General features: G+C 47.4%; 1 protein-coding gene across 3 annotated transcripts; it reads right to left on the bottom strand.

Annotated features, from left to right (window-relative positions):
- Nucleotides 1–41828: 41828 nt before the first annotated feature.
- LOC144139021 (uncharacterized) lies at nt 41829–116321 on the bottom strand. 3 transcript variants are annotated; one of them, XM_077671516.1, is made up of 8 exons: nt 116209–116321; nt 115426–115484; nt 109461–109535; nt 92734–92769; nt 79082–79117; nt 73495–73533; nt 68128–68163; nt 41829–41968 (listed from the first exon to the last, which is right to left on the bottom strand). In XM_077671516.1, exons 1-8 carry the CDS (start codon nt 116306–116308, stop codon nt 41882–41884), a joined length of 468 nt encoding a protein of 155 aa, XP_077527642.1. In that variant the 5' UTR covers nt 116309–116321; the 3' UTR covers nt 41829–41881. The 3 variants fall into 3 exon arrangements, with proteins under 3 accessions (XP_077527642.1, XP_077527645.1, XP_077527643.1); XM_077671517.1 differs by having other exon boundaries at nt 41860–41964; XM_077671519.1 differs by lacking the exon at nt 109461–109535.
- Between the last annotated feature and the right edge of the window lie 14188 nt (nt 116322–130509).

The following is a 130509-nucleotide window of genomic DNA, read 5'->3' as shown; positions in this document are numbered from 1 at the left end:
GGCGCTGACGTGTCGCACCCGTTGCGTGGCCGCGACCCGGTGGTAGCCGTCCTCGTCTCGCTTGGGTGCCCGCGTTCGATGCGCGCAGTCACTCCTTGGACGGCGTGGGCTCCGCGCGTCCTGACGTTTCCTCTGCGGCTACTTCCTGGTATCCGCTCCCGCTGGATGTCCTTGATGCCGGTGTTCGATGCGCGCGGTCATCCCTTCGGCGGCGCGCTTCCTCAGTGGCTACCCCCTGGAAGCCGTTGCCGATGGAGGTCTCAGGTAGGCTTGGCACGAACGTCGCCTTTCGGGGCCGTCGAGGCGAACGTCGACGGAGCGTGGACGCTGGCCGCTGGTGCCCGACCGATGCCGCTGGGGCCACGAAGACACAGGTTCGTGGTGCACCTAGGATGACGGTGCCGATGCAAAGTCGGCCCACTCCCGCCCAGGCTCGGATGGCGTGGTCGATGGCCTGGCCGCGTCCCCCTGGCTCGTTCGTTGAAGCGCACGTGTTGCGGCCGCCTCCTGGTTTCTTCGGTTCCTTGCCTGCCCCTTCTCTTTGTGCGCCCCGCTTTTATACCCTCTGGGCTATCCCGTGGCGCACTCCCATTGGCTTCTTGCTTCCTCCCTGTCTTATATGGCCATCTCGCCACTTGTCCCATGCGTGGCCTTCCCTGATTGGCCGACCAGTGTGCTGCCACCTTTGCCCACGATTCCTCGGTGCGTCGGCGCTGGCGCTTGCTGATTGGCGCGCTCCTGGCGCGCACTTCAAATGGCCCTTCCTTTGTTCTTTTAAATGCAGAGCATTTCAGTAACTCACGATGTCACCCGCGTTGGCGTCCGTAGTCCGCACGCTCACTGCGCATGCGCGTCGAGTCGAGGCGATAGCGAACACTCTCTCGCGAAGGGCATTGGATTGGATTCGAACACTCTCTCCCGAGGGGCATTGGATTGGATTCGATTGGATTGGCTTGGATTGGATTGGATTGGCTTAGCTTAGATTGGATTGGATTGGATTTGGATTGGATTGGATTAAAGTGGATTGTGCTGGATTGTGTTGCGTCATAGCCGCGGCACGTTGCGTATAGCCGCGGCAGACGCGCTGGGGCCGGCGCATGTGCAGTACTCTCTCTTCCGCGGTTTCCTCTCCTTCGGGCGCGCTGCGCATATAACCGCTGTGCCGTTCTCCGGCGAAGCAACATCCGCGCTTGGCTCAGACACCTAGAGTCCACGCCGCTTTACAAGTACGCCAACGTCGTCGACTGGGACCGGCTTACGCAGTCCCCTCAACGTATATAAGCGGCGGAGCGCGCGTTCGGAATTCAGTCAAGGGCGTCTTTGCTTGGCTTTCGCTTGACGTGACGCTTTGCTTGACTCGAGTAGATGCGACGCATTTACTCGAGTTTCCCCCGTGGGAAGATGCGGGCGGCTTTTTCTTCTATTTTTCGGGGGGTTCAAGCATCCCCTCTCGGGGGGTGCCCTGACACATGACACTGACCTTAGCAATTGGCAGGCGCACGTTTCGTCCTCCTACGGCTGGCTTCCCCCAAACACACTGCCCTGTTAGCTGATCCGGTTCAACGTACGAAGGGTGGACCATGTCTACCGTCGCCGCGGAATCGCGAAGAACTCGGCACGGTTTACCGTTGACGACAAGCTCACGTACGTACGGCTCCAGAAACTGCCTGCTGTCCTCACTCTGATCTAGCACGTGAAAGACGAGTTTTCCTTTTTTGCAACTGCCTGCGAAATGTCCCATCTCGCCGCAGTTGTAACACGCAGCCTGTCTGCGCGCTTCGAAAGCTTTCTGTCTGCGCTGCTCTTCAGCGTCTGCTGCTCTCTTTTCGTTACCGTGGCCAGTTTCTCTATCCACGACAACGACTTCCCTTGCTCCACCATCTTCCTGGGGAGCTCTGCCTTTCGGCCCTGACTTTTCAGGCCTCGGCCTGAACTCTATTGGACCGTATTTCGGCCCCTGCGCACCTCGACGTGCAACAAACCCGTCGGCTAGCTGAGCTGCCTGATCCACAGTATTTACCCCTGGCCTATCTTACACCCAGAGTCTCAGGTTTTCTGGTAAACGGCGGTGCAACTGCTCAAGACCGAAGCACTCAACTACCATATCGTGCTCTCCGAAAGCCTTTGCCTCTTTGAGTCACTCTTCCATATTTGCCCTCAGCTTGTAGGCGAACTCCGAGTACGACTAGCCCCTAGCTTTCTCGGCTTCACGGAACTTCTGGCGAAATGCCTCTGCTGACAGCCTGTACTTACGCAGGAGGCTCGACTTGACTTTCTCGTAGTCCTCCGCCTACTCCTTTGGCAAGCGGGCCATTACATCGCATGCCTCACCTGGCAAAAGCGTAAGCAGCTTTTGTGGCCATGAGTCTCGGCTAAACTGGGCCCTCTCACACGTACGCTCGAAGTTGATCAAAAAAAGACCGATGTCTTTTCCTACCTTGTAGGGTCGCATTAGGTCACACATTCGCAACGTATGTCGCTCAGTCGCCGCAGACTGCACGCTTGGCGCGCTGCTGTCACTCTCACGCCTAGGTCGAGACGCCTCGAAGTCTAGACGCTTCATTTTCATCTCATGCTGTCGCTCCTGTTCTCGCCTTCTATCATCGCGTTCCTCTGGTCGTTTTCTTTCCTCGCGTTACTCTTCTCGCTTTCTTTCCTCGCGTTACTCTTCTCGCTTTCTTTCCTCGCGTTCCTCTTTCTGCCTCTCGAGCTCGTGTTGTTTTGTTTCCTCGCGTTCCTGTTTCTGCCTCTCGAGCTCCTGTTCTCGCTTTCTTTCCTCGCGTTCCTCACGCTGGCGCTCAGCCTCTGCAGCCTGACGTTCAGCGGTCTCCCTGCCATTGATCATCTCAATGCACTCAGACAGCTCGTCATCGTCAGCCCCAACAGCTAGTATAGCCTGTATCAGCTCTGGCTTTCAGCGCGTCCGTAACATCCAAGCGCAACTGTTTTGCAAGCTCCAACAACTGCGGTTTTTTCAACGCCTTCAAATTCATGGCCGCTGTAGAGTACTGCTTTCCCACTGCTCCAAAATTGTTTTGCGCGAATAACCCACGCTACAAAAACACACGCCCTACCAGCTATCCTCAGAAGCCTGGTAAAACTCAGTGAAGAAAAGTACCGCACTCACCATTGACCGCCATGAATTCTGCGAAGTCTGAAGCCGCCTTGACGTCCGTGGTGTTGGATCTCGCACCGCTGGCTCCAGGTGTTACGAAGTTGCCATTCCACTGCTGCCACCAGTTGTTGCGACCGAGTGGGGCCACCCGATCCGAGCTCCGTGGCCTCCGACATACGAGTGGTAGCGTGTATGATGCGAGCGGCCAGCCGTTGTTGCAGCCGTGAAGAAGTCCAGAAGCCGTAGGCTAACGTAACTGTTTACTTCATAGCGAGAGGTGAGCCGAAGCCAAAGAACAATGCCCCGACGGGCGAGGTTACAATACAGCACTCGAGCAGAGTGACAGCATGAATTCGCTGCTCTAATAGGAATGAATTACAGCGCTTGGGAAGCTCTATTTATTCCCAAAAGCGGTAACGGTCAAACAGCCTCCTCTCTACATTTTGCGCACGCTACGCACTTCACAGACACACACAACGCGCTTTCCAGAGTTTGTAAGTCGTCGGTAGACTCGGCGCACGTTGAGTCCGAGAGAGGGGAGAGAGGAGGACTCCGTTGCGATCGTGGGACCTCTGTGTCCTTGGCCGGGTCTCGACGTGCCGCTGGCACCCGCCGGAGTTTGAAGCGCGTTGAAAGCGAGGCGTCTGGCCCGGCTTGTCGAAACTTGAATGAACATGGTGGCGCCCGACGGCTGAAAGGCGGACGCAGTGGCTTCGCCGCACAGCCCAGGAGTGATGCGGGAAAGTACGGCGGCGCTGGCCGATTCGCAACAACGTTTACAACTACATTAAAATACACCGCAATCCACACCAGCCTATTATTCCACTTTTTAGTGCTGTAAGTGCGTAATCCTAGTCTCCGCACTTTTGTTACTTTGTGGACTCCATTGACGGAGTTCAGCGCGTTAATACAAGTGATTGATTTCTTGACCAAATTAGTAGAAACATTGCGGAATACGATCAAATGTTAGTGGAAATTATGCACAAGGAAATACAGGTGAGTACAGATTGAGTAGAAGTGAGTACTATAAGCTCAGATGATTAGGAGAATTTCAGCGCAGGGAGAAACAAAAACGGACGAGAAAAGCTGCCGCCAGAAGACACGCAGAAAACTGCAATTTACGGCCAAGGCAACGCCAAGAATCCCTGAGCCCCACGAGAGCACGACGCGCCCCAGACTCCGGTGCTTTATTTCTGAGAACACGAGGAGACGCCAGACGCAACGCTAGTGCCTATGATCCGATTGATTGATTGATTGATTGATTGATTGATTGATTGATTGATTGATTGATTGATTGATTGATTGATTGATTGATTGATTGATTGATTGATTGATTGATTCTAGGGTTTAACGCGCCGACGCAACACAGGCGATGAGGCGCGCCGTAGTGGAGGGCTCCGGATTATTTTGACCACCTGGGGATCTTTAACGTGCGCCGAAATCTCGCACACACGGGCGTTTTTGCTTTTCGCCTCCATCAGAAAAGCGGCCGCCGGAGCCGGGAACTGAACGCGCGACCTCGCGCTCAGCAGCGCAACGCCTTAGCCACTGAGCCACCGCGGCGGGTCCTATATTCCGTTTCGCTCTCTGCCGTGTACTTGCATTCGCGCAGCGCGTCGCTCTACGACGGTGCGCCGTGTAAGACGTTGTCTTCCCATGCTGTCCAGGACCTCAGTATTTCTGATTAGTTAAACATATTTTTTTTCTGTTTAGTCTTCCATTCGAGCCACGGCCTATCTAACATGGCGCAGTCTACAGGATCGGGATTTGAGGCCACCGGAGGACGACCAGACAAACGACACGGACGAACCACACCACGATAACGAGAGTGCGACACGCAGACATGGGGCACCGACGGACTCCAAGTCAATGGTGGTCGACCCAATGAGCTCACTTCAATGGAGCGCTAGGTGCTCCATTGGAGCACCTAGCGCTCCTAGGTGGAGCTGCTGTTCAACGAAGGAACAGCAGTTCGTAAGTGCACTACGATTACGAGGGCTGCCTTGCTTAGGCCGTAAGGACGACATCGTCTCACATCTTCTAGATGATAATGAGCAACGTCGCCAGCTCTCCAAACGAACGACTGTGCCAACGATACTTCAGGCTGCTTACGACGACAAACGGCAGAGGAACTTGCACGCGGCGCTGTTTGTGAGGTGGATGCTGCGTGATAAACGAGAAAGTTTTCAGACAACTGACGAGAGTCGCCCAGACGTTTCCCTCAGTGCCTGGACTGCGCGAGATGCGGACACAGGCAGCATGCATGACGGCACGCACACGAACGAGGCGACATGCAAAACTGATTGCCTGCTCACCGGACCTCTCCCACGATTAAAAAAACGCAAGCGAAGCTCAGTGCATTTTTAACGAGATCACGAACACACGCTCCTCTGACACCGGGGCAAACGACGAGCTACACCGACTGCGCGCAGGTCATTCCAGCTACGAGCAAGGAGACGGGCAACGTACGCAGCGCGCACGAGCCAGGAAGCACCACGTGCCTGCAACCGCTCCTACGGTCCAGACCTACACGAACGAAATGCTGAGAGCGCGGAACGCAACTTAGCCAGTACGTACATTTCCCGCACGTGCTGCCCCGGCCGCGGTCCGCGAAACCAACGACATCTAATACGGATTGGTAGATAGGTCACGACGAGCGAGGCGCACGGCGCACGTATCCCACTATACGTAGCGAATGACAGCACACCAATGTTAGGCGATTTTTCCAGTAAAACCAAGACACACAGCGCACGAAGCGCACCAGAGGTGACGAACGACATCCAACTTGGACCGGTGGAGCTGACCACGGCGAACGAAATGCAAAGCGCGCGGAACGTGACCAAGCCAGCACACGCGGAGGAAACCGCTATTTGCGACATCCTCAGCTCGCGATGCTGCTATCCGGACTTGGCAGCGAATGTCACAAACGCAGAAATCAACCTTGCCACAAGCTACAAATAACCTAGCACACGCAGTTCAACCGTACCGGAATGTACGAGCTCCCCGGCACCCGGTGCTCCAACTCGAGCCCAGTGAACGAACGACATTACACTCGTGCAGGTAGGTCCGTCAACGAGCAACAACACGGCCAGCGCTTGCGGCACGTCCGAGCCGGAACGTACATGATTACCGGCACCCGCTGCTCCGATCAAGATTTACACGAAAAACCCCATTTCCTACAAGAAGACGCAACCACGATCAAGCGGACTCGGGATTAACGGAACGCTTTCGAGCCTGCTTGTACGGGAGAGATAGCAATCTTAGCATTCTCGATACAACGGGCGAATGACGATAGTTTGAGCGACGACACGGACACGATAAGAACGGCAATGAATGAGGCCGGTCCAGACGAAGGCATCGAACGCCCTTCCGATGAACTGACGCTTACGACGCCAAGGAATGTGGGCCGAACGTACGAGACGAACTACGCCCGCTTATCCACCCCAACGGTTCCACTTCCGCAGCAAGGACGGCGAAAGCGAGCACGGAGCCGCAACGATTTTGACCGATCCGCCACGCCACCCTACGACAACGCCGCGCCACCGCACGCTGAACGAAAAGCCAACCGGCTCCCGCAGCATACGCAACGTACACCTCCATCGAAGCAACGTCCTCAACGTGCCGAACTGTGCCATCCCTGAACACCGCAGCTCACCAGCGGACAAAACGGACGTCTACGCTCCTACATGCATGAAGCACGCAACGAGCCACAGGAACACGATCGCCGACGGAAGCGACGCGACTAACGCAACGCCGTAAACGCTGTCAAGTTCAGGTCTCACGAAGTCCATAACACGGCACACACAAAAAACAAGCCGATTTGATATTCACCGAACCTCATCGCGACACACGCCCTGTAACGAGGTTTCTGGTATCCGGAACAACAAAAAACAAACGCCAGCATCGAGCAACTTCGAATAAGCGGACAGTGATCTGGATACGAACGGACACCAACCTACGCAGACACTTAATTGTGCCTGAGGGTGTTGAGTATTGAGTTCAGTATTCGTGAGTATTACAAATTGAGTACTCATGAGAACAGAAGATTGCGTACTCATGAGTACAGATTAAGTACGAATACTCGTGAGGACAAATGAGTTTGAGTACAAGTGAGTACGATTACAAATGAGTATGTGATGAGTGATTTTCAGAAGAGCCAAGCTTTTTGAATCTGAGTTTCAGTGAGTACAGCGTTCATGACAAAAATTGTGATTGAGTTTGAGTGAGTTCTTTCTATTTTGCCGACCTATGCTAAAAGGTGAAGTACGAGTATCTCAAGCACTCGCGACATATCGCAATGTCTGGGTGTGTTGTGAACGGAGTGGTGCAATAATCAGTGGTGGCTGCACATGTATGGCCGGACAGGGGAACGCGTGCAGCCATGTTCGGGCTCTGCTTTGGTAGGTGGACCTTTCAGAGTTATCTGGCTTCACTGGGGAGGGTTGCACGGACAAGATGGCTGCCTGGAACAAGGGAACCAAAAGAAACATAACCGGCAGCTCTTGAGTACATCAACTTCAGGGTGGCAGAAAGGACCATTGACGAGGGCGTCCCGAAGAAGACGCTACCTTCACTGCCTCGTCTTTGCGGCAACTATGAGGAGCTCACGGAGTTCTACAAGGACTGCCCATTCCAGGAAATCTTGCGACTTCCTGGTCAGTTCTACCTTTCTACATACTCTGGCTCTTTGCCTTGTGGTTAACACGTGGCAGTGAAAGCGAATGAATGCATTGAAAAGTGGCATGCAGCTCAAACTAAGTACCAGGGTGCCTATCATGGTGCTCGGAAGACATCTTTATTGACGTGCACATAACCACTTTGCTGTGGATATGCTTAGATTTCATTTCAGGGGGAGAGGGCGAGGCAGCATAGAAGAGAAACATGAAATATGCACTACCAGAAATTCAAAAACAACATTTGCAAACAAACTTCCAGCTGTCATGCAAAAACAGCTTTGTGATTATCGGCTGCGCTATAAGATTATTAATGACTCTACGTGCCTGTTATGCCTCACTAAAAAAGGTATGTTGTTACCTTTCCCGCACTACTTTCACAAAGTGCAGTGTTATGGCTGCTTAGCACCAATTTCAGCCAGTGCGGGTTCCATGCTGTTTACCCCCTATGTGTCCCATTGATTCATACTTATACAGAATTCTTCTGCTTGATTGCCGTGAGACATGTTGATTTTTATTTCACTGCAGACAGCCTGTTTCATGCAACCATGACCGCACCACCACAGCAGCCTTAACAGCGAGCAGACTCTATGCCTACAACATTGCATGTACTTCATGAAGACACAAACAGTTTGCCTGGTGCTTTCAGCCTGTGCAACAACTTTGACAGACGATACGTCAACCTTAGTGATGCTGCAGCGGCTGCCTTAGAAGCAGCCGCAAGAAAACAAACCACCTCTGGTACACATACAGAAGGCTGCGTATTACAGCTTCAAATATTCTTTAAAAAATCCCAAAACGAAAAACAATTCAAATGGCTGTGCAGGCCAACGTTTCATGGCAACGCAGCTACGCAGCATGGCATCAGCCATGAAGCCAGCAGGTGGAAAGTTATTTCAAGACAGAAGTCCAGCTTAGGGGTATTCATGCGTGCAAAGCAATGCCATGGCTCATCTTTTCCAGGTGGTGGCCCTCTACTTGAAGTGGTGCTCTCACTGGTGTCACACTTCAAGTTCAAAGTAAAATACCAAACAAGTTGCAGAAAAATAAAAATCCTCAGGCACTTAGTCTGCTTACTTGGTTTGAAGGAGGAAACAAAATGATTATTCAAGACAATTCTTTACTGCTACATCAAGTTTACGTATCTTTTTTTTTCTTTCTGTGTGACACAAATTACCCCGACACGGAGACTGGCCACACTTCATGCTGCAGCTTTTCCAGAGTCAGAGCTTCCCTCCACATGCACCATTCCACACACGTTGTCATGTGCACCTGTCACAGCGCACACATTAGAATTGTTATGGTTCCAATCTGGCTGGGTGCCACGTTAGCGCTGTGTCGTGTGCAAAACCATTAACTTTTCACCTTCATTGAGACACCTTAGGCTTTTGGAAAAAATGTGGGTGCATCACGTAGCAATGGGGCTTTTCAATTAGCAGTCCCAGACTCTCCCTGGACTTCCAAAGAAGTAATCCGGCATTCCGTTTTTACATACACTCATATGGTGTGGATAATTTTCGAACTATCTGCGGCAAGCTTGAGACTGCAAATCGGAGCGCCCCAATGTTTCCACACTTGGTAAAGAGCCCTTGTAGACTCCAAGCATGCAAACCCCACTTGATCATGTGTAACTGTTGATGCCCGAGGTGCAACACACGGCTAAGCTGCACAACCGCACAAATCTCCCAATCACATGCTCCACTCGACAGTCGCTCGAAAACATCCGCACTACGTACGTCGCTGCCTCCTGTGCCTAAGTCATCTGCTTTAGGTGACAACCCTGCTCTTGTAGCAGCACTCTCACCGTCGTCAGGCTGAAATAACAAGTGGAAATGGGAAGCAAAACAAGTTTTTAGAAATTTGGCTGCGTCACGTAGCAATGCTCGCACACATGGCAAAGAGAGCCCTTGAAAACCTCTGGCATGAGGCCCCGTTGCCCGCCTCAAGCTGTTTATTTATATGCATACAAATGTAGGATAAAAACCTAACAGACTACAGAAGTGCACAGGCTGCCAACAACAATCCACTGGGCCCCATTGTCACCTGTACTTTGCAGGGCAACCTGTTGCAGACTGTAAGGATGCATGCCCTGTTTTCGTGCTATGATACATTAGGGTTCATAAATTTCAGGAGGTTGATGCTAGTGGCCAGGCAGGCATACCATTCTGAAGCTGTATGAGCATCGAGGGAGAAAACGTAACAACTAACAGGTGCACAAATACTGGAAAAATACTGGAAGGCATATTCCTCGGAGAGGGTGTGTGTGTGTAAGGGCGGGGGTCTAGTGCGACGGTGACGTTCTGAATCACGAGGTCTACAGACTGGTTAATAAAAAGGAATGGTACGAAGTAGTACTGAGGTCTGAGATGAGAAACATGAGCAAAAGCTAAATAAAGCCGCCATGTAATAGCTTGCGATGGGCCGCACGCACCTCCTGAATGCGATATGCGAACTATTCGACGCCTTTTGATACAATACGTACGTTGTACAGAGGCGACCTGAAAATAACACTGCACCGCAAATCTTGTTGTATTAATTTTTGTATTAATAGGCAACCGGGTACAATGATCATTATCATCAGAGCTGAGACTCGGATTTACACTTGGCTTGCTTTTCTTTGTCGGGACGTAATCCCCTCTCACGAGACGCCGCCTGTCAACTTTAACCTGTGTACGGAAGTTGCACAGCATGACCGGCTGCACAATAGAGCACAATAAACTAAAAGGTAGTTGATAAAACAACCCACCTTTCGCTGGTACCCGAGGTGCAGCATCGGGGTTGGGCTTGTTTCCGATCGCTTTCCGTCAACAAAGTGCACGGAACACACGCGATGCAGCCGTCGGCACAAAACCTTTTCAGTTTCCACTGGCCACCCAAAGACGCGTCTATCTTCGTCACGCGGAAATCGGTGTAGCTGAAATACACCGCGACCGCACTGCTGCCGCGGCTGACCATGCTCCTCGCACAGCTCTGCCACAAGTATTTTTTTCGTTTCCGAAAGTTGTCGTTGCAGCCAAACACCGCGCAGTGGTTCCCGGTTGACCGGGAGCTAGTCGCCCACAATAAACTGGTCATTAACGCGCGCAGCAGGAAATATCAACTCCGAGATGCTGCGTTTGCACAACGAACACACTCCGTGAAGAGCTCGCCGCACATACCAGAGGAGGAAAACAAAAAATAAACAAACATGGCGGCACTGCTAACGCGCAGGCGACGAGGTTAGAACAGAAAATGATGTATACCACCACCTGCAGTCCAGAAAAAGAACAAATATTTTTCTGTGTCTATCCTAACCGCTTGGTGGATAGAAGTTACAAAAACATCCCCCTCGCGAGGGGCACGATCAAATGCAGAGCATTTCCGCGGGGGGCGCGCCTGCAAGTCGTATGGATTACGTATTGGTTGTTGTTGTAATTGTTGTCTTCCAGCGTAGACATTGTCGATGAAGTCGCTGGTGAAACGTGAAACGTGCCGTGAACCCCCTGCCGCGGCTATGACGCAACGTGGAGCGGCTATGACGCAACGTGGCGCGGCTATAACGCAACACAATCCAACACAATCCACTTCAATCCAATCCAAACCAATCCAATCCAATCCAAGCCAAGCCAAGCCAATCCAAGCCAATCCAATCGAATCCAATCCAATGCACCCCGCGAGAGAGTGTTATAGCGCCAAAATCGCGCCACCACACGAACGCGTGATGTTGACGTCATGATCACGCCACAGATGTTAGCAACCGGAGCACGCGCGAACGACATATGTGGTTTACGTGGTTTAAGCGCGAACCGACCGCGGCGAGAGAGCGCGATGCGAGCGCCCCCACCTGTTCTTTCGCGCGAACCGACTGTTGATCAGCGCGAACCCAACGCGGCGAGAGAGGGTGTTGCGCACGTCCCCACCTATTGTGCGCCCGAACCGAACGCGGCGAGAGAGGGCGTTGCGAGCGGAGAGAAGGCGAGGAGGACGCGGGGGAGAGGGCGCACCTGTGGCCGACGGCTGAATGAGTCCAGGATATAAGGCGTGATCGTAACCTTCCATTGTGTGTCGGCTTTGTGGTGCAGTGGGTAGAGTACCATGTACCTTGCGTTCCGCCCGCAGAGTCGTTGGTTCGAAACCTGGCGCCGGTAAGTATTATTTTTTTATATAGTGTAGGGGGAGCGATGCGGACTACGGACGCCAACGCGGGTGACATCGTGAGTTACTGAAATGCTCTGCATTTAAAAGAATTTCCCAAACGGAATCAAAAATATGCACCTTTAACACCTCCCCAACAAACGAAGCATAATTTTAAAAATCGCTTAAAACAACGTTGGAAATACGAATGCAAAAATTAGCGAAAAGAGCTAACCGTGTAACGGTACGCCACGCTAGCGTCGAACACGCCGCGCCGCCTTGCCGCTGGCGGTCGGTGAAGGCCGCACCAACTCGCCGCAACGGTGGTAACGTGGTACACACGTTCTGCCAAAACCGTTTCTGCAGGAGCGCTCTCGAGCGAGAGCTCTCCCCCGCTTTTCTGAGTAGCTCTCAGGCGAATCTCGCCGACAGAGCGCGCGCTCGCAGAATCGGCGCTGGGGAGGCGGGAACAGGTTGGCGCGACGTCACCAATGCGGTTCCCACTCCCTATCGCTCTTTGCCATTGTCCTTTGCGTTCTACGGCACGGCAGAACTGTTGTTGAATCCCAATGGCAGATCCGGAGTGGTTACCGTGCTCCACCGCGGAGCACGCCGACTCCGCGAAGAGCAGGTACTCCGAAGCTGCCTTTGGAATGCAGCCGAATGGAAAGCCTGGAATGCAGCCTTTGGAATGCAGAGCAAAGTGCCGAACCATGACGGGAACGGGAAATCCCAGCATTCTTTGCGTCGTGCCTTCCCGAAATTGGCCGGTTCCCGCGGGGCGTGTTTCCGTCTCCAAAACGCTGCAGTGGCAAAACTTCCCGTGACGTCACACAAAAATAAAAAACAAAAAACAAATACGCGAAGCCGTTTATGCATTCAGTAGTAATAAAAATGATCATAAAAAGTAAAAATATTGCTGCGCATGTAAGCATTTGCAGCAAAACGTTTCACGCATTAACGAAAGTGGGGCGGATGCTACACGAGTGCCTTCTAGTGGTAGAAAGCACCTGTAAAAAAATGGCGTCTTCCGATGTGTGCGATTTGTGTACGAACTGTTACGAATGTAGCGCATCATAAGGCTCTAAAGTTGTCTGCGCCGTGTGTGTCTTGCCAAACCGTCATTTGTATGTGAGGAAGTCGTGGTGGGCTGTATTTAATCGTAGCGTCGTCACCTATCTCCTGCCGAGAACGTCCTGGCTTTATTTGTTGTGGTGTGATGTGCGTCTGTGTAACGCAATCTCCCTGATGGAATTTGAGTGGCTTTGTTCTACGACAGCAGCGGTGACAAGCTGCAAGGGTTCTTTTTTCTGGCTGTGAACACGGGCTCACCCGATGTGTAACGTGAGGCCTACATAGCTGGTGTTACAACTCATATTCTAGTTCACTCTAATGACAACGGAAGGTATTCTTTCCGCAGCGGTTTCTCAGGTTGCTCTGGGCGGTAGTACAATCGGAGAAACGATGCGTTTTTATCCTGACGTGAACAGGCGTGATTACGGCATCATTGAAGAGATGTGGGAAGCACAAAACGGTTGTACAGAATTGTCTGAGACTGCGTAGCTTACAAACAAATCAGTACGAGCGAGCGCGAATATTGTTCAGGTAATGAAATGCGCTGGCGTTATATAGAGTGTCTCATGACTGCTATGGGCTATGGTTGTTCGTAAGCATAAGTAGTTATGTTGGCCGTACAGGTGCACTGATGATGATGATGGTTAGAGTCACTCAGTCACTTTAACCTTGATGATCTCCTTCTCCTGTTTGAATTTCTCGCATGCTCTAGAGTAGGCCCCATGGGGTCCCTTGCAGTTGGCACAGATGAGGGTTTGCGATGGGCAGTTGTCAGATGCATGATCATGTTGTGCACACTTGGCGCATGTTAGTCGACCACGACAAGCATTAGTGCCATGTCCAAACCGCTGACACTTCTAGCAGCGGCGTGGGTTCGGCACGTAGGGTCGGACCGGACATCTCAGGAAACCTGCGCTGACCGACTCAGGAAGTGTTGAGCGGTCAAAAGTCAAGATTATGTGTTTAGTAGCTATTATTTGGTCGTTTCGGCGTATCGTGATTCGCCGCACAGCTGTTACGCCCTGATCGCTAAGGCCGTCCAGCAGATCTGCTTCAGTCTCATTTATTAGATCTCTATCAGAGATCACGCCCTGGCAGCTATTAAGACTGCGATGGGGCGTGATCTTGATGTCGACTTCGACCATGCGTGTTTGCTTCAAGAGGTTACAGGATTGTTGTTTGTTTTGGACTTCAATTAGCACTTCTCCCGTTGTGAGCTTTTTAGCTTCGTACGATTTGCCTACAAGGCTTTCAAGAAACTTGGAAATGATAAAGACAGACTGGGAAGTGATGGGTTTTGATTTATCCAGGGATTCCATTACCAGGAAGCGCGAGAAATTATCGGGCTTTGGAATGGAGATCGAAGACAAAGGGGGAAAAGATACTTCGGTGCGGCCCCTTTTCAGGGACCGATCACGTTTGGGAGGGGGTTTAGAAAATGCCATATGACACATTGGAAAGCAGGGAGACGGGGGTACTTTCTTCTTTGACCTTACCCTGGTAGTCAAAGAGGTCCCGGAGCTCCCTGCCTGGTAGACAGGCAGGGAGCCCATCGGCCGGAGCTTGACCAAGGCTCCGACGGCCACCGTTTACGGCTTCTACCCTTCACCTTTAAACACCTCGCCACGGTTGGACACGGCTTATGTTGGGAGCTCGGGGTCCGCGGTGTCGCTGCTCACCGTCACCATGAATACTCAAGGTGCCCCGTGCGGGGACAGGTGCACTGCACTACACATCGTATATATATATGTATATATAAGGGTTGGCAGTCAAGAAAACCTCGGAAAGCAAAGGGGAGGTTGTCGTGGGTCATAGAAAAAGATGAAGAATTTTTTGAGTCGAATAGAAAGTCATGTCGACATGTCGACATGTCGTAGACACTCGAGTCACGGCCCGGGGGTTAAAAAAGAAGGTCCCCTTCACCCCGAGTAGTCCGAGTGGCGCTGGCTACCACCCCAAAGTGCAGGAAAACAAAAATTCCTTAACATAAATACCCGAGAAAGTGCTGGGGAAACAGCCCCGCCGGTAGCGTAGTGGTTATCGCACCAGACCGGTATTCTGGAGGTCGTGGGTTCGGATCCCACCCGGCGGGCATTTTTTCACCACTTTCTTTTCGACTCAAAAAATTCTTCATCTCTTTCTATGACCCACGACAACCTCCCCTTTCCTTTCCGAGGTTTTCTTGACTGCCAACCCTTATTTTCTGTCTTATTTCACGGAGCCCCTCATTTCCTATTTTCTGATTCGCTGTATATATATATATATATATGTATATATATATATATATATATATATATATATATCAAGGTTGCAGTCGTCATTGCCAGTGCTAGTCGGCTTTTTTCGAAATATATAATAGGGCCGAATGACGTGGGCTTGTCACGTTTCTTTGATTCATTGATAAATAAGCGAAAATATAAGTATATATATATATATATATATATATATATATATATATATATATATATATATATATATATATATATATATATAGAAAGAAATGCCGGCAGTCTACAACGCCAAAGAAGGCATAGGGGAAGGTTAGACTATTTTTTACCGTTAGTGACGTTACATTATTATCAATTTTTATTAATTACGTGAGAAAGAAAGCCCCGGGGGTTGAAAAAGAAGGTCCCCTTCTCCCCGTGTAGTCTGAGTGGCGCTGGCTACCACCCTCAAGCGTCAGATACAGTTGTACTAAATATAAATACCCCAGAAAGTGAAGCAGAACACAGTCGCCCAGATAGCCGAATTGGTAAGGCATTCGAGATCTAATCGAAAGGCGTGGGTTCGGTCCCCACTCTGGGCGCGTGTTTTTCTTTCTTTCTTTCTCACGTAATTAATAAAAATTGATAATAATGTAACGTCACTAACGGTAAAAAAATAGTCTAACCTTCCCCTATGCCTTCTTTGGCGTTGTAGACTGCCGGCATTTCTTTCTGTATTTCCTAACGAGCCCCTCATTTCCAAACCCTATATATATGTGTGTGTGTGTGTGTGTGTGTGTGTGTGTGTGTGTGTGTGTGTGTGTGTGTGTGTGTGTGTGTGTGTGTGTGTGTGTGTACACGCGTATTACAGGGGTGGTGCCACATGTTGGCGTCTCCTGATAATATTGCGGCACCTGGTGCTTCTGCGGGCCACTACATCTTTCCTTCCCTGGGAACAAACAATCATTAGACAGTCCCGCCGGCACAAAACAGTCACCAATACAGTCACTGTCTGTATGAGCCCTGACAGCTGTCAAATCACTGCACGTAATCTTAGAAGCGCACTGGAGGTCTGCGATTTCTTCTGAGCCGGTCAGGTGGTGGCCCTGGCATCGAGTCCATTTCCCTCTACCGGTACACTGCACTCCTCAGTGCCAAAGCCTGGAGCCAGACTTTGTGGCTGCGAACCTTGCGGCTGTGGTGGGCTCGGTGGAACATATGGTGGTACAGCGCGTGAAGACTCAAGTTGATCTGCGGATGAACTCGCAGATTGTGTTTGTGTCGGACCCCCAGGTGCAGTGATCCAAGTCTTCGATGGTGCAGCTCTACTTTGGTAGTCCGGCAACGGGAGCATGTTGTGTGCCCAAGAGTTGTCCTTGTTAGTTTCTTACCCTGGTGATGCCTCTTTTGGTACCGCTGATAGCTGTGAAGCGTTCCAAGTTCGACCGTCTTCCAGATAGAAGGACCAGTGGCCAATTTGTTTAGGATTTTTAATAGTGGTCCATAACCTGCAGTGCCCTATGGTCCAGGAACTGGTTTCTTCACTCGTATCTAAGTGCCAACTCGGAACTTGGGGACCCTTGCGGCTCGCTGTTGCTCAGCGTATGCCTTACTTTTTCGTTGACACTCTGCACCTCTTTTTCCGAGTGGACTCATCTCCCGTGAAGGATTTGTGCTGAAGTCAGCTGTCGGCTGACCAATGACGTCCAAACGAATTCTCATGTATCGGCCATGTAGAAGAACGACCGGGGAGAGACCGGTGGAGCTGTGAGGGGTGGCTTTGTATACTCTAAAGTACTCAGTCACAGTTTCCTTCCCTACCGGCTGCTCCAGCAGAGCCAGTTGAATGTATGACTTCAGTACACGATTAAATCTTTCAACGAGACCATTTGCATGTGGGTGGTACACGGCAGAAAAGCTGTGGTTGATTCCACGGTCTTCAAGCGAGGACTCAAATTCCCTTGATGTGAAGTCGCCCGTGCTCAGACACTATTTTGGTAGGCTAACCCTCACGTGTGAAGAGTGGTAGAAGCAACTTCGTCACTGTGTGAGTGGTAAAATCAGTGCAAAAAGCCACTTCTGGCCGTTTTGAAACATAATCAACTACTGAAATGGCAAATCGGTAGTCTGCAGGTGCATGCTCAAAAGGAGTAACAATGTCAATAGCTATCTTTTCCCAAGGTTTGTCAGGAAGAGGAATTGGCTGAAGTGCTGTGGGTGAGATCTTGGCAATTTTGTCCGCGTGCTGACAAATGGAACAACTGCGGATACCTGTTTCATCATGTTTGCCTAACCCTGGCCATCATACTTTTCTCGTAGGTTTTGTTTGGTTTTCACAATACGAGGGTCGGATTTGTGAGCGAGCTGGACAGAAGTCGCTGTGAGCTTGGCAGGAACTACGATGCGCTTAGTACGGAAGAGCATGCCATCAACCACTGTCAACTCCTTTTGGACTTCATAGTATGGAGTCAGCTTAGGTGCCCGATTCTTGCGGGGCGGCCACGATGTCTGCACGTAACGGGAAACTTCTCGGAGAGTGTTATCCTCCACTGTCGCCCGACTCAGTTCATCTTGATGTCCAGATATCACCAGAGACACTATTTCTTCCCACTCAGGTGGTTTCGTGGTGGGCGGTGACAATTTGTTTGAGTGCTGTTGATGCATTTCGGGGCGTAGCATTTTGGGGCCTTGTGTCTACGTTTTACTTAGGTTGTGTCAATGTTTGGCCATAGTAAGGCAGCGTACGTCTGTGCCCACAATCTGGAGACCAAAAGCTTGTACGGCATGAATACCCAGAAGTGATGTTCCACCTTGGGTAATGTGGAAGGTCACTACAGCTGTTTTCGATTTGTGCACAGTGAGGGCAAGGAACTATCCGCGCACACGAATTTTTCGACGGGAAAAATTCAGCAATGTTAGTTGCGATTTTTCAGCTCAACTTGGTCTCTGAACAGGTTTTGAAAGCTTTGTTCTTCCATTATAGATACAGCTGAGCCAGTGTCCACTAAAATGTTATGATGCGCCGGGGTGATGCCAGAGAAACAGGTTTAACCCCAACATCAAAGTAGACGCCCGTATGCTTAATTCTCCGTATGAACAGTAAGAATGTTCATGACAATCTCAGCGTCTTCCTCTGGAACAATTTCGGTGACTCGGGCCGGGCGTCTTCCATGCCCGCGACGCAAACTTCGACAGTACTGTTGAAAGTGACCTCGAGGGGGGCACACGTGAAGCAGGTTCAATCGCGAGCTACACAGGCAGGCAGTTGGCAGTTTTGTACGCCGCACTTTCCACACGCGGCTGTGTTTCTGATGTACGGGATGACAGCGCCACTACATATGACACTACAGTAGTATTCTTTACAAGTTATGAGAAATGTACCAAAGACATTGCTAGATTTGGACCCCGTCATTGCAGAAAGGTGAAAGTATGCGGCCCTGCGGCATTACGTCACGTGTTTTTGATAAATTGGTTTTAAAAATCCACATACACGCTGTGTTTTATTATGACTGCTACGCTGCTGGCTCGTTGCTCCCGTTACTAATGAGGGTGGCATCAAAGCGGCCGACTAAGGGTGTACTGATCTCAAATCGCCGTTATTTTGTTGGCAGTGTTGGATCGTCTGAAGTGTTGTTAGCTATTAAAGGTATTTTGGAATTGTGCAGTGCATTTCTGAGGAATGAACCCAGCAATTTATCTTTCCTTTATTTTTCTTCAGAGTTTTTAGAATGGCATTCGTGAACAATAAAAATGTGTTTTTTTCAAATTGTGTTTTATAGTGATGGCTGAAGCTTCATGATTACATTTTGGTGCTTGTGCAGTTTAAGAGTATAGTATAAATTTTTCCAAAGGAGTTTATAAAGTGCATTGGCAACCAGTCAGGTGTCCAGCGTCCCCTTGCAATGATAGAGCCGTTATTCTACCAAGTGGGACAATTGTTCCAGATACTTCCCATAAATCTTTAGTTTGTTTAGATTCAACACCTCTTCCACACACTAGGAAGTCATTATTGTTCTAGCAACTATGACGAGTTGGAGGGGCTTCAGAGTGCTGTGTCACTGATTTTCAAGCATGCACAGTTGCATCTGATTATACAGCTGCGGTAAGAATAGAAAATGATGCGGCATATAAGAATAGTTCAGAACCTTAGTGTTTGATGTCGCTGCTTTTCAAGAATATTCTGGCTGTACAGCTGCAGTACGAATGGGAACCAGTTGCTCAGCAGGTCACAATGGTTTGATGTCAGTCCTCCGAAGTGCTAACGTTGCTCCTTTGCAGAGGTGCGCTCTTGCTTCTGACTAGAAGGCTACGGCAAGAATTGCAGACTTATGTAGTACGCTGGAATGGATTCATGTGAGGCCATCAGTCTGTAAAGCCGCTGCCTGTCAAGCACACCTCTTGTTTACGGCCATGAAGCCGCGGTGAGAGTTGAAGATGCTTGTGTAATGTAGTACAATGTATTCATTCCAGGCCTTCAGACAGTGGAGTTGATGCTTGTCATGTACACACAAGTGTAATTTTTGTATAGGACCCACACCTCCGCCATCACATTTGCCAGCTCTCCCAGTATTGGCGTTTTCAATGTGCGTGCACAGCCTTTAAAGCTTTCATGGCGCGTAAAATACTACTTGAACACCGTGCCATGAAACAATTTTCTTATGAAGATACGGCATCACTTTAACCTTGTTTTCATCGGGCCTCTGCACTTTGGTTTTGCCTTTTAAACTTGATACGGAGGTAGACTGCAACCGCCTTAAGCACTGGTGTCAGAAAACCTTCTGCAGTTAACCTATGAGCCTGGCGGTCAGTGTGTTCCTGGATTACGTGTACACGAATTTTCTGCGGCGCACTGCAGAAACGTAATGTGGCTATGCCTCATCAGCAATGGCTCAGAGGTACTGCACTTGCCTTGTATGGGGGAAGTACTGGGTTCGAATCCGCGCACCACCGGGCACCCACTGGTTTCTTTAATGGGTACAGGTGTCCCTGGTCGAGTGCGGACCTTTGAAAGGATAACTCATGCCTGAAAAGCTGTCTTTACCCTTGCGAGGAGTTTCTGACCTTTGTCAATCTGGTGGGGCCCCAGCCCTCTACAAAACCGCATTGCCGAAGGGTGGACGAGTCTGGCGGCATGTCCTACCACAGGCGGTTACCGAATAGAGTGTCCAGCGTAGCTGTAGAAGCCACCATGTGCATTCGTGTGCCTTGGTGGTGCCGGGCACCTATTGAGAAAATAGGTACAAGCCTGGCGCTCGGCCCTTGTTACCACTAGAAGATGCTCCTGGTGTGTGACTACAACGCTTGAAAAGTTGACACAGCTTGTACAGGAAATCACCTCTCTAGAATGAGGTGGCTGGAAAGTGCATTTTTTTTGTTTGTGCCACCACACGATTTATCAAATCAATATAAGAAAAAGGGACTGCTAAAACATCTTTCCTTCAAAAATTGCAATTAATGGGACAAAAAGTCTACACAAATTGTAGCGAAAACTGGAAAGTGGCAATAAAGTACATAAGTAGTTTACTCAAACACTGGCACTGTCGCCAATTACTGAAATTTTAGAAATTGGAGCTGAGCTGGTGGTAGATAGCGGCATTGCAGCTCTAGAGAATAAGTGAAAAACGTTTTGTCAATGGCACCTGCATGATTTCGATGACACAGGTTTTGGGACTTACATTCCCAGATGTAGGCTATAATTTATATTTTAAGCACCTGCAATGCCGCTTACTAGGGAATGGTGCTATGAGATGCCCCATACCCTACACTGCACCAACAAAGTTACGTGACTCTGTTCTCTGAACCACTGTTAACTGGTACGGACAATAAACAAAACCCTAACGCAAATGACAGTCAACAGGTGCAGTTTAAGTTTAGCGCTCTCTTTATCTACTTTTGGTGCTAACCTTCCAATTCTGACACATACGCGTTCTGGGGAAACAAAAATTTCGAGAAATGTGAGCGCGGCCCCTGCAAATATGGCCCCAACATCAGATGCTGCAGTATTATCCCAATATTATTCCTGCGATTATATCACTGTTTGTTGGCTGGCTGAGAAAAAAATCATGCAATGTACTTTCCGCCCTTACATTTCAGAAATACAATACCCAGAACTACTATTTTTTTCTGAGGCTGTGTTTTTCTTCGTGGACTTGACTAAAAGTACACGTGGATTGACTAAACATAGTTACTACAGGTGCAGGATGCGTTCTTTATCAAGCGTAGAAAAGGTGACGGGGATTTCGAGAAAGCCCTTGCTTAGATGGACGGAACGCCAAACAGCGTGCCCGGCTCACAACTCGCAGTGAGGGCAGTCTGTGTGCATTTTTACCCAACCGCTACCGCTCACTGTTAATTAGTTTCGGCAACAGCTTCGGCAAAGGGCCTCGGGGCAAGCATCCGCACTGAAATGGTCCATGTGAAAAGCTTGGCATACTGCTGAAAAACAATGCGATCACAACCATTGTCACTCGATAATGTAAACACAAGCAGCGTGCCATCGCCTCCTGTACGATCGCGCTCGCCCGCTGTTTATTTTTTTTATAACTGCTGCTACCACTAGAAGGCGCTCGTGGCGCATCCGCCCCACTTTCGTTAATGTGTGAAACGTTTCGATGCAAATGCTTACACGGCAGACATCACGGCAGACGTGGCCGGCAGCCGTACGTGCCCGCAACTTACGCCATCACATTCAAATGTGTTCCTACCAGAAGATCAAAAAATATAAATTTCACTACATCATGCAACTGATGTGAAATAAAGTTCTATTCTATTCTAGTTCTATTCACTGAGAAAGCCACCCACTTTTATGCTCAATAAATTTTTTCCAATCCGAAAATTCCGGGAATTCATGCGCCGCAGGTACACGTGGGTTACGAGGCGCGCTGTAGCGAAAATCTCCGGAATAATTTAGACCACCCCATGAAGTGTAGCGTGCGCCGAAATTTCGTCATACCGGTGTTTTCTTCATTCCTGCTTCCCAGGCCGGGAATCGAACCCACGTCCTTCGGCTCAGCAGCGCAACACGTTACCACACTGAGCCACCCCCGCGTGCTTCCAACCGGAACTTATGCCGGCACGAATAGGTGGCAAAGGATTAACGCCAGTCTACCAGAATTCAAGGAAAACATAGATTATAAGCAGAAAAGCACTAAAATAAAGCCCACTATATGGGCTCTAATCACATAGGTTTTCCAAATACTTTTCAAAAATTAGCAGTGGCTTAGCTCAGCTATGCCAGGACATACGCAGTGTGAGCTAAGGTTCAGCTGGTTATTCTTAGGTTTCCTGGCTGTCTAGGATGAGCTGATTATCATGCTTACTGTTCCTAAAATGATTTCTAATCCAATACAGTCCAATTCAGTCCAGTCACTGCTCCTCGTGCATGCGCAGCACGGCTCTCCAGGGGCCACGTGAAACGGCTATCAAGCGGCTCCGGCGCAGCGTCAGACTTGGCTACTGCGCAAAGGAGGCACAGAGCTATGCACGTGGCGGCGCCAGTGCGTCTGCCACGGCTATGACGTCACTCCTCTGGAATGTGCAGACCGGTGAATGTGCAGACTGAATTCTCTACACACACGTACTCGAATTGGATGAATTTCCAATCCAATTTAATCCAATCCAACCCAAGCCAAACCAGTTCAATGCTCCTCGCGCTTCCGCAGAACAGCCCTTCTAGGTAAACGGGAAACTGCTCAACCTCGGCCAGTGTAGCTTACGCTACAATATTCCCGCAGTTCTGCCCCCCCCCCCCCCCCGCAAGCTCGGTTTGGCGAACGACAGATTGCGCCACGCGGCCAAGTTAAAGATCACCATAAAAACGTCCTCCCAGAGAATAGTAACGAAAATGTGTTCGGTGGGGCTCTAGAGGCAAGCGGTGGTGCCAAACTAACAATGGCCAAAAAAAAAACAACTTTAACCAATTGCCCATAAAAAATGCCCAACCAAGAAGAGAGCACTAAAGAGAGAGTAAGAAACGATAAGACTCATGCAGCCACTGCTAATGAGTTAGATATTGCAGTGCTTACCGTACCACAACTTTAGCTGCACCGAAGAAAGTACATGAAACAGCATCATCAGGACACCATATAAGACAGTTCACAACCTCGCAAGTTGAACCCTGAGACTAACAACCACTGGTCCGCTAGGGTATTAAAAGAGACATACATAGACGGGTCTAGGAGACGCGGATGAGACGGCCATTAACTTGGTGGAAGGATTAAATAACAATATTTGGAGCAAAGAGAGGACTCGGGAAGCTCAGGGCAGAAGCGGGTGAAGGCCAATGGGAGAAGGCATCACTTTGCGGCCGTCCCAAATAGAATTATGGTTATAATGACGATGAATATGCCCTAAACTTGTGTCTCCCTAACGCATTGCAGGAAATCGGAGAAACCACTTTCCCAGCCCCAAGAGGGTTGCTGGAAAAACAATATCGGGAAGGGTCATCGTATAAAAGACTGCCACCCCCTTCCCCTTTTCGAAAGGAACTGCTGCTCGCCATGATAGACATGGCACCGATCCAACTTATTTAACAAAATTATGGACACAATCTTACACGATAAGAGGTGACATGGCATGATAAAGTTCATTAGAGAAACATCCAAAATCATGCGCCCACAGTATACACCGACGCCGGGATGTACGAAATCACGAAGCCGCCATTGTCACAGCACGTTCCTCCTACATACAGAAACAAAGAAGCAGAAGTTGGAGATATCCTCTTGACAATCCTACTAGCGGAAGTACAGAAAAGAAGGGTAAATATTATTACATTTGCCTAAATGGCATTATCCTGTTTTCCGCATGCAGAATACCTAAGCACCTTGGTAAGATATTCCCATCCAGAATAGAAAAAGTTGACAATGTCACCTAGACACCCGGACACAATTGAGTGGAAGAGAACGGCGCACTGACGATGAGGCACACGAACTCACACAGCGCGCCGCTTGCGATCACGGCTACCACTCTGCCCTCCTCTAAAAACTTAAAGAACAAATCTTGATCCTATAGGATCACGATTCGTTCACGATTCGTTCACGATTCATTCACGATTCACCTAGGAAGACGGCCTTTCAACTTGCTACAAAGAGGTCTCAATGCCGAAGAATCACAAACTCTGTGAGCGAAACGTCAACACAAGTACCTGCAAATCTATACGCGCTGATGTGTTCAGTGGGAACATCAGATATTAAATTAAAACGCTTCTAAATTCTGGGAAACATCCACCTTCTTGCACGCAACCTAGCCATGTCCAAGGGTGTGTTCGGGATGAACCACTAAGACCTTACATATCCCACTTCAAGACATTGGAAGTAGCTTTGACCTGCTCGTTACCTTAAGGACAGCGCGAGCTGATTTAGAGTGCAAGGGAAAGAGCTACTGTATCTGGCGCTTTAGACTTCAATCCCTTTGCCCCGTTTTCCCAAAATGCAGCTATTTCTTGCTAAACAAAAATCTTTCTCTCTCTTCTTAAAAAGCAAAATTGTTCAGCCCGGCCTAGACATCACCGAACAAACATTCTGACAGTGTCAGTGTCAGCCGAACACTGACACTGATGCCTCCTCATTCAAACTGACCAACACCTTGCATCCGCAATCTTTCCCGCTGACCTTTTAATCCACAAAACACAAGAGAGCCTTTCATTTTTCTGGGAAACAGCGACAATAAACCCTGTTTGCTAGTCTTTCTCTCTTCGATGACCTTTAGTGCTCGTGAAGCATATATCGTAAATGCAGCAACTGCTACAAAAACGCTCCGTGGAAGTAGAAGTATCGCTGTCGCGCCTTACATCTTATGATCTAAACGTAGATTTAAACGGGCGCCTCCCGTGCACATCGGCGCGAAAGCGAAGGATCTCGCCTCCATGGCCCGGAACCAGCCACCCGCCTCACACGCTTCTACCTGACCAGGAGCCGGACGAGCGCCGACGCCACCCCCTCCTCGAGACCGGTGAGGGAAGGCCGGCACCGTTTAAGCCCTTAGTGATTAAATTTAAGAGTTGCCTGTAGTAACCCGTTCGTGTCTGTGTCTCTTTTCATCTCAACTTTGCGTGGACCCACCAAACCGGGAAGCAGTGACCTAGCCCGTTAACGGCTCGTCACAATGGAAAGACTGATAAAGGTGAAGCTGCTGCTCACGCCTGGCTTTTGTCCACATTAAAGGAACATCAAGACAGCGGGCTGATCAGGTCGGACGCATATCGAGGGTGGCAACAGGGCGATATTCTAGTACTCCCCTCTCAGAGCCGTGGAGACAATTTTGCGCATGAACATGCAAAAAGCTTTCCTTCCTTTCTGTCTTTCTTTCTTTCTTTCTTTCTTTCTTTCTTTCTTTCTTTCTTTCTTTCTTTCTTTCTTTCTTTCTTTCTTTACTTATTTATTGGTCTTCACGAACGTGGAAGGTGACCAGGGTAAAAGCCGTTCCACGACGACTTGAGGGTTCCTTGGCCACCCGCGGCAACGAATGGCGCCGATAACAAGCAAACCCACATAGCCGACATGAACAATTTCATGAAATATTCAAGATTACGCGAGAGAAATAATCAAAACAACACTTACACAGCTACAACTGCAAGTGCAAGTACGATAAATACGGGGAAAAAGTTTACAAATACAAGCACTAAACAAGTTTACATGCTTCAGTCTCAGAGCTTTACATAAATCAAACAAATTATAATATACTTTCCAGGAATTTGCAAAAAATAGAGGCACATCTTGCTCAGGTTATAGAAGGGTGGAATAGAAAAAGAAATACAAGCATTTAGGAAACGATGCAAAAACTATATAGGAGTTCCGCGAAAATAATAAAGGACAAGACAGTTTTATAAAAATGCAATGACAGAAAGTAATAAAAGCAACTTCGTGTTAGGCCGTGTATAAATCAGTTAAATAAGCTGTGCTTAGCAATGTCAGCTCTATTGCCTGGCTATCAAACTAATTCAGCAAACGTGGCAGGTTATTTGAGAGCATTTGCATTCCATAGTTTGTGCGAGCTTTTGGAACCTTCCATTTCTCTGCTTTTCTAGTTTTGTAAGACAGTTCATTATTATGTAAACCAGCTATTTAGGTTAATAATGGATTATTCTTTTTAATGCTAGTAGATAACTCTCTGGCTAGCCGATATTCATAGATATCATATACTCTCACAATTGTGAACTTCCTAAATAGTTGCGCGGTAGGCGCGGTATATGGCTTGTTTCCAATTATTCTGAGAACTATTCTCTAGATATTTGGTAGTTTTGTTAGATTAGTTTCGGTAGTAGTACCCCAAAATAAATGACAGTAATTTAAGTAGGAAGCAAATAATACATTATAAACCAGAAGTTTAACGGTCTCAGGCAGAAAGTGTCTGTTGCGGTTCAAAATGCCAGTAGTTGAGCTCAACCTTTTCAATAGATGATTTACGTGGTCATCCCAGTGCATGGTTGCCGTTAAATAAATACCGAGTATTTTAACCGAATTTACTACTTCTATTTTTGATGACCTGAATAAGACTTCAGACTTACGGAACACCTCTGGTTTTTGTGGGATTGATTTTTAATTCATTTTCGGTTGTCCAAATGTCCAGTTTTGACAAAAAGTTATTAGCTCTATACGCAATTTCATTACTAGAAAATGCTGAAACAAATATTATGTTGTCATCTGCATAGATACTAAAATTTCCCTGAGTTGAGATGTGTACAATGTCATTAATATAAAGAATAAACAACAGTGGTCCTAGTATACTTCCCTGTGGGACCCCTGAAATTAGTTTTCTTCTGTCTGAATTAAAATTATTCATTGAAACGAACTGGTATCTGTGAGACAAATAGCTTTGCAACAATTCCAGAGGTAGCCTACGAATACCATAGTGATGAAGTTTTTTTGTAGAGTATTGAATGATTAATGTAATCAAAAGCCTGGGTAAAATCGATATAAATGCCCATTTTTACCTGCTTCTGTTCAATCTTCCGGAGTATATATTCTTTTTGGTCCAACATCGCCAATTCCGTCGACCTATTCTTTTGAAAACCGTACTGGGAGGGAGCTATGATATTATTCTTCTGGCAGAAATCGGTTATTCTTTTTAAAATTATCTTTTCTAACCCTTTGGAGAATACAGGAAGGATGGAGATAGGACGGTAATTTGAAACATTTTGCCTATCTCCTTTTTTTGTACAAGGCTGTAACATGTGAGGTTTGCATATTTGAGGGGAAAACAACCGTAGAAATGCTGAGATTAAAATATGTGTTAATGCAGGACTTATTATATCAATAACACATTTAACAGGCTTTATTTGTATTCCGTCCGCATCCATGCTATGGGAATTTTTCAGGTTCAAGAATGTAGAACACACTTCCATTTCGTCCGTTGGTTGTAAGAACAATGTAGAGCAGTTCTCTGGGCCTAATGTTCCTTTGTAGGTGGTTGACACTCTGTTAAAATCCCTGCATACAAAGTAATTATAGAATATATTCACCACAGATTCACCCGGATGCGCCTGTTGTTCGTGCAAAATTTCCTTTGGCTGTTTTTGCATCCTACCCCGCCCCAAGAGTGAGTTGAGCTTTTTCCATAGAACATCGGATTGTTGCGAACAAGATGTAAACTGTCGTATATAGTAACGTTCCTTTGTCTTTTTCATTTCCTTATTTAAAGCATTTCAGAAACTTTTGAAAACACGAAAGTCTGATTCCTCGCGTGATAACATAAAATTCTTATATAGGCGGTCTTATTGATTTTTTTTTTCAGAATGTCATAAGTGATCTACGGTTTTCTACACCTCTTAGGTTTGGGCCTACTTTTTAATACAAAATATTTTTTGTACACCCGGAGAAAAAAAAAAGGAAATTATACGCTGTGTTAACATATGTTGCCTCGAAAACACTAGCAAACGAAGTATAGCTTAGTTCGAAACAGAAAGCATCTAACAATGACTGCGTCACCGGTTGAAAATTTGGGTAATCATCTTCACCCAACACACAAGGAAATGCTTTCTTAATAATGCAACAGATTGCCATATGATAACTTCATTTGTGGGCCAAAACACAGGTTGTAATGACAGACAGCCGAAGCTCGACAGCCGAAGCCCTTTGACCTTTCAAATAGAGCTCGGGCATGAAAGAGGACGATACCATCGTCTTATCCAGGCATTCGTTCTCTCAAGACTGAGATATTCAACACCGTACATGACACTAACCAACACATGCGGAGAGACTCAGCAACGTTAGCCGCACAGCTACGATGAAGCCCTTCGGATCCCCATCAGCACGTCAACCGACAGGCTGTTCCGCATGGGTCTGCACAACACTGTGGACGAGCTCACAGAGGGCCACCTCTCTAGCAAGCCGATCAGTGCTCGAAATGACAAAAATCGGTCAAAAACTGTTGAACCTAATCAAATGGAGCTCCCCAGACGTCAAGCCCAACAAGCAGCTTCCTGAGCGGTGGCGGCACCATATCTTATCCCGCCTATTGCCAAAGAAGATGCACCCCGTTCACCGCTCCAGTGGGCGAGAAGCTACAGCCAAAGCCCTATACAGGAAACACGGCCCCCTCGCGGAAACAGTCTACACGGATGCAACCGCAATCCGCGGTAGAATAGCAAAGGCTGGGGTAGTCACCACAAAGGCAGACCTCCTTGTCAGTGCAAACCTAATAACCGCATCGATCAAAGAAGTGGGGCAGGCGGCTGTAGCGCTGGCCCTCCCGCAGACCAAAGCTAAGGTGATCGTAACTGGCTTACAGGAAGCATGCAGGAAGGTCAGATCGGGTTTAGGGGCACTAGCAATGCAAGTGATGCTCTCGTCCTAATTCCCCGATAGAAAAGCAATTATTGTGTGGACGCCTGCACACGCCTCCATGGAGGGCAACGAATTTGCCCACGAATAGGCCCGAGAACTTTCCAAACAGGCCTCGTAGGACGTGGAGAAACCTTCACCACATTTAACCTACAAAGAAATAACACGACATTAGAAGCTTAACGACGTACTTTCCGGCTACCTCGTCTAAACCTATTAAGTCCCAAGAAACAACACTGAGACTTCTACAAGCACCTTCCAACATAAAGTTAGGCTACACCGGATATTCCCCACCCAATGTCCAGCAGAATATCCAGCGCCTATTTCTTTGCTGTACAATAACGACGACGAAGAGTTGTTTCCGCAGACATACCTTTGTCAGGAGCGTAAGATCAAGTCGCTCTACACGACCCCGTTCGCGAAGGCCCGCAACGGGATTAGGTCGATGAAGAAGATTTAGACGACGAAGGAGGGGACAAAGGCGATCGCAAAGGCATACAAAAGTTAAAGGACCTCTACAAGAGAGTGCCTGGAGCATGCGACGCTCGATGACATTGAACAGTTCTGGCGCTGCTTAGACGTTCTCAACGAGGGTAACTACGTAATATTCTCAGAGCCAGAGTCAGTCGTCCCGGCATCTCGTACAGGCGGCGTCCCGATCAGAAGTGGGGGTCAATCCATTCAACCCCTGGATTGCCTCTGTGCTCGACCCCAAAACGGATATCCAGGTCATTCTCAATCCCTATTCCTGTGCCACGTACGTCGTCGACTACGTGAAACAGGCCGACCACTGTAGGTCTGAGCTGCACAAAGCTATGGCCGAGATGGTGGAGGAACGCGGAGGCTTGTGTTACCCCGAAGTTCTCAAGGCGCTCGCTTTGAACCTGCTCAAGGCGGTTGAGATGTCGTCCAAGAAGCCGCCTGGTTTCTCCTCCGTCAGGACGTATACGCGAAAAGTAGGGGAGTCATTTATATTGCCCCGTGCTTCCCCGAGGAGCGAGTTCAAGTCCGCAACACCAACAAGGAGCTCGAAGAACTTCCTCCTAGGTAAGGCCACCAGCTCTGCTGTTTCTCCAGCCTTGCACCACTAGTGCAAGCTGCGCCAATTTTTTTTTTTTCGTCAAGAATTTTGAAGGCCTCATGTAGGCCCTACTCTTCTAGGAATAGCGTTAGCTCATACAATTATATATTCCTAGAAAATGCGAGATCAGATAAAATGACTTCACGTTACTGCATGAGATATGTATACAATACAAAAGTCAATGACTCGGAACTGGTGTACGATATCATTATGACAGTAAGTTATAAATATCAAACACCAGACATGAGTAAATTACTCGACAAGGCTTTAAAGGGGGCATGCAAACATAGTGCAAGTTTGTTTTCTTAGAATGATTTCGCCTTGTAGAGTGCCCCCATCGGTTGACCGGAAGCAAACAAGGCTTTATTCACTGTAAAAGTAATGTGTTAAAATTTAATTTTGATTCTCCCGCCAATCGTGTGTTTCCATGACGTCGGCAATGACATCCATGAGCCGCGCTGCAGATGGTTGCGGAGCCTTGTTTATCGTTAGTAAACCTAGAAGGCGCCAGCATACCGCAGCGGCCCATTTTCTGTTTTTGCTTTGTTTTTTATCGCATTTGTACCTGGCTTGTTTTTTGTTCAAGGAGAAAATAATTGTTTCGTGAAACATAGTGCTCGCTCGACAAATATCGTTACGTAAGACACCGTTGCTTGCGTAAATCAGCCAGTGTCGTCTGAGAAAACTTCAAAGCGCCGCAGTGCTGCAGTAAAAACAAGCATGTCCGCGCAGTACCAAAAGCAGTACGCATCAAAGTTTACGTGTACTTTCGTAACTTCCACTGTCCCCCCCCCCCCCCCATTCTTACTGATATACAAAGAATTAGCCCTAAATATAAGCACGAATAGCTAGGTCGGCAAACTTATAAGTTCTGCATAATTTGTGCTTGTTTTTGCCGGCCTCAACCTATCACAGAGCTCGCACTTATGACATCATAGCGAGAAATGAGCTAGTGAGTCGCATGGCCGTTCCCTTTTTTTTTTGTAATTATATAGCTTATTTGAGCGAAGTTTACGCTAAAAGCGATGTGATTTTAACGAGGCAATCTTGCGAATGAACCAGACTTGTGTTTTGTATGCATGGCCCTCTTAAGGATAATTTTGTAATAACTGTACTATTGACTCTAATCCGTACGACGAGCCCAGTTATAACGCAGAAGTACAGGCAGAACCAACGATACAAGAGCCTCTCTTTCTTCTTCTCTGCTGTTTTGGAAACGACGACGCATCACTGCACGAAAACTTCGCAATCGAGCTGCGCGGCCAGCGGGTGTATCCAGATCACGATGCCTCCATGTTACTTGTACCTCTGGACGCCATCGGACCGCTGGTGTTGCCGGATTTTACAGTGTACACTTTCCAAGCGAGCGGGTGCCTTCAATGTCTGTTTGGAGGCATTGGATACCTCGACTTCGACCAGGCGGTTCAAACCATTCAAAGCCTCCGCGCACATAGATGAAGTCCGACCGGAGTGTCCCTCTAACACCGCCGCCGTGCGTAGTCCTATTCGACGAGAAGATGAATGCCCAGGGTGTCGAACCGGAATTTTTTCGGGTTCGGTTCGGGTTCGGGTTCAAGCCTTTCGGGTTCGGTTCGGGTTCAGTTCCGGCGCACCATTCCGTTCCGGTTCGAACCGGTTCGAACCGGTTCAAACGGGTTCGAACGGGTTCGGAGAAAAAAAAAAAGCAGGCGTGTTTTTTTTCTGTTAATTTTTTTTGTGTTCGGTTTTCGTTTCCTTGTCAGGTTTCCTTGTCAAAAACGAAGCCATATTGTAGATTTTTTGTGGAAGTGTTATGTTTTGGCCAAAAATAAGCAACCCTGCAACACTTTTTTCAACTTTGTTCGAAATCTTGAATGCTTGCAGAAAGTAGTCAACCAACACATCCAGTACTTAGATCAGGGAGTCGGAAAGTCCCTCACACAAAATGTACTGCTCTGTCCCCATCAGATAACTTACAAACTTGTTTGAAATATTTTTCTCTCTTCCCCAGTCTTGGCGTTCTTCTACCGCTGGAATGACGTCATTACAGCGATGTAGCGGCTATTTGCCGGCTTTCCTTAAGTTGCGACATTAAAATGAAACCACAAAAGCGAAGCAGGAACGGAAGGCGTATCTGCTGGGACGAGCAAATCCCGCACTGCTCCTCTGTGCTGGCAATAGCTATAACTTTTGCAGTGCTTTCCAGATGCGAAAATAAGAGCGAGAGCATTGATCTAAAGTGTTGAAGAGTTCATTTAACTGTAAAATGTACTGCAAAATGTTTTCTATAGTAGGTCCACGATTAAAACATTAACTGAAGCGAAATGAAAAATGTGCTCGGACACATATGACTGCGTATTTGTATGAATTTGAAATCCCTGCTTTTTATGGCCGCAAGTTTATTTTTATTGGTTTATTTTTATTGATTTAGTTTATTTCATTTTTATAATTTAATTTAATTTATTCTTGGATCATAACACCTCAGTTTTATACCCCGCAGTTGTTTTTTTGAGGAAGAAATTGACGGACGATTACGACACTCGCTAATGCAAAATTTGAGTGCAGCGCGAACTGTATTCTCGGCGACGGCGCATAGATGCTGTGCCTCAGGAGGTGATCGCGTCATCAGCTAATGCACGATGGCGCACGGCATACTCTGTCGTTATCTCGTAAGGGGTCACCACTGTGAAGCACGTCTCGCACGGTCACGGAATTATGCCCTCCCCCTTACACTTTCGTCATACTTGCAACCTCCGTTTTCCTGCTAGCTCTATCTTCGCTGGCGTCTTCATTCTCTCGGTTACAACGAGTCCATCGCTGAGGGACTACGCGAAACCACAGGAGCGAGTGCTTAAGGGCTGCGCTCTAACGCATGGCTCTACGTAGCCGCTGTGCAGCCGTGTGATCCACTCCCTTCGCCGACAAGTGACGGGCCGCGCATCGTCTCCAAATAATGCGTTCTCGCCACAGTCTTCTGGAAGGCAAACAGGTAGCCTCCTGACCAGTGGGCAGCACACGGGTGCCTCCGACGCCTCCCCCTCGGTGCATCTTCGCCAGAATGTTCTGGTAATGGGCAGCCTCCCTGCAGACTGCCTATTGCCCCGTCCTACTAAGCAGACGACCCGTCCGTCCACAATCGTTTTAATGCGTACCATTCTTTGCGACAGTAAGGACCGTGTAACCCCCTTCATTTCCACAAACATACCGATGTCGCGGGAGTTCCACCTGTAATCGCTTTAATAGCGTAAATGGAGATAACTGGTCGCACAAAATTTCTGAAAAACTAAAAAAAAAGTAATCACCGAAACTGGCAAACCGTGTGACACCCTGCATATCCACAATAATGAGGATTTCGGGAAATTTCCACCTCTAATCGTTATATAGGGTAACTGGAGATAATTAGTCGAACAAAATTTATATATGTAAAAAATAAAATAAAAAAATGTAAAATAATTCCGGAAAATGGCGAACCGTGTAACACCCTGCATTTCCACAATAAGGCAGATTTCTCGAGTTACAACTGTAATCGTTATAATAGCGCAAATGGAAATAGTTGGTCGAACGAAATTTTGAAAATCTATAAAATAAGAAAAATATTAAGCAATTAAAGAAAATGGAAAACCGTATAACTGCCTGCATTTCCACAATAATGGAGATTTCGCGAATATTTCATTTGTAATTATAACAGCGTTAATAGAGATAATTGGTCGGACAGGATTTATAAAAACCAAACAAATTGGCTGTAGAAACTCACATTGAGGACAAGCGGCTTAGGAATGCCTACGCATTAGTAGATAATTGTTTCAATTTCTGCAGAAATTTTTTAGTACCCCGGAGTGTCGCCATGGTACAGTAGTTTGCGTCTCCGCCGCCTCCCCCCTCCGCCCGGGCGTCTCGTGGCGGGCCGCCCCCAGTCCCGAAATCACGCATCCTCGCAGGAATCGCCTGCCTTACAGGTAGCCAGGCAGGCAGGTAGTTTACTGGCGAGCGGGCAGTCTTTTTGGCGGGCAGGAGAGACTGACCGCCCAACATCTTTTTTGGTTCCACCAAATGTCTAGGCACGCACACGCGCATGCACCCCTGTTTTCGCACAATGAGGCAAATAATTTTGCATTTAAATCAATTGATTGGTCTGCTACGCTTTTCATGTACCCCTTGTTTCAACGGTGCTTTAGCTTTAACACGAAATCATTAGCACTGCCAGAAGTCGAAAACAGTCCCGCGTCGGCGTCAACCTCCGACTGTCAAGCGTGGCTGGTGGCGTTTAAAGCGATTTCCTTCTGCTAATCTTTCATATGCTAACGTACCAGTTAGAAAGAAAGAACGGCTTCAATGACTCATTGGACGCCGTGTACAGGACGGCATTGAATAGGGAACCAGCGGAGATAGGAACTTGCTAAATGGCACTTCAGCGACAGGTGAGAGCGGTTGGGGTCTACAAAAGATAATAGCTGACTGAAGTCACAAGCAGCAGTAATTATCCCTCGCAGAGAGAAGAAAATGAAGTTTAAATAAATCGAGGAAAAATTTCACAGAGGCGTCCTCATTCAAGGGGTAGTCGACAGTCGTTGCCATCAAGAGAAACTGATCTTCCAGGCCGGAGCTGGTCATGGCTGTCTCCCAAATCTCTATGGAAACGTGTAGGTTGGGTGGATCTAGGGTGGACTTGTCGCAGCCGCCTACTGTGTGTATGAGGTTCCCAGGCTCCCCACAGAAGCGACGAAATGGGGAGAATTGTGTCCCGTCAAAGAGGTGAAGACTGATGATGTGTGGGAAGGTGTTAGTCCGCAGTGCACGGAATGATCTTTCCTGGTTAATCGCTAGCGATTTGTGCGGGAAGGAATACGTTCTACGCTAGAGCCTATAGGCACCGTGCAGTGAACAGAGGGCGACACTGAGCCGGGACACCGAGCGCCGCCATCGGGGACTAAGAAAAATACTGGGTCGGCGACCGCTCGCCAGCGTGCTCGGGTTTCGGTTGCGCTCCTGCTTGGCGGCACTGGATGAAATGTAGTATACGCAATTTTTAAGTTTTATGCCAACAGAAACATACTACAGTAATTCTACCGCACCGGGCTAGGAATAGACTGGAGACTGAACTGTTGACTACGCGTACGGAGGAGGGGGGCAAGCGATATTGACTTCCCCGTGCCACGCATAGCCAGAACGAAGGTGGAGCATTTCGTGCGCACGTTTTCACGTTTCCGCATAGTTTTTTCAGTGAATTTGTGTTGCTGATAGAAAGCGCAAATTAATTAGCTGTTCACAGCATTGGAAAGAAGCAGTTTTGTTCGGATACTTGAAATCGGACCACCGTGGTTTCGCAAGTACGGTGCTCCGTCTCACAGGATCGATTGTTTGGTTGTAGTGCGGTCTGTACGCTGCGCTACGTGTTAGTAGCATAGAATTCAAATCAAGTAAAATTACCTTAAATACGTGGGCTCCAATGTAGATCAGGCGGGTGGGAAGCATCGAGAGCTGCGCACCAACTGGCGGCGATTTTCGATTGATTGATTGTGCGGTTCCACTCGCTGACTCCAGACAGGCTATGAGCCGCGCCGTAGTGGAGGGATCGGAATTAATTTTGACCACCTGGGGATCTTTCACGTGCCCGGAATCTCGAACACACGGGCGTTTTCGCCTCTATCGGAAAAGCGGCCGCTGCGGCCGCGAAACAACCCTGACCACGATTTTCAATTTCACGGCCTGAATTATCACCAAACATCCCCAGATTGCGTCTTTCTCTTCGCCACTGACAGTTCGTTTGCGCCGGTGCCTGTTCGTCCCATCCCGAGATCACGAAGAGAGCGCGTTTTCTTGCTCCATGCACGAGGTCAAGCAGTATCACCTCAGGAGCAAAAGGAAGAATACAACCCCTGTGCCTTCCGTCTCCTTTTCCGTGAATACATTCACACCGCACGCGGGTTTCGCTGCAAGCCCGCCAGTAAATGCCCGTGAAAGATTTGATTGATGATTGATTGTGGGGTTTAACGCGCCGACGCAACGCAGGCGATGAGGCGCGCCGTAGTGGAGGGCTCCGGATTAATTTTGACCACCTGGGGATCTTTATCGTGCGCCAAAATCTCGTACACATGGGCGTTTTTGCTTTTCGCCTCCATCCCGTGAAAGATTTAAGACTACCTCCCCCTTTTTACGGGGTGAGAAGGGCCTCCAAATATTAAAAGCATCATAAACTCAGTTTTTTTATTGTTCTCTGAAGTTGCTGTTGTGAGCCCTGTTAAAACGACTTTGTTTTATTGAACAGCATTTATTTGCAGCGCAAACATCCCTCATGCGTTGCTTTTATACCTTGTACTGACCTAGGTATTTCGACGTTTTGACAGCTTTTTTTTTTTTTTTTTCAAACAAATGCCCCTACTTTGTTTAAAAACAATCATATTTTTTCCCACAAAGGGGTAGGATGTTGCAACACTATTAGTTCTCTTTAAATTAAAATACGACCGGGTGTTACGTGCCGCATGAAGTTTCATTATAAACGCCGCGGAAGACACATGCACAATGCAGAGAAACCAACCTTTGTGCAAATACTGCCAATTCGCGCGGTATTCGCGAAGAGGGGAAATTTATTGTAAGCTCACGAGTATTAACAGCTGGAAAACCGATATATTTTACTTTGACAGCAGCATGTAATCTGCTTGGTAGCCATCACCGTTGTAATTTCTAAAAATTTCACGGAAACTTGTGCTGCCTGTGATGCTGTGACCAGCCTTCTCAACTTGGACGATTCAGGGCAGCGAAGGCGGTAGCTTTCCTCCAGCGCTTTGTTTCTTTTAAATTCTCTCGGTGGATAACACTCCGCCCTGTCGCCGTTGCAGCGTATTCCGCAAACTTGAGCCTCTTAAGCGCACCTAACCACTTGATAGACGCTTTTGCAAGGGCACGTGCACAGTGCCTAAAGCAGGCGGCCGGCCAGAACGGTGCGGCTCGGCCTACCAGTGTCGCACGGAGACGCGGTAGATGGCGCTGCGCTCGCTCGGCAAACTTGACTGCACGGAGCCTATAGTGCTAATTAATTTCCTGGTATGTATACAGGATGCATGCGTTTGGGCTCATCTTCATCAGCGCTGGCTAAGCGGATCAAATGTCCAGCCACGAGGTTGCTGATCTTGTCTGCCGGCGATGCCAGTATGAGCTGGTGCCCATACAATCCTGGCTGGTCTCGTTGGTGGTCTCTGCTTTTTCATTCGAAGTGTTGTAACATGCAACAGACTGTTGGCAAAGTTGCGCCACACCTGATAAGAGTCTGTTATTACTCTTTTGGCGGCCCTTTGGCTAAGCGCACGTGCTATCGCCTCTTCCTCAGCTTGGAAGGGGCTATGTTCGGGGGTTGAGATGCTAAACCTCTGGAAGGCTGCAGAACGGTACCACGAAGAAAGAGAAGGTATCGAAGAATGCAATCGGGTGTCTTTCGCATCAAACCAGCTGATCGTTCCTTTTTTTTTCTTTCAGTTTAGTTGTTTCCTTGTCTTACCTCATATATATACACATTTTGAGAACCTTTTGCTGAATATAAGACATGAATTAGGCAATTAGTTTTTAAATTCAGTACGAGATGTAAATCTTACGCGAGAAATAACATAAGAGCGTAATACGTGCATAAAAAAGGCCTTTTATAGCATTCAGGTGGTCGACACACAACTTTTCGGCTATTTTGTGCGTAACTAAATTTCCTGATTGGTCGAGAAAGAGAACGCTGCAAAATTTACAAATGCCAAGGACCCCAAATCTATCATGTTTGCTCCAACCCTCTAATCCGCCTTAAATTTTCAGATACCCTAAACAAGAGGGTGCAGACATAACGCCATTTCACTGCCCCGTTTGTGCATTTGTTTTCCTCGTTATTGCTTATTTTTTTCCAATTTGTGCATTTGTACATTTGGTTTCCTCGTTATTGCTTATTTGTTTCCGCATGCTAGAACACGTGCTGTGACGTATCAATTTTGATACGGTGCTCCCAGAACTACTTTTTTTTCCTTCCTCTGCGAATGTTCCTTTTATTACGCGATGCACTGGCCTTTTCCTTTGCTCTTTTTGTTCTTGTGTTTTGTTTTAATGAAATTTTGATTTATCGTTTCACTATTGTGTTTAGATGTATACCCTATGTAATACCCTCCGCCGGAGGGCTTTTAGGGTTCTTTTGAAATACATAAATAAATAAACTGACCCGCTAATTCCTCTAATCAATATTAATCAACACCGCAGTCCCACTAATTCACATTAGTTCATTCACTCATCTCACTAAACCATAGTCTACCCGCTAATCCGCGTTAATCGACTTAAAGGGACACTGAAGTGAATTTGTCAAGCTCCCGTTTTTGCTTGCACTGCGTAGACTGGCTCAAATTAGCACCCTTTTCATCGTTTATCCAGTTGACAAATCGGTAATTATTTTACAAAGCGCGAAAGAAGAAAAACTACCATGCGCGGTTTGCGGCGGCCGCACCAACTAAGGCTGTGACGTTGGGAGGAGGGGGCACCGTGATTGGACGATACCCAAGGTTAGCAATCAAACAAGTTTCGGTTTCGGTTTCGGTTCTGTAAAACACAACCGATGGCGTTGTTGGATGGGCATTCTCAATATCTCAGTAATCATCGTACCGCGCTTCTGCCATGTTGTCGGCTGTAAAATGCATAAGATAAGCCTCCCAGGACGGCTTGGAATCGTAGCATTCACTAGCCGAGGCCTACGCAGTGCATGAACGCCCTCCGCGTCCCCGCAGACGCTCAAATACCATGCGCTTTTCCCCCATATTTGAGCTTGCCTCACTCATGCCTGTATCGTAAAAAGTGTGTTCGCACCAGGCCAACGGTCTGTTGATTCTGGCCCGTGCCCACTGCCCACAAGCAGTCGGTGCTTATGGCAAGAGCACGCCAACGAGAACTCGCTAGCGCGCCAGTGCCAGCCTGCGCGCTTTCTGTGAACTAGTTCGTGGAGCAATGAACGTTGCGGTACCAAAAAAGGTGAACTCAGTATAGAAAACATCGGCGGAAAACGAAAAAGTTCACTTATAAAAAAAAAAGAAGCACGTACCCGCGGGGATGCGAATTTGTGACTTGCAAAACATTTGCGATGAAAAACCCAGCGCTCCAAACTACTCGGCCACAGCCGCGCGCTGCCGAACTTGAAATATAAGGTATATAATGTATAACCAGTTTACACTTTTATTTAGTTTTAGCATTTCAAGCAGCTTAGGTGACATTTGTTGTTTTGCCCTCGTGCAGTAAGCATCCCGCAAGTTTCCACAATATCTCACGTCTAGCAATTGCATTTCTTAGACGGAAAAGCGTTCGCAGATGCGTAGTCGTGCTGCTGGCCGCTGTGCTTGTTCGCCCAGCGCGAAAAAGTGCTTCCCGCACCCTAGTTTTACGCTGTACGGTAAAAATATCAGTTGATTTTATTTCCTTAGTACCTATATTGACTTCGCTGACTCTTCTCCCGCCTTCAAGAGGCCTTATATTTTCCTACTGGCGTACCAGTCGGCGAAGCGTCGCATGTGCGCTTGTGTGAAGCGACCTTGACTTGGAGCTAGATACAGTGTACAAACTAACCAAATAAAGAAAGGCACATTCGTCCATTCGCAAACGTTCCCTGGCTTCATTTCAACTGAGCGAACTAATTGCGACAACCCGTCGGCGGCCGGCGGACGAAACGCTGGGCCGACTGACTGTCTGAAGGCCGGGGATCCGTGCCGTAGCGCAGCCAATTGCGAGCTCGGCTCCTCCCGACGTCACACGAAAGCGCCACAGAAAGTGGGCGAGCGTAAAGAGAGGAGGACAGCATTTTCGAATCAATTTTTCTACTAAATAAAATCGCGTAAACGCGCCCAGAGTCGTCGAAATATGGCCTGGGGACTCCGGACTACAATTTGCGTTAGTAATCCCTCAATGTTTACATATCACTTCAGTGTCCCTTTAAATACATGCACCGAAATGCTATCGCATTTATTTTAAAAGTGAAAATGAGAAGGCCCCATTTTTTTTTTCAATTCTCATGTTCGCTTAGGCCAGTAACCAAAGGGCACAACGGCACTGTACAAGAAAAAGTGATAGTGACGTAGAAAACTGTGAGTGTTTGTGTCTCAGTGCTGTTTTTATATAAGAGCCCACTCAAAATAAAATCAGTGGAAGATATGGATTTATTGTTGATGGTGTCCCTGAAGGCCTTCACAAGCGGACAGGGATGCCTTCGAATTAACAACATGAAAACTTCACATGATTTTAAACACACTGCAGATAGAAACCATAAAGAATACCCCATGATATGTTGCCACGGAATATGCGTTCTAACTTAAGTTATTGTAAATGCAAAAAGATAATTCGGGGAGATGGGCAATACCTAAAGCAAACTAATAGTGTATACGGACTTTACATTAAATTTAGAGTAATAATAAGATGAGAACCTTATGGGCCTTGGGAACTGCAGACTATGCAAAATATTGCGTGGTGCCGTCTGGCGAATGGTAAAAATATCTTCGGATGCAAGGTAGGGTACCAGGATGGAAAACTAGAAATAGCAGTTTTGAGCCCCGGAACCGGTTCGGAACGGTTCCTTCAATTCGTTCCGGTTCGGGTTCAGTTCCAAAATGGCGGAAAAAATACGGTTCCGGTTCAGTTCCGGTTCCGGGCAAAAATTCGGGTTCAGTTCCGGTTTTCGGTTCGGTTCCGGTTCCGGTTCGACACCCTGATGCCAACGCTCCCGAGATTAGCCCCTGATTCCCAAACCCACGTTCCAGCAGTGGAGGGCTTCCCTGCCTGGCAAGCCCATACCCAGAAAGCCAGCGCACCTGGTGGCCCTAGCGAGGACAGCCACTCGAAGCCAAGGAACCTTCCAGTAGGGATGCCTTCCATGGAGCGGGGCCCATTACATCAGCCTCTGCTCTACAAATAAAGATTTATTGTTTCTCTCTCTGTCTCCTCATCCTCTAAAGCTATAATGCTACGAACTATGTCTTGGAATTCGTTTGGCGGCTTCGTTTAGATTCGTTGGGATTCGTTTGGTAGGGGGCGCAGGGGTCATAACAGGTGCGTACAAAGGACAAGTAACAGATGCCATGTAGCAAAGAAGGACGCAGGGTTCTTTCTGTAGATAAGGTTTATTAGGGTGTACTTGTTCCCCGCCATGAACTCGAATAAAACACAATCGTATAAGAAGCAATTAACTTTCTCTTGTCCTAAACTGTCTGTGGTAGGATTCTTTTAGTTCTTCTTGTATGATTCTTTCACTACGCAGTTCGTTGCAGAATGTACAAACACGCCCACCATTACGACGTGTTGTCACTGGCTGCTGTAAGGGAAATGGGAGCTCTGTCACGCGATTTCGCTTTTACTCCAACTCCACCATTACTTATACTGGTGGAAATAACTACTATTATTGATATTAAAAACAAAATGAGGGGCACAGGAAAACTTTGTCGCATTGAAGGCCGCAATGTCTGATCTTCAATCATTTATCTTCGAACGCTCTCTTTTTCAGAATATTCCAATAAGATCTGAAACATTGTCGATCAAACATGAAGAATCTAGGTTAGTGACGTTACCATGAAACCCTTCCCTACCAGACAGGAATTCCCGGTTTCGGGTGTCGAACCCGTTCGGCTAGTCATTATAATGAGGGGATTATCAAAGGCCTACAAATTCAAACCGTTAGAAATCTATTCAAATTTATATACTATAGCTTCAGTCAACATAACACTCTAAATACTGCAGCCCCAATGCATGCCTCTACATTGATGAGCATTTCTATTCTGGAGATCGCAAAAACCTCACAACAAATTAGAAGCGAACTTTATAAAAAACGCATGATTTATTTTCCAAACCTGCGCGCACTCGTCAGATGTGGCTTACTGATAAGTGGCTTTTAATACTTTTTTTTCGCAGTGACGATATTTTCTCATCACATCATCTTTCCTGGGATTGGCGAATTCTGCCTGCAATGAAAAGTTAAAAAATTTTATTGTCAACAAAGATATGTCATGCACAAGCCCAGAACACGCATTGATGGAAATATTGCGTGACACAGAAGAAGCTGTTGCTTCTAATAATGTATTACATGTACCTGGGATATTTTAAACTTGAAAAAAGCAGTATAAAATGGGTGCGCGTATTCTGGTTGGAAAGTATTCTGCTGGCCTATACTTCAGCGAGTAACCAGCGGACTGTATTTTTCTATGTTTCTGTATTCTTGTGCAAATTCAGGGCGTTACATGTTTCGTTTTATGCCTTTGGGGGACACAATTTAGGAACAAATGTTCTCGGGTTGAAAACATTCCAGGTTAGCTATTTATCCCTTCTTGATTATAACAAAACAAATGTCAAAGGTGAAAAGTGTTTTATGGCCGAGAAAAAACGGGACCCGTACGTCCCACTGTCCAGTTGGGCCACTTTGCTCAAGTGGGACCCATATTTACCGCTGTCTACCTGGCGCAGCTACTCCTTGTGTATTAGTGTGAATAAGCTCACACACAATGGGACATTGCAAATATTTCATTTGTAGCTAGCGTGGACTTCTTTTTTTGCTATTTTAGCACTAGCGGCACCACCAGGAGGTGAAGCTCTGATTCATCGGCGCAAGCCTGGTAAATGGCGACGTATAACAGGGTAGTTCCACTGAAGCTGCTTCTTCAGCCGGGAGATATTTCTTCCGACCTTTATACAAAAGTAACATCGCTGCGGTATATACAGCCCCCGCTCTGTGGCAAAGCAAATCGCAGTGCTCCTCGTAAAATTCGTTTCGTTTACCTATCCATGCTCTTAAATCACAAGATATCGCTTTGGTGGTTTGTAAGGAGTTACTGCAGTGCAAGGAGGACAATATTTGCAGACCAGAAATTTTTACTGCTTGATCGTAGCTCTCAAAAACACAAAAAATGAGAAATGGGCAGGCAAAACCAAAGGGTCGGCTTGTTCTGCAGCGTGCTCCCATTCAGCAGCAACGTTACAAAAGTGCATGTGGAATGATCTGCTATATTCGCTAGGTGTGCTTAGTCACGCGAGCTTTCTCACAGAGCAACAGTGCCGAGAAAGTGAAATAGAAAGGGAGACGTATATGTCCCGCTGTCCAACAAACGGTTAGAGTAGCTGCAGCGCGAAAAAGAAAAGAAACGAAAAAAAATACGGGGCGGCGTTTTTCCTTGTGTCTTTGTTCCTTTTTTTACGCTATAGCTATTTTAAAACGAACCAACAACTGGCCCAACAGTACACTCTATTATAGGGTTGGTCGATTCTCACGGGTTCATTATTTTTGCTTCCATCATTACTTTCCGGCATTTTTGTTTTGTCTCCCTTTTGTTGGGCAGATGTATAAGATGCACACTTTTATTTCGGAGGTTAACCTCAATTTTTGTTTCTTTATTTTTTGTCTTTCTTGTTTTCTCTATGTTCCTGCTTCCCAATTTTTCCTGACTTTAGAGCATACGGTTGCCTAACCTTCTCGGCGCTCTGCCAAAAGGTCATCGTTGTTGGCGGAGCGCACACTACACAATTTTTCGGCGTAGAACAGTATTAAAGGGAAAGGAAGGATTCAAATACCCTTTCGGAGGCCTCTTTGTCCATCTGAGCTTCAAACTAGCCATTTTATCGTAGCTATACCCATGAGCATAGCAGTGGCTTACTTTTCCAACGGCGGGACGTCAGTGAACCTATCATCAATACGCCAGCGTCTCAGCTGATTCTTTCAGAACCGCACTTATAAAAACGTAGGGAAACGTCGTCTGCGGAAAACTTCTCACGTTTTCTTTTTCGTCTGCATCTCTGGGCCGAACTTTGTCATGCAGGTATTGAGTGCTGTCTGCTCCGGAAGTAACCATCATTTCGGGTACCTAAGAGGGTAAAAGGCTCTTGGGGACAGAAACAGCACTCCCTCACTAGAAACAGCACTCCCTCGCCGCCACCTCCCATGACTAACCAACTCAACTCTGGCCATCAGACCCCAGCAACTGTAGAGTACCTGTTCATGGCGGCGTCAGAACAGCGGTGCAGCACAGGGTGCTAATAATCTCTGGGGCCGGACAGGCCGCCATTGGAACTTGACCCCGGCAACGTTCAACGCACGCACTCTGTCTAGGGAGGGAAGCTTAACTGTACCAAAACAGGAGCTATAGGACGTTAAGTGGGATCATCATCATCACCAGCCTATCTTCGCCCACTGCAGGGCAAAGGCCTCTCCCATTATTCTCCAATTACCTCGGTCCTCTGCCAAATGTGACCAATTTATCCCCGCAAACTTCTTGATCGCATCTGCCCATCTAATGTTCTGCCGCCCCCTGCAGCGCTTGCCTTCTCTAGGGATGCACTCTGTTACCCTTAATGACCAGCGCTTATCTTGTCTTCGCATTACATGCCCTGCCCACGCCCATTTCTTCTTCTTAATTTCTACTAATATGTCTTTAACACCAGTTTGCTCCCTGACCCACTCCGCTCTCTTCCTGTCCTTTAATGTTACACCTATCATTTTCCGCTCCATTGCCCGCTGAGTCGTTCTCAATTTAAGTTGAACCCTCTTAGTGAGCCTCCAAGTTTCTGCCCCGTAGGTGAGTACCGGTAAGATGCAGCTGTCATACACTTTCTTCTTCAGCGACAATGGTAGGCTGCTATTCATTATCTGAGCATGTCTTCCATATGCACCCCACCCCATTCTGATCCTTCTAATTATCTCTACCTCATGGTTGGGATCTGGGGTCACAACTTGGCCTAAGTAGATATATTCGCTTACCACTTCCACTGCCTCGCTACCTATCTCAAACCGCTGTGCTGTCCCGAGGTTACTGATCAATACTTTAGTTTTCCGCATATTAATTTTCAGGCCCACGGTTCTACTCTGTTCGCCCAGTGCGGAAAGCATGCTTTGCAATTCGTCCCCCGAGTTACTTAGCAAGGCAACGTCATCAGCAAATCTGAGGTTACTGAGGTATTCTCCATTAACCCTTACTCCCACCTGTTCCCAATCCAACGTTCTGAATACTGACGGTGCTAAGTGGGATATTATAGGGTTAATCGAATTTAGGACAGGAAAAGGCTTCATGGATCTCACTAGCGTTCATATTCGGCGCTACATTGGACCCCAAGAGAAGAAAGAACACGGGGTGGTATTAAAAATCCCACCCCGTGTTCTTCTCTTGGAAACGTGGAGGCGTTCTTCAGCCTTAGCTAGAGTCCCGGCTGTTGTCATCAAGCTGAACAAGCCATGCAGGTTAAACATAGTACAAGCACACAACGAGCTATGATGATTAAGCCGTAGATAGCCTCTACAAGGACGTCCAATCAGCAATGAAGAAGGCAGCAACGCAGTTCAGGATTGTGATGGGTGACTTTAACGCAAAGGTCGGTAAGAAGCAAATCGAAAGAGGTCAGTGGGAAACTTCGGTATAGATGATCGCAACAGTCGAGGAGATACACTGGTGGGATTTGCATACAGAAATAGCTTGGGGTTGATGAAGACTTCCTATTACAAATGAAAGAATAGAAAATGGACATGGAAAAGTCCTGATGGTACAACAAAAACTAAGTTGAGTTCACTTTAAGTGACAACCCAGGTATTGTGCAAGTCGTAGAGGTTGTAAGCGAGATTCGAAGCAGCGACCATGGGACGGTAAGGTGCAAGCTAAGAGCAAATCTCGAAAGAGAAAGAACGAAACTCGTGGAAACTAAGAAACACAACAATAAAGAGTATAAAATATCTCTTCAAAATAAATTCGCACTTCTAGATGAGCAGAACAAGGTCAGAGTAGACAGGCTAAAAGACCACCTAAGAACGCAATCAGTTAATCAGCAGAAGCTGTGGGAGAAGTCACATGTAGAGAACACATTGACAGACTACGAAAATAAAGGAAGTAATTGCCAAACGTAAGAACATAAAAGTGTTAAGTAAGGTGGATAAGATAGAATTACGAAGCTGTCGGAACTGATTAACAAATGTAAAACAGCGACATTCGTATGCATAACATGGCAGCGATCGAGCAAACGCTGCAAATGGGGGGAAGGTTGAAAGCAACAAAGAGAAAGCTAGCCATCGGGAAATACAGGCTTGTACGCACTCAGATACGAGCAGGGTAACATTACGCACAACTTAAACGAACATTAAACGAACACTAGCAGAACGATTCCACACCAGTCTGTATGCCAGCGGTGTTAGACCTGGGAAGACTACTGAGACTACAAGCTAAATTTGCGATGTCCCACTAGTAACTAAAGTGGACGTAGCAAAGGCTCTCAAAGACATGACAAAAGGAAAAGCTGCAGGGGACGATGGCACAACCATGGATCTTTTGAAAGAGGGAAGATATATTGTACTGTAAAAGCTTGCTGTACTATTTTAGGAATGCTTGAAGACTCAAAAAATCCTCATAGCCTTGAAAAATGCCAACATTATTCAGATTCATAAGAAGGGAGATCCCAAAGCACAGCAAGGATTTCCAACAACCCACAGACCAGGTTGTGTTTAGGAAAGGGCACTCAATCATGGATCACATCCATGTTGTCAATCAAGAGATAGAAAGATCCTGATAATACACGAAACCACTTTTCATGGCATTTATAGACTATGTGTAACGGTTTGATTCCGTACTCACGGCAGCCGTGCTGGAAGCCGTGCTAGTGTGCATGGGAGCAGCTTCGACAGAACATCTGATACGTCGCGCCTTTGCCCGTCTCAGGATTTCCTTTCGCTGTGTTTTCTATGGCCTCTACAACAAGCTACTGGCAAACCAACAGCTCTGATTACCGCGGAAGCCAGTCACCAAGAACAAGCTCTTTTTCTGGATCTGCCTGCGGTTGCGCCAGTGACACTCTGCGCATAGACGTCATCGGTGACGTCGGTTGCTGAGTTGGGCCTAAGAATCCGGCAGAGCGGTTTCCCCTTCAGTGGGCATGGGAACAGCACATCTGAGATGTCGCGCCCTTGCCCGTAACTGGGTAGTAACTACTTTTCGCTGTTACTAGAAGAAGTGGCAGTAGTAGTAATAACTCTATTTTGCCCAAAAGTTGTGGTGATTGCACCACTGAGCTGTTCGCTCAGTCATCTAGACAACACGGTTCACGATGTTTTCGGAGCTCGGTGTCTTCAGCTGACTGGGTGAGGGCTTCTTGCACGAGGGAAACTGCGCTAGAGATGACAGCCTCCCACTCTGGTAAGGGTGCGTTATGAAGGATGGGATGATTTCTTCTATGTGATGCAGGTATTACTTGACATGAACAAATGATATGGTGAAGTGATGCTCGTTCCACAGAACAGAAAGGGCAACCGTCCTTATAGTCCCCAATATATACGACGGACATGATGTGTGGAGTGGGGAGTGATAATCTTTGAAGCTGCCTAAGGACTGTATGCCTTGGTCTGAGTGATGGATGCGGTTGTGAAAAAATGGCACGATCCTGGTGGAAATGATCGAGGATATCGCGGAAAGTATGGAGGTGGTTTTATAACCAAAAGGTTACCGGCTATGTTCCGGGGTTCTATGAGACATCCGCGAACCATATCTCGAGCAGTCACATTGGCTCTCTCATTTCCCATCAGGCCAGAATGTGCTGGTGACCAGAAGATGATGAAGGGTCGGCTATGAGGCGTGGGCCCTTGCGACAAAGTTGCCAAGGTTCTAGATGATACCCTGCCGTTTAAAAGTTACAAAATTGTCTATTTCGGCTCCCATGCCCTGGAGCAGAAATTTGCGTGGCATTCGCGAGTGATTGTTTTTCAATGTTGTTTTTTTTTTTTTTTTTTTTTTTTTTTTTGCATGCCGGGGATATTGAAACTACCCCAGGACCCGAAACTCGCTGCAACAGCTCGCTGGTTCATGAGTCTTTCCCGACCAATTTTTTCTAGCAAATTCAAGCAATTTTTCGCGTCCTCAAAGATATACAGGCGTGCTTCGTAGAGTCATCTAAAAGTTACACTGATCTGGCCACCGACCTTAACGAAATCAAAACGAGTCAGAAAAAAATTTAAGACAAGATTGGCTCAATCGAGAAACGCTTAGACACACTACAAGAAAAAAGCAGACAATCGATCACCTTGAAGAGGATGTGACCACTGTCCAACCTCATGTGGAAACAATAGGCACCCAACACGAGTCAATACAAGCTCGTCTCAACGAACTTGAAGGTCGGTCCCGACCAACCACTAAATTTTTCATAGTCTGCCGGGCTCAAGGGAAACGTGGGAACAATCAGAACAGCATATAACACAAATACTGTCTGAAGCAGCTATTAACCTAGCAGATTACGACCTTGAGCGCGCCCATCGCTTAGGTGCTAACAGAGAAAGAAAATGCCGCCTCATAATACTTGCGTTTTCAAACTACAAAACAAACGGCAAAGTTCTTTCGGCTCGTACTAAATTAAAAGAACTAAACGTCGCCGTCACCGAAGATTTTTCTGCTGCTACGCGTCAGGCTCTAGGAAAGCTCGTGGTCTTTGCCAAAGCCAACCCGGATCATCGCCATTCAAGCTGCACCATGCCGAGTTTATAATTGAGAAAAAGCACTACACGTACGACCCTTCCACTGATAGCATAAACAAACGAAGGCCGCAACAACAAGAAAAGCAGGTGCTCTCCCATTTAGCGCCAACACGTGTTTTAACATAGGGACGCCCGAGTGGCAGCGGAACAAAGTCATCTAATGTATCCGTACTTTTCACGAACGTTCGGAGTATTATTAACCAACGGGGCGCTTTAACATCTCTCATTGACACTTTTAACGCTGACATCCTCGTACTAACTGAAACGTGGTTGCAACCAAATGTTGCAACCGAAATTCCGAAATTCCGCCGCAAATTTGTTTTTTGTTCTACCGATGTGACCGCATAATACGGCTAGGCGGTGGTGTTTTGTTGGGTATCCCGAAACATTTTTCATCACAGCGCAACCATATGTTACCAGTAACCTCAAGGTTGTGTGCGCCCTTGTTGAAATAGGATCCCGAAAGCTTACAATTCGCCTGTTATGGCTCCCCTGCTAACTTGTAAGTTTTGTAAATGAGGTACACGATATGTTGAACATACTTGTTTCTCGGCATCCTACGTCTCCCCTGTTTTGTTGAATGATTTTAATTTGCTGAATGTACATTGGGCTGATGAAAAACCTACTATTTTCCCCTTCTCTACATTTGCTGAAGAATTGCTCTCTTTTTTCGCTAACTCAGTCAGTCAAGGAACCGACAAGAATGATGAACGGTACAGCTGAAACTCTTGATCTAGTGCTTACAACCATGCCTCATTTTTTTCTAACCTCGCACATCTACCAGGTTTGAGAGATCATTCTTTACTCACGTTTAGTCCAAATTTATTGCGTCCAAAGCCAATAAAACTATATAAACCTGCCCGCAACTAAAACCGTGCGAATTTCAAGGGAATAAATAACGAGCTATGCGAATTTCTTGACACTTCTTTACACAATGTCGTTAACCGAACTGTGGAAAATAACTGCAGCATGCATAAGAAACAAGACAGTGAGCTCCCGAACAAATACATTAATATTGACTTTATCTCTGCAAGCCGTAACGCTACATGGCATGCAAGCCATCGTAAACGCTTATCTAAGAAGAAAAAACGTCGGTACATATCAGCGATACTAGGGAGCCTACATGCCGCTAGACGGCGGCATGTAGGCTCCCTAAGCGAAACTTTCTAGGAATGATGCCCGCTGAGCGGCTTACGAAATGGCTAATGATAACTTTGTTGCGGCGCTAACATCAGCTGAAAAATCTTTTTCCGTAGCATAGAGTTTCATACCATAGAGTTTCATACCAAAAACTAGAGGGGACACTGGCGCTGCAATCGTTGAACCACCATGGAGCGGTTTGTGTGACATAGGACCCTATTCTCGACTGTACAAATTCACAGTGCACTGCGAATGTGTCGGAAGTCTTTTTTGATTAGCTTTCGATTTTGGTCACGTGCTTCCGGTTCACAAAGCGGTTGTGTGTGCTGTCATTTTGACGTTTCATGAGGTTTGAGGGCACCAGTTCGAAAGTTTGCCTTATTTCTCTGTAGTGAAAGCGCATAATTCTTGGACGGCAATGACAAACTAGACTAAATGCAGCGGACATTAAACCATAGGCCAGTCTTTGCTATTCAACAACAATGCGGCTTGTATGTCACGCACTTTCTGTGATTGGCTGAGAATGAATGACGTAAGTCAATCGGCAATATCGGTACGCTCTGCAGTTATCAGGCGTAGCGCTTTGCTGCCCTTGTGCTCCACGCAAGCATAGATAATATACTGACTCTAGAGGGAAAGCGTGCCGCTGAGCCAATGAATTGGATCCGTACACAGATGTATCCGTACGACACAGTGGCTGACATGATACACCGATTTTAAAGTTTCCAGCTGAGTTTTTGCTTACTAAAAACGGCGAAAGCGATGAGTATTAATCTGGCAACGTGCTGCTGTGGCGTTTCCGCGTCCGGCTTGAAAAGCATGGCGGAATTCATTGTAATATGGCGGCCCGTTGGCCTGGCGATGTTTGTGTTTGCGGCGTCGACAGCATTGCGTAGTTTATTTCCGGTGGATAGTCAACCAACGGGTCTTGGATTTAGCGTGTGTCTTATACGTAGGGAGACCACTTGAGCAAGACGCAGCAACACTCACACAACACTTGCGCGCAAGCTCGAATGCGACTAATCCATTGCGCGATGACGCCAAGGAATCAGCTGATCCGCACTGGAGCGCACAGAAAATGAATCTCCGTCATGATCTCCGTGCATTTTTGCGCTGTGTCGCTTTATTTTCTTTTCTGTAACATTTTGCGCTGCGCTCAATGCTTTTCAATCAAAGTGAAGTGAATGGTGCCTTAAGCTGAATGGGAAACCTTTATTTACACAAAAAAAGAACGTTATCGCATGGGCCAACACTGATATTGCCGGTGAGTCCCTTTGAGGCTCAGGAACGGAACAGCGCGGTCGATCGCAGGACAACGGAGTGGCGAACGCATGCCGAGGGCAGTATGCGAAATACAGTCAGTGGCGTGTCCCATTTTCTTTTCTCGCTGTATTAGTCAAGTTCTAGCTGCTTTCCACCACTTCCAAGGTAAAGCTTGGGGACTGAACGGGGGCAGTAATTTGCCGCACAAAGCGAGTAGAGAACATTCACTTATTGCTTATTGTCACTGATTAAAAAAAAGAAACCGATTTTCGTTACTTATTTTTTCGTTGTATCTTCACGAACGTTTGCGGGAATGTTCGAATCACGGATAGCTGTACGAAGTTTCGTGAACAAAACAACTTAAACGGAACGATTATTTACGCTGCTTTTTTTTTCGACGGGAACGATGGCTGCGACGGGAACGATGGCTGCCTGCACTCCATAGCCTGTAGTGAACTTGAGGTAGTCAAGTTCACGTCGGAACCGCTGTTCCGGCGTCAGTTCAGGGGCAGTAGATAAGGTGCTTAACGTGAATCAATGAATGACGGCCTCAAAAGCGCCCGAAGAGGCAGTTGCTCAGCGCGTGCATCCGGCTTGCCAACGTTTTGCACGCACGCACATTTGAGCTGGAGACTGCACGCACGCACTGCGCAAGTCAGGCGCAAAGGCCTCGCCACTTCCTAGCGCACTTAAAAACTGAACTACATATTTACTCTTTCTTCGCTAATTACAGCTCGATTACGTTGAAAGCTTATTAAAGAGCTAGTATTAATTAATCAGGCAATTATATGTAGCTCTTTTGCTTCAGTTCTGTGTTTTAGTTAAATAATTACTGAACTGCTTTTTAGCAGGCGGAATACAATTGCTCTGGCAACGATGGAAATTGTGTCATGACAGTGCCCACGATTCGTGCGGTCTCAGAGCTCGCTTTACCCCCCTGAATGCAAGTGATGGTCGCAACCGTCTTTTAAGTGCGAATGCACTTCTTAAGCGACCCTGAACCTGCGTCCACCGGCGATGTCCGCGCTCGTGCGAGCTGACATGGCACATACCCACGTGGGGGATTGGCCAGGAATCTCCTCGTCTTCCTTGGCAACGGGGGGAGATGGGCGCGCGCTGCCTGGCCGCTGACATGGCACATACCCACGTGGGGGATTGGCCAGGAATCTCCTCGTCTTCCTTGGCAACGGGGGGAGATGGGCGCGCGCTGCCTGGCCGCTGACATGGCACATACCCACGTGGGGGATTGGCCAAGAATCGGGCGTGAGAAGGGCTAATGCACCTGCTTAAAGGAGTACTGACACGAAATTTCAAAGCTGAGATCCGCTCTAGCAATCAAGTACAACGACAACACAAATAGGTGTCTGTGAATAAATGCACCTTTCTTTCTTTGTAGTTGTGTGTGTGCGTGTGATCTCTCTTTCGCGAACATTACCGAACCGCGCAAATTCAACTCGTGCATTCGCACTTTCACATTCTTCCCCTCGGGGAAATGCGGGGAATTTTTTTCTGTGATCACGCAGTAAACTTGTAACATTGCAGCAAACGATAGCGTGGCAGCGGTGGCAATGGGGAAGATTATAACGCAACAAAGCGTGCATTGAAGCAAAGAGCTCAACTATGTTACTAAAGTGATTGAAAGAAATAAAGATATGCGGTAAAAAAGATTGTGTGGTGTTCTTTACCTCAACATCCCCTTTTCGCTCACTTTTGGATCAACGTTACTTGATCCCTTTGCGGTGTTCAAGCCAATTTTGACCTGAAGAAATATGTTTTCCTTGCGAGCCTTAGCTACCATCTTCATTTTTATAATACATGCCAAGGGTTTTCATACCTGTTATGCGCAATATTTGATACCTTGGTTGTGATCTTTATGAGTGAAGCATCAAATTACACTGCATGTCGTCATAGCTATAGGTGCAGACGTCACTGATTGCTTACGTTGTGCTTACGCAAAAAACGTGGCGAATTACCTGGGAATTTGTGCAGTCGAGAATAGGGCCCGTAGACAATACTTACTAAGAAACTCTATGCGTAAACTCGTGATTTTCGAATTTCGCTTCACTTGGTGCTTGGCGGTTGTTATGTGCACTTGGCTTCAGGTTTTTCTGAGCCATCAGTTCCGGTTTCGGCTTCGAAAGCGTCGAGGGCTCGTTCCGGTGCAGAAATGCTATTAGCGCCCGATTCCAGTAGCTGTAAATATCAAATACTGCTCGGCTGGAATGAAGTGGACGCCAAAAGCAGTAGCATCGCCGTGTACTCCTTACACAAGAACTAGTCATGTTGTACGGAATTTCTGAAGACAGACGCAAACTTGCGATTCCGCACAAGGTAGACAGTACGAGCACGCTGTTCCATCCTAGTCCCGTTCATGGCGACGCTTGCGAACACACTAGTGCGGTAGCGGCTAAGACAAATAAAAAACCTTTATCAGCAGTAGGATGGATAGGACCTTATTGGGTAAATCCTGCAGTAGGTAAAGCCCGGTCGTCGGGCCGACCTCAACGTGGCCGTGCGTTGCATCCTCTTGGGCAGCCCTACTCGACAGGGACCCCTTTGCGGAGTCCGTGCCTTTCGAGCGCCTTGAGAACCTGCTGGATGGCCCACTCTTGATCCGACTTGTTGGTTGAGGCGATGGCGATTTGGAGATCTGCGGGGTATTCTATGTAAGCATATGCGTATTTTTCTTCACGTAACAATACCGCGGGAGCTTTGTCCGGTGGGTGGGTCACTACCAAGTTTATTGTGGTCAGCACCTTATCGCGGTAGAAAGGGGTGAAATAAACGAGGGTAGGTCGGATACACAGAACGATTCCGCCAATAAAACCGCCATCTGCTAGGCTGCCCTTTTCCGCCGATAATCAGCTGTCTGTAATTATTAATGTGAACAAGGCGATCGCACAATCGCTCTCGCCGCCCGTGACCATGCAAACTTGTGGAATACAGTACAGTCATACAGCCGCCATCCAGCAGCCGCACGCCATCACTGACTCGCACGGAAAAAAAAAACGCTTCACCGCCTAGTCATCCCAATTGTCGGCTCCGCTAAGCTCAGCCGTGTATACACTTAACAAATATCTAACCGTGTGATAGAATAGTTCTTCTAAACCTCAATACAAAATTAACAGGAAGAACGATTTGTTTATATGATTAATAATTTATTCAGTAATCAACATTATTTTAGCCTTTGTATTTCAAAAAAGTACTTTGGGTCGAGTCAAGATATACGCTGGGTCAAGCCAAGTTCGAAAATCACGCATTCTCCAGGCATGGCCGCCTCCGAGCGTATATTACTGTGAAACTCTACGGTATTACCCACTATGCTAGTTACTGACGCGTAAAAAGTTTTCGCGCACCATCAATCATGCGACAGCGATGGTGCTGCAATTCCTCCGAAGGAGTGTGCAAACACATTTAATGAAACCTTTGTGCGTAATTTTTCTTCTTCCGAAAACGTTTGCTTGCCACCTCCCGAAACTTTTTACTTCCTTGATATTTTTAAAATAATTATTGAACCAGTGGGAGTTGCTAAAGTAATTAAATCACTCAAAGTTTCTTCCGTTCTTGGTTGTGACGACATGAGCCCTAAATTCTCGCAGAGCACTTGTGCCTATTCATCCATCATTTTGGCAAAACTGCTTCAGCAGTCACTTGACAACGGCTCTTTCCCTTCCGAATGGATGGTGGGCAAAATGATTCCACTTCATAAATCAGGAAGCGAAAACGCACCTTTACATTACCGGCCCCAAATACCTGAACATTTTCTTTTTCCCCGTTTAATTAATTTTTTGAAATCATATTCATTTTTCACGTGGTCACAGCCTGGTTTTCGCTAAAGTTACTCATTTGAAACACAGTCGGAAATTGTTCTCGCCACCGAGAAGGACTTCGCCTCTAGGCTGTATCTTGAATCCATAATGATACAGACGAACAAAAACACCCTGAATCGCACTGACGGCAATCTTCCCCCCGCTTACGCAATGTGTTTAGGTCACGTGCTTCATACTACTTAAACTCTTAGCTTTCTGTCTCTGCTTTTAGTGTGAACAAGGCTCCCGTTTGGGGTGCCAAAACGTCATTGTTTTATTTTCTCTGGTGGTCGGCGTATTCTTTATTATGTATTTCAGTGTCATTCCCGACCAGACGGGCGTCCGTCGAAGCCTCGATTTCACAGTCAGTATCTTTCATGCACAAGCTTCATGCCATACGTGATCGTTCATCATTCGCTGATTGCATATTGGCCCCGAGGATATACCGTGGCGCCACCTACGAATGACGTCACTTGTTGGACGCCGGGTCGGGTTGTCGTCTGCTACATCCCATTTCCTCTGCGTATGCGGCCGCGTGTTTGTGTGTGTGTGTGTGTCTGTGGCCACCGTACCCCCCCCCCCTCCGCTCCTTGTGGATTTGATGCAAATTACCCAAAAACGTTGTCTGCAAACCGAATAATCCGGGCGAGCAATCAGCGACTCGCTTTTTCCCGGCGACAACGCCGCGCCCCACAGCTCGTACGCAGCCAGCTAACGCCAAGGACGATGCAACTGATGCCGAGAAAAGTACACTGCAAATTCATTGTGAAATACTTGCGACGTGACATGTACGAGACTGTGTGTGCAAGGAAACACCTTGTAACAGCGACGGAAGCGCGTACGTCGCTCACTTGTGATCTCACCGCGCCTACTGCTCGCCTTGCCTGGTAAATGAATGACTACGTGAGAACGGTGATCGGATTGCTTCGTCGCGCATGCTTAAAAATACTGCTATGATGCACAGTTTGGCTTAAGCAGTGCCTATTACCCCTGCAATGTTTTTCATAGTTATTCCCGGATTTGATTAACGATCACTGCCGTAGCCTGTACCAGAGTCTTTCAATGTAAAGCATTGAAGGACTCTGCCTGTACTCTGCACGGCTGTTATCGTTTACTTTTCGCGACAACTTGTCCGCAATGTATAAATGGTATACGAACGCGAGTTTTCAACGCCTGCGAGCGGGTTTGAACATGGCTATATTTAGTTTTCATTAGACTTCGGCGTGGGAATCTATAAATGTAACGTGGGCTCTTTTATGTTTACAGGAGCCTGCCTTCCTCTAGCATCAATGAAACTAACGATTGCTCACAGAAGGCGAGGCTGTGTACGAGGGGAAACACGTCGTTACTGAATTAAGGTAATTGGGAGTTTTAAAATAGGAGAACCGAGCGTTGGGGGCCCCCCAAAGTGATGGGGGAACCTAAACGCAACATGCGCGCGCGCGCGCGTGCGCGACGAAAGGGTCTTCTCGAACCGCTCGCCGCCGGCTTCGGATGCACGTAATCGAATGTTGGGAACTTTAGGCTTAAAGGGGCACTGACACAAAATTTTGAAGGCGAGATAACTTCGGAGATAGATTGGTGGGAACACATATACATCGTGTGCAAAATATCAGCGGCGAATGCAGCCTAGAACATATTTAAAATCAATTTTAAAGTGTGCGAAACGCAACCGAGCAGCCAGCAGAGGACCACGCGCAATCGACATCCCAAGGATATTGTGTAAATAAACAACATCTAAACACATCACGAGTTTGTGTTTGCCGCTTCCGCACTGCCGGCGTTTTTCGCAGGCTCGCCCGGCTCGCCGCTCCAATCGGAGGGCCGGAGGGCGGAGCTTCTGCTCTCTAGAACGAACGACCCGACCCGATCGTTGGCGGCGGAGGCAGCGGAGGCGCCGTGATTTCGTCAGCTCATCGGGCAGCTGCTGGCCGCGACCAAAGTTCTAGAGCGATTCCAGGCACTCTGTTTCTATTACTTGTTATTTAAATTGGACGCGAAAACGCGCCGGAGACACGAAAAGCCCACTGAGCGAGCCGCACGGTCGCTGTGCAGGCGGCGGCCACTGCCGCGAAGTGGCCCAGGCCGCCGCAGGTAGCTCGAGTGATAGCTTGTTAACGCTGCACGAAATTGTCCCCAAGTCCCGACCATGGTATCTTACATGACAAAGATTAATGATGCGATGGCAGGTTGCATTAAAAAGTGTCATCTGCACCGCTTACGAGAGCGGCACTCGAATATCCGCCGCAGTGCTAAGCCGAACACATCTGTAGGCGGACCTGTAGGCAGACCGGCCGACTGCTCCCAGCGCGCGTCTTGCCACCCACCGTCTCGAGCGTCGCGCGTCGTTCTTTAGCCGCGGTAGCATTTGCACTCGCAGCGCCTGCGTCACATCCACGGTCGCTTTTTAATTAAGCGCTTCACGAGATCAGTACGTGGGGGCATTCGCAGAAACTGCCGTCGATGCGGATTCGACATTGCTACGGCGGGTCTGCTCTGTGATATCCCTCCGACGGTCACGTGGTCAGCTTTGTTCACACAAAATCCATCGTTTCGCGGCACTCGCTGAAACCGAAACTGCGACTGGCCGCATTGAAAATGCCTCCAATTAAACAACCGTCGCACGCTGAAGCAAATGAGGTTTCTACAGGTTATAAGTAGGTCACTAGCTACTTATCGCAACAAAAAAAACAACATGCAAAATTTTTGTGTCAGTGCTCGGTCGACTGCTCTAAGGCGCGTTCGTAGCGTCCCGTTCTGTGTCGGCTTTGTGGCGCAGTGGGTAGAGCACCATGTACATTGCAATCCATCGTTTCGCGGCACTCGCTGAAACCGAAACTGCGACTAGCCGCATTGAAAATGCCTCTAATTAAACAACCGTCGCACGCTGAAGCAAATGAGGCAGATATTTCTTCGCCGCTATCGTTACAGTTGCGAATGAGACTCCCTAATACAACTTTCCACTTCACTGTCACGCTCTTTCTTGTATGTGTAACTTTGTATCCGCGTCCGTTTAAGTGATCGATGATCAAGAACCTGCCACGGCCTCGGCCGATGCTTGCGCGCAGGCACATATCCTTCGGCCGCTCGCCGCACCGCGCTTGAACGGGCCGGCGGTGCCGCGACCGACCTTCGGGTACGGTCGGCGTAGATCGCGGCAGATATTTGAGCATCGCTTTGAAAACCACAGCTGATGACACTACCTAGCACAATTTTTCCCCACTCTAACATCCACATTCACCGCTGTCGAATTACTTTTAAATGCAGAGCATTTCAATAACTCACAATGTCACCCCCGTTTTCCCGTCGTAGTCCGCACCGTCGTTGTCCGCACCCCTCCCCCTACACTATATAAAAGAAAATACTGTCCGGCGCCAGGTTTCGATCCCTCGACCCTGCGGGCGGAACGCAATGTACATGGTGCTCTACCCACTGCGCCACAAAGCCGACACAGAACGGGACGCTACGAACGCGCCTTATATCGTTGACTCGTTCAAATTACTGCTGACGAGCGCTCTCTCGTCAGCAGTTGCCACAAGTGCAACAACGTTAACGTTACGCAACCTACTTAACATCGTGCGCCCCCGGAAATGCTCTGCATTTGATCGTGCCCCTCGCTAGGGGGATGTTTCACTGCGTCTTCCCACTGGCCAGTACACTCGTCGCCATCTGTCGGATGTTGTGCGAACCCTTTGCGGCTGATGGCGCGCGATTTGAAACGAGCGTGATTTTAAAAAGCGGCGACACGTTGTTGCTGCCGCGACCGGCGCCGGTTCGAGCTGCTCCGTCAGCCGTGCGGGCAGGCACGGCGGTGTGTGCGCGGAGCGTTTCTGCGAGCAGTAAACGCTTCATGATTTCTTGCTTTACACATTTGTTGCAAACAAGGGAAATGTAGAAACTTAGCTTGGCAATCATCGTAGTCTACATTGTTGATCGGGGAAACGAGCCGCAGCTTCGGTCGCACACGTACGCCACCACGCTCAAGTTGTTTGCGCAGAATGTACCACAGTTGATACGGTTATAAAATCCCCTTGACGTCAAACTGCGCTTGACGCACTGAGAATTAACTTCAAACGACGGAAATTAACACCAAAATACTTTTAGAACACGCGTCCTAAGCTACGTGTCACGCGCTGCAAGCCAACTGTGCAGCAAGGTAGGAACGGTGATCCTACAAGTGACGTCAAAACGATCGCAGCGCCAGCCTCTCCAGTGGTGGGCCTCGCGGCCAATATTAGACTTTTCAAAAGCATTCGACAAGGTTGTGGGATATGTGGGATTCCTCAGGGACCTTGCCAGCACTCTGGGGTAGTCCACCTACGCTAGCTCCCGGCGTGTCAACCATGGGGGCTCCCAAGACTACGGCAGCCCAGCGAGGTTCGCCGATACGAGAACACAGTAGACAGTAGTGCCGAAGCACAGCCGTTTATTTGGGAATACAAGGCTCGACGGCGTTCACTAATCACGCCGTCCGGGTCGTGACCGCGAACGGGAGGCAGGCACTCACGGCGCGCGACAAACAAAGCTCCCACCTGAGATACGTGCGTCCGCCACCGCCGCCATGTTCCGACGAACCAGCCTGGTTTCTTTTCAGTCCGACAGAGCCCGACATGGCCCGACTGGGCCTGTCGTGCTCTGTCGGGGAGGCCCTGTCGGGCCAAGTTGGACGCCGAGGCCGAATTCGCTCGGCGAGCGAATTCTTAGAGTGTACTAGAAGTTTTAGAGTGGCCCGAGCGGCGGCCTCTCCCATTGCTCCGCCGGGTCGACTTTCGCGCAGAAAATAAAACCGGTATAGCGGCGGCGCTGCTGTCGTCAACAACTGAACAGCAGGCGCTCCCCGGCACCAGCTCCCAGCCTGCGCGCGGCAATATTTGCGTTGATCGCTGCGGTGTTTTGCGCTTGCGAAACGCGCCGGCGGTACACAGGCGATGAGGCAAGCGCTACTGGAGGGCTCCGGATTAATTTTGACCACCTGGGGATCTTTAACGTGCGCCGAAATTTCGAAGACACGGGCGTTTTTCGCTTTTATCCTCCATCACAAAAGCAGCCGCCGTGGCCGGGAATAGATCCTGCGCCTTTGGTCAGCTAGCTTAGAAAGTAGACGCAGAAACGTTATGACTCCGCTTGAACAAACTTTAAACTAGTACCACCCGCCATAAAATTATCGACCTCCCCTCCTCCCTCCCCCCCCCCCCCCCCCAACGATGCTTTCTCATTTTGTATGCGTTTTCTGAAAACGTTAATTGTTGATATACAGTAATCTCTCGTTAACTCAAAGTCGTAAAATTAGCTGAAAATTTTTAGATAAGCGCGGAGTTTCGAGTTAAATCAAATGCGGAAAATTTGTAGCCAGGTCCCTGAAATAACAGCTATATATATAGTGCTGCTAACAAAAGCACTATTGCACAGGGGAGATTTCGTAATAAAGGCAAAATAATTCGCAAGAAAAAGAAACTTTTATTATTGCAGAAGATAGAAACAGCTGTGTCGCGCTCGGCTGATTCACGTTCGCATCTGCATCCCAGAAAAGCGTACCCGAGAATTCTCAACGCATCGCATGAATTGGTGGTCGCCACCGCTACATTCTACCTTGTTACAAAGCAGACGCAGCATGTATGTTGTTTCTGCCGTTGTAGGCACTTCTGGAGGCTCCTCCTCGTCCGCATGATCAGCTGCGTCGTCCACAGCTATCTTATGCGCCAAACAGCATTAATTCCGGTAACGGGGACGCGTAGTCCGCGTAAACTTGCACTTACGACCGCGTTCGGCGAGTAGTGGGAGTAATCATTCGAACGGGGACCTTATCAGCTGCCTGCAGCGGATTTTGCCTTGTGTCCTCTCTGCCAGTATTTCGAGACATCCGTGGTCCTCCGAAAAAACGTTTTGAGATAAAGCGGGCAAATGCGTACCGCCTATGGGAGGTAAACACGGTGAGAGAAAGTTTCGAGAAGATATTTTGAGATATAGCAGAGTTCGGCTTAACGAGGGATTAATTTGACGGACAGGCACGAGGAATGTTCTTCCCTTCCCCTTCTTGACTGCGCATGAAGCAAAAGCGGCGGGGCGCACATTCTATGCTGCAAAAAGTTTACTGTTTTTTACGTTCCTATTTGGAACGAAAATACCAAAAGCCTTCTTCTGGGATACCCCTACCGTTGATGCGTGTACTGTCGTTAGTGGGCTTATTTTATTAACCTACTTTGTCGCAAGCACTTGGCAAGAAAGTGTGTACTGAAAACGAAGTGCCAAGTCTGCGGGACCAACTACTGCTTCCTGCATGCCAGGGGACGATGCCGCTGTGTTTACTACCTCTTGTAATTTGGGAGGACTTCTGAATCCTTCCGCGCATTTTTTAAAGTTTATTAGCGATCTCTAGGACGTTTTTACGGGTTGCTTCAGCGACAAGGAGCTCCACCATGACAGAGTTATGGATGTGCTGCAGCCCTTATTCACAACAAACACCTTAACGGCGTTGGTTGCGACCAGCACGTGAGACCTTGACCGCAAATTTGGATTGGTTCTGTATACATTTCGACACGGATTCATTTCTACATAAAATGTTTAAACAAGTTCCGTGATTACATGCGGAGGTGGGAGCAACACCTTAAACTTAGCCGTCGCTAATGATCGAGGGCGAGTTATGAAAATGCGTTGACCAAAATTGTCAATTTAAATCTCCATGTTACCGTTAATCCTAAACCTTTACATGTGTAGACTTTGTGCATGATTTCCCGCGTTACATTTCATTTGCTGGGCTATTGAAAATGAAAACAAAATGTGTATTTGTTCCAGTTACGTTTATTTGAACCTCCATGATAGCCTTCTTGAACCTTTACCTCTATAGTAGACGTGTTATATTTCATTTTTGTCGCGGTCAATATATCTTCTGATCTATGTTTTGTATTTGTTTTATTGTACTCTCAGCATACTTGCGAATTAAATTTGTGTTAATCTGATTCAACTCCTTTCTTGATCGAATCAGGTGAAAGGTGGTGCCATTAATAGAACGTTGCGGGAATAGTTCTATGAAAGACGGTGATTGGGACAACTGAGCTAACTGAGCTAACCACTCTAAAAGATCTCTCGCTTGCGCGTGTCATTTTCTGTTCGGCCACCACGGTGACCCGTAATTATCCCAAGCGGGCCACTGCTTAAATACTGCTATAATAACAACTCACGCAATAAAAAACAAACGCAACAACTTACGATAGTAACCCACATAACTGCAGTCCGAGCGTAAATTGCAAGACAATAACTAAGAAATTTTTCTGAGAAGCTATCATCCCAGTCCTCATATTTTTTCGTGTCATGTCCATCAAGCAGCCCAATAAGGACACAATCATAAAGCAATCATAAACTGGTTCATATTAGTCAATTCAACGCAAAATACGTTTTTATAGGACATTGGAATAGCGAAAATGTCGCTGCAATTACTTTATTTAGAATCCTTACGAATGCTGCACTGAAGGAAAATCCGTAATTTTCCTTGTTGTCGAGCGGGAAAGGCAAAACTAACGCAAAATGAGCTGCAGCGTTTATTTTTCATTTCGTTACCCACAGTCCACTGTACCTACAGTACATTTCAGCAATTGGACGACCCGCAGAAAAAATTTCCAGCGCTTCACGCGTAAAGCGTTTCCTGGCCCGGCTGGGCGCGCGGCCGTGCGCGCGGCCAGCCGCCGCTTTCGCTTTCAATGGTCGTTGACTACAGCGCCGCCGCTATTTTCTGCGCGAAACGAGCACCTCTCCGGGCGGCCGATCGGGCCACTCTGAAACTTCTAGTTCACTGTCTCCGACGAGACTCTCTCGACTACCGCGCGCACACCTTCGCGCCGCCCGCGCCCGCGCGCATATGCCCGCACAGATCGGTGGTGCCATCTCTCGGGGGATACCGACGAACCAGCGGAGCGCCGGACCGGTTTCAGCGCACACGTCTCTCCCGAAGCGCGCGCCGGCTCGGGATTGCGGGTCGCGGTTCTCCACGATTCCCACACGGTGCGCGATAAATTACTACTATACGCCTCGAGCGCGGCCTGTAGGGGTAGAGTTCCTGTATATGCTCCCTACAGGAACTCTATGTAGGGGCGCCACTGAAATCCCCCTAGCGGCCCGTTTCGAAAGCAGGCGCGGGAGTCCCTGGCCCGCTCCCCCCTGTCGCCGTTGCTTTTGGGGCTCGTTCAAGACAGCGATTTACCATTTTTCCGCGTTCGAAATACCGAATAACGTGGAGCAGGCACTCTGTTTGCAAGCCTGGTGTGTTCACGAGAGTATAAACGTTCATGACGCGATCTTAGAAAGATCTATATGAGCACCGGGCGTGTGTCACAGGCCGGCGTCCCAAAGCCAGCATTTGCATGCAGCTGATTGCAATTCCGCTGCGCTGAAATTTAGTGGCAGTGTATCCGTAAGCAGTGTTCCCTCCGATGGTCATGTTGCGGCCATACACACTATGATGTAAATCGACTTTGTGCACTGTAAAATCCAGCGGAGCACTCATACCTGACAGCACGCAAGTTACGCCTCCCAATATCACAGTATCACATATCAGATATTGGTCAGTACCCTGAACAAGCCAATGCGGCATAAATTTCGCAAACATTGTACCAAAGAAGTACGATGGATAATGCAAAATTACACTGCGGAGTCAGCACACGGCGACAAATTTAATGCTGGGTCGTCTTGTCCCGAGGTGAGCGCTCGCTATAAGATTCATCTCTTACATTTATCCTCCAGGAGAAGCGCGAAGATGGGCTTATAGAGAAATCCGCGTCCGCGACCAAACCCTTCTTCGAAACATCGTCGTATGACACAGGGAGACTGCAGAATCTAGCATAAACCGAAATCAGATACCCTTATCAGATACTACACTCTTCCAACGAGCCCGTGTGTACGAGATTTCGGCGCACCTTAAGGATCTCCAGGTGGTCAAAATTAATCCGGAGCCCTCCACTACGGCGTGCCTCATCGTCTCCGTTGCGTCGGCGCGTTAAACCCTGCAATCAATCAATCAACTCCTTCAACGACACCTCGTATTTCTTGTGAACTGCTTACCCTGTATTCTTCAAAAAAATGCGTCCGCCGAATGATCAGCCGTTCGTTGAAGGCAAAAAACAAACGAAAAGTGAACACGCAGCTTGTGTGTGTGATTAATAAAACGTTCATTTGTTGATTTCGCTCCGCATTTGTAAACAACGACAGTTGAGCGTCCTCCTCCTCCTCCTCCCCCCTCCCCCCCCCCCCCCGCCCCATGTCTAGCGAAATATCAGTGCATTTCCCATCTAGTTGGTCTGGTGAATACTACCTCGCTCAAACAAACGTCTTTAGCATTTCAGAAGCTGGACTCGGTTTTTTTTTTTTATTCCCGTACGACTATTCTATTTATTCCTGACTTGCAGACCATTCATTTTCCCGTGGTTTCATTAACATATATCTTGGTTCATGCATAAGGCATGAGTGGGCACATATCTGACAATGCACAGCCTTTGAGTGTACTTAACATTTTCGCGTGGTTTATATTCCCATAAAAGGCACGAGTTTTTGTACGCTATTGGGTTATCACATCCCCGAAACATATTTTTCTACGACGTACATATTCGAAGCAAAGCCGCATGTGTTGTCTGCGCTGCAAAACGAACCAACCTAGCTATTACAGTGCCAATATCAAGTCTAAACGAGGTGACAATAAATAGAATTCACTTGTGCTGACGTGTTCGAAGGTGACAGCGCTGATATGCTGCTGCCGTCGTCGACGCCCGCAAGAGCGGCCAAGAAGCGCGCAGAACCGCCTCCCCGGGTAGCTCTTACTGGCGTTCGAGCGCTCTACCAAGACGCAGCTGTTTTTTTTAAGCGCCCTAAACGTGCAGTTAGCTTACAGACGTCACCTTAACAAGTTGTTTAGTGCGCGGAAAGGCAAAGAGAAGCGAAAGAGAACCAAAACACTGCATGACCGCCTATCAGTCGCGCAGCGCTAATCCCGCAAACGCCGCGGAGAAGCGACGGCAGGCGGCGCAGCGATCGCGAATCTCGAGGCGTATACAAGTTACGTCAGTTTAACATTGAACCGAAGCTTGTTTCGTGGCTTGAGATATTGCTAACTAGTCGCTCGCAGTTCGCTTCGATTAACAATCAAAATTATAATAATACTTCGGTCCAATCCGGTGTGCCACAAGGTTCTGTTCTCTTCCCTCTGCTTTTTCTAATATATATTAATGATTTCACGTCGCGTGTCTCATCGAATATGCATTTGTTTGCTCACGATTGAGTACTGTTCCTGGAAATAATCTGTGACAATGACCTTACCTCCCTTCAAACGGACCTAAATCTATACCAGCTTGCTGCTTAAACTGGCGCATGAACTCAATGTTAGTAAGCGTAAATCTATGCCTGCATCTAGAAAAAATAACACATTTCCAGTTCACCCCATTGACAGCATCGCCATAGACTCTGTTTCTTACCGATATTTCGGTGTTAACATGACAAGCAACCTCACCTGAAGCGTTCACATTGCACATATTATTAACAATGCAAATCGCAGGCTCGGTTGCCTCAGGCTTAATTTTGCTAAGGCACCATAATCTCTTAAACTACGGTTGTACAAAATAGATATTGGGTCTGAATTAGAATACGCCTGTTCTGTTTGAGATCCTTCCTTTAACAATCTCATAAACTCACTGGAAATGGTTCAAAACAATTCTGCAGGTTTCATTCTGTCTAACTATACCCGAACAGCCAGCGTGACTACAAATGAAATCTACCCTTACCCCTCAATCTCTAGCAGTTCGACGTAAAATTTCCCGAATTTCGATCCACAAAATATTCCATCACCAACAACTGCACTAAGAACTCATTTTGCCTCCTTCGTACGTTTCTTGTTGCCTTGATCATGCTCACAAAGTCGGATAGCATCAAGCCGAACGAACGCTTTTTCTCAGTCGTTTATTCCCTGTACGCCATTAGAAGGGAATCGCCTTCACTCACCAACAGCAACCACTGCAAATCACACGCTTTTCAAAAATGCAATCGACAGCATTGTAGAAACCACGCCTTGTTGTGTGCAGCTATGCCTGCTTGCTGCGTTTTTTTTTGTTTGTTGTTCTTTTGTCTAATTTTTGTGTAAAGATGTATGTTTCATGTGCATTTCCTTCGCTGCTTTTTTTGTCGTTATACTTATGAATGAACCCACTCCCCTCTATGATGCCATTGGCCCTTGGGGTAGTATTAATAAATAAATAAATAAATAAATAAATAAATAAAACCTTCATAAGGCTTCTAGAATACATAGAGAATGCACGGGCAGGATAACCCCCCACAACAAACCTATAAATTACCGATCCGAAAAGGGGGGGGGGGGGGGGGTAAGACAGGGAGATACCATCTCGCCAAAACTATTCACGGCATGTCTCGATGGGGTATTTAGAAAGCTCGAGTTGGAGAATATAGGATTAAGGATAAACCGGGAGTCCTTGAGCCAGTTGTTAAGTGTAAACTGGAGTACTTGAACCATTCGGGGATTGCGGACGACATAGTCATGCTGAGTGAGACTGCGGAACACCTGCAAACAATGCTTGGGAAACTGCAATCAGGAATCACGGCCGCGGGGCTAAAATTAAGTATGAATAAATCTGAAGTGAGGAGGAGTAAGCATTCCGTAAACGCCCTCTTCAGCATAGGAAATGAAACGCTGAAAGTAAAAGAATATAACTACTCCCGACAGATGGTTAGCGCTGACAACAACCACGAGAGAGAAATCCCGCGCAAAATAGATATGGGTTATGGAGCACTCGAAAACACTCCCAAATAAAGAAACCTAAGCTGCCTCTGTTACTCAAACAAAAAATCTACAAACTGTGCATACCGCTGGTGATGACATACGGAGCTGAAACTTCGAACCTTACTAAACAACTCGAAAGCAAACTCCGGTCAGCTCGTCGGGGCATGGAAAGAATAAGGTTAGGAATAACACTAAGGGACAAGAAACGAGCTATCTGGACCCGAGGAAAAACTAGAGTAAAAGATATCATAGTTCAAATAAAGAAGAAATATAGGCTTGGGTTGGCCATGTTGTGCGACGAACCGACAACCGGTGGGCATTAGGGTAACAGACACATGGGTCTAGAAAAAGGGAAGGCAAATAATTCGACGGAAGGATGAAATAAAAAAATGCGCGGGTAAACTGTAGACTGTCGAGAGTTTGGGGGTCAATGGGAGAGGCCTTCGTCGTGCAGTGTACCTCAGTAGGCTGATGATGATTATATGTATATTTATTTCTCGACAAATTATCTTGAAATAACAGTATTATAACGATATATTTGTAAATTCTGCCCATTGCGCCTTTTTGTGCAAATTAAGGGAGTTACGCGTTTGTAGCTGATGGGTACTCGGCAGAAAATGCCACGAGGTAAATGTCAGCTGCCTTGAAAGCGCAGGTGTTCCATAGCACCAGGAATTGAAAAACAAGCTTCCCGGTGTGCTTGGTGTTTGCAAGTGGTCACCGTCTAAGTAGCACACGGTTCAAGCCTCTCACGACTTGTATATGCATTTTGTGTAGGGCAAAGCACGAGGAGAGCAGTAAACAAGACACACTCGTTGCTGATTTGTGCTCGAGTATACTTCCTAGCTAATCTGCTGTATGAAAACTGGAAGGACCATAGTTTTGCTCTAGTGGACGAACATAGGGCTGTCCATTTCGCTCCGGCTTCGCAGGCATCTTACTGTCTCTGTAACAACCCGACCCAACCTAAGCCGCTCGACCACGGAGGACAGCAGTCAGGTCGCAACAGGCCGACAGACTTCCGCGTTGCACCCTCCCCCTGCTCCCCCAGCAGGACAGGCATGTCACCGGTGAGCGCGTGAGGCTGGGCAGCGCATGCACGGCCCCCCTTACCCGTGCACACATTACCGACAACCGGTGATGTGGGCGTGCTTAGAAGTGAGCGACTCCGGACAAATTGTTTCTCCGGAAGCCCTCCAAGCTGGACGGGAAAACAACTGCAAGAACATTACACTAACAACCCTTCAAAAAGGAAACACAAAACACTAGCTCTTGGGGGGGGGGGGGGGGGGGACACATTTTACGCCGATCGATTTACTCCGATTAATCCATGCACACTACACTACAATTAAAATACACGTATAAATGAAAGGGCCCCGAAATCGATGTTTTCATAATTTTTTTTCCAGATTTCCGAACTGCTCGTATAAGTGATCATAAGAAGATTATAATTCTATCGACTGTGTACAATTCAATGCACCACGAAGTAGAGAAATGGCGTGAACCAAAGACTTTCTTCACAGAACGATTTTGGGGAAAAGACTGATAGCATTCCTAATGGCGGGCCCTGGCACAGCTGCGAAAGGACTGGCAACACTAGGCACTTTACAAAGACCACCCCCCGAAAGACACAAAAGTTGGCGGTAATCTTACCCATAACCGCTGAAAATCTTGCAGGTTTTGCCATGTCTGGAATAAAAACATCCAAACAGCACGAGGTCTTAACACAATACACAGTAGAATCATTTTTTTAAAGGCATCTGCTTTTTTTGCTTTCATGCATACCGAGAATGTATCATGATATGAAAATGACATGTTTCCAATCTCCTAAAAATTTAAGTCCGGTTTAACAATATCATTATGCGTGTTTTAAAAAACGACGAGATATTTGCTATTCGTGAAGGAACCGACGTGATTCGGTTTTTTACTTGGCGTGGCTATGTATCGTGTGCTCTTTTGAGTGAATGGATCAGCCACATTCATGTTTTGAAAGCATTTGGTAATGTTAACTTTCGCATCCGTCTTATAGGCAACACAATAGAAGTAAAAAAAGAGTTATAAACAGTTTATGCCCGTTCGCAATGTTTGGAACTGTCTCCATGTCCTGCATGGCAGGGATTCAATCATTGTGTGACGGTCGCCGTGAATTAATGCGGGCTTCGGTGTTTATTTTTACGCAATGAATGACAAGTCATTTCTTTTGACGGATCTTAAAAATAATGCGAGTAAATTCCAATACGCAAAAGTGGCAAGCCGCAGCAAATGTAGAGCATGTTGTGGAGGAACGCCCTAACACAACTTGCCGTTCAGGAGAGTGAGCAGCATACGAGCCCCAGTTTTGATATAGCAAACAGCAATGGCTGCCTTCCTTATGAAATGCAATTGCGCATTGCTTTTGATGCAGAATGACAAAAAATGTGTTGTGAGCGCCAACAGAATATGCCAGTTCTGGGACAATGTACTGTGCTGGGACAACCGCCCTGCTATTGTAGGACGCACTATCATCAACGCCTCATCATCTTTAGGCTTACCAAATCATAACCATCGCTCGCTGGCGCATTCTTCCTGCGGCCTCAGCTCTCGGAATAAACCGTCCTCCTTCACGAGTCCTCGACTGTCTCAATGTTAATCTGCTGGCTGATGGAAGTGAGGAGTCCTTGTAACCTTATGATGGAGGGGCGAATGTGCATGGTTACGGGGAGTTCTGCAGAACTGGCTCCGCGTGTGGCCCTTAGCCTCCTTGAGGTTTCGGCTGGGAAACGCCGGACCCTCCGAAAGGGGCACTAGTTAGCAGATCACGGGCAGCAGTTACTTCTATAGGACTCCGGCTAAATAGCGAGGATGTCCCACCCCTCTGCCGTTAGAGACGTTGGCGTCGAGTCGGCTCTGGCGCAGAAACACCACAGGAGGGGCGAGGTCTGCGTCTCTGTGAGTAGGTATGCAAAGCCGCCGAAAGCATGCCGCTATATGCGTGTTGCTATAAGTGCAGTACCACCTGCGGCTCATAAGTGTAGATCGAACGCGATCGGGCGTGCCGCACCGGGCAATGTCATTGTGTGTGATCCCCCCACATACGCCCCTCGTGGAACTGGTGCGTTAGCAGAAAGAGAGCGAGAGAGAATTACTTTATTGATGTAAAGAGGGCAGATGCCCTGGGGGGAGAGAGGTAAAAAGGTAGGGGATATAAACGCAGGGAAAAGAGACTGAGAAAAAAGGAAAAAGAAGAGATAGGGAGAAATGGACTTAAAACTCACTTGGACTCAAAACTCAAAATGGACTCAGAACTCACTTGGTCTCAGGCGTACTCAAGCTCAGTCGGGCTCAAAGTCACTCGGGCTCACTCGGCTCAAACCCACTCAAGCCAAAACTCACCATGCCTCACTAGCCTCGCGCTCACTCAAACTGAAACGCACGCGTGAGTTTGACCCGAGTGGACTCATTAGTGAGTTCGCCGACCTCTGGCTCCGACGGCGGCGCAGTATTAAATTGTGACCTTGTTCGTGCCTAACCCATTTTCCTAATGACGAACTTCGATCGTACAATGGGAGTATATGGCTAAAGCGAAACTGAAAAGGCCAGTAGGGGCGAGTGCGGCACTGGCGCCATCTGGCTAAGGCACGCCTAAGTGCTCGCTGTAAACAGTCTAAAGCTGCGCGTGCACACCCCCTCCCTCCAATCCATGTGGGCAAACGCATAAACCGGCATCCGGTTATGTGAGCGTGCTAGACATGAAAGACACCTGCAACAATGACGCTTCACAAAGTCCTTCAAGAATTATTGGCTCACGTCGGGGTTCCAAACGGGCAAGTTGCTGTTCATCCACGAGGAATTTGCAGCTACTCGGTGAGCTGGAACTTCTGGCGGCAACGGCGGCCGCAGCGTCTTTCTGTTGCATGCGTCCGCCTCAGAACGAGTTAAAACCTGGTTGGACTCGAGCTGTATTTTAGCGGACAAGCATATGGCTGTCCGTTCCCCACCCCCACCCGCGCGTAGTAGGCATCTTACTGTATTTGTAACACGCCATCCCAAATCCAACCACTCTCCCACGGAGGACAGCTGACAGCTCGCATTGAGCCTTCAGACTCCCACGTTTACATCTCCCATCGGTACAACGGCCACGTCATCGGTAGCGGCATGAAGCCCAGCTGTGGTTGCGCACTGCCCTCCTTCCATCACCAACTCGTGCACGCAAAACCGGCAACCGGGGACGGGCGCCTGCTTAAGCGTTAAATGCACCGGCAAGAATGTCGCTTGTAAAGCCTCTCAAGCTGCAGAAAAATTATGGGCTCACGTCGGCGTTCAAAGAGGGCAGGTTACTTTGCATCGGAGGGTGATTCGCAGCTACTCGACGAGATGGAATTAGAGGCGGAAACGGCGGCGGCTACACGTTTGGCGGTTCTGTTGATTCTCCGCAGGCATCTGATAATCACTTGATTGTGCAACTTGCGGAAGAGGCATCGGTGGTGGCGAGAAGAACAACATTTGTGAAAGACGGGTGCGCTGTTGCGAGGAGGGGCGCCGGAGTGGTGCCGAGTAACGCGGCTTCACCGGAATAAAAGCTGGATGGTAGACGTATTTTATTCTTTATTTTATTTTATTTTATTTTATTTAGGACATATTGCTAGCCTCTTAGTGAAGGCTAGCAGGTATGGAATACAGGTATGAAACACCGTGCAGGTATGGAATGACGGCCGTTCCTTCCTTTTGCCTGTTCGGGTTCTTCTCCGGCCTACCCTCACGGATGTCCTTTAGAAAAAGTCCGGACAGGCTCTTGATTAGACAGTCGGGGAAGCCCGCCTTCTTCAGTGGCGATTCTTGCTATTTGAAGCTCTGTGGGACAAGCTGGTCGCAACTTCTCTGGTGAGCATTCCGCAAGGCGCCTTGAGCAATTCCGCGCTTGACCACCTTTGAATGAGCCGACGAAAACGGCAGTATGCTTTTCTGCGAACGGGGGGAGTACTGCCAACAGACCTGTTGTGCGTGAAGGCGGAGCTTTAAGTCCAAAAAACTCTCCAGAGAAGTTGCCACCACCTTGTCCCAGAGAGCTTCAAAGAGCAAGAATCGCGTCTGAAGAAGGCGGGCTTTCCCGACTGTCTAATCAAAAAAATGTCCGGAATTTTTCTAAAGGAAATCCGCGAGGGTAGGCCGGAGAAAAAACCGAACAGGGAAAAGGAAGGAACGGCCGTCATTCCGTACCAGCATGGTGTTTCCCACAAGCTGATGAAAACGGGAAGAACGCGTGGCGTAAGAGTGGTTTTCTCGGCCCCCAACAAGCTTGCCCGGCTCTGCAGAAAGGTGAACAGCGGTGACCAAAGCTTCGGTCTCTGTGGGGTTAGGCATACAAATGCCTACACGGAATGCAGGAAATGTGTTGTGTACAACGTCCCTCTGTCCTGCGACGAGTCGTACGTAGAGCAGACGGGGCGGGAGCATGCAAACTCGCTCAAGAAGTTTCATGGGAGCAGTCTGGCAATCCATTGCGGGAAGCATAACTGCTCACCGAAGCTCGACCACACCTCGATAGTGAGCAGATACCGGGACCAGCACTTCCGGGAAATTTCGGAGGCGTTTAATATCTCAAAAATGGGGGACTCTGCGTCAGCATGCCATCAATCGCTCTACATGCTAAAGAGATTAACTATTTAGGTGGTTTGACTGTTGTGGGTGATACCACGTAACAGTAATCTTAGTTTATCATGATGTGGTTATTCTTGTTTTCCATATGCTTTGTATTTCCCTTTATATGTCTCTGTTTCTTTCACTAAACTTCAGTCGTCAGTCAGCGCCCGTCCCTGTCTGCTTTCACTCGTGTCCCGTCCTTTGCGCTGCTTCTATTAATACTTTGCGCAGGACAGCTGACAGGGCCCATTGAGCCATGAGGCCCCCTCGTTTAAATCTCTCACCATCCCAATGGGTATGTCATCGGTAGCGGCTTAAGCCCGGCTATGCGTGCATACCCCCTCCTTCGACCCCCCAACCCACGCACGCCTAAGCCGGATACCGGAGCTGAGTGCATAATTAGGCGTGATACGTCAGCGAAGGGAGAGGGAAAGACTTCATATGCGACCAGACTAAAGTCAATTATTATTCTTCCGCCAGAACAACTATGACCGCTGGCCAACGAGGGCCGCCGACGCGACAATAACGCTCGGAATGGCTTCAATCTAAAGAAGAATTATGTGGTCACACCGGCGTTCCAATGGGGCAAGTTGCTATCAATAGGCGGGGACCTACAGCTAGTGAGCGAGGTGGAATTTGAGACGGGGGCGGCCACACCTACATTCTCGGCAGTGGCGGTTGCGGCGGCTTTTGGGACGTTTTTACACCCATTTGCGCTGCTGTTGATTCTCCAAGGATTCTCCGCAATCATCTGATAACCGCGCTACGGCCCCTGTATGCCAAACACGCAACTTGTGAAAGAGGCATCGATATCAGCGGTGGCGAGGGGAATAACTGTTTCGATAACCGTTGTGAACTAAGGGTCGCCGGTGGCGAGGGGGTGCCCGGAGCGGCGCCGATTAAATCGGCTACAACAGAATGAAAACTAGGGAGTGAGACATATACTGCTTCGCAGTAAACACTAATGCTATCGTTCTCCGCTTCTTCGAGGGTTACAATCAAGGGATTCAAGCAGTAATTAAAAGTCACTAAAATAGGTTCAACGTATGCATGGTTTTGTCCACTACATTAAGAAATAATTTAAGAATCATCAACAAACCTAAAAATATTAAGAATACTTGAGCCTTCTAAACGTTCTATCAGAATGTTGTCTCGAGCTCCAAGAAATTAATCGCTTAGAATAGGGGCAATGCACGAGCACTGCATACTCCTTGCTTTTTCAGGTAGTTCTCTGCGTCGAACGTAACTTACGTCGACTTGAGGTATACTTGAAGCAGTTCCAGAAGCCCTGCTACGTTAATGTCCACGTCATTATGAAACGCATACCGATATTTCATTCTGAAATATCAGAAGCGGATAGTAGCGTAATTACAAAGGCACAAGAAAAGTTTTAATTCTTACCCAGTTGGTATGTTCATATGGATTTTTTGGTGGCGTTGCCTGAAATCAACAAATTGAAGATGAATTCGTCTTCCCCACCATTTTGAGTCACAGAATTCAAACATGGTGGGTCCCCTTCACTCCCAACCCAGTAGGGCCCCTTCACTCCCCGGCGCACAGCCGACACGCACTGAGAAAAGCGGCCGCGGTGCAACTGCTAGTATTACGCGCTTCCCCTCTTCTACTTTTTGCAAACTAGGAACGATACCCAAGTGCGAGTTCTGATAGAAAAAAATAAATAATAATACAGCGCCAGAAGTTGGCGGATTCTTTCAAATGTTATTAAGTACTTGGCGCGAAGACTAAGTGAGATGTTAGTGTACGTTATCAATTAATGTGTATCCACCGGTGTTTTTCCAGATGAATTACAAGTTGCTGAAGTGACGCCGAATTATAAATGAGGAGAGCATGACCACCCTAAACAACTACAAGCGAATATCTGTCCTAACTGTTGTTATATAGTATTTGAGCGTGTCATTATATTGTCGAAAGTTGAGCAAGAGCATCGTCGCTGGTAGGATCACAATGAATCGAACCAGTACATATATGGTTCAACAACGACCACTGACTCCCCACGCCGAGTAGACAGGTAGCGATACATTAAATTAACACCCGCCGTTGCACGACAATGTACTAGAATTTCCGGGGCACGATTCATGAGACCGGTTTTTACAATGAGAAATTGGAATGACCTTCATCACCACTACGATGTAATTATGTTTATTTCAAAGTTGTTTATTAAAGCCAATAGTATTAAAGGCGATGGTCTTTCTTTGGCTACATAAACTCGTAAAGTTTGGTCTGTCTGTCCTTCGATTCCGCCGCTCGGCTAAAAGCTAAGAGATTTTTTGAACGAGACGATCATAGAGGTAAAACATTTAAAGGGGCCCTGAAAGGCATTTTGAGCACACTAAAATAACTAGCGCAACCGTTAGATTGGGTCGTCAACGTCCTCTGTGCCAAGTATTACTCTTGTACGCGCAGCGGAAAGCTCACACTTTTGTTGCAAAGTTTGTCGTTTTTTTCTCACCCTTCCCTTCGTGTTTTTGGACGCTGCCATCTTCACATGTCTACGTCATCGATTCCCAGATGTTCGTCATGAGCTAGACATCCTGCTATTGGGCGGCTTTTTCACGCACTTCCGGCAAAGAGATGAGTCGTCTGCTCAGCGTCGGCTCGCCGGCTGATCTGCCAGCGGAGTGCTTGGGCATTTTACGACAAACGAAACAAGTGTAAAACAAACGCTTAACCATTTGTATTGAATGCAACACGGCCATAACGCGACATGGATATTCTGTTACCTGAGTACGTTCCATAAAGAAAGCGTTGAAGCCCCGTGGCACTTCTTTCGTGCAATCGCAGAGAACGCCCTGAGCCGAATGCCCGGGTTTGACGCATACATTTTATTCAACTTCAAAACAATCCAGAGATGCGTTTCTAACGAACACAACGTCACAACATGCGTTGAAAGCCTGAACCACAATTGACAGAGGATGGGTTGCCTCCTGCCCGTCGTAAATTCGGTACTCACCTCGCGCGCGGTTTGCGGGGACGAACAGCAAGTCACTTAACTCTGGCGCACAAGCCGATGGCTTTTAGCCACGCACACTGCACATACCCCATGCGAGGTTGAGTCGTACGTCGCACGAGAAAGATAATCCAGACCATGGGAAGCACTATCCACCCGCAGAAGCACAACGTCGCATTTCATCGCGAAACAAAGGCGTCCACAACACACACACACCATCGCCTCCTGTAATGCCAAACGCATCTCGCACTTCCCAATGGGAGTGAGTGGTACGCCTGCAGTTCCCACATGTCGCGAAGTGGGGCCCCAAGCTGAACCGGGATCACGCAACTGACTTCTGGAGCGGTTTGTGCCTTGTTACCAAGGTAACCGATGTTTGAGATTGTCAAAGAAATGGCGCTCGCTCCAGCGCTATAAAGCTCAGAGCCGCGACGGAGCATGTTTTGCCAACGTTGCCGCTCTCCACCACGCGTCGCCCCAAGCTGAACTGGTCACATGATTGAAGCGTTTTGTGCACGGGTTCTGTATCGATTTAATATGACTTCTTCACATGCCGCCGGCAGGAATTACCACCGCCGCAAAATAAACCCGGCACCAGCGGGGCCACATCTGATACGGCGCTTTTTGGATAAACAGTGCGCGGTGCATCAAGGGAACGAGCGCACGACCCTCCTTGTGCGGCTGCGAGTTCGCCGCCGATAAAAAGTCATGTGCCGCCAGCAACGTACACCGCGAAACGGCAAGGCCAGGCCGCCGCATACATGCGGCCAGATTTTTCGTTCGCTTTTCCAGCCTTGAGCGGAGTGCATGATTCATGGTGTCAACAAAGCTTGCCCGTAGCAGACGACAATAGCGGAAGTACGTCACCTCTGCGGAGCGCAGCATCATGGGAGGCAAGTCTCTCGCGCCGTCAACAGCGGAGAGTAAGTCGAAAGGAGGAGGAAACGCGGAGCGACGATAATGCGCGGTTTTTGATTTACGATTTCTCAGCTAATACTCATCGCTCTAACATAATTCTTGCGGGAGGAGATTGCAAATACATTGCTTTATTTGGGTACATGTACATCCATGCATCGGTGGAAGGTATTTCAGGACCCCTTTAAGAACTACTAAATATAGTGCATACTTAATGCTTGTCAACATTGTGCAGCGAAAAGTAAACACAAGGCATATTTGAAGCAAAAAAATGAATACGTAACTGATACTACCACTGCTCTTTAAATTAAAAGAGCCCAAACTTTGCAACAGAAAACAAATAAAATGCCTTCAAAACAAGGGCTCATTGTAGAGCCCTTGTTTTGACCTTGTAGAGACCTTGTGGCGGAATTGCAAGTTCAACTCTAAAGAAAGATTCCAATCGATGGCTCGCGAACAGGACGAACGCAGGAAAATTGCGTTGACTTGAAGAAACCTCCATCGTATTTACCGTCGGAGTAGTGAGACGGGAGGAGGAGGGAGTCAAAAACGGGGGAGAGAGAGAGAGAGAGAGAGAGAGAGAGAGAGAGAGAGAGAGAGAGAGAGAGAGAGAGAGAGAGAAGTGAGGCATTAACGTGATAGCGGTGGCAGGAGACCATCGTCTTTCGACGACACTTGCAGTGCAGTGGGCAGATACGTGGTCAATTTTTTATAGGCGAAAATTTCGGTCTTTCTGCCTCGCTATCCCTCTATTCAGCAACCCGTACAATAGTTAAAAGAATGTTTATGCGGGACGTTTATATTGGTAAACGTTTCCAAAATACTAAATCCGGTAACCGACCGCATACTTAAAGGGACACTGAAGTGATATGTAAACATTGCGGGATTACTAGCGCAAATTGTAGTCCGGAGTCCCCAGGCCATGTTTCGACCACTCTAGGCGCGTTTACGCGATTTTATTTAGTGGAAAAACTAATTCGAAAATGCTGTCCTCCTCTCTTTACGCTCGCCCATTTTCTGTGGCGTTTTCGTGTGACGTCAGGAGGGGATGAGCTGGCAATTGGCTGCGCGCTACTGCACGGCTCCCCGGCCTCGGCCCAGTGTTTCGTCCGCCGGCCGCCGGCGGGTTGTCGCAATCAAGGAGGTTAAAAAAATTGCTTGGTCGCAATTCATTCGCTTAGTTGAAACGAAGCCAGGACACGTTTGTGAATGGAAGAATGTGCCTTTCTTTACTTGGTTCGTTTGTACACTGTATCTAGCTCCAAGTCAAGGTCGCTTCACGCAAGCGCTGCACAAGCGCACATACGACGCTTCGCTGACTGGTACGCCAGTAGGAAAATATAAGGCCTCTTGAAGGCGGGAGAAGAGTCAGCGAAGTCAATATAGGTACTAAGGAAATAAAATCAACTGATATTTTTACCGTACAGCGTAAACCTAGGGCGCGGGAAGCACTTTTTTGCGCTGGGCGAACAAGCACAGCGGTCAGCAGCACGACTACGCATCTGCGAACGCTTTTCCGTCTACGAAATGCAATTGCTAGACGTGAGCTACTGTGGAAACTTGGGCGACGCTTACTGCACGAGCGGAGTACAACAAATAGTCACCTAAGCTGCTTGAAATGCCAAAAATAAATAAAAGTGTAAACCGGTTGTACAATATATACCCTATATTAGCAAGACTTTCGCATCCCGCTCCGTGGCTCGGTGGTCTCGGGCGCTAGGTGTGTCACCGCGAGTGTTTTGCGAGTCACGAGTTCGAATCCCCGCGGGTACGTGCTTTTTTTTTTTGTAAGTTAACTTTTTTTGTTTTCCGCCAATGTTTTCTATATTGAGTACACCTTTTTTTGGGCCGCAACGTTCATGGCTACACGAACTAGTTCACAAAACGCGCGCAGGCTGGCACTGGCGCGCTAGCGAGTTCTCGTTAGCGTGCTGTTGCCATAAGCACCGACTGCTTGCAGGCAGTGGGCACAGGCCAGAATGAACCGACCCTTGGCCTGGTGCGAACACGCTTTTTACGATACAGGCATGAGGGAGGCAAGCTCCAAATATGGAGGAAAAGCGCATGACATTTGGGCGTCTGCGGGTGCGTGGAGGGCGTTCATGCACTGCGTAGGTCTCGGCTAGTGAATGCTACGACTACAAGCCGTCCTGGGAGGCTTATCTTGTGCATTTTACAGCCGACAACATGGCAGAAGCGCGGTACGATGATTACTGAGATATTGAGAATGCCCATCCAACAACGCCATTGGTTATGTTTTACAGAACCGAAACCGAAACCGAAACTTGTTTGATTGCTAACCTTGGGCATCGTCCAATCACGGCGCCCCTCATCCTAACGTCACAGCTTTAGTTGGTGCGGCCGCCGCAAACCGCGCATGGTAGTTTTTCTTCTTTCGCGCTTTGTAAAATAATTACCGATTTGTCAACCGGATAAACGATGAAAAGTGTGCTAATTTGAGCCAGTCTACGCAGTGCAAGCAAAAACGGGAGCTTGACAAATTCACTTCAGTGTCCCTTTAAACATTTTCCAGCAAAACAGAAATATTAGGCGTATTTCAAGGAACACAAATTCATAATTGATACTAGCACTGTTCTTCGAAAAATCTATATGGGGGCGTAATCTATTTGAAAGCAACTACCAAAATATATTAAAACAATATTTTAACCACAAAATACAAAAATAACAGTTCCGAGCTCATACTCTAGCCCAACGCTTGGGGCTCCAGCATCAATTCAAACAATATCAAAAGATCCCAACAGATGGCGCACCATCAGTTCGAATGCCGGACCCTTTAATTTACTTCAGCAAACTTCTATTGTGTTTATCATGGGAGAACAGCGTGAGAGGTAGGCGGGTGGGGAGCAGAGACAGTTATACGGCAGAGCCTACAGAAGACTGTCATCTTTTGACGGCGTGGGCACTGAAACGAGCAGATACAAGGCCACTTTTTTACAATATAGACAAGCATTTCCGTTCAAGAAGTATCGGAACTACTTTCAACTGCATTGTCGGATTAATTTTTGCAGGCCGGCTATACACGTACGATAAATAAGGCGTTTTTGTGATGCTGAAAGCCACATAAAAGATATATTCGTTGCTCACCCAGCCTGTAACATTGTCTACTTCACCCTTTTGGATCTGAAATCAGAAAAAGATGTTAGAGTAACCATTGTGTTTTGTTTTGGGCTTTTTTGTCAAGGAGTGAAGGCTGCATTAAAAAATTTCCTACGGTTTAGTTATCAGTAAAATAAATTCAGGCGTAATACAACGACCGTGACTCGTGCAGACAACTCAGCTGGTTGATTGCTGCAATTTTTTTCGGGGTGTCACCACGCACCTTCTCACCCATTTTCTTTTAATCTCTGCATCCCCAGGCCTCCTACTAAAGCCACGAGGGCCGGAGACACGGCGGTGGTACTGACGACATGCCGTCGGTTTAGTGTTGGGTCGTTCATGAAAAACCTATTGTTCTTGCGAAAAACCCCTAAGACCGTAGAGGTACCAAAAAGGTCCTCAATGACGCAGTGCTGTTCACGTATACACTATCTGAGTGAGGCCCATTGACTGTCCGCTTAAGGGTTTTTCAAGGCGGAGCCGTCGTGAAGGCTATCACACTAAATTCTTTTATTTCTTTTTTAGCTATACTTGATATTGCTTCCCCATTTTTGCGTGTTTATTTGTCTATTTTATTTCTGTTCTATTTACGACCTTACTTTTACGTTCGTTGTTTTTGTTTCGATCCTGGCAAAAAGTAAAGTCTAGCAGCTCCAGGGAAGCCGTATGTGATTCTAGACTAGACGCTGATTATGACGTTTAAGCTAACAGTCATGGAAAATGATACTTTCAACACGTTAGGAAAGCGTGTTACCCAAGCTAAAAGATTTTATGACACACCTCAGACTTAACGCACCTTTTTAGACGACGTAATTTGTTAGCAATTTTCTCCTCAGCTTCATAGCAAATTGTAACAGTTTGGTACCAGGCTCTCGCAAATGAAATTTCCTGTGGTTGTTTGTGCCGACTAGCTGTAAGCACGAAAAATATTTGCGGACCTCTTAAGGCTGTTCTGTGATAATAAATCCTGACGTTGACTCATTTTTTATGCTGAAGCATTCTGTTGTTACTAATGCCATCTTCATATACCTGAGTGTATGGTTTTCTTGCCTGCTTTCACATGTGCCTTTTAACACGTCATAACAGCCGCCCTGCGCGTGGAATCACAGCTGCCTTCCTACAAACACAAATACGCGCACTCACGCACGCACTCACACACACTCTCACACCCACATGCACATACACGCACACTCACACACGCCCGTACACGCTTGTACGAGCACGTACGTCCGCACGCACACACACGGGCACAAATAAACACGCCGCACTGCTCGCAGTGTTTGCACTACTCCCACTAGTCTCACTACACGCACTCGCGCGCGCCCAAGTCATACTACTCATGCAGGCTACACACACTACAAACACGGTACGCCATACACCCACTACTCTAGGCAACATTCCATTTCCAAGTCACTGCAAAGTTGGCATTTCCGGTCCGATGCAGAACTTTAATTAAACATGGTGATGGGATCCTCTCCACATCTAAACTGACCTAAATATAGTAAACACCCTTTAATTACTAAATATATCCGTATAAATGATCGAAAGGAGCCCTAGTAAAAGTATTCAAAAAAAAAAAAAGATTTTATTGCTGGGTTCAACACTTGATTTAAGCGTTAAATGCCGCGACGTTACCCGCTAGGCCACAGAGGCAAAGTCGCTCGTATTAGCAGTTGGTCAAGAAGATGGCGGCAGCGTTCCAAGCTAACCAGCAGACGGCGCTAAGTTTAACTGAAAGCGCCGGTCGCACTGACTTGCAAACGGAAGGTCGCACGCTTCGTTATAGGCACTAATCAGACCCGCGCTACGGGATTTCTTTCTTTTAAGGATCCAGTCACACTAGGCAGTTTTAGCATATCGCTACCGTGTTTACGTTACCGTTTACCGTGTTTGCGGGAGTCGACTGCGCAGCGCGAGAGTTACCGCGAGCGGTAACTTACCGGCAAAGGCTGGTCGCCAGCGGCTTCCGGTAACACGGTAAACGGTAACGTAAACACGGTAACGATATGCTAAAACTGCCTACTGTGATGAGGTGCCCCTAGCGCGGGAAACACAAGAAGAACTGCGGAAAAGGTGCAGCAAGCGCGCGAGTGAAGAGAAAGAAGAAGAAGAGTGAAGAGAAAGGAGTGAAGAGAAAGAAGAAGCGAAGATCTGCTTGGTTTTTCGCTTTCCTGGTTGAGGTGATCGGCCAACCTTCAGGCGGATTAGCGGTTGTTTCTCGTCGTTCTTTCGATCTTTACTTTTCTTCCAGGTTGCTGGTTTCTACGCCTGGGTATCGTTTGAGTCTCCTGGCCGGGGGAGTTCCCCGTGTGCGGCCTCTATTCGTCCGCAGGACGTACAATTGGAAGCCCTAAAGCGCATTGGGGTGGGCAGCATCGAGCGAGCACAGGGATACCAAGCGAGTGGGAATGCAAGCAAGGAAATAACTTTTAAGTGGAATTGGTACAGCCTCAAACAGGTAGAAGTACAATAAATTTGTACAGAAAAAACTTATACAGGAAAGTGAGCGATGGGCCTCGAATATACGGGCAAAGGATAAAGGTGCGAGGAGGAAGTTTTGGAATCATATAAAGGAACTAAGGAAAAAGACCGAAGTACAGGGCCATGTCATAAACGGTGAAGGTTAAGGGGGAGGAGGCGGTATTTCACATTCGCTCGATGTGACAAGAGAAATTCAGAAGAACAGAAAGAGGTCTACAGCATCTAGAGAGTGGGGCAACTGAGGTGCGTACAGATAGTGCTAAAGTTGGAGAATCTAAAGTGGAAAAAAGCCGAAGAAAATGTTCCAGCTAATACGGCAACAGGGTCGGATGAAATTCCTATACGGCTGGTCAACCTGCTGGGTTCAAAAAGCAAGGCACAACTGATTGGAGCAATCGAAATGTTATAAAAACTAAGCAAGTACCGGACAATTGGCGTAAGAGCAGGATGAAGATGATATATAAATGTAAAGCAGACAGGGCTGATGCCAATTCGTACAGGCCTATTACAGTTACCGCAGTGGCATACAGTCTGTCAATGCAAGCCATAAAAGCGGAACTGCAGGCGTGGATAGAGGGGAACAGCATACTGGGAGAACTACAAAATGGTTTCAGACGAGACAGACGCTTAGAGGACAATTTATTTGTCCTAACACAATGCATAGAGGTGTCAATGGCTCAGGAGCGACCACTATGGATAACATTTCTCGATATAAAGGGAGCCTACGACAATGTAGATAGAGAACTTCTATGGAGCATACTTGAGCGAGAGGGATTAGGCCAGGACTTTATACAGCTGTTGCAGGGAATTTACAATGAAATCGAGGTGCAAATTACATGGAGGACCAAACGTGCACGGAACCGGTAGTCACAAATAGGGGTTCAACGCACGGTTGTCCTCTGTCACCATTGCTGTTCATGCTGTACACGACAAGACTAGAAAGAAAGCTTGAAGACAGTAAAATAATCTGTGTTATTGCCGCAAAGGATAGGAAGTGGAACAACACATCCCGGTCCTGATATATGCAGATGACATAGTACTACCAGCAGATAGCAAACAGTGTCTGCGACAGCTCACAGATATATGCGGGGAATAAGCCACTGAACTGGGGTTAGAGTTTAGCCCACCAAAGTCGGGAGTTCTGGTTTTTGAGACGACGCCCGTAACGAATGGGCATTCGTTCAACAAGCAACAATACCGTTGGGGACGAAATACAAATATCTCGGTATATGGGTGAACGAAGGTCAGGCCCATCTAAGCACTTTTGATTGGCATTTAAGAATGACAGGCAAAAGAAACACCTCTATATCATGAAGCACAGAGCACTATGGGTATATAACAAATATGAAGTAGAGAGAGGAATCTGGAAGTGTGTAATGGTACCGGCACTCACTTGTTAAAACGGAGTAGTGTGTGTCAGATTAGAGATTCAATCAAGGCTAGAAGTAAATCAGGGGACGGTAGGTCGCTTGGCACTATGGGAAGGAGCACACTGTAAAACAACAAATGAGGCGTGCAGGGAGACATGGGATGGGCCTCCCCTGAAGTGAGAGAAGTACAGAGCGAAATATGTTTTGATGAACAACTTAGAAATTGATCACCAGAGATGAGCGGCCAAAGTGTTACGGTATCTTTACTTGAAAAGCGTGGGCACACCGCGGAGGAAAGGAAGCAGAAGGTTCAGGACAAAGTATATGAAACCTGGAAGCGCAGAGGAAACGACCAATGTAATGAAAAATGAGGTGAAAGAATCAGAGTGGATGGATGTAAAAAAAATCGCGCCAATCCACCCCGTGAATGTGGTTGGAAAGCAAAGCTGTAAACGGCACCCATAACAATAATCCATGCCACGTCACCTAAATTCACTCACATCGCTCTACAAATAGTAAAACCAGATAGAAGTAAAATGTACAGTCTTTGTCAAAATTTTGTGGGCCACGGCGACCGTGGCCGGAGCAGGAGCGCGGCCGAGTAGGGGCGCTGCGCTTGCCGCTGTCGGCTGGTTGCGTGGCTAAAGAGAGCGAGGGGAACTTTTGCTCTTGCTTTTGTAGTGTGTCCGGCGCGACAAGAGCGGCGCAAAGGGCCTGCGCTAAAGCGAAGTGCGCCTGCTCTGAGAAACCGGCCTCGCTGAACTTATCGCGCTACGAAAGGAAGCGAGAAAGTTCCCCTCACTCTCTTTAGCCGCGTAACCAGCCGGCAGTAGCAAGCGCGGCGCCCCCGCTCAGCTGCGCGCCTGCTCCGGCCACGGTCGCCGTGGCCCACAAAATTTTGACAAAGACTGTACTTCACGACACCATTTATTACTTCAAAGAGATTACTTCAAAGAGAATATCCAGCAAGGAAGGTAGTCCTCATCCCTCACCCGCTCCAAGCATCGGTCGTCGGTCATCGGAGCGAGTCGAGATCGTCCTCTCCGCTCGCGCATCAAAAGAACATCACTATTTCGTCTCCATCAGTTCGCCAAGAAGATGGAGAGGCGAAATTTAACTAGGGTGCTCAGGGCTAAAGTCGCACACCCCGATTACGGGGCGGAGTGTACCTACTTCTGAGCAAAATTTAAATTCAGCGTCGTAGCGATTCGGATGCATTAAGTGAAGACGCGTAGGCTGTGGGAAGGAGCCCGGATTGTATGAGCCGTAGGGTAGTTTATTGTTCTCTGAAATGGTCAGGGTAAGGCGAAGGTACGGTTTGTCTCAGAAGGCGATAATGCTGGGTTATCTCCCTGAACGTGACAAGCGGGTGACTGTCCTCGTGCAGCTCCATACCACGGCAGGTAAAAGCGCAGGCTTGTTGGGTGGGCGTATTTGTTGCCCTCCATTAAAACATGAGGGGGTGTCCAGATGAGCTGAATGGAACCGTTTGGGGAGTGGCTTTTAGCACGCGCAGTGCAGGTCAGGACACCAAACCCGACTGGTAATTACAGTAGGCTTGCTGGGAATCGGTGACTACCCTCCGAACCCCTGGTTCAGTGAAAGCCAAGGCGATGGCTGCCTCTTCTGCTGCCGTCATTTCTTGGGTCCTAAGCGAGGAACACGCAAGGAGGTTGGTTCTGGAGGTAGCCACGATGATGGCGTATAGCTACCCTCCATGTTTGGCGGCGTCTGTGTAGATAACTGCATGATCCTTACCGAGGGTGGTGTTTCGCGCTTGAGCCCGTGCTTTTCGGTGACCTTCGTCATGTGAGGGGTGAATATTACTAAGCAAAGGGAGCATCTTTAGTTTTATTCGCCAAGAGTCTGGTAGTACTGTTCTGCATGGTAATTCTGTTCTGCCCAGCCAATCTGGTGAAGCATGCGGTTATCCACCGCAGTTCTGAGTCGTACTTTCTGGTTAGAAAGATGGCCTTCTATCAGCTCTTCCACCGTGTTGTGGAGCCCCGTGCTAAGCAGCCTCTGTGTGGACGCACTCATGAGAAGATCAATGGCCTGCTCGACCACCTCTCTAATCATTATATAAAGCATCTCTATGTATTCCTTGTCGAGAAGAAGACAGGAGGTTGACGTAAGTGACTCTCGAGAGGACAAAAGCTTCAATAAATCGAAAGGTACCGGATTCCTTTAGGCCTCGCTTCTTGGTGGCAACTCGCCTGATCAAGGCGCTGCAAAGAGACGTCACACTTGGTGTTAGCCTAGAGATGTAGGCCCAGGATCTTGATGCTCGGGCTTGGAGTGATGGCCTGGCCATCAAGGAGTATTTGAATGTATTCCTTGATTTGGCATGAGGGCGGACGACAAGGAGCTGTGATTTTTTACGTGAACACTGGAGGCTACAGGCTTTAGCACATTGGCGTACTGGAAGTGAGATGTCATGCATTGGTGTGAGCTTCCTTTAATTTTTTTTATCTCTTTTCACATGAGCAAGGTGCGCACAGGGCCGCTAGACGGGCGTGAGTGGTCGCTTGACGATTTCAAGTGGCATTCAGCGAGAACGCAGGTGGTAAACCCGTAAATGTGCTTGGTGAGTACACCACCTGTCTTCCCTGTCTTCGCGTGGGCTCGTAGCTAAATCGTTAAGACAACGGGCTCTCGCTTTGTTAGTCTATCAGTTCCAGGTTCGATTCCCGGCGGTGCCAGTAAATTCTCTTATTTGTTCACTGGAGTTTTCTGGTGACACCAACGGTCGCGAAAGAACCCTTGGGGGGTAGAGGTAAAAAGCTTTGCTTTAAAAAGTCGTTCGATATCTACAGAATCGGTAAGCAGGAGATCACTAGGGAAAAGGTCTTTGATAATACCAAAGGGAGCGCATTGCTTTTTGAAGCCTGGGCGCGTTGCTTGCGGACAAAAACGCTTATCCATGAGCCGGTACAGCGAGCCAGAAACCATGCGACATATTGTAATGAAGTGCAAAAATATCCGTCCAGTCCTCGGTGAGGGAGACATCCAGCTTCCGGAAGCCCTTGGCTTTAAGCTTAACGGAAAAGTGTATTGGACCGTAGTAGAGGTAAGCAAAAGAAGGTTATAATGTTGGTGGGAAAAGAGCGGAGATCAATCTGGGAAGACATGCGAACAAAGAAGACAGACTAGCACAAAAATTCCATAAAAGTTTCTCTTTCTTTTTTTGTGCGAGGTGATTGTGCGGGTTATGTCGCTGTGCAACGGCACCCCGATAGCAATGGGAAGCCGCTAAGCATCGTCATTATCATCACGAGCGCTCGGCATTTTCTTGGTTTTTTTCACTGCCTGACGGTTGCCGCACACTTGGCCAGTCTTCCTAAGTAGGTATGCTCGGCTTGACAAACGTGCTCACTAGATGCTTGGCGTTCGTCGCGGAGAACGCACACACCAGGGCTACGTATTTTCCTGTTTTAGGGGCGAAGCTCCTTAAGGCGTGGGTCTGTCCATCCTCGACGTATGTATGTAGCCACCTCTAGTTTAGTTCTTGGATTGTTTACTAGATGGCGTGGCTACCTCTAGTTTAGTTCTTGGATTGTTTACTAGATGGCGGTACTTGTATATGATGAAAAGATTCGCTTGGATTGTTGACTAGATGGCGTGGCTACCTCTAGTTTAGTTCTTGGATTGTTTACTAGATGGCGGGGAGCGTTGTAATAAAATCCGTTCGCTGTTGGCGCGCGCTCGGAGTCGCCCGATGGATAAGGCTGCAGATGTGCGAGCCCGCGAGGCAGAAGCGCTCCGTGAAGCTGCGCGACGCCGCCGCCAAGATCCTGCCGTACGAGAGCGGGAGGCCGAAGCGTGTCGTCTGGCTGCGCGACGACGCCGCCAAGATCCCAGCGTTCGAGAACGAGAGGCCCACCAAGCGTCACGGCAACGGCGCGAGGACCCTGCCGTACGCGAAGCGGCACGGCTGCGGCACGAAGAGGATCTCCAAAACGTCAGAGAACGGGAAGCGGCGAGAAAGCGCGCGTATCGGCAGGCAGACCCCGATGCAGTGAGAGCTCGTGAGGCGTCTGCAAAACGCATCAGGCGAGCTCAGCCCCAAGGTGCCGACGCGCGGTTTAAGCGAGACTTTCTAGACGTTACGTTCGGACACAGATGTAGTGGGCGAACTTTCACTGAAGAGTCACGGTTTTACCGATGATTTCCCCTCAGGAGCTTCGCCCACTCATCATCATTCACCCCGTGGATATGCTGTGAATTTTTTTGTTAAACGCCGAGCGGCTGCCGCGGGGCCCACGCTCACGTGTGCGCGCTCGGCAATTTCTTGGTATTTTTAACTGCAGACACGAAAAATTACGATTTGCTAAACACATTCGCTGTTACCAGGGACGTTATTCAACCTTTTGCAGTTCCTTTAAGCGACGTCGCCCGAAAAGAAGCTGGAAACGGAACTGTCCAAGATCTAAATAAAACTACTGGTCGTAACGCTGTTTAGTAAGATATCGTCATAATATTATGTATAAAATTTTGTCAGCAGCAAACAATTTTTTTTTAAATTTTGATTGTGCGCATTCACTTTTAGCTCAGTTTAAGTGAAAATTTATTAGGTCACTTAAGTCTGCTTACAAGCTTTGAAGGCGACATCCTGGGTACTATGGGCACCGGTATTATTCTTACACACATCCACATGTCACCGGAGCAGCCACGCTACGTTTCTTACCTTTCTTGAATTTTTGCACTGCGTTCATGTCGACAGCGGGGTCACTCAAGGTCAATCTTCCATATATAAAGTGTTCGCCCTATCTCCTTAGCCGCTAATCATTTCGAACTTTCCGGCTTAACTTCGGCTTTTCTAAGGTAAATTTGATCTGATTCTAAGAACTCGCGAATGTACAAGGTAACTCTCATTGTTAATTTCGGTTGAACCGGGTACCAACGATTAATCGAAAAGTTGGCAAAATGATACATGTCCTCCTCCTCCTCCTTTCGAACGAATACGTATCGCGCTAGAAATAAAGGTAACTAGCAAATAAACACGTACGCGCTCTGCACCTAATTATACTCTGTCACCGGGCCACTGTTAAACTACAACCTCTTGGTGCTCTACAATTTACTAAAAGATGCTCCTCCGGCGCAGCTAAGAGCACACGCAAAACTCCGGTACTTAAGTGCTAATAGATGAGCTGACTTGCTGAAAAGCTAAAGAACACTCCATGGTGGGCGCTTTGCCATTGCTGTTCTTTTTCACATCACCCATATTCTGGAAGAGGAAAAAGTCGTGCAAAGTGGCAGAATAATCAATGATTTCTTTCGGTGAATTGCTATTAACAAGTAAAAATATCTATTCTTGTAACTGACGTTGCGTAAAATAATTTTTTTGCTAATGCGAATAACATTGCTCTGCAGAATTAAACTTACCGCTGAACGCCTTAGCTAATATTACGTCTGATTCATCAGGAACGACTAAAATACCTGAATATAGTTCATTCACCAACTGGTACTGACAACTGACATTGTAATTTCTTGAAAACACTTATACGCATAGCTCAGCCGCAAATCTCAGTTTCGCATTTGAAGAACTGAATAGTTACATTATTGAGAGAAACTCGGCTGCCATTTTTGTTTTGTTTTATAACTATTTTCACTTTCTTTCCACAACAAATTCTCGAAACTGCATTTTAGTATTAGTACACTGCAGCAGGTTAGTCAACCTGTAGTTGTATCAATGCGCTCATAACGAAGTTCAAGCAGAATAAAAAAAATAACGGCTCAACATGCTAATAAAGTATGCACTTTACTCGCCGTACCATTTACGCCAGGAAAATTAATTGGCGTAGCTTGCAGAAGCGGTGCAATGCTCAGGAAACAGCATAGGTTGGGTTGACCTAGCTTTTCCTCACACTGACAGCGGATCCCAGGAGAGAGGGAGCAGCCGGACCGCAGCAGTGCAAAGCCGTTTTGGAGGGCACTGAACCAGGGAGTTTCCCGCACGTCTTGCATGTGTTAATTTGTTTGGGGTCGGGCTCGGCGGGAAACGCCTTGCCTGGAACTTGCATTTCAATCTTCCTCTTCTAGTAGTCACGTAGACTAGTTCGTAGACTAGTAGACAACGTAGGCTAGTTCATGTCAAACCGCAGCCTATCACAAACGCGACAGCTGTGGCAAAACTTGGTGCTCAAGCATTCGCACTGGAACCGGCCGTTCGCGCCGCCCATGGATTTGTGGGCTGGACGTTGGAAGTTTCTCCTTAATCCAAGTCCGGAGTCGTTTTACCGGCAATTCCGCTTGTACTCTGCAGCACGAGCGCCGTACTCGGGGAATCTTCCCCTCTTCTCTTCTGTTTAGGCGCGGTGGCATCGGCGCGATACTCGGGGTTGGATAGTAGCCGTCTCATGTGTTGTCGAGCAGCGAAACGACGGCGTTCGCGCCGCGCTGCTTTTTCTTCCTTGGCAGTTACACGCTTCTTCGACCGACCCATGCTTTGCCACCGCCGCGCTACGCGTCCGCCGCGCCAAACACGGCGATGATGAAGCCGGGAGCTCCTCACGTGGCGTAAGCCCACGCGCAAGCCTGGACGACGCCGGGCGCTCTCGAGGCGCACGACACTTGCGCTCTGTATTTTCTTTGTATTTTTTTGCGAACGTCAACGGACCAGGCTCAAGCTTAAAGAGCTCTGCTGTTAAATAAGGTGCAAGAAAATTGTCCGATAGGAGTGTCACGCCCCTGAAAGGTACACTGAAGTCAAAACCGATGTTGGTCTAAATAGAGAGAGTGCCATCCCAAGAAAACGAATATACCAGTTTTTTTTTTTGGGCACTACCTAGGAAATAATTGCGTAAATAATCAAAAAGTGAAGTTATCAGTCGCCCAGCAGAGAGGACGTAAACGGCGACTGAGCGGATGTGTCCAAGACTCACGTGACGAACAACGGAGTGAGAACCGCGCACACAAGTTCTCAAAGAAACACATAAAGTATTTCTTTGCTCGTTAACTTTCAGAAGTATAAACAATTATAAATGTACAGGTATAATTCAAGCGTTACCGATGTTCCCAAGCTGGCAAGCCGCGGCGCCAGTGGCAGTTGCGATGGTTATTGCACGTTCGGCGTAGTCTCGTGCCTGTTATTATCTCATTGTTTACACCTCGGCGGCAAGTACCACTTCGGCCTTTCACTCTTCCGCTGTTCTGTGGACAGTAATTTCCGTCTGATAGAACAAGTGTTTTCATCCCTCACATGGTGCTGTCTGCCCGAACGAAGTTTTGCACCCAGGCCGGCGGCCGAAGCTGTGTGTGAGTGTTGTAGTCGCGTTCATTTCGCGATGAAATGCGACAGCTAGCTCCAGCGGTCGGGCTGTACTTCATCGTCATCATCATCATCATGAGCCTGTTTGTGTCCACTGCAGGACGAAAGCCTCTCCCAAGATTTCAAGCCACCCCTATCAAGTGCGAGCTGAATCCGTGTCTTTCCCCCAAATTTTCGTAGCTCATCTCGCCGACGAGTTCTCGGCCGGCCCCTAGTGCGTTTGCAGTCTATTGGCAGCCAGTCTGTCACACGTATGGTTCTCCTGTTGTCCCTCATTCGCATTACGTGACCAGCCCATGCCCATTTTTTTCGCTTAATTTGAACTACAATGTCGTCCACTTTGGTATGTTCCCTAATCCATGCGGCGGTTTTCCTGTCCCTCAGCATGATCCCTAGCATTCGGCATTCCATGGCCCGTTGTGCCAACTTAAGTTTGGTTTCAAGTCGTTTGATAAGACCCCAAGTTTCTGCCCCGTAAGTCATTACTGGAAGAACGGATTGATTAAATGCAAGTTTTTTGAGTGACAGGGGAAGCTTAGCAGTCAGGATGTCGGAGTTCTTACCAAACGCCGCCCACCCCATGCTAATTCCCCGGGTAATTACCCGTTCATTCTGTGGATCAGCAGCTATGACTTGTCCACGATACACTTATTCGGTGACTGTTTCCAAGGCATCATTGCCTACATGGAAGTGATGCACCTTGGCGTGCTCATTCAACATTACCTTGGACTTTTTTGGTGTTATGTTTAGGCCTAAAATCATACTTGGTGAGCATAATGGGCAAAAGCATGCGCTGCAAATCAGCGCTGCTTTGAGTAAACAGGACAATTTCATCTGCAAAACATTGGTGGCTGAGACATTCCCCATTACTTCTCACCCGGTTTTCCTCCACCTAAGCTTTCTGAACACACCTTCCAGACAGGCTGGAAATAATTGCGGGGTTACTGTACGTATCCCCTTGCGGACCCCCTTTTGTATAGAAAATTTACAAGTTCTGTGATGGAGTCGTATAGTTCCTGTACATCCGTCGTAAATATCAGTGCTTAGTATGTACTTACTGTGTGGGCTGTGCTTGCTATGTTGGCATTATCACTAGGGACGATCCAACCCCGCAGCGGGTATGTAGTGTGTGCGCGATTTTTTTTAAAACCTTCTCGGTTAGCACCGTAGTGAAGTCACTTGTCCGCCACGTAAATCGCAATAACCGAGTGCTACCCTTACAGGCAGTCGATCGCCTGTTAATTTTGTGCTTCGGTCTCAAAGAGCGTGCCATGACGATGTGTTTGTTCGAAACCATTTCTTGATGGTCTTGAAGTTGAATAAAAAGTGTGCGTCAAACCTGGTCTTTCAATTAAGAGTATGTGCTGCTTTGCTTCCACTACGGTGCGTACTTAGGTAAAATGAATTATTTGTATCATTTTATGCACGTTTTTCGTTCCATACTAGGACCAAGTCGTTTGTTAGAAGTGGTTTTGGCGCTCGTAATAGCTCTAGGCACACTTCTGGCAGATGGGCTAATAGGCAACTCGCTTCGCAAAACATTCAACAGACGCCGCAATAAGCATTAACATACCGCCATTGGAAACTGACGAACCGTTCTACTAAAACTCACGTAGCGGTGCCTACGTAGCGGGCCGCACAAATTTAGCGTTGCACGCTGTTACAACTTAAACAAGCAGATGGCGCCACACTGCTATGCCGAGTGCATCGAAGAGATTAAACCCGATTATCCACAACGAGAACGCAAATCAAAAGAGCGCCCGTGTAGTCTCGCGCTGCGCATGCACTGTCCGCTAGACGTTTTGTAGGTAAAGTAAAAGGCCGCGCGGCACATTCACATTGTTTAACCACCATCGGCCCCAAGGTTGACGCACAGAGAGGGGAAGGTAAGGCGGGCAAGTTGTTTTACCGTTGGCGCCGAGCGCGCCCAGTGGCTCCTGCGGCCGCGATAGTTCGCTCGGTAAGTTTTAGTCTTTCCGGTAGACCACACCGCTGTTTCATCGCTTCCAGCGCTTCCACCAATCATTGGCATCAGGCGAAACGTCATGAAATGGCGCGAGGATTGAAATGTGTTTTTCAATTGGTACTTTCTCGGAAATTAAAGCATATTTCGCCGCCGAATAAACGCTGACAGGGCTTTGGAGCAGTTGAACTTTCGTCTGAGCCCAACTTGGTATTTTCCTTCAGTGTCGGCAAGCCGAGATCCATGTTGTTAAGCGTTCAGCTTTTACTATGACTTTCAGAATCAAAGTAACATAATAAAATTTCGCTGGGTAATAGAGCCGACAGATAAAATACACATTACTCATGAGTGCAAAATTGTTTGACGAGTATGCCACCCTCTATTGTCAGTTATTGATACAGAAAATAACCATATGAATTCTACACATTATGCAATCACCTATACCCACTTTTACCCCCAAGTCTTGCGAAAATATGTGTGATTACTAGTTCAATTTTTGCACTCCGCATTGTTTTCGGGAGATAATCTGGGAAATATACAACGAGAGACTGCTTACCACTGTGTAATTTTTTCTCCACTTGGCTTGCATATCCTGCAAAAAATTACGAAAAGCGAAAATAGCGTAAGCGATTTTGGCCGCTGTAGTACTCGGTTATCGTAAAACAATTATTTATGAATATTACTAGCAATGTTTTAGCAAGTAAAAGTAAATGCAGCCTAATTCTCATAGATAATCGCGGTCTATTATGCTAAATTTTTCATGGATTTAACGTTAAGAGTAGAGAAACGAAATTTCAAAGCTGAGATGACTATGTAAAATGCGTCCTTTTTATCAGGAGACCTCTCCCAGCAAGTTTCAACAGTAACCGTTAAGTATAACATATTTTAAATCAATTTTAATCACCGCTCTGCAGACGACTAAATAAAGTTGCTCTCTCTCTCTCTCTCTCTCAATTTTTGCCCGCACGTGAAAGCCCAAAGCGGGCCGACATGACATCATATGCTCCTGCTCCTTGCCCCAAACTGCCGACGTCGGGGCTCTAGTGACGTAGCCCGCGTACTGGTTACAGTTGGCGCACGCTGCTACGCCGTGTGTACACGTCATTGTTTTGGGAATGACGTCATGCTGCCCGGGCGAGTGGGATGGTGAAGACTAGCGTCACTAGATAAGGTTACAGAGTATCAGCACTCTTTCCTCCCATAGTTCCGTGCCGCTGCCGTGATCTGGTAATCGCGTTCGAGAGTAGGCAGATTTAAGGCACTCGTAAAGGCGAATGAGTTGTGCGGAATTCCTTAAACCAAAAATGACATTAGAGCGAATAGCATTAGATTTTTGTGTGTAGCAGCGAATTAATGCCATTACAACTTTAGGCTTTAAAGGGACACTGAAGTGAATTTGTCAAGCTCCCGTTTTTGCTTGCACTGCGTAGACTGGCTCAAATTAGCCCACTTTTCATCGTTTATCCGGTTGACAGATCGGTAATTATTTTACAAAGCGCAAAAGAAGAAAAACTACCATGCGCGGTTTGCGGCGGCCGCACCAACTAAGGCTGTGACGTTGGGAGGAGGGGCCACCGTGATTGGACGATGCCCAAGGTTAGCAATCAAACAAGGTTCGGTTTCGGTTTCGGTTCTGTAAAACACAACCGATGGCGTTGTTGGATGGGGATTCTCAATATCTCAGTAATCATCATATCGCGCTTCTGTCATGTTGTTGGCTGTTAAATGCATAAGATAAGCCTCCCAGGACGGCTTGGAATGGTAGCATTCACTAGCCGAGGCCTACGCACTGCATGCACGCCCTCCGCGACCCCGCAGACGCTCAAATGCCATGCGCTTTTCCTCCATATTTGGAGCTTGCCTCACTCATGCCTGTATCGTAAAAAGCGTGTTCTCACCAGGCCAAGGGTCTGTTGATTCTGGCCTGTGCCCACTGCCCGCAAGCAGTCGGTGCTTATGGCAACAGCACGCCAACGAGAACTCGCTAGCGCGCCAGAGCCAGCCTGCGCGCGTTCTGTGAACTAGTTCGTGGAGCAATGAACGTTGCGGCCCAAAAAAAGGTGAACTCAGTATACAAAACATCGGCGGAAAACGAAAAAGTTAACTTGAAAAAAAAAAGCACGCACCCTTGGGGATTCGAACTCGCGACGCGCAAAACACTTGCAATAACATACCCAGCGATATAGACCACTCGGCCACGGGCGAGCACTGCCGACATTGGAAATATAAGATATATAATGTATAACCAGTTTATACTTTTATTTAGTTTTAGCATTCCAAGCAGCTTAGGTGACTATTTGTTGTTTTGCGCTCGTGCAGTAAACATCCCCAAAGTTTCCACAATATCTCACGTCTCGCAATTGCATTTCTTAGACGGAAAAGCGTTCGCAGATGCGTAGTCGTGCTGCTGGCCGCTGTGCTTGTTCGCCCAGCGCAAAAAAGTGCTTCCTGCACCCTAGTTTTACGCTGTACGGTAAAAATATCAGTTGATTTTATCTCCTTTGTACCTATATTGACTTCGCTGACTCTTCTCCCGCCTTCAAGAGGCCTTATATTTTCCTACTGGGGTACCACTCAGCGAAGCGTCGCATGTGCGCTTGTGCAGCGCTTGTGTTAAGCGACCTTGACTTGGAGCTAGATACAGTGTACAAACTAACCAAGTAAAGAAAGGAACATTCTTCCATTCACAAACGTGTCCTGGCTTCGTATCAACTGAGCGAACGAATTGCGACGACCCGTCGGCGGCCGGCGGACGAAACGCTGGGCCGACTTACTCTGTCTGAAGGCCGGGGAGCCGTGCAGTAGCGCAGCCAATTGCGAGCTCGGCTCCTCCAGACGTCACACGAAAACGCCACAGAAAATGGGCGAGCGTAAAGAGAGGAGGACAGCATTTTTGAATTAATTTTTCTACTAAATAAAATCGCGTAAACGCGCCCAGAGTGGTCGAAAGATGGCCTGGGGACTCCGGACTACAATTTGCGCTAGTAATCCCGCAATGTTTACATATCACTTCAGTATCCCTTTAAGCACTTAAAGGGACACTGAAGTGAATTCGTCAAGCTCCCGTTTTTCTTGAACTGCGTAGACTGGCTCAATTTAACGCACTTTTCATCGTGAAGCATAGTGCGGTGCTCTGTAAGCAACAGTGGCATGCGGTCTGCCAAGAGGCGGATGGCCAACTGCACAAGAGCCGCACTTGGCAGCTGCTACGCCACTTGCTTGACGAAAATAAGACGAAAGGAACGCAACAGCACGTCCTAGCACGCACTCTATAAAAGCTCAGAAAGCGCTTGGCGAAGCAGAGGTCTGCAGACGCCTAAATAACAAATACCTCCCGTCCACCCCGCCGGACCCACTCCCGAACTACACGGGTGCATCAAATGCTCAACTGGATGCAGAAATCGAGGAATGGGAGGTCCGCGCAGTGCTTCAAACAATCAACTGCAAGTCGGCACCGGGGCCGGACGCGGTAACGAATAAGGCGCTACGCAACCTCAACGACGCTGCGGTGGCGGCGGTGGCGGCGCTGACGGCATACTACAACACATGCTGGCGCACCGGCAAGCTACCCAGAAGCTCGAAGGACGCAAGAACAGTGCTGATTCCGAAGCCAGGCAAACCACCGAACATCGAGAACCTGCGACCCATTTCTCTAACATCCTGTATGGGGAAAGTGTTCGAACACGTGCCAATGAATCGCTGGCAGGCGTTCTTGGAAGCAGAAGGACTCTACCCAGATACGATACTCGGCTTCAGGGCCAAGCTCAGCACACACAAGACGCCATGCTCCTCATCAAGCATGAAGTCCTCCACCGACCAACACACACCCTGGACAACCGTGCCGTGCTGGGCCTGGACCTACAGAGCGCGTTCGATAGAGTTCATCACTCAGCCATTCTTCGACAAGTATCACAACTAAATATGGGAGAACGCACCTTTGCCTACATTAAATACTTCTTAACGGACCGTACTACAACCATCATTGTTGGCGACATAGAACTCCCAAGCAAAAGCCTCGGAAGTATCGGCACGCCGCAGGGTGCAGTGATCTCGCCGCTGCTGTTCAACCTGGTCATGATCGGGATAGCTAAACGCCTCCAAAGCCACCCGAACGTCAAGCACACCATCTACGCTGACGACATCACTCTCTGGATGACAGGAGGCCGCGACAGCGAGATCGAAGCATCGCTGCAGCAGGCAATAGACGAAATAGAAGACCAACTCCAGGGCACGGGACTCGTATGTGCACCGGCTAAATCCGAACTTCTCATCATACCACCACGTGGAACAACGGCACAACATGGCCAACCAGATATCAACCTACGGACGAAAGACGGAGGAAACATCCCACACGTTAAAACACTCCGAGTGCTTGGACTCCACATTGAAGCTTCACAACATAATGGCACCAGCATTGCCAAACTCGACACCAAGATATCCACGGCCTTACGACTCCTGAGGAAGGTATCCACAAGACATGCAGGCATGAAGGAAGCTACTCTGCAGAAATTAGTGCAGTCGTTCGCAATCAGCCACGTAGCCTACGTCGCGGCCTTCCACAACTGGAACGCGGCGGAGCGCCGGAAGGTTGACGCACTCATACGCAAAGCATATAAAGTAGCATTAGGCCTCTATTCACACACAAGCACCGAACGACTCCTAGAACTAGGAATACATAACACACTAGCTGAAATCGCAGAAGCACAGCGCACCGCGCAACTTGCTCGACTAGCACTCACCAAAACAGGTAGATCTATACTATTCAGACTAGGACTCTGCAGGGGGCTGCGGGAGAGTGGGGGCAGGTCACCGCTGCCGTGCGGGCTGCTGCGCTCTTTGCAGGTCCCACCGGTTCTACGACACATGGACCCAGAAGCGGATCGGGAGCGCCGGCTAGCGAGGGCCAGGACTCTCACGGCCACACATACATCAGGTAGGTGGCGACATGCCGATGTCGCCACCTACCCGGGTCGGCCGGGTACGTATGCTGCGGCCGTGATTGCGGCGACTTCCGGGAAGGTGTGCACGGCTGGCAGCGTGCGGGCACGGGAGCCAGTACAGGCCGAAGAGCTAGCCATAGCGCTGGCGCTCGCGAACCAACGATACTGAGCGACTCGAAAAGCGCGATTATGAACTTTGCCAAAAACAACGTGTCTCCATGCGCGGCCAGGGTGTGCGGGGCCCTCACACAAAGAGCAATGCCGGTGGTGCTTAAATGGTTCCCGGCGCACATGGGACCAATGAATACAGGAGAGAACCGCAACGAAGGGGCAGATCGGGCGGCGCGTGCGCTCACTAGCCGCAGCGCAGACCACAACCCCCAACCCACGGAGGAAATCAACGACGAAGACATGGAGCCAATTACCTCCTACAAAGACGTGATGAGCTGGTACCGTGAAGGTAGGCGGAAGTACCCGCCGCCTCACAAACAGCTCACCAGGCAAGAGGCAACGATGCTACGGCAACTACAAACTCGCGCAAGGTGGACACCTGTAATCGCAAAACATGTGTGCCCGGACTTATACACAAGCGACGTATGTGCGGTGCCGATCGTGCCACTATGGCGCACATGTTATGGAGCAGTGCAGTAGAAGACAGTGCTACGGACGTGCTACCGCCACGCCTAGCAAGTGCTGTAACACATACCGATCTTAACGCACAGCGGGAGGCTGTTCAGTTAGCGCTGGCGGCCCTCAAACGCCAGCAGCCGACGGCGCTGCCCCCTCACCGGGGCTCTGGCGCCTGTAGGTAAAGTGCAGGCCTTAATAAAGTTGTCTCTCTCTCTCTCTCATCGTTTCCCCGGTTGATAAGTTGGTAATTATTTTATGAAGCCCGAAAGAAGAAAAACTACCACGCGCTGTCTGCGGCGGCCGCACGAACTAAACGCTGTAACGTCGGGAGAAGGTTCATCGTGATTGGACGATGTACAAGGTTAGCATTAAAACAAGTTTCGGCTTCGCTTCTGTAAAAAAAACATGCTTGACATCTGACGTTATAGTTGGATGGACATTTTCGATACCTCAATAATCGTCTGTAAAATGCCTAAGATAAGCCTCCCAGGACGGCTTGGAATTGTAGCAATCACTAGCCGAGGCCTACGCAGTGAATGAACGCCCTCAGCGACACCGCAGACGCTCTAATGCCATGTGTTTTTCCCCCATATTTGTAGGCTCACTCATACCTGCATCGTAAAAAACGTGTGCGCACCAGGCCAAGGGTCTGCTTATTCTGGCCCGTGCCCACTGCCCGCAAGCAGTAGGTGCTTATGGCAACAGCACGCCAACGAGAACTCGTTAGCGCGTCAGTGTCAGTATGCGCGCGTTCTGCAAACTTGTTCCTGAAGCAGTGAACGTTGCGGCCAAAAAAATCGTGAACTCAGTATAGAAAACATCGGCCGAAAACAAAAAAAAACCAACTTACAGAAAAACGAATGTATCCTTGGTGATTCGAACTTGCAACTTGCAAAATTTATTTTTGTAGAGCTCCAGACCACTCCGCCACAAACAACTTTTTTTTTCTTTACTGCACGGAAAACTGCACTTATTACAGCCTACAAAAGTTATGAGTCATGCAAGAAGATGCACATCACTGCAGCTAAAATAAGCCGTCCGTCAAAACTCCGGCAAGCACACGCACGCGCCCAACAGATGCAGCCATTCTGGTGGGTCACTTTGCGCCGAATAAATGTTCCGCACCAACGCAGCTTGCTCCCGAAAAATATACTTCATTGAGCGAGGAGGCTCCGCGTGCCTGTCCATCATACGTCACTTCCACAAGCTGTACAATCGCATCACAACAATATATCATAGGGCACTCCAGTAACATCTTGAAAAGGCAAGAACCGAATTGTATAAGGAGTAATGTCTATGTCCTTTTTAAGGGCTCGTTGCAACACATCCCAGAAAAAAAAACGCATCTTGGAACAAAACAAAACAATGATCAATGGTTTCAGGTTCATTGCATAAACGGCAATTGTCAGACCAAGGAATAGACACTCCTTTCTAGCGCAACCATGTTTTCACTGGGAGTGTTGCTTTATGCAGTTTAAAGAAAAAAAGTTTTTGCATTTGGAGGGAGACACTTAAGTATGACACGCTACAAAACACTATCCTTATGGTGGCCAATGTAAGGCTGGCGATAAACCGGCACAGACTCTCTAATAAAGTGTTCGTCAAAGCCTTCCTGGAAAGGGCAAACAGATAAACAAGCCGAATTTGTGTTGTACGTAGATGATACTAGTTTATTTATTAGCAATGCTGATGCAACCCGCCTGTTTTCCGCCGCCAATTCTACCTTGACACAATTACACGCTTCATCGAACGAAAGCTGTTTAAAAATTAATGCAAAGAAAACCAAATGCATTTTATTCGCACCTAAAAATAAAAATGTAAATGTAACCGAAGGCTTGATCTTGGGGGGCCTCGCAAATCGACATTGTTAAGCAGCAAAAAGTATTGGGGAGTGGGGCTCTCGCACCGCATGACATGGGACGCCCATGATGAATCACTGGCAAAAAAACTGTCACGCGCCGTGGGGGCATTGTACCGATGCCGCGACTTCTTCCCTCTGAACATTAAACTTCAAATATACCATTCACTTTCCTATCACACCTTAATTACTGTACGTTTGTTTGGACCACGACAACCTAGAAAAATATTAATACGTTACTGCTGTTAGAAAAGAAAGCTATCAGATGTATAAATAACGTCCCGTATCTTCATCCGAGTAAGCACTTGTTTGAGCAGCAGTGAATAATCAATATTAGGCAGCTTTATTCCTACCGTCTGCTATATCAGTTACACTTTTCAAATAATAAATATAAGCAATTCTTAACACACTTATGAGGTCTAGATCTACGAATTACCACTTATACAACTGGTGGCTCGGGACAATGGCTCGTTCCACGCCCACGAACCAGTTATCTTTGGCAGTCATTGGCATACAACATTCCAAGCATATTAAATAAAAAAACAGGTAATTAACGGCAATTATGTAACACTAACACGTGCTTCCTTATGTGATGCGTTTGTCAGAAATGATTGTTTTTGAATTCCATTTGCTATATTGTTGTGTAAATATGCGTGAATTGTCTGATTTGTTCTTTTACCTGAACAGGATTATGTGACGCCGAACCAATTCGTTCAAGCTCGCTATACAAGTACTTTTTGTTTTTATTTTTTGTGATGTTTATCGGCCTTCTCAAAGGTACTGTCATGCTGTATCCCTCATTATAATCGCATTATACTTTCAACAGTCGTCATTGAGCTGCAATTTGGCTCCCTGGTCCCGTCAAGCTGTAGCAACAGCTTTCTTGCCAGGAAGACTATCGACATTGGATTATGTTGAGAGAGAAAATAAATTTGAATTTGAATTTGAAACCTCGCAGTAAGGAAATGAAAGGTGTCAACCACCTCCTTTAAAAAACCCCATGGCGGCTTCGTTCTAACTTCACCAGTGGAGACAAACAAAAACGGTAAATGAAAACTTATCCGCTGTTGAATAACGTTTAGCAGAAGTGGATAATGCGTCACCTTATAGAAGAAAAGCCGAGATACAAGCTGGTGTACAAACAAATGTGTCAGCCCAGCACCCCCAGACACTAATGGAAGAAACAAATTGTCCCTACGCATAGGTTCCCATTGGGCCCCCCACACAAATGTCGCAAAAACTCTAAGTTTGTACTTTAGAACGCGCACAATGAAGTACTTGGAGCACATAAACAAGCTTTGCGACAAGGAAGACATTACAAACAGAACACAGAAAGTTCTCGCCCCATCCATGCCTGAGAGGCTCGCTTGACTTTTTGGAGTGCCAATGACCAATGCGGCCCGGTGTTTCGTATTTGGTGCAAAGGTACACCTAGGTATTGAAGTGCGTCCTTATCCCAAGTAATGCCACCAAATAAGGACGGTTTCGCTCCCCATTCACCAAACCAAAATCCCTTTGTTTTTTCCATATTCACAGCCGCTCCAGACGCGTCACAAAACTGCCTGGTCAGTGTAGGGGCTTCTTGAACGCTTTTTTTATCAGCACAAAAATAGGCAGTGTCATCCGCGTAAGCAAAGACCTTAACCTCGCAGGATAGTGATGAAAAACCCCGTACTGAACCAACTTTATGGTGCTTTGTCGTGGTTTATCAGGTGGTATATCTTGCTGTACTCCTTAAGTCAGAGTGAACTGCGTGGAAACCAACTGTATGAGCGGCCAACCACGAATTCTAGACTCCGTAGAAGCACTTCCAATGCCTTGCTTGAGCGCAGTTGAATGGAATGACACACACACACTTGACCAGAACGACGCTCTCGTTCTTGTGGCGCAAATATGGGCACACAGAATTGTCATTCCCAACCATAACGTTCACACCGTAGGTTCCAATCCAATCCAGATCGACTTAGGTGAAGATATCGAGAAGGCCTTGTGCAATCTTGTGCAAGGCCTTGTGCAGTCTCAGAAACGTGGTCAACAATTAATTTATTCATGCGCTGAAATGCTGAAATAACGAACCCCGACAACCAACTGCCTTTTGTTTGCTACGTCAGTGCTCTCATCAATCGATAATGAATATTGCGAAGTCCTTATATCCTTGACAAGGTCCTCGAACAGACAGGGGGCAAGAACTTTTGTTATTAGTGCTCCGAATTTTGTTCGGTGAAGCTTTACGTCGCACGCTACGACTGTGCCAGTTCGCCGAGATGATTAACGGAGTTTATACTCGCATGAAGCACTGAATAACCAGAAATCTTGAGCTCCGATTCTGGTGTCTTTTTCGCAGGCGACGGTTTGATGAAACCCATGGTAGTCAAACGTGCACAAGACAGTCGCCGAGAGTTTCTCGCGTGTTTTTTATTGTACATGCATGTGCTGAAGGGGGTAGGCCTGATGAGCGTGGTTCTCACAGTTGCAGTACTTGCATGCATTTTTTTTATCGTCTTCGGTGACTGGACGTAACCAGTCCTTGAGGTGCATTTCCTTTTCCCACTTTTTACAATAGTTTTTCCAATATTTTGACCACTTTGAAGCAAGCCATGGCAACTCACTCCGACGACGACGACTGTTTGAGAAACATGAAGAAGGAAGGCAACGACAACAAGGCACGAACGTAGCCACAACCCACTAGCCAACCGATGATGATGATGACACATTTTGGCCACTCTAGCCGTGTTTTTGATGACAAATGCTCGTGCCGGGCGCTGCCGTGAAATTTCCCGAAAAAACGTAAGCCCAAAAAACCGCGACAAGCGACTCAACGATAAAAGAAGCCCAAATCCGCGTATAATAAGCGGATCTGGCAACTCTGGTGGGGAGGTTGCTTGGGCCTGGGTTTTTGTAACGGGGCCCAGCAAAGAGTCAAGAGGCTCATCGAGCTGCTCGGGCTCCGTAAACGGGAGAGCAGGGAGAAGGATGGATGTGAGTTTGTTTACTTTGCTGTGAGGGCATCTGAAATTGTTTTTGTTGCTGGGCGAATTTGTTTAGGAAGGCCGTCAATTAGGGCGATACGGGGGTTGTTGTGGGACATCGTTAAGTTGAAGAGATTGGGAGTGAGCGGTCTCTGTGCCGTCTACGGCCGCTGACCAGCTCACCTGGGCCATGGGTAGTGGAGGATCCGGGACTCGAACAGTGAGGTCCTGGCGCCGCTGCTGCTGATGTAGACGGGCCAGGAATGGGGCAGGTTGCTGCTTTCGTGCTCGCGGGAGTGGCGGACTGGGAAGATGCCTTTGGGGACACTCTTTGCTGCCAGTGGGGTGTGGTTGATGACAGAATTTGCACTTTCGGAGACACGTGTGGTCTGGTGGGTAGTAAGCAGCACCGCACTTGGGACAGTTTGGGGTGTCGGGATGGGGCACACGTTCAGGCGGTGGTCCACCTCCTCTCACTCTTGGCACACTAGTGCCTCCCGCCTATCATGAATTAGGTAAGGCTTGTTGGCAGCCGTCAGTTCGAGTAGGGCGATTGCCGAAGTCCTCGGTCAGGGCGTGGATAACACCGCAGTACATCTCGGGAGGGTACTTCATGTAGGCGGCGATTTCGAAGCTAATTTACCCGAGAGTGATCGTTGAAATGTGTGAGAGGACGGTGGCGATACTGAAATCTGGATTGCCGGCTACGACGAGGTTCTGTGCCGGTTAGGCCCGGATGGGCACCCGTTCTAAGAACTGCGCCCGGGGCATGATGATGATGATGATGATGATTTCTATTGGTTTCCCATTTGAAGCGGGGTGATGACATGCCATCTTACCAAAAAGGACTAATATAACCATGTTTTACACTCTTGGTTTAATACTAGCGCTGCTTAGGGTAGGCACTAAAGCTTATTAGGCACGAAATACCTTTTTTCCCTGTTACAGGTGGTAACTGTCCTAGGCAATATTCCCCTCTCTGCTTTTCGTCCACCAGCATTCTAATCTTCTTTTCGTCCCCTCGACAGCCTTGAAGATAACGTCCCCTGTGATACCCTTAAATCCTAGGGCTTCTGGAAGCCCAATATTCCCTTCATGTAGATTTGGATGGATACCCTCACATTCTAACACTATGTGCCGCATAGTTTCTGTTTCTTTTCTGCAGACCACGCATACCCCATCATTTTGTGAATACTTCCCCACAAAACTCTTAGTTCGCAGGCAACCTGCTCTAGCCTCAAAAAGCAAAGCACTGCCCTGGGAATTATCGTAGAAATTTTCCTTTCTGATGTTCAATTTCTCAGCCCTGTACATCTCTAACAACGTTTTAGTTTCCATTTTCTTCCTCCATTTATTCGTTTCAATCTTCCGTGCCTCTTTTTTGGCTAACTTGGCTGTTTTGGATTCTCCACTGTTCTTTCCGTATTTCATTGTTAGCCTTCTAGTCTTCCTTAATCATTGCGTGCCCGCGCTTTTCAAGTATAGGTACCTAAAAACCTTAGCTGCCCACCTTCGTTGATCCATTGCCCTCAACCTCATCTCAAAGCATATTTTACACTGAGCTTCTCTAACTTCAAACGACGCCCAGCCCATATCTCCCTGAACTGCTTCGTTAGTTGTTTTTCCATGCGCGCCTAAGGCCAAACGTCCTACCGTTCTCTGGTTTACTTCAAGGCCTGATAGGACGTCTGATTTTAAGCAGAGTACAGCATTCGCAAACGTGAGACCCGGAACCATTACACCTTTCCACATTCCTCTTAGTACTTCATATTTGTTATATCCCCACAGAGCTCTATGCTTAATTATAGCTGCGTTTCGCTTTCCCTTAACCTTAAGTTGCTCCTCGTGAGTTCTTAAGTAGTTATCCCCTTCGTTTATCCACAGTCCCAAATATTTATATTCCTTCACTCTAGGTAATTCACCTTGCTGGATAGACACTACGTCAGTGGTAGCATCATTGAAAACCATTATTCCTGATTTTTCTGCACTGAAAATTTAAACCAAAGTCGGTGGCTTCCTGGCCGCTAATATTTATTACCCGCTGCATATCGGTTTGGTTATCAGCTAAAAGAAGAATGTCGTCTGCGTATAACATTCCCGCAATATGCTGTTGTACCACTTCGCCTTGCAGCATATGGGTTAGGCTAAACCCTACTTGATTTTCTTCCAGTTTCTTTTCTAATCCTGCCATGTAAAGCATAAACAGTATTGGGCTCAAAGGGCATCCCTGTTTTAGTCCCCGATGGATGTTGACCTGCTGGGTGCATTTCTGTCCTTCCCAAGTAAGGTGCACTCTATTGTCTTTATAGATTGCTATAAGGAACTGTACCAGTTCGTCATCTAATCCCTGGAGTTTCAACATTCTCCACAGCCGTTCTCTGTTTACGGTGTCATATGCCCCTTTAATGTCCAAGAGCGTAATCCATAGTGGTCTATTCTGTGCTTTCACAATTTCAATGCGTTACGTTATCACGAACAAATTGTCATCCAGTCACCTGTCTTGTCTAAATCCATTCTGCAGTTCCCCAAGTATTTCATTTTCTGCCATCCATGCTTGAATTTCTGATTTTATCGCCTGCATTACGAATCTATACACCACTGACGTTACTGTGAGTGGTCTGTATAAATCAATACTGGCTTTGTCTGCTCTGCCTTTATATATTAAATTCATCCTACTTTCTAGCCAGTCCTCTGGTATCTGTTTGGTTTCTATAACCTTATCTATTGCCCTCATAAACGATTCCTTACTTTTAGGTCCAAGCAGGTTTATCAGTTGCATTGGTATTGCGTCTGGGCCCACTGCTGTCTGGAGGGAAACCTTTTGCTCTGCTTTTTTTCCAATCAAGGTTGCTCAAACTTATTTCCCTTTCCGCAGTCTTCTGTAGCACTGATGTTATCGGTGCAGGTTTTCCTACCACTATTGTCCTGAACTTCTCACTAATCACTCGATGAATACGCGCCAACGCGTGATCTCCTTCTAAATGTTCCCCCTCCTCATCAATCAGAAATTTTTGATGGTTTTCGTTTTTTGAGCTTAGTGAATTTACATGGTTCCCAAAACTTCTTGGATGCGCTTTTGTCTTTCTTCCGTATTTCTGCCATCCATTGCTCTCTTTTCTGCTTTATCTTTGCTTGCACCATTTTCTGGACTTCTAGTTTTTTCCCACGGTAGATATCCCATTTCTCCTTCACTACCTCCGGTTCCATACCAGTTCTTTTTGCTTCTCTATGTTCTCTCGACGCCTTTCTTCGCTGGTCAATAGCCTCTTTTGTTTCCTTATTCCACCAGCTTCTCAGCTTTCTCTTCCCTTTCCATCGGTTTGTTTCCTTTCCACCGTGTTTAATGAGCATGCCAACACCTCCCGCTTTCTTCATTCCTGTGGTCCTGTCGCAACCTTCCCAGACAAGGTGCTCAACCCTTGTACGAATATCTCGCGTGCCCCAAGCTCCAACTAGCACGATCGTTCTTGGTCGATAGACGGTGATGTAATACGACCCGAAAAGACAAGGAGGTGGAATGGCGCATGCCGGCACGTAAGGCTTGGCTGGAGAGTTGCGGTTCACCGTTGTTGGAATATCGTCTCGCGCTTTGCGGGGAGCTTGGCGTGTTCGCTCTGTGATCACCTAGGTCCATGGGTTGGGCGCGTGGACCGTCCGGCAGCTGGATTCATCGCACTCCATGGCTGCTGGTGGTATTCCGGAGCTCGCCATCGCGGTCGGTCGGTGATGAGCCTCGGCAGGGAGGCCCGCAACAGTTAGGCTAAAGTAAGCGCCACAGGGAACACCATATGAAATCGGCAAGGAGTATGCAGAGAGGACAGCACTTTCGAATTGATTTTTCTACGAAACAATTCGCGTAAGCGCACCCGTAGTGGTCAAAACACGGCCGACGTACTCCAGACTCCAATTTGCGCAAGTATTCCCATAATGTTACATCCGCATCCCTTTAACGGATAATTATGTATCCGCCGCGGTTATCAATCAATACTCGGGCTTTATTTCCACCAATATCACTACAAAGGTGGAAAAAGCAGACGGAGAAAGAGCCGCAACCATGCAGCGTGACAGAGCACCGGCTGCCGACGCAGCAATGACAGGCTAAAAACTTAAAATGTACATTGGAAAAGCTGACTGCACAAAATTTAAGTACAACAAAAATGACAAATGCGACACCTAAATAAACATAGGTAGGATGCGGTCATCATTTAAAACCAAAATGTCAATTTCCTGTTTGTAAAAAAAAAACCCCACCTCCCCGAAGGAGATCGTGCGGAAATGCGAATGGATTGGGTGCACCGATGAGTGCGCTGCGGCAAGCAGTAACGGAGAGAGGAGTGCGCTCCACTGCATTTATATACATTTTCCGAGCGCAGCGAGCGGAGAGAGGGTACGCGGAGAGGAGAGAGACACCCGCGCAACACGCCCGCCCCGCGCGCGAGCTGTCTCTCCCGCCGAGCTCCGCGATGCGAGCGCCCTCACACGCCCGAGCGCGCTCCTCCTCTCCCCTTGCCCTCCGCTACTCCCGACCGAGCTACCACCTGCTCCGGTTGCTAGGCGCGCCCCAGCTGTTGCTAGGGGCGAGGAGGAGCGATATAGCGGAGAGATAACACCTGCGGGTGCACGCCGACGGAGCACGACAACCCCCGACTAAGAAATGCATTCGCATTTATGACGACGACGACGACGAAGGCAGAACTACGAGGCGCGCGCTCACGTGCGCTCGCGCTGGGGGAATGAAGGCGCACGCCGACGGAGCACGACAACCCCCGACTAAGAAATGCATTCGCATTTAAAATAATTGAGCATGTTGGGAAGTGTAGGCTCTAGTAGCGGCTGTCCATAGTGAGTCCTTGATGACGGGAAGTTTTAAGGGGGCTTACATCGGTGTGCGCACACATTTACAGTTTTCTGTAAATATGCTAGGTCCATAAAAGTATCCAGTTTGCTTTGTTTTGCATACCTTTAGCTGCAGATGGGTTTATATCGATATACAGAGCATATTGTTCACCAGACCAATCGCATGTATGGTCACTTGCGCCGCAACTTCATTAAAGTTCCTTCGTCACTCAAATTATTGCTTTACAAAACATTAATTCGTTCCAAATTGGAATGCGCATGCTCAGTACGGGACCCATGGCATGGAAAAATTATAACTACCCTAGAACTCGTGCAAATAATTCTGTTAGATTTGTGCTGGCTAACTAAAATCGAACCGAGAGCATTACTATAATGAAATCTTGTCTAGCCCTCCCACCTCTCTCGACTAGACGTCAAATTTCGCAACTATTTTTCATAACCTGTATCACCACCCCGTGCTGCGTGACAAACTCATACCTAGGCCACATTATCAATCCCGTCGCGTCGACCATGAGCGCAAAGTTAGGATTGATATGTGCAAAACAATGCAGTGTTTTCATTCCTTCTTTCCCCGGACAAGTCGCGACTGGAATCGCCTTCCTTTTGACACTGCATCCATTAATGACGTCCACCAGTTTCGAAATGTTCTAGCTAACATTGTATAATCTGGAGTTCTTCTAACGTTTGTTTTTCATGAGTCGCAATTTTTTATTACATTTTGTTAATTATTTTGATGTATGTTGTATCTCAACTGCTTCGTGCTGTTTCCGTTTTCTTTTTTTCTTTTTTCTCTCACACCACTCCCCTCTGTAGTGCCTTTGGCACTGAGGGTATAATAAATAGATAAATAAATAGATTAATTATTAAATTAATAAATAAATATGTTTTCAGCCTTCAATATTCGGTGTTTTAGAAATAGTTGTTTGTGTGCGCTATAAAAGGAACATTTTCAACTTCCCGAATGGCTTTCTTTTGTAGTGTTGTTATTTTATGTACGTTTTGCGAGGTCGTGTTTGCCCAGACTAATGCACACTAGTTGAGATGTGAGTGAAACAGCTCCTTGTATAAAAGTCACTTTCCGCCAGTGGGTAAAAAATGACGACGCCTATTTATGATACAGCGGCATTTTGCGCTTTTAAGCAGTGATATAACATGCTCATTCCATGAACTCATGCGATGTGCTCTGTAAAAATGACATCAAGCGTTTTCACACTTGTGACCGTAGTGATTTTATACGGGACTAAAACAATGCTGTCAGGTACTACTACTGCCGTGCCTAAAGGGCGTAAAAGCACACCTTTCGTTTTTTATTCATCTAGCGTTAGGTAGTTTTTATAGGACCACTCTTGGATTTTGTAACATATAGAACATTACACAGGCACTACAGTCTCCAAGTTTTTACAGAAACAGAGTACAATTAATCATCGGCCTCTACAATAAACTTACAATTTATCTGTATGCATGTAATGTCATCTATCTAAAATTTTAAAAACTGGTCCGAGAATGCTTCCTTGCCGCACGCCGTTTTTATTTGGTTAGTTTGCGATTTGTGGTTATTTACTTCCCCGGACTGAAAACGCGTCAAAAGTAAAACTGCATGAGAATATAGGACACACCCCGAAAAGCGCGGTTTTACAGTCTATTAAGAATGAGTGCATGACTGGCACGATCAAATACCTTGCTAAAGTCTAGGTGAACGCCTAGCGTAAGTAGCCTTTTTTCGAAATTTTCCACTATTGTGCCAGCAGCTGACCGACAGGGAGGATAATTTTTTGTGTCTACGCGTGCAAGCAACCCTACTCACGTTGTCCCCAGCACGCTCTTTCGTTTACCTTCAGAAGGGGTAATATACGTAGTAGTTCAGGAGGCTATGGTCAGACGCTGAATCAGCGGAGCGGCACCCGTTTTCTGTCAAGACGACCAAAGCGGCACGATGCGGACCCAATGGAACACGAAGCGCCACAATGCCGGAGCGATGCGTCTACGGAGGGGTTTTCAGAATAGTGCCTTTGTTAAAACAGTTATTTACGGCATAATAACAAAGAAAGTCACCCAGATAGACGCGGTAGCTTGGGCCGAGAGTCTTATTCAGGATCTTGTTGAACTGAAAGGAAAGTGAAAAAAAATTAAACGCAGTTTCTCCCAGTGTGAAATCTGCTGAAACAGCGCAGCTGGGGTTCTCTTGTGTCGGCTCGAATGTCAACGGCCGCTCGCCCGGGAACGACAGCGCGGCCGCTGCGAAAACTGTACGGTTCGCGCGGAGGAGTCGGCGCTAAACTTCAGTGGTGGGATCCACCGATAGAGGCCGTCGGCGGGCCTGAGAACCTGCTCCTACCCCTGCGTGACGCAGGACGCACAGCAGACGGACAAAAAGGGTCGACCTACAACAGCTCCGCTGTTAATAATGTCAATTGTTTCAACGCTAAAGATGCATTGGCTCAGCAAATGTAGTAGTTTTAACATCCCACTTTATTGTGTTGCGTCGCCATTGTTGAAGGCTAGCAGTTTTACAAAGTTGAAGGCTTCACACACCCACGACTGCACTTTTTATTCAAGGTAACGCTTCATATTTTTTTACTTCGCATTTCAAACCGGTTGTTTTGCTGCGCTAATTACAAGAAATAAGAACACCCTCTTGTCGAGATGCATTTTCTTATTATTCTAATCGCTTGTACATTCTTAATCCTATTTCGTAAACTCCTAATTCGTAAACTCATAAATTTGTAATTTGTAATTACTAATTCGTAAATTCGTAAACTCCTAATCTCAGCCCACTTCAGATTATCTGAAATGTAAGGTACAATATTACCCTATCAGGAACTCTCCCAAGTTGACGCCTTCATCTAAGGAGAATGCAACTGTACAACTCATTTCTAAATCAGAAGGAAGGTTTTTCTTGCATATAAATACGCCGCTGTGGCATAAAACATGGCCATCATTTTTGCGCAGCGCGGCTCAATGAACACTGAGTGTATAAAGAGAAGAAATCCTCCACACGTCCTCAAACAAACTATAAGTGTGCGAGCCTAGGAACAGGAGCAATGAAGACATTTCTGAAGACTTCTTTGGGTGCAAAATTTACATTGCCTTATTGACTTTAACTATAACGGTGCAAGCACAAAAACAAAAAAAAAATAACCAACCATTGCACTCTGTGAAGGTGAATGGCCAGCGAAGTTTTGTAGCATACGACATCGGGGGCACAGAATTTCGGTGAAATATATAAGTAAATTGCATCTCCTACTAGCTTTGCAGCACACGACAAAGGTGGCACAGACTATCGGTTAAAGGTAAAAAAAACATTTATTTCTCATGAGCGTTCACTGCGGTCACCCCTAGGAAAAACATATACGTCACACACGCACCCACCTATTTTCACTGTGCTGACCCAGAAAATGTTGCTATTGATAGCGACCTACTCACAATGCATATCCAAATGATAAGATTGATAAACTTGAGGTCTATAAGATGTTTTGATCTTAAAAACGATGCGAAATACTAACTAATCCACTCAAAAACGCCTATTCATGTGGTGGCACGTATAAGCTCTAAATCCAAATATTCTTACACCGTGGTCCAAACTATGTTCCCAAAGGCGTCCACATTTGGTGGTGGCGTTTCTAACACCTTTTAGAAGCCAAAAAATTTCCAATGACTTTGGTAATAACGACGCTTCGAGCGCGAGGGTTTAAAAAATGCCTCGCGCTGGAAATTTCGCTATAAAAATACTTGGGTGGGAACAAAACTATTGAAGAATATAAAGCGGCAAGGTCTTTCGTATTTTGTAGCTGGTCACTGTGATGCGTCCTACAGGAAAGTCAAGCTTTGTGTAATCACGGTTTAATTAATGTTACTTTTAAGTCAAAAGTCAGATATGCCTCCTCTAACGCGAGAAGTGACTGACACCGTTGGAGTCAACACGAATGGCACCGACATGGCGCTCGCTGTAATGAAAAAACAAAAATGCATTTCAGTACATTTGGAATTTGAACCCGGTTGCCCAGAAGTAGAGGTTGGGCGCCCCTTTCCCATGTTAGTCCCCAAGAAGATTTTGTTTCGTGGCGGCTTCTTTCGTCCACTGGCGAAGGCGTACTTTGATTAGGGGATCTGAGTTGCGCAGCGGGGCTCCAACTGCTCTGTGTTTGATATTGTTCCGTGAAAAAGACGAGGTGAGAGAGCACCACACACCACCATGCTGGCAATCTACGAAGAAGGCGATGTACGCAGTTCCCATAGCCGCTCGTGCAAAGATGACGACCGCCCAGTAAAGGCCTACTCGTTCACTCGTTGTTCACGTCATTTGTCCTGCCGCCACGTAACATGTTTGGTAGTGGTGCGTGGTGGTAAGGGTCCTTACTCGGACTCCCCGTGGTTTCTTCTGCCATTTCTACATAATGTGCTGGAGGTCTACACACCGCAGCTGCCGTGTTTTCATTTATCTGTGATCATCTCTGGATGAAAGTGACTGCACGTCACAGGGTTCGGGTAACTATTGGTTTGCAGTTTTGTCCATACCTTGGCTTGTGCAGCGTTGAGCGTGCGATGGACATCTCTCAGTTTGCACCTGCTAAGTTTGCAATAGGTGATTTCTTTGTATGAGTTGAGGGTGTCGACCTTCTGTGAGTGTTCTGTTTCCGCTGCAGTTGGATTCAATGTGCTCGGGTGACGATCCCGCAAGCAGCTGTGTGGGCCTGTTCGTTGCACCGCAAATCTCCGTGTGCAGGAGTCCTGACCAGTGGAGCTGTCCTGTACTTCGGTGCTCGTAGTTGTTGGGGTATTCTTACGGCTACTTGTCAAAACCGCTCTTGCTGTAGCTGCGTACGCCTTTGAAGTCGTTGATAACGCATTTGGCTTCAGTTACGGTGATGGCTATAGCTATTACCACCTGTTCTGCAAATGGAGTACTTTCTGCAAGTAGCAGCCTCTGACTACAGGGTTTGTCATGTGTGGTCCTCTACTGCCATGGCCATGACGTCGATGTGGGAATTGTACACTGCAGTTACAAATGCTGCTTTGGATTATTGCCTCATTTTCTTGTAAGGGCCGGGGCTCTGGCCATTCTGCTGGCTTTGTTGTTCATCGGATGTATGTTTAGGGTTAGTGGAGTAGTGCTTAGCTGTTCTCGTAGTACGGTGGGTATGTTCACGGCTTCTGCTTGCATCGATTCCTAAAGCATGTAAAGTTTCTCAGCATGTAACGTCCCACAGGCGTTTTAGGGTCCTTCAGATTGTGCTTTCTGTTGTGCCTCTATAAAATTGCTGATGCAGTTGGGAAGCCCCTAGGCGTAGAAACTCATTTGTGGTTGAGATGGACTGTCCAATAGCTGGTTTCTATGCTCTTTAGATTACATCCTTGCTTTTTTTTTCATATTCCTTTGGGCTTACCCTTTCTAGGTAAGGAACGAGGTAATGATGTGGCTAATGACGAAAGCCTGGGCAAGTTTTGTGGCGGTTCGTTATTTCATCCCTTTTTCTGATAAAGATTCAACATACAAAGCCGATTGTATGTGTAGTTTACGTGTCCAGTGTGTATGGTTTCCTTTTCACTTCCTGCCATGTGTATATGTAGTCCCAGGATTAGAATTGCAGCTAAATCTGTCGTCCATCAGTAGACGTCGACCATTTCTTTCGCTGTGCAGGGTGGAGGATAAGTACGCAGCTACTTCTTGGTGGAGCAATGCAAGCAATCATGTCCCTTAGGGGATGATGAGTGTGCATTGTGTCAATGGTGCACTCTAGTCGTCCTTCTATTTCTGCGTCGTAGCCTTTCCTATTGCGCCTTCCCCAGGGCGCAATATCGTCTACACAAAACTTGGACTTCAGGTCCTGTATTCCTTCTAGTTTCTTGGGTAGATCTAGTACGGTCATATTGAGAAGGCAAGAAGATAAACCCGACCCTTCTGGCGTTCTTCTGCTGCCAAGGCTTATATTTTCGCTTTTGACGTGGCCAAGAGTGAGTGTGCCTGTCCTGTTGCCTAGAAGATAGCGGATAAAGAGATAGTTTGCGTTTTTATGCCGATCTTTTGAAGGTTATCAAGAATAGCTCAGTGTGTCACTCTATCAAAGGCTTTGGCTACATCAAAGGCTTTGGCTTTGCTCCAAGTATGCCTCTTGTGTCAGGGATCCGCAGCCACTCTCGGAAATCAGCTTCTTTATTCTGAGCATGGTATTTCCGGTAGACGGTCGTGCGTTGAAGCTCACCATACTGTGCGGTATAGATCCTTGTATTTCATGTATCGCTTAAGCCTGTTGAGGACGTCCTGTTTCAGAAGCTGTGCTAAACACGAAGTGAGGGGTATGAGCCAAAGATTTTTGAGGTTGAGTTTCTTTTTTGGTTTCGGTTTCCGTTTGATTGCGGCCACCTTGCGCTGGCTTCTATACATACACAAGATCGTCAGCTTCCTCAGCTACATGGCCAGCTTCGTGAGCATTGTCTGACTGGGACAAAAAAGCTCGGTGCGCCCCTGCCTTTTTTAAAGGCGATAGTCTTTCTGTTTCTTGGGCTACTTAGGCCGAAAATTTTATGCTCTCTGTCTTTGTCTCGCCTTCGATTTAGACATCCGGCCAAAACATAAGAGAATACTTGAATGAGAGGTTTATATCTACAAAACTTTAAAAACAAATACAACTTTGGAAACCGATTCATACTTCTCAATATTCTTAAGCAAAAAGAAGCATTTGGTATATTTGAGGCAAAACATCAATTCATAAGTGATACGTGCAATGTTCTTTTTTTCCAACTACATGGCTGCTTGATTTGTGTGATATCAAATAAAAATACGCGTTAAAAACAAGGCTCCAGCAATAAATACAAAAAGTGCCCGGGACCAAGCCTAGTCCTAGTAACCGCATTACAACAGGTTCAACAGTGACGAAGGTTCTAGTACGTGGCGCGCGAGCAGGGGAACGCGGGATAACTGAATTTGCCGTAGCGAACCTCCACAGTGTTTATTATGGGAGAAGCAAGATAGGAGGAGAAGAGCGTCAGAGGCAGAAAATAAAAGAGAAAATAAAATTCACGTGCCGGGGCGGCAGAGGACTATTGTCTTTTGACGACATTTGCAGCGAAGTGAACAGATGCGCCGCCAACGTTTTACTTTGCGCTGTTCGCCAATGTTTTCCTCTGTTTTCCAGAACTACCCACCGCGGCGGTTCAGGGGCTAAAGCGGGGGACACATGTCCGTCCGAGAAATCCGATTCCCCATGCTGCGCGCCAACCTTGGGTCGAACAGAGCGGAAAAGCACACGTCCCCGCACGCGTCTCCGCCTCGAGAACCGGTTTGGCTGCCGGATGACCGGTCGCACAGGCCGCTCCAACGAGCACCCAACCTGCTAGATATGTTGACGCGCCGCGTCTGAAGCCAGATTGCTCGGACGGACATGTTTTAAGGCGCTGTGCTGCTGAGCTCAAGGACGTGGGTTCGATTCCCGGCCGCTGCGGCCGCTTTTGTAATGGAGGCGAAAAGCGAAAACGCCCGTGTGTTCGAGATTTCGCCGCACTTTAAAGATCCCCAGGTGGCCAAAATTAATTCCGAGCCTTCCACTACGACACACCTCATCGCCTGCGTTGCGTTGGCGCGTTAAGCCTCCCAATCAATCAGTGTTTCCCAGAATTCTGCTAGGCCGATGTTGAGACACTTTGATGTCTCAACCTTTGAAAAAATATCTTATTATATGACGGCCACAACTGTGTGAACGCACATCAGCGTGGCTGTGTTACAGTTGGCAGCGCTGTCTTAGCGACAAACCGTAAATTTCAGCGTACATGTTTGTGTTTCTAGCCAGTGTGCTGCTCTCAGGCTAACCGACTTACACTGGGTGGTTCTTCCAAATCAAATCAATTGTCATTGAATGACTGCACCATCTCTTTCTCTAGTCCTTTGTCTTCTATCGCGCTTCAGTTATTCTGCAGACTGTGGTGATTTTCTTGTAGTAGCGGTTATTATTTTAGAAATAAGACTACATACATGTAATGAACACATAACCGCACCTTACCTTTGGATATTTCTCTCCAAAGCATTTCAATACTTTAGTTCTATTTGCGGAAGTCATATCTGCGAAAAAATAAGAACATTGTCAGAACTCTCAAGTCAGAACACACCGCACTGAGCTGCGTAAACGTATTAGGTGTTATGGCGTTGCGAAAATTTCATCTAGATATGAAAATAGTAGAACCTAAAGAATTGTGAGAAAAAAGCTCATAAATCTTCTCCTTCTTTTGGCATCAAATCCTCCTCCTTGTCGGAGCGAAAGGGAATTCCAAAAAATAATCGCTTGTTTTTCACGACACGGTCTCCACAAAACGAAGATAAACTGAATGTGGACAGCAAATTTAAATTAAATTTAAGATTGGGCACAATCACTGGACTCAGAAGTAATGACCTTCAAGACAGAGCATCGGCTAAAACCATCAGGCAACCAGCGTCTAAAATTCTCGCCCAATTTAGTTTTACAGCTAATCCTCTGGAAAAACAACCAAACATTTAAAATGTATACGTAAGTTCCTGCATGGAACTCATCATTAGCCAAACGTTAAGCGAGAGAAGACTAACTGGGTCTGTCGGCAAAATACGTTTTCAACCGAAATAATGCAAATGTTTTACTCGAACACAAAAAGTGTCCTTTTATCTGTGGCATTTGGTATATCTCAGCAATAGATATTTCCCCTTTCCCTCTATGATCGGGTATTTTCAGTAATATTGGATTAAAGCTGAATAATTAAACGTAAAATATAATTATTAATTTCTTCTGTGCACCACTGTCTATTTAGGAACTTACTGCAAAAGAGCGATGGACGTCTCCGCGTAGAATAATTAGTAGTGGTTACACAGCAAATGTAGACAAGTAGCAAGCTCGCGGTGGTCAGCAAAAACTTCATGTTACTATGACAGGGACTTCGAGAAGAACATGGAAGTTTTATTTTTCTTTGGCATTTATAATTCCGCTCACACCTGTAGTGAAACCTTATGGCGGATAGGCTGTCGGGACCTGACCTTTACCAGAAGAACAACATCCTCTGGAGGATAGATGTACTTGATCAGTCAGTATATATCATCGCATGTTGTTCACCGCCATTGAACTTGGAATCACTGGCGCTAATAAACGCACGTTCCTCAGCACACTCCAAACGCAATCAAGACATGCAACCTTTAATTTTAAGTACTTTTTATGCGTAATGACTATTCCAGTTTCTGTAAGCTCCTTTATGGTCTAGTTAAAAGAGTGGTATATATATATATATATATATATATATATATATATATATATATATATATATATATATATATATATATATATATATATATATATATATATATATATATATATATGAAGAAAATGAAACACGTCGAAAGAGGACAGGTTTTAACGTTTCGACCGGGAACCGGCCTTCGTCAGAATAACCTGACGAAGGCCGGTCCCCGGTCGAAACGTTAAAACCTGTCCTCTTTCGACGTGTTTCATTTTCTTCATTATACTTACCGGTGTCCAAGAAATTGTTTCCCGCTATATATATATATATATATATATATGTGTGTGTGTGTGTGTGTGTGTGTGTGCGTGTGTGTGTGTGTGTGCGTGTGTGCGTGTGTGTGTGCGTGTGTGTGTGTGTTTTCTTGGAGCCCTGTGCAACACCGATGAAATGTGAAATGAACGACGGGGAGCTTGACACAACAGCAGGCGTCGACATTTGCGCAGCATGCATTACTTTAAGAGACAGGGAAGGGCGGCAAACTTGACACTTAAATATTTAAAATAATATTTTATCTTCTGTATTTTATTCAGTTGTGATTTCAAGGAACGTAGCTTACATTTCACATTGCATAAAACGTTGAACAATGAGATGAAAGGTCAGAGCAAATGCCGCCCTGAACAGTACCAATAAACAACGTAGAAGTTTTTTTTTTCTTCCACATGGCGAGAACATTTTTGCAGGATCCGCGTCGAATTAAGTACGTTACATAGATCACCTTTCTAACTGTAGACCAGTAGACGATGGGCGCTGCCCCATGTTAACGAGAATAATTTGGAAAGTACGTAGAGTTATTGTTTCCTTTGCCACCCTTAATCACATTTTACCTCTGTCGGGCCGCAAAAATTATGCACATGAGGATCGAAAAAGTTCAATTTAGACAAGACACGGAGCTCTGTGCGTGCTTCGTTGCCCCTGCGCCCAATTTCACCAGAATTCAATGTTATTCAAATTCTTAATTTTGCACTGACTACCAGCACAAACGGCCATCACTGATAATTACGTCATACCAATTCAGGGAGACGCATTTCGTCAAGAAGAGCAGCAAAAAATGTCAAGCCAAAATTCCGAACAAGAACCTCTAGCCCATGCTCTTTCCCGTGTGATCCCACTAGCCCACCCGCCAAATGACAGCGCCATTTTCAAATAAGTTTCAACAATGACAACGAGATACGGTTCCAATAAAGCACGCGAGATCGGTATTCGAGGGCCCAAACGCAATGAATCATATTTAATACCTTGTAATATCCGTTTCATTGTTCCAAGCTCGGTGAATATGATGGCCACAAGTCAAAGCCATCACTTCTTCATGGAAGGAGAAGCCCTCACAATGTGGTAGTGAAAGACATTTATCACCAAATACGTCCGCTATTTACTCCACACTTTGTGATGAAGTGGGTGGGTATACGTATCACTGCTTTGTTTTAGTGAATGAGGATAATTTTTTTTCTGAACAATGTTCTCCAGGCGGTTCTCATGGTTAACCACCAGCCCATCTTCTAAGACTTTAAAGCTCCTGGCGCGTGAAAAAGTCTGCCACGATCATTTCGGACGCCAGCTTTCATTGGGAACATAAAGCAGGGCCTGAATCTAAGTGGAGTTCTGAATTATTACGCTACCTTGTCATAAAATTAATTTCACCCACCCACTGTTTTGAGATGCTTAGTGCGCTTTTCTGCTGACATTTTACATGTAGGCAGTTTCTTTACTGGTTCAAGTTCCATCGGCGAGGCGACATGGGAGGAGTTCAGTAAATTTAAGCAAAACAGCACAAAAAAAGACAAAGACAGAGAGAGATACACGACAAGTACTGCGCTGTGTCTACTGTTCCTGTGTCTCGTTTGCCAAATTGGTGTTAGCGCCAGTTTGGGTCACGGTTTTAGGTTTAAGTCTACCATATCATAAAATTACCATATCCGATTTTGTTATTCTGTCTCTCCGTCGAATTTACAATTCGAGCCAGTCATGCCTTTTTTATGAGGTCACACAGTTAAGAAAAAATAACCATTGGAGGCCTTCTTTGCGTATCTATGAGAGTCGGACCAGCGCCCCTTTCTTACCTTTGTGATCTAATCACGTTTATGCTTTCGCACACCTTTTATTTTCATAAGCATATTTGTGCGGCGGCAATATCAGGCGATGTAACAGCGCCATGAAACATATTTACGTGACATAGATTTGGCGCTGCGAATATATAAGGGCTATTTTCGCGTAAATGAACTCGGGCAAGTTCAAATAGCCCAATGTACTCAATGTACTTAATAATATCAAGTGGAGGTACCGTGAAACTTTGGGGGAACTTTCAAGCTTTTATTTTAAAAGCTAAGTCTCTACTTCGACATTTAATGCCATAAAGTTCACGGTGATGCTGTGCTTGAAAAGTTCACATTATAAATGCGACTGCACTCGTCATTTCTATAGCAGAGCGATTTGCAAAGATAACTTCAGCAAAAGTTGGTTGTGCGGTTTTCTTTTGTTTGCAAATTGTTTGTATTTACATCATTTCCAGATCCTGACATTTTATTCCCATTTTGAGGAGAAATACTGGCTGTGTTGACGATACAGAAATTTGTAGAGGTCACTCCCCGCTGCAAAGTGGATTATGAAAAGATAAAATGCGACGGGATAGCCTGAACAACATCATAATTATTATTATAAAAAATACAACTTATTTCGCTTGTCGAATGCAATCAAAACTTGACAGCTGCTTCTGTGGGACTGAAACATGGTGAGCGTCGAATCCATTGCTTGGGCTATCAGTTTTCTACATACACCAAACAGTTAGTGAAAAATGCAACATACCCCTCCTTACCTTGCCACAGCCAATTCGAATGTGTTTTTAAAGCGAAGCTTTTGATGTTTTACTGATGGCGTATGTTCGTCAAAAACGCACTGCAGCAAAAGGTAACTTTCTCTCACGATGATGATGGTCATAGGTGAAGTGAAAGACAAAAATGTTCCCGTGACCGGAATCGAACCTGAGTCGCTCGCGTTACGAAGCCGACGTCTATATGAGGTGTTTTTGTTTTTTTTGGAATGAGCCAGATCCAGAAACCGAAACTGAGTTTGACTAAACTGCACTGACAAGACGAATTCGGCAACTTTTCTCTAAAAAAGTGGTGGCAAGAAAATTGTGGAGATAACGTACTGAAAATGCGTACTCAGATCGCGTAGTTCGTATCGAAAATGAGCCAGATCCTGTGGTTTCGCGGATCAAAATGAGCCAAATTCATTTGCCCAATGGGAGCTTACTTTTGGCTTGACCATTTAGACTGTTTTGTGCGTGTCTCCAGAAGTTTCAGTGCTGGGCATACGTGTCTGGTCCAACTTTTCCTCTTTTTTTTCCCTCTCTCTTTTTTGCCCACTTCCCCTTTCCCACGTGCAGGATAGCAAACTAGGCTCTAGCCAGGTTAACTTTCCTGCCTTTCTTCTATATTCTTCCTTCCTTCCTTCCTTTACTTTTCGGAGCTGGCTTATTATGAGTTCAGACGGCAATTAGGATATCGGCGAAATATCTGACCCCAGATGTCAATGACGAAGTGAATAAAAGAAAAAGTGAACGAAATGAAACTGAGAGATGTCAAAAAACGTTTTCATTTTGTCTCACCCATCCTTACGAAATGACTATAGTTATTTTAATTTTTTTACTCCCATATTTGCCATTTTAGTACTTAATTAAATAGCCGCCGCTTGCAAGCACTCGCAAATCCCTTCCCCCCACCTCCCTCAGAGAGAAAGAACCACTTCATTAAGTTGAAGAAAAACGTATGAGCAGCCTTCTTGTGAAGCGTTCTGAAAATTCATCGCAAAGCAATGAAGAGCTTGCTTACGTCATGAGTGCCTTCAGGCGTGCCCAAGAAAAGTATCCTAGGGACTTTCCACCAAAACTCAATGGTACTATGCTTGGTAGATTAAATAAAGTTTTCAAAGGAATACCGCATCAACTTGGGTGTTTCAATTTAATTTGAGCCCAATTCAAACACCCCAATATTGCTCTAATTCATGGCATAATTTTTAATTTCTTGTGGCCATTAACTTTTCTTAGCTGACATGTAAAATATATCCTATAGTAGCTTTGACGGCGTTGCATTTATCTCCGGTAACAAACTTCATCTTGTTTCGCAAATTCGCCTTAGATGGATCTGGCTCATTCTGAAAACAAACGCCTCGTGTGATTCCGCCATTTCTTTTCTTTGCCGCATAATATTTTTTGCGCTATAAGCCAATGTAAAATATAATATATTTGCAACACATGTTCACAAGCATGTGTACATACAGACAAGTTGAATACAAGGTAAAAAATGAAACTAAACACAATGAGCAATTATGTACAGTCGGCCGGAAAAGTAACCGGACCACCGCTCACGCAGCCGGAGCGGCTGCTGCGGCGCACCGCGGCGCTGTTATCTCGCTGTGCTCGCTTACGACGAGAGTGGCACGCTTGACGCCAAACTTCCCCTCGCCCTCGTGCGGGTGCTTGCCACGCTTGATAAACTTCTAGTGCAGCGTTCGCCTTTAATCCAGCACATGGCGCAGTCGCGCTGCAGCGCACGGCCGGAGGGCCACAAACCGCGGCGCTAGGAAGGAACGAAAACCCGCTCTGCTTTTTGTACGCGGTTTATGTTCGCCTCATGCTGCCTATCAGTGCCTGTAGGATGCGTCCACCGCCGCTGGATTTTGGATAAGACGGCACAATGCACCGTACCGAAGGCTACCGTGACGTTCGTTTTTCCACGCCGGAGCGATGTTATAGTGTCGAAATTGCCTTTTCGGCATCATGTCCGGACGTGGGTTTAATACTACTTACAGGGAGACCTCTGAAGACCGATTTAATTAGCTAGTAGGATAGTCTTTCGGTGACGAATTTTCTTTACAGGCGTACCGCCAGGATGAATGATTTCGAAGACGAATCGCAAAACATCAGATATTCCTGAAACTTTATTCATGAAATCTGACAGTACTGGCATTCAGCGGTCCTCAGTGGGGCGAAAAGTTGCCGGCTACAGCGACGACTTGGCCGACTCGCCTGGGCATGGAGTCGTACAGCGCCGCCACTATCTCGGGACGCCCGCGCAGCGCTTCCCACTCTTCCTTCACGGCGAGCCACAGCTGCTCCGCTGTGCCACCGCAAAGGCGTCATGAGGCAAGCGTCTTCTTCAGCAGTCCCCATATGTTTTCGATGGGGTTGAGATCAGCCCCGTTAGGGGGCCATGGCAGCTGAGGCACGCCACAGCGCTCCAGGAGTGCGCTCACACTGCGTGCTTTGTGCACGGGGCTCCTATCATGCTGGAGCAGGTAGCAGCGATCCTGGAACGGCCCGTCCAGGACGTACGGGATCAGGTGCTCGGTGAGGACTTCACAGTACCTCGCCCCGGTGAAGGAGCCCTCGATCCGCACGAGTGGGCCCAGGCCGTCCCGACTGGTGGCACCCCAGACACTGACCGAGCAGCGGCCGCTGCTGAGCACGCTGTGGGTGTAGGCGGGGTTATACCTGAGAGTATGGGAGAGCAAGCATTAACATCTGTCGGGTCCAAAAGCGTGGAGCGTCCTCATTCCGTTGCGGAAATGAAATAAAGATGGAGGCTTAAATTACACAAAATTTAACATTTTACCCACACTGATATGGAATACGCGCGAATGAAACACTTAAATGGTAGTCAATGCTGTACCCATGTCAAGTCAGGTGGTAAGGGGAAAATGAGGTTGCATTCTCCAGACTACGACGCGTTGCAAACCATCCATATAGGTTATTGACAGGTTAATCTAACTTAACCCGCGATTCCTGTGAGCCGCAAGGGTGCCAGTTCATACCTGCTGTTCAACGGACGCCACACACGCTGCTGTTGGTCCCAGCGTGTGCAGAAGGTAGACTCGTCCGTGAAAATCACCTCCCGCCACTCCTCTGCCGACCACTGCTCGAAAGCTCGGGCGAAGTTCAGTCGCTCCTCCCGCTGCTTCGTTGACAGGTGCGGTTTCTGAGCGGCAATGCAGTTCACGAGACCCGCCTCTCGCAATCTGGTCCTGATTGTGTCGCAGCAGCAACTGAGATCCAGAGCATCGCGGATCTCCCTGGAGTTGAGAAATGGGTCGACAACAGCGGCAGCAACAATCCATTCATCCTCTGCCAACGTGGTCACCCTCGGCCGCCCACTGCGCTGAGCATCACAAATTCTCCCATCTTCATCTCTATACGCTGTAAGAATGCGGCTCACCGATGTTCGGCTCCTACCGGTGCGGCGGCAGATTTCACGCTGAGGGACACCTTCGTGGTGAAGCCGGAAGTGTGAAAAAAAAGTGTAAAAAACCTTTAAAGTGTAAAAAACCTTTAAAAGCTCGAACGGTCGCATCGGGCTTTTTACTTAGCCAGAATGCCACCGCGAGTGCCGATAGAGGAGAGAAGGCTGATCGTCCGGCTTCACCACGAAGGTGTCCCTCAGCGTGAAATCTGCCGCCGCACCGGTAGGAGCCGAACATCGGTGAGCCGCATTCTTACAGCGTATAGAGATGAAGATGGGAGAATTTGTGATGCTCAGCGCAGTGGGCGGCCGAGGGTGACCACGTTGACAGAGGATGAATGGATTGTTGCTGCCGCTGTTGTCGACCCATTTCTCAACTCCAGGGAGATCCACGATGCTCTGGATCTCAGTTGCTGCTGCGACACAATCAGGAGCAGATTGCGAGAGGCGGGTCTCGTGAACTGCATTGCCGCTCAGAAACCGCACCTGTCAACGAAGCAGCGGGAGGAGCGACTGAACTTCGCCCGAGCTTTCGAGCAGTGGTCGGCAGAGGAGTGGCGGGAGGTGATTTTCACGGACGAGTCTACCTTCTGCACACGCTGGGACCAACAGCAGCGTGTGTGGCGTCCGTTGAACAGCAGGTATGAACTGGCACCCTTGCGGCTCACGGGAATCGCGGGTTAAGTTAGATTAACCTGTCAATAACCTATACGGATGGTTTGCAACGCGTCATAGTCTGGAGAATGCAACCTCATTTTCCCCTTACCACCTGACTTGACATGGGTACAGCATTGACTACCATTTAAGTGTTTCATTCGCGCGTATTCCATATCAGTGTGGGTAAAATGTTAAATTTTGTGTAATTTAAGCCTCCATCTTTATTTCATTTCCGCAACAGAATGAGGACGCTCCACGCTTTTGGACCCGACAGATGTTAATGCTTGCTCTCCCATACTCTCAGGTATAACCCCGCCTACACCCACAGCGTGCTCAGCAGCGGCCGCTGCTCGGTCAGTGTCTGGGGTGCCATCAGTCGGGACGGCCTGGGCCCACTCGTGCGGATCGAGGGCTCCTTCACCGGGGCGAGGTACTGTGAAGTCCTCACCGAGCACCTGATCCCGTACGTCCTGGACGGGCCGTTCCAGGATGGCTGCTACCTGCTCCAGCATGATAGGAGCCCCGTGCACAAAGCACGCAGTGTGAGCGCACTCCTGGAGCGCTGTGGCGTGCCTCAGCTGCCATGGCCCCCTAACGGGGCTGATCTCAACCCCATCGAAAACATATGGGGACTGCTGAAGAAGACGCTTGCCTCACGACGCCTTTGCGGTGGCACAGCGGAGCAGCTGTGGCTCGCCGTGAAGGAAGAGTGGGAAGCGCTGCGCGGGCGTCCCGAGATAGTGGCGGCGCTGTACGACTCCATGCCCAGGCGAGTCGGCCAAGTCGTCGCTGTAGCCGGCAACTTTTCGCCCCACTGAGGACCGCTGAATGCCAGTACTGTCAGATTTCATGAATAAAGTTTCAGGAATATCTGATGTTTTGCGATTCGTCTTCGAAATCATTCATCCTGGCGGTACGCCTGTAAAGAAAATTCGTCACCGAAAGAATATCCTACTAGCTAATTAAATCGGTCTTCAGAGGTCTCCCTGTAAGTAGTATTAAACCCACGTCCGGACATGATGCCGAAAAGGCAATTTCGACACTATAACATCGCTCCGGCGTGGAAAAACGAACGTCACGGTAGCCTTCGGTACGGTGCATTGTGCCGTCTTATCCAAAATCCAGCGGCGGTGGACGCATCCTACAGGCACTGATAGGCAGCATGAGGCGAACATAAACCGCGTACAAAAAGCAGAGCGGGTTTTCGTTCCTTCCTAGCGCCGCGGTTTGTGGCCCTCCGGCCGTGCGCTGCAGCGCGACTGCGCCATGTGCTGGATTAAAGGCGAACGCTGCACTAGAAGTTTATCAAGCGTGGCAAGCACCCGCACGAGGGCGAGGGGAAGTTTGGCGTCAAGCGTGCCACTCTCGTCGTAAGCGAGCACAGCGAGATAACAGCGCCGCGGTGCGCCGCAGCAGCCTCTCCGGCTGCGTGAGCGGTGGTCCGGTTACTTTTCCGGCCGACTGTACATTCGGTTTAAAACGGTGGCAACAGTGAGCCACTAATAAGTAGGGGATACCAGTCAGGGCAAGAATCATTTTGTTCGTAAATATCTTTATGATTAATGATCGTCGGGCAGTGGTGGGATCTGGAAGAAATCATAGGCTCAGCGTGCCTACCCAGCATTCGCGTTTTCCATAAACTATGCAAAGCAATTAGAAAAACACAATCATGTGGCATGTAACCGTCTGCGGGTGGTACGAGATACCATATACTATGTGCAGTCAATTCAAAATTCCCTCTTAAGAGCTAATTAGAGGACATTACAAAAGAGCATGGCATCCTTACAATTTATGAAGCAGTGCCTAATTGTTTCCGCTAAATCACACAGGGGATAGCTTACAGAAGACAAAAATGTTCCGGTTGTGCAGCCACGTCTTAACAGGCAGAGTTTCGGTTTGCAGTTTGAAGAAGAACGTTTTTGTCGAAGGAGAAAGCGGCATTGTACGGTCCCGTAAGAACACACCTTGTCCAAGCCAGTTAGAATGACCAGTTTTATACATTGGTGCTAGAGAAAGCATAGAAATTTGGTCCTTGCAGAATTTAACATGAGACACAGTGAACATAAAACCTGGTGAAAACGAACTAAAACTGTAATGAAGTGTACACTTCACACATGAACCACCACAAACAAGGTCTGGGCGAAAATGATGATGACACAACAAGATTAGGCAAAACATTACCGGGATTAACTTGCAAAATACGCGAATAACAGGGTTGAGTCCCGAAAAAAAAGAACCGTGCAAATATTTGACGCACAAAGAGATGGATAATCCCAGCCCACCAGCACAGTGTTATAAAAATATTATCACGCCTTATTGGCTCTATGGTAGATGATCACACAAGTATTGCGAATACTTGATGTTACTCCGACCGCAATGAGCAATTCGCATTATACATAGACCAATTTTGATAACAAGAACATGTTACATGCCTGGGCCCTTCCAAGAATTTACAGGCTATGCGGCGCGAAAGCCTGTGAATAACTACTAAGGGCTTCAGTGCGTCTCCTCTAATAATAGGTGCTGTGTCGATAGGAGTCTAGCGGAACGCCGAGATATTTAGTTGGCACACAGGACCATTGGATACTCAGTTGGTGTTAGTGCCCTTGAGGAGAACGAACCGTAGTCCGGAGTTCTTCAAAAGGTTGACCTTAGCACCAAAACCTAACGCGAATTCGTTTGTCATAGAAATAACTTTATCAATGCTCGGTTTATCACTACAGAAAAAGGCCAAGTCGCTAGAATACACCAGTAGTTTGAGTCAGGTTCTGAGCATATTAAAACACCGAATGCTACTGCACTGCAGCACACTGCGACATAAAGAAGCTAAGTAGAGTGCAAAAAGTAAAGGTGATAGCCGACAACCTTGCTTTACTGACGGATGTATAAACACGGGTTCGCAATCTGGCCATTAACATTTAGGCGGTTGGAACACTGACTATAACGCAGAGCCTCTCCCCTGAAAACCCCTGAACCACGTCAGTCCGCTCCAATAAAGAAAACAAAAATGAGTAATAAACGCGATCAAACTCTTTTGATACATGCATCTGCAGTAACGCTAGCTGCAAATAGGAGTATTTAAAGAACTAAGAAACTGTTCGCGCAATGTGTACATTTGCGTGTATTGATCGATCGCGCAATCCACGCGTTTGATGCTGGCCAATACGTATAGACATAGCAAACTTCAGACGATTGCGTAATATCTTACCGTATATTTTGTGATCAACATTTTTCAGATATTGGTCTGTAGCTATACATACATCGCAATTTTTCAAGGTCTCTACTTTTCAGAATTAGTACTGCATGGGTTTCGTGAGTCACGGGGAAAAATAATTTACATCCAGCCAACAATAAAAATGTGCGGAGAAAACTGCATATCAAAGAAACTTACAAGATTATGAAACTCTTCGGGCAGTACATCAGTTCAAGGGGTTTGGGAAACCGGAAGCTGATCGACTGCGGCCTCTATCTCTTCTACGGTAATATGGCCACTTATTGAATTATCTTCACCGCTCAATGGATCTACTAAGACAAAGCTCCCCAAAAGGTCCCTATCAACAGAACCAGATTCAACACTGAATTGATTCTTATAATAATTTCCAAATTCAGATATAATGACTTCCGTGCTGGTTAAAAGAACACCACTCGATTTTATATCCGGAATGAACTTAGTGGCAGCATGCTGGCGCTCGTCAAGTAAAGTCTGGCGTGTGGGATTCTTACAGTGCATAGCCCGATTGTTGAAGCAACTGAATTTGGAGAAGGCTGCATAAACGTGCAGAATTATACCCAGAAATAATGAATCTCTTCGTCTAACGACGAAGGTGGTTGAACGCGAAGCTTCGTGCGAAATGAAATGGCGAAAGCTTAAAGCCGCTGCGATCAAAATTCTAAACTGCGTCCCAGTAAAATCCAAAGCACAAAGAGTCAAAATTCAAACTCGGGCGACAACCATGGAATCCCTCACGAAAACGCTTCGCGTTCAACCATCTTCGTCGGACGGAGCGATGTAAAATTTTTCGTTTTGGTTGCTGTTGCATCACGGTGGGCCTGTTGCGCGACGGTAAGCGCGTTTTGAGCAAATGGGGCGTGCTTTCTGTATTATCAGCCTTCACTTTGCTCCAGTCAGCCCACATTGGACCTTTCCTGTTCAGAAGTGGCGCTCCATCAAACCTCGTCCAAATGTCGGCGGCCGGAAAATCTCTACAAAAAGTCAATCGCGCCATTTTGTGGAAAGGCTTTCTATAGTCATGGGAGCAGTTCCCTCCTTCTTTAGACTTTTTTCGGGTGTATCCACGTTCATTCAAGAATTCAGAATCTTTGAACCACGGGATATGTTGTTGCATTTTATGTGGGGACAGTGCGCAGTGAGCGAAAATCACCTAATGAATCCCATTCTTCGAACGGCAAACGTAACGCTAACAGCTGTATCCCTCCCCCACTTGGCATTGGTCGTTGTATATGATTCATTCGTTCATTCAATCAGCTTTATTCACTTTTCTTTTACATACTCTTTTTCTCTGGTCTGCCGCTGGTATGATACTGGGTGCTTGTTCGAACAGTGACCTAGGAGCGAGCTCTCGAACATTTGGCGCGAAGTTTTACATTTCATCGAGCACCAGTTTCATCATTTCGGTGTTAAGCGAACGCGCTATGCGAGTTTTTATTTGAAATGCGGCTCTCGGGCTTTCAAACCAGGCTGATTATCACAGCTACTTACACACAAAAAAAAAGGCTTATATTCATCCCCTGCAACGAAATAAAAAAATCATATAGGTGCGTGTACACACCCCCTCCTTCCATAATCAACGTGTGCACGCATAAACCGACAACAGCTGGGGCTTAGGTGCGAAATACTCCCACAAAAATGTCACTCCGAAAGCATTTCAAGGAATTATGGGCTCACTTCGGCGTTCCAAGTTGGCAAGCTGCTCTACATCCGGGAAGGAGTCGCAGATGCTACACGATGTGGAATTTGAGGCGGCAGGGGCTTTCCGTAGTTTTAACGCCCATTCGTGCTTCTGTTGATTCTCCGCAATCATCTGGTAACGGCGCTACTGCTGTTATCAGCCGATTGTGCAACTTGTGAAATAGGCGTCGATGGTTGCGAGGGGCAGAACTATTGTGAAAAGCAGGTCGGCCGTGGCGAGGAGGAGCATACAAGCGGCGCCGAGTAAAGCCGCTTCACCGGAATGATAAAAGCGGAAGGGGGGGAGGCATATACCGACAGAGGTAGGGAGTAACATCCTGTATTCTTTGAACCGTGGTATATATGGTAACATACTGGATTCTTTGAACCGGGGTAAAGCACACTGCGCGACTATTCGAAGAGCTGAAACTCGTGCCGCATTGATGATTGTTACTGCTGGACTCACTTGAACTGTTTGTGTGCCGCCGCCGGAACTGTAAAATGTAACCGTTTCAAAACTATGTGGCACACTGTTACACTACGACTGTAGATTGCTCATCGCCCGTAGAATGGGTGAAAATACTGCCCGATACGAGCTGAAGATTTCCAAGTGCTGTGAAAAAGATGCTCTGCTCACAACGAAAAGGATAAATAAAGTTTTTTTCTTCCTCTCCTCCTTAAAGATCCACCAAGAAATCCCTGACGAAATTTTGAATATCCATTAGGGGAGTTTTAGGTATGCGTGTTAACGCTCAGCGCGATGTGCACGAACTGCTCCTTACGTACACGAACGTCCGTGACGCAATCCTTCTCTCCCGTTCTTCGCACACCTTGCCGCCGTGAATTGCGCTCTAACCGTCTCAGTGGTACCATTTGTGTGCTTTAGCCGTGGCATTGGCGCCCTGTCGCTCCGTTTGTTTCCCAATATATAGTATCGGCTTACCGTCGCCGTCATTAAGATTCCCTTGCCTTTGCCGCCCGCACTGGCTGCATACTAGCAGACTAGCGGTCGCCTGAGTCACAAGACCCATCGAGGCTATGTATACGACTGCTTGCGTTCCACGCTTTTACTTGTCTCCATGGCAACGTGTTTTGAAGGTTCCCCGCGCAAAATCGCCTTTCTATCGTTGTTCACTCCCCTTTCGCTCACTCTGCTGACGGAGGGGCGCGGCTCGGTTGACGCAGTGACGCAGAATTTTTCCCGACAGTCTCCCTGTTTCTCGTTCACGCAATAAAACCAACAAAAACATCCTCCAACCAAACAACAAAAAGCGATATTCAGAAACATGGGTCACCAAGTGTACACACCAGTAACACCAGTAACCGTGAGGCCATTCTCCCAAAAGTGGCAACGACAAAGTAAATCACACTGCGCCTTATGCCCTTTAAAGTAACAACCCCAAACCGTCAATTCAACTAATCAACAAAAAAATCAGGTAAGCTTGCACTCACGCGCAAGACTTGAATGGTGAAGTTTTAGGTGACCATTGACGGACACAAGTTTTATAGTTTATTCCATAATGCTAGCTGTCGTCGTCGTCGTCGTCGTCGTATGCGTCGAAGAAGTCGTTGTATTAGTCACGTGATGTGGGTGCAAAGTTACTGCGCAGGCGCTGTCACGTGAAGGGCTCTTTTACGATACTAAGCGCATGCGCGCGACGACACGAATACTGGTTCTTATACGAACGAACCGAGAGGCGCACGCTATGACATGGCTTTTAGTTCGAGCAGGTCTTATCACGTGTCCTTCCATTGTCTAGCGGATATTGCGACAGCTGCGCCATAGCGTTCCTCTCGGGTAGTTTTCTGCAACACCAAACTTACGGCCAGTAACAACAGCTCCACTGTGAAAACCTGCAGACCCATCTTGGCGAAGTTTCAAACACACCATTGCTGTAGTGGCTGCCATACACAATTTTGCCTTATGACAGCGCCCCCTTCCTCCCGCCAAGCCCGATAACCTGTCAGAACCGCTACTCGTCTTACGCGAGTATTAGTTGCGTAACACGTTACACGAGCAGTTGCAA

This window comes from Haemaphysalis longicornis, unplaced genomic scaffold (genome assembly GCF_048455015.1).
Source record: "Haemaphysalis longicornis isolate Haplotype H1 unplaced genomic scaffold, Haemaphysalis longicornis Haplotype H1 scaffold_5, whole genome shotgun sequence".
In the NCBI taxonomy this organism is placed as follows: Eukaryota; Metazoa; Arthropoda; class Arachnida; order Ixodida; family Ixodidae; genus Haemaphysalis; species Haemaphysalis longicornis.
The sequence above is the reverse complement of the archived record's forward strand: the minus strand, read 5'-3'. Positions and strand labels throughout refer to the sequence as shown.

Coding starts and splice junctions, on each gene's coding strand:
- LOC144139021 (XM_077671516.1), bottom strand. CDS start 116,308: ATGAAGTTTTTGCTGACCACCGCGAGCTTGCTACTTGTCTACATTTGC. Junction 92,770..109,460: donor ACTTTCTTTGTTATTATGCC/GTAAATAACTGT, acceptor AATTTTTTGCAG/GATATGCAAGCCAAGTGGAG. Junction 73,534..79,081: donor TAGACAATGTTACAGGCTGG/GTGAGCAACGAA, acceptor TGTTGATTTCAG/GCAACGCCACCAAAAAATCC.